The sequence below is a fragment of the Salmo salar genome, chromosome 04, assembly GCF_965601325.2.
Source record: "Salmo salar chromosome 04, fSalSal1, whole genome shotgun sequence".
In the NCBI taxonomy this organism is placed as follows: domain Eukaryota; kingdom Metazoa; phylum Chordata; class Actinopteri; order Salmoniformes; family Salmonidae; genus Salmo; species Salmo salar.
The window spans coordinates 87,139,107-87,274,106 of NC_138294.1; the positions used below are offsets into that span (position 1 = coordinate 87,139,107).

General features: G+C 42.7%; 4 protein-coding genes and 1 pseudogene across 6 annotated transcripts; 2 read left to right on the plus strand and 3 right to left on the minus strand.

Moving 5' to 3' along the window:
- Positions 1 to 8,805: 8,805 nt before the first annotated feature.
- On the minus strand, positions 8,806 to 93,392 carry LOC106603936 (P2X purinoceptor 1). Of its 3 annotated transcripts, none has more exons than XM_045717397.2 (14): positions 93,030 to 93,392; positions 40,641 to 40,785; positions 33,497 to 33,568; positions 30,607 to 30,664; positions 27,454 to 27,544; positions 27,126 to 27,206; positions 18,582 to 18,723; positions 16,616 to 16,761; positions 15,620 to 15,710; positions 15,433 to 15,498; positions 14,645 to 14,740; positions 9,558 to 9,599; positions 9,323 to 9,412; positions 8,806 to 8,945 (listed from the first exon to the last, which is right to left on the minus strand). In XM_045717397.2, the coding sequence occupies exons 1-13, from the start codon at positions 93,215 to 93,217 to the stop codon at positions 9,359 to 9,361; spliced, it is 1,272 nt and encodes a 423-aa protein (XP_045573353.1). In that variant the 5' UTR covers positions 93,218 to 93,392; the 3' UTR covers positions 8,806 to 8,945; positions 9,323 to 9,358. The 3 variants fall into 3 exon arrangements, with proteins under 3 accessions (XP_045573353.1, XP_014053665.2, XP_082830898.1); XM_014198190.3 differs by having other exon boundaries at positions 30,595 to 30,664; XM_082974772.1 differs by lacking the exon at positions 9,323 to 9,412 and having other exon boundaries at positions 30,595 to 30,664.
- On the minus strand, positions 78,816 to 83,368 carry LOC106603945 (TBC1 domain family member 22B pseudogene; annotated as a pseudogene).
- An 11,564-nt stretch (positions 93,393 to 104,956) lies between the features above and the next one.
- On the plus strand, positions 104,957 to 123,211 carry dhx33 (DEAH (Asp-Glu-Ala-His) box polypeptide 33). Its single transcript, XM_014198198.3, has 12 exons — positions 104,957 to 105,400; positions 111,623 to 111,783; positions 114,655 to 114,882; positions 115,207 to 115,377; positions 116,876 to 117,061; positions 117,412 to 117,523; positions 117,743 to 117,902; positions 119,027 to 119,115; positions 119,349 to 119,476; positions 119,657 to 119,860; positions 120,527 to 120,613; positions 120,841 to 123,211. Exons 1-12 carry the CDS (start codon positions 105,193 to 105,195, stop codon positions 121,147 to 121,149), a joined length of 2,043 nt encoding a protein of 680 aa, XP_014053673.1. The 5' UTR covers positions 104,957 to 105,192; the 3' UTR covers positions 121,150 to 123,211.
- A 304-nt stretch (positions 123,212 to 123,515) lies between these two features.
- Positions 123,516 to 131,036, plus strand: LOC106603944 (complement component 1 Q subcomponent-binding protein, mitochondrial). Its single transcript, XM_014198200.3, has 6 exons — positions 123,516 to 123,926; positions 124,450 to 124,600; positions 125,895 to 125,988; positions 130,045 to 130,140; positions 130,304 to 130,429; positions 130,669 to 131,036. The coding sequence occupies exons 1-6, from the start codon at positions 123,674 to 123,676 to the stop codon at positions 130,816 to 130,818; spliced, it is 870 nt and encodes a 289-aa protein (XP_014053675.2). The 5' UTR covers positions 123,516 to 123,673; the 3' UTR covers positions 130,819 to 131,036.
- Positions 131,037 to 131,223: 187 nt separating this feature from the next.
- On the minus strand, positions 131,224 to 133,653 carry rpain (RPA interacting protein). Its single transcript, NM_001140629.1, has 7 exons — positions 133,483 to 133,653; positions 133,062 to 133,250; positions 132,779 to 132,851; positions 132,521 to 132,635; positions 132,355 to 132,418; positions 132,101 to 132,241; positions 131,224 to 131,683 (listed from the first exon to the last, which is right to left on the minus strand). The coding sequence occupies exons 1-7, from the start codon at positions 133,552 to 133,554 to the stop codon at positions 131,654 to 131,656; spliced, it is 684 nt and encodes a 227-aa protein (NP_001134101.1). The 5' UTR covers positions 133,555 to 133,653; the 3' UTR covers positions 131,224 to 131,653.
- Positions 133,654 to 135,000: the final 1,347 nt, after the last annotated feature.

Here is a 135,000-nt window from a genome sequence, read left to right on the forward strand (position 1 = left end):
TCCACTGCAGCCCCGTCGATGTGGATGGGGCGTGCTCACCCCCCCCCCCCCCCCCCCCCCCGTTTCCTGTAGTCCACCGTCAGCTCCTTGGTTTTACGTGTGGATTACAGACTAGGACAAGGAGAGGTTGAAAATGATTATGAATATGCCTGCTAGCTGTTCTGCGCATGCTCTGAGAACGCCCCCTGGAATACCGTCAGGCCCCGTGGCCTTGCAGGGGTTGACCCGATTTAAAAGACCTTACTGACGTTGGACTCGGAGAGCGAGATCACCAAATCCTCAGGGTCGGTGGCAAACCTCACACCCGGCACAATGTTGTTATTGTTGAAGGGTTCTTAAAATGCACTGAGTTGGTCAGGTAGAGAGGCATCGCTGGGCAGACCACGGCTGGGTCTTCCTCTGTAATCCGTAATGGACTGTAGCCCCTGCAACATTCGGCAGGCGTCAGAGCCTGTGTAATATGATTCCAACTTATTCCTATATTGTCCATTTGCTCGTTTGATGACTGCAGAGGTCATAGCGGGACTTCTTCTACTTGTTCCTGTCCTCAGCCGTAGTCTCCGGGTTGTCTGGGATAAGTAATGTTCCTGTCCTCAGCCGTAGCCTCCGGGTTGTCTGGGATAAGTAATGTTCCTGTCCTCAGCCGTAGCCTCCGGGTTGTCTGGGATAAGTAATGTTCCTGTCCTCAGCCGTAGTCTCCGGGTTGTCTGGGATAAGTAATGTTCCTGTCCTCAGCCGTAGCCTCCGGGTTGTCTGGGATAAGTAATGTTCCTGTCCTCAGCCGTAGCCTCCGGGTTGTCTGGGATAAGTAATGTTCCTGTCCTCAGCCGTAGCCTCCGGGTTGTCTGGGATAAGTAATGTTCCTGTCCTCAGCCGTAGCCTCCGGGTTGTCTGGGATAAGTAATGTTCCTGTCCTCAGCCGTAACCTCCGGGTTGTCTGGGATAAGTAATGTTCCCGCAGAGGTCATAGCCGGACTTCTTGTAATGTTCCCCCGATTGCAGAGATTGTATTCACACTACAGATATCGGCTCAATCATAAATTATCTTTAAATGCTGCATTGTTGACAGCCATCGGATGAAATCCCGGCCTAAGGCTGCGTCCCTATGGGCCCTGGTCAAAAGTAGTGCACTAAATAGGGAATAGGGTTCTATAGTAGTGCACTATATATGGAATAGGGTGCCATTAGGGATGTACCGTACAGTATATTAACCCCCTGGTGGACGTATCAGTGCTGTTAGATGCTACAGTGAGAGGATGGATAGAGGGATGGTAGTGGAAGAAAAAGCTTTATTATACATTCCCTGTTGACCAGGCCACATGGTGTTTTTTCTTTCACTCACTCCATCTTAACACCCTCTCTTTATCCCGCTGGGTTTTTTCTTCATTGCCCTCCAGTTTCTTCAGTTTCACGTATTTACAGCAGCCATCTTTAATTATACTTCTTTCTTTGTGATTTCTATAGCATGCTATTCCAAGTGAAAGGTTTCAATCAACCTGAAGAGCTTGCTTTGTTTTCGGTAATGGCTTCTTGTTTTTCTACTTTTGCTTTTCGCCCTGCTGCCTGTGGGCTGAACTCTATATTCACGTTACGCTGGAAGTGGTTGTTATTCGATGGAGCTTTTAAGGGGTTGTCTTTGTCACCTGTCAGTCTGTGGGTTAACTGGCAGTCTGTGTGGCTGTCACGTTCGTTGGAATGATCGGACCAAGGCCCAGCGTGAGTAGCGTTCTACATAATTTATTAATAGTGAAACTTAACAAAAACAATAAACGAACAACGAACCGTGACTACAGAGGTGCTACATACACTTACTCAAAATACAATATCCCATAACCCCACAGGTGGAAAACATGCTACTTAAGTATGATCCCCAATTAGAGACAACGATTACCAGCTGCCTCTAATTGGGAATCATACACAATCACCAACATAGAAAAACAAACCTAGAACCCCACATAGAAATAATAAACTAGACTAACCCCCCTGTCACGCCCTGACCTACTCTACCATGGAAAATAACATCTTACTATGGTCAGGACGTGACAGTGGGTTAACTGTCAGTCTGTGGGTTAACTGTCAGTCTGTGGGTTAACTTGTAACTGAAGGGCTGTTGGGATCAGAACAAAGACAGCACCTGGCTGTGAGCCAGCTGTCTGCCACCAGGATGAGAAGTCACTATCTGACATTTCATCTAAAAGAACGATGATGCACAAGCTAAAGTGAAACAGTTTTTTTTGTACGTCTGTGTGGAGCAGTGCACAAGAACCTTAATTAGTGTCTAATGTGTATTCACCTGTATGTACGTATTTATGTACAGGTATGTATGTACTGTATGTATGTACAGGTATGTATGTACTGTATGTATGTACAGGTATGTATGTACTGTATGTATGTACAGGTATGTATGTACTGTATGTATGTACAGGTATGTATGTACTGTATGTATGTACTGTATGTATGTACTGTATGTATGTACTGTATGTATGTACAGGTATGTATGTACAGGTATGTATGTACAGGTATGTATGTACTGTATGTATGTACTGTATGTATGTACAGGTATGTATGTACTGTACTGTATGTACTGTATGTATATACTGTATGTATGTACTGTATGTATGCACTGTATGTATATACAGGTATGTATGTACTGTATGTATGTACTGTATGTATGTACAGGTATGTATGTACTGTATGTATGTACTGTATGTATGTACAGGTATGTATGTACTGTATGTATGTACTGTATGTATGTACTGTATGTATGTACAGGTATGTATGTACTGTATGTATGTACTGTATGTATGCACTGTATGTATGTACTGTATGTATGTACAGGTATGTATGTACTGTATGTATGTACAGGTATGTATGTACTGTTTGTATGTACAGGTATGTATGTACTTTATGTATGTACAGGTATGTATGTACAGGTATGTATGTAATGTATGTATGTACTGTATGTATATACAGGTATGTATGTACTGTATGTATGTACTGTATGTATGTACTGTATGTATATACAGGTATGTATGTACTGTATGTATGCACTGTATGTATATACAGGTATGTATGTACTGTATGTATGTACTGTATGTATGTACTGTATGTATGTACAGGTATGTATGTACTGTATTTATGTATGTACTGTATGTATGTAATGTATGTATGTACTGTATGTATGTACTGTATGTATGTACTGTATGTATATACAGGTATGTATGTACTGTATGTATGTACTGTATGTATATACAGGTATGTATGTATTGTATGTATGTACTGTATGTATGTACTGTATGTATGCACTGTATGTATATACAGGTATGTATGTACAGGTATGTATGTACTGTATGTATGTACTGTATGTATGTACAGGTATGTATGTCAGAAGTGCAATATTCTTGCCATTCCCCCTTTAGTGTTGTGTCCTGATTCTAAATGCACTCAGGTGCTCTTTCCTTCTGTCTATTAGGTACATTGTCTTAGGAGTTGAGCTTGGTGATACTGACACAGTCTATGCTAATTAATATGAAAGTTTTGCACGTTTCCCCTTTAGCCGGCACTCTGTACTGCTGCCTGTCATTCCAGCTACACCTGTTAACACGCCCATGTCATTATGACACAGTCACACCACTACACTACTGTCTGTCACTCCAGCTACACCTGTTAACACGCCCATGTCATTATGACACAGTCACACCACTACACTACTGTCTGTCACTCCAGCTACACCTGTTAACATGAGTTGAGATGAAGTGAATCTAATCGAGGTCTGTGGGCGGGAGTGTACATAGTGTTAAGATGAGGGCAGGGTCGTTGTTTTTTTGCATCGCTGTCATTTATCATATGTGATTGTCCTGGTCTGTGTTGAAGGTATCATTTATCATATGTGATTGTCCTGGTCTCTGTGTTGAAGGTGTCATTTATCATATGTGATTGTCCTGGTCTCTGTGTTGAAGGTGTCATTTATCATATGTGATTGTCCTGGTCTGTGTTGAAGGTGTCATTTATCATATGTGATTGTCCTGGTCTGTGTTGAAGGTGTCATTTATCATATGTGATTGTCCTGGTCTGTGTTAAAGGTGTCATTTATCATATGTGATTGTCCTGGTCTCTGTGTTGAAGGTGTCATTTATCATATGTGATTGTCCTGGTCTGTGTTGAAGGTGTCATTTATCATATGTGATTGTCCTGGTCTGTGTTGAAGGTGTCATTTATCATATGTGATTGTCCTGGTCTCTGTGTTGAAGGTGTCATTTATCATATGTGATTGTCCTGGTCTGTGTTGAAGGTGTCATTTATCATATGTGATTGTCCTGGTCTGTGTTGAAGGTGTCATTTATCATATGTGATTGTCCTGGTCTCTGTGTTGAAGGTGTCATTTGTTCAATGGGTTTATTCGATGTCTGTACTGTTCTGCCTCTTTCATACCTGGTGCTAACGTGCCAGTTGTCCTGATGTTGTCCACATTCTGATTGTGCCCACATTTTTAGACGGTTGTAGAAAATATGCATTGTGATCTGATTGGGATCAGATCTTACAAGTGTAAACAGGACAAGATAAGGATGCATGTTAGAACCAGGTATAAATGGGAAAAAGCATGGCAAACCTGTACTGAATGCAACTGTTACCATGTAAATATGTACCAATACATAAATAAGCTATTTTTTTTGCATGCTTTTTGTACACCAAGACATAATCAAATAATTAAAAATATCATAATAATTTAATAATGTATTTTTTTGTAAGTAATCTGTCAAAGTATATGCAAGAGTACAACCTTCAACTCTGAATGTTTTATTGAATTTGCGTATCAATCACAAACTTGATGAGAAAGATATAAAGGTAAAAAAATATGTAATTATTACAGTATTTCAAAGTGGAATACCCCGCACCAGTAGTCACCTGTTCTTCTGCTTCTAGAAGACAACATGGTGTGTGCTGTGCCGATGGAAGAGGTTGGAAACCGGCTTTCAACTTACTCTTTGAAAGTTGTTATAGTATATTGGGTAGTACATCATCAGTTCATCTTGTCATGTCAGTCATTACAGACCTTAGAGAGATATTTACAACCTGTCAGAAACTGTCCACATCAACTAGCCCATGTCAGCTAACGTTTCTTTAGCCCATAGATTTTGTTGTAATGTTTGAGTCACTCAAATACTACAGGAATACACATTAGATGGCAAAATGTATAGAATTCCAAGAAAATTACCTTTAAAACTGCAACATTTTCCCTGCACCCCATGACAAAATGTGTAGAAATGTATACCCATAGAAAATAGAGGATGTTTCACAATGTTTCTGAGTGAACCACGGTTTTAAGGTAACGAATGTGTTATAAACAGTTATGAATGTGTTAATAAACCAGGGTACTTTAAGGTAACAAATGTGTTATAAAAACGCATGACTCTTTGAGTTAATGAACAAACCCTAAACTAACACATTGTACTAATTCTGACACATTGAGAGAACAGCGCTTCAACAGCACCTGTATTATTATTTTTAAGGTCGCAACTTTAGTTTTAGCAAACAGCCCACCCGACAGTAACCAGCCTACCGGAGCAGCAACCAGCCTACCGGAGCAGAAAACAGCCTACCCGACAGCAACCAGGCTACCCGACAGCAACCAGGCTACCCGACAGCAACCAGGCTACCGGACAGCAACCAGGCTACCGGAGCAGAAAACAGTCTACCGGAGCAGAAAAACAGTCTACCGGAGCAGAAAAACAGTCTACCGGAGCAGAAAAACAGTCTACCGGAGCAGCAACCAGCCTACCGGAGCAGCAACCAGCCTACCGGAGCAGCAACCAGCCTACCGGAGCAGCAACCAGCCTACCGGAGCAGAAAACAGCCTACCCGACAGCAACCAGCCTACCGGAGCAGAAAACAGCCTACCGGAGCAGAAAACAGCCTACCGGAGCAGCAACCAGTCTACCCGACAGCAACCAGCCTACCCGACAGCAACCAGCCTACCCGACAGCAACCAGCCTACCCGACAGCAACCAGCCTACCCGACCGCCCAGAGGCGTCTGCATGGTCCTAAAGCACATCGATGCCTTGTTTTGTATCACATTCCAATGATAAAACAGGGGGGGACATAAATGCAATTTCAGAATGTGGGGGGGGGGGGGGGGTGGGGGACATGTCCCCCCTGTCCCCCTGATTATTATTATTATTAGACAAACAAAGGAGGGTGGCTGTCTTTAAGAATGTGCCGTAATTATCTATCTCGGCAGGTAGCCTAGTGGTTAGAGTGTAGGGGTGGTAGGTAGTCTAGTGGTTAGAGTGTAGGGGGGGGTAGTCTAGTGGTTAGAGTGTAGGGGGGGCAGGTAGCCTAGTGGTTAGAGTGTAGGGGGGGGCAGGTAGCCTAGTGGTTAGTGTGTAGGGGGGGGCAGGTAGCCTAGTGGTTAGAGTGTAGGGGGGGTAGGTAGTCTAGTGGTTAGAGTGTAGGGGGGGTAGGTAGTCTAGTGGTTAGAGTGTAGGGGGGGGTAGTCTAGTGGTTAGAGTGTAGGGGGGGCAGGTAGCCTAGTGGTTAGAGTGTAGGGGGGGGGGCAGGTAGCCTAGTGGTTAGAGTGTAGGGTTTGAGTGTAGGGGGGGGCAGGTAGCCTAGTGGTTAGAGTGTAGGGGTGGCAGGTAGCCTAGTGGTTAGAGTGTAGGGTTTGAGTGTAGGGGTGGTAGGTAGCCTAGTGGTTAGAGTGTAGGGGTGGCAGGTAGCCTAGTGGTTAGAGTGTAGGGGTGGCAGGTAGTCTAGTGGTTAGAGTGTAGGGGTGGCAGGTAGCCTAGTGGTTAGAGTGTAGGGGTGGCAGGTAGCCTAGTGGTTAGAGTGTAGGGGTGGCAGGTAGCCTAGTGGTTAGAGTGTAGGGGTGGCAGGTAGCCTAGTGGTTAGAGTGTAGGGGTGGCAGGTAGCCTAGTGGTTAGAGCGTAGGGGGGGCAGGTAGCCTAGTGGTTAGAGTGTAGGGGGGGGGCAGGTATCCTAGTCGTTAGAGTGTAGGGGGGGGCAGGTAGCCTAGTGGTTAGAGTGTAGGGGTGGCAGGTAGCCTAGTGGTTAGAGTGTAGGGGTGGCAGGTAGCCTAGTGGTTAGAGTGTAGGGGTGGCAGGTAGCCTAGTGGTTAGAGCGTAGGGGGGGCAGGTAGCCTAGTGGTTAGAGCGTAGGGGTGGCAGGTAGCCTAGTGGTTAGAGCGTAGGGGGGGCAGGTAGCCTAGTGGTTAGAGTGTAGGGGGGGCAGGTAGTCTAGTGGTTAGAGTGTAGGGGGGGCAGGTAGTCTAGTGGTCAGAGCGTGGGGGGGCAGGTAGCCTAGTGGTTAGAGCGTGGGGTGGCAGGTAGCCTAGTAGTTAGAGTGTAGGGTTAGAGTGTAGGGGTGGCAGGTAGCCTAGTGGTTAGAGTGTAGGGGGGGTAGGTAGTCTAGTGGTTTGAGTGTAGGGGAGGTAGTCTAGTGGTTAGAGCGTAGGGGGGGCAGGTAGCCTAGTGGTTAGAGTGTAGGGGGGGGGCAGGTAGCCTAGTGGTTAGAGTGTAGGGGTGGCAGGTAGCGTAGTGGTTAGAGTGTAGGGGTGGCAGGTAGCCTAGTGGTTAGAGTGTAGGGGTGGCAGGTAGCCTAGTGGTTAGAGCGTAGGGGTGGCAGGTAGCCTAGTGGTTAGAGTGTAGGGGTGGCAGGTAGCCTAGTGGTTAGAGCGTAGGGGGGGCAGGTAGTCTAGTGGTTAGAGTGTAGGGGTGGCAGGTAGTCTAGTGGTCAGAGCGTGGGGGGGCAGGTAGCCTAGTGGTTAGAGCGTGGGGGGGCAGGTAGCCTAGTGGTTAGAGCGTGGGGGGGCAGGTAGCCTAGTGGTTAGAGTGTAGCCCCCCTACACTCTAACCACTAGGTAGGTAGTCTAGTGGTTAGAGTGTAGGGGGGGTAGGTAGTCTAGTGGTTAGAGTGTAGGGGAGGTAGTCTAGTGGTTAGAGTGTAGGGGCGTCAGGTAGTCTAGTGGTTAGAGTGTAGGGGGGTAGGTAGTCTAGTGGTTAGAGTGTAGGGGGGTAGGTAGCCTAGTGGTTAGAGTGTAGGGGGGGGTAGGTAGTCTAGTGGTTAGAGCGTGGGGGTGCAGGTAGCCTAGTGGTTAGAGTGTGGGGTTAGAGTGTAGGGGTGGCAGGTAGCCTAGTGGTTAGAGTGTAGGGGGGGCAGGTAGTCTAGTGGTTAGAGTGTAGGGGTGGTAGGTAGTCTAGTGGTTAGAGTGTAGGGGGGGGGCAGGTAGCCTAGTGGTTAGAGTGTAGGGGTGGCAGGTAGCCTAGTGGTTAGAGTGTAGGGGTGGCAGGTAGCCTAGTGGTTAGAGTGTAGGGGGGGTAGGTAGCCTAATGGTTAGAGTGTAGGGGGGGTAGGGAGCCTAGTGGTTAGAGTGTAGGGGTGGTAGGTAGCCTAGTGGTTAGAGTGTAGGGGTGGCAGGTAGCCTAGTGGTTAGAGTGTAGGGGGGTAGGTAGCCTAATGGTTAGAGCGTGGGGGGGCAGGTAGTCTAGTGGTTAGAGCGTGGGGGGGCAGGTAGCCTAGTGGTTAGAGCGTGGGGGTGCAGGTAGTCTAGTGGTTAGAGTGTTGGGCCAGTAACCGAAAAGTTGCTAGATTGAATCCCTGAGCTGACAAGGTAAAAATCTGTCGTTCTGTCCCTGAACAAGGCAGTTAACCCACTGTTCCTAGGCCACCATTGTAAATAATAATTTGTTCTGACTTGCCTAGTTCAATAAAGGTAAAATAAAATACAAAACAAATCTCCTAAACTGAGAACATTGTTTGAGGTCTGTTGACATGATTTGAAGGCAATAAATAGCAGTTGAATCATAGAGCAGGAGAGTGGACACAGGCATCACACTTGTTTTATTGTTTAAGAATGTACATGTCTCAGTGCAGTCTGGAGTCAGTGTGTTGGAGTGGCAGCCACCTGTTACTGGAGCCCAGGAGTCAGAACCGCTCTGCTGAATCACTCCTGTAGGAGAGGAACACAAACCCGGACTCCTTAAAAAACACGCAACATCGCCTACGGGGGGGGGGGGGGGGGGGGGTAGATTACAGTGTGCACATCAGGCAATAACTGTGTCAGATGCAACATGTATTGAACTCCTCTTAATCGATTCCCCACCAATAGTTAAACATGCTTATGTGGTTCACCAATGTGTTTCTTCTGGGCCATGTTGGAATACATTCATCCTTCCTTCGTCCCTTCTATTGGCTGAGCACAGTCAGATAGCTGTCCCCTGATCAAGTCATGTCAAATCAGACTGTAGTTCAGGAAGGGAGGGAAAGAGGATTTTTTTTTTAAGTATTCCAACACAAACCAGAGGACCCACACCAGTCAACACAAACCTTAAGACTGAGCTGATCCAGGCAGCTGCTGTAGGGCTAAGTCTCTGACAGCGGTGCCTCATGATGCACTAGAACCTCTTCTGAATGCTTCTGTGTGGCCAAGAAGACATCAATGACATGCTACACCACAATACATATGTGTTGGCCTTTCACCCACTTTAACCACAAACATTAAACCGTTTAAAAGGTGATAACTGGTGTATGACGTAAACACACACACACACTATGTGCTTACCTTGGATACTTCTTTTTCAGACTTGAACTCATCTAAAGGTTCCTGAAAGACAGACAGACTTATATTGATCCATTTTGTATCTGACCATCTTCTGTTTCACTTGTTTGAAACCAGTATTACACTCTCAACTAATGTATTTTAAACATATTTACTTTGTATGGTTTGAGTGTATGTATGTATTAAATGAAGATGAAGGTAAATAATATTCCAAACTATTGTTTTTTCCTTTATTTAACCAGACAAGACACATTGAGATTTGCATCTCTGTTTTTCAAGGGATATTGTCTTTACTCTTTAAGAACAGAGTGTCAGTTGGAGTTTGAATTTGCTAAAAGGCGTGCTCCCACTAAAGACTGGGATGAAAATAAACACTGCTTTGGACAACATCTTATTTGGATAGTCCCCAATAGATGGTTTATAGATGTTCAATTGTCAACTAACTAACCATTAACCCTAACTTCAACCCCAGATTCATGTCCCGTATCCCAGCTCATTCCTAACCCTAGCCTCAACCCTAACTCCATCTTCATGTCCACATCCTGATTCAACTCTAGCCTCAACCACAACCCTAAACCTAGCTTCATGTCCACATCCTGATTCAACTCTAGCCACAACCACAACCCTAAACCTAGCTTCATGTCCACATCCTGATTCAACTCTAGCCTCAACCACAACCCTAAACCTAGCTTCATGTCCACATCCTGATTCAACTCTAGCCTCAACCACAACCCTAAACCTAGCTTCATGTCCACATCCTGATTCAACTCTAGCCACAACCACAACCCTAAACCTAGCTTCATGTCCACATCCTGATTCAACTCTAGCCTCAACCACAACCCTAAACCTAGCTTCATGTCCACATCCTGATTCAACTCTAGCCACAACCACAACCACAACCCTAAACCTAGCTTCATGTCCACATCCTGATTCAACTCTAGCCACAACCACAACCCTAAACCTAGCTTCATGTCCACATCCTGATTAAACTCTAACCACAACCCTAAACCTAGCTTCATGTCCACATCCTGATTCAACTCTAGCCACAACCACAACCCTAAACCTAGCTTCATGTCCACATCCTGATTCAACTCTAGCCACAACCCTAAACCTAGCTTCATGTCCACATCCTGATTAAACTCTAACCACAACCCTAAACCTAGCTTCATGTCCACATCCTGATTAAACTCTAACCACAACCCTAAACCTAGCTTCATGTCCACATCCTGATTAAACTCTAACCACAACCCTAAACCTAGCTTCATGTCCACATCCCGATTCAACTCTAGCCTCAACCACAACCCTAAACCTAGCTTCATGTCCACATCCTGATTCAACTCTAGCCTCAACCACAACCCTAAACCTAGCTTCATGTCCACATCCTGATTAAACTCTAACCACAACCCTAAACCTAGCTTCATGTCCACATCCCGATTCAACTCTAGCCTCAACCACAACCCTAAACCTAGCTTCATGTCCACATCCCGATTCAACTCTAGCCTCAACCACAACCCTAAACCTAGCTTCATGTCCACATCCTGATTCAACTCTAGCCTCAACCACAACCCTAAACCTAGCTTCATGTCCACATCCTGATTCAACTCTAGCCTCAACCACAACCCTAAACCTAGCTTCATGTCCACATCCTGATTAAACTCTAACCACAACCCTAAACCTAACTTCATGTTAAACAACCATCACTAGCCGGCTACCACCCAGCTACTCAACCCTGCACCTTAGAGGCTGCTGCCAGGGGAAAATACATAGACATGGAATCACAGGCCACTTTAATAATGGAATACTAGTAACTTTAATAATGTTTACATACTGCTTTACTCATATGTATATACTGTATTCTATTCTACTGTATTTTAGTCAATGCCACTCTGACATTGCTCATCCTAATATTTATATATTTTTTAATTCTGTTCTTTTACTTTTAGATTTGTGTGTATTGGGTATATGTTGTGTAATTTGTTAGATATTACTTTTAGATATTGCTGCAGTGTCGGAGCTAGAAACACAAGCATTTCGCTACACCCGCAATAACATCTGCTAAATATGTGTATGTAACCAATAACATCAGATAAATATGTGTATGTGACCAATAACATCAGATAAATATGTGACCAATAACATCAGATAAATATGTGACCAATAACATCTGCTAAATATGTGTATGTGACCAATAACATTTGATGTCCACATCCAAGCGGTTGCATATCAACAGAGTTTCAGTTGATCGGGAGATTCTCAATTGGGTAAAAAGTCTGCCCCTCTCCTCTCCAACCCAGAAAAGTGGTCATCAAATGTATCAAATAAAATCTAAGTTTCTTGGTCACATGCACAGGATACAGCAAGTGTAAACGGCACAGGGAAATGCTTATGTAGGAGAGTGTCAATTCGTTAACAGGTGAACAGTTTTCTCTTCTCTCCTCAATTGGTGTACGCTACCGGGGAAGAGTTTTGAATCAGCTGTTTTCTCGGTAGGAAATGCACACACATGCTTTTCATCTATAAAATGTCTAGCTCAACTAGTTACATTTGTTTTTAACGCTTTACACATGGGTTGTTCTTGAATTGCGATGGCATTAAGGCATGTCATTTTGGAAAGATGTACTTCATTTTTCTATATTTGTATCTATTTAAATTTGGATACATCTATCTTCCCATTTCAAATCAACTAATATGGCACTTTAATGACTTTAAATGTGAACATTATGATAACATTATGCCACCAGAAGTAACACCAAGGATGGTAACACCAATGACACATTTTTGGTAATTTTGTATTTTCTTAATTGAAGGCCACAGATGCTCAAATCTAAGGTCACCATTTACAAATAATTTACTAAAGTGATATGATTAATCATTTCGTTCACAATTTAATTTCCCTTCATTTAAATTGAGTAACACCAATGACACCCTGTATTTAGATACAGAAAATGATCAATGGAATTCTTTAATATAGACCCCTCTCAGATGACGTTTTTTTTAATGAGATTTCCACACTGAAATTGTTAAAATGATGATAATGCCCTTTTAGTGTAAGAGCCCCCAGCTTGTTCAGGTGGTATGGAGTTTTGGCCCACAGTATGACATCACAATCGGATCGGATTATTCTGACCAATGACCAGACATATTTTATTTGCATATGTATCCTCCTACTTTGAAGGGGTAAGCAGGGTAGGGTTTAGACAATCCTATCCGCCAATCAGGGCTGTGAATGTAAATATCTTTACATTTGTATGAACACATCCACACAATCAGACAGCATTTCAATGACAAAAGGTAGATCAGGGAAATAAATGATCATGCGTATAGATGTGGACTTATTTTCATGAAGTAAGTTTTTTAATAGAATTGTATTATTGTTCTATACAATATATTAAATACTTTTGTTTACTTTCTAGCATTCAAAATAATAGATATCTCTAAATTCAAAAAACATGTCACCACAACCCTACTGGTGTCACTGCTGGGACAAGCAAATTTACTTTAAACAATGCATAAAACTGTTTTGTTATTGATACACAGTTCAATATAAACAAAAATATGTATGATGCACAACTGTTTGTCATTATAAATAGTTGTTCATGCATGCATACGCAAAATATGCAAATGCCACCACAATTCAACTACGACCCACGTGTATTTCGGAATTCGTCCTCTGTAAACGTCATTTGCCTAATGACGCGCTCGTGGAGAAGGTGTGTCATTTCATACAAGTGCATTTATAGCCATGTTTCCTCTCCTCGCCTCCTCTCTCTGACCTTTTTCAAAAGGAGGAATCGAGCCAATCCGATTGAGATTCCCCCATAGTTTGCTAGTAGTTTGAGCATGTATAGATCATCTATTAGTGACCATGAAATTGTTGTTTTTTATTATCAGGGGAGTCTGAGACCAGGGTCTCATTTTCAAATGGTGCCCTGAGGACAACATATTCAACACAAACCTTCCAATTAAAAATGTATATAAACTACAGGTTACAATTTTCCAAAAAACACCAAAATGCATTTTTACATTTGACCTAAACAAATGCAAATCTCATTTAACAAATTCAACATTGGACTCCCAAACTGCCCTAGTGGCACCAGGGAATCAAGACGCTGTGAGTTCTGCAGGTTATTCTGAAAATTGGGGGCATTAAAAACTAAGGCAGATTTATCTCATTCGGTGGAGACCTAAGGAACCTCAAGCATTAACCAATCCTGTGAACAGGTTCGGTATCTCATGTTTTTATACTTCAACAAGGAAGTTAGGTAAGTTGGAAGCTTGTGTAGTAGAGCTTTGTAAACAAAAAGGGAAATGTGAATCATGATGTGATGCCAGTCACATTCTGTTAAAGGTCCCCAAAGCACACACATCCCTGGGTCACTCGTCTTTTCAGTTCGCTGCAGCTAGCGACTGGAACAAGCTGCAACAAACACTCAAACTGAACAGTTTTATCTCAATCTCTTCATTCAAAGACTCAATCATGGACACTCTTACTGACAGTTGTGGCTGCTTTGTGTGATGTGTTGTTGTCTCTACCTTCTTGCCCTTTGTGCTGTTGTCTGTGCCAAATAATGTTTGTAACATGTTTTGTGTGGTCTTAGTTCTCTCTTTATGTAGTGTTGTCACTCTTGTCGTGATGTGTGTTTTGTCCTATATTTATATTTTATAAAACATTTTATTTTTAATCCCAGCCCCCATCCCCACAGGAGGCCTTTTGGTATTCATTGTAAATAAGAATTTGTTCTTAACTGACTTGCCTAGTTAAATAAAGGTTCATATAAAATAAATACAAATCTACGGGGCTTAAATGAGGACCAGTCAACCTTTTGATACAGGATGCGGTGATGCGTACTAAAACTGATGCGTATTAAAAATAAAGTGGGACACAGTAGCCTTCCGCAAAGGAGGAGCAAATTATTATTATTACATATTTCTTAGAGAGACAACACATGAACTGTTGGGTAAATTATCGTGTGTCCTGAGGATCTGTCTTCCCAGTTATCTGCACAACTATTTAATAATAAAAGAAATGCCTCTTTGCTGCCACCTGGTGTTTAAACTGGATGTTACGCAACAGTTTGATGTAAACTCACCTTCTCCATCGTTTCAGTGACCTTGAATTTCATGTTGTTGTAGAATTCCCTCTTGGGCAGTAGATACAGGAGAATCAGATCACATACTACAGTCGCCTTTGGAAACAGCACAATTAGAGCTGTGATCACAACTACCTCCATCACATTGTTTAATAGATAAACATATTTGTTTAGTCTATTTCTATACAAGCTGTTTAAGAGATATACAGTAGGCTACTGGAGATTCTGTATGTTTTGCAGTGTCAGATAGGATGTGTAGTATTAGACAGTACGTGTAGTATTAGATAGTACGTGTAGTATTAGACAGGATGGGTAGTATCAGGTAGGACGTGTAGTATTAGACAGGACGTGTAGTATTAGACAGGACGTGTACTATTAGACAGGACGTGTACTATTAGACAGGACGGGTAGTATCAGGTAGGACGGGTAGTATCAGGTAGGACGGGTAGTATCAGGTAGAACGGGTAGTATCAGGTAGGACGGGTAGTATCAGGTAGGACGTGTAGTATTAGGTAGGACGTGTAGTATTAGACAGGATTAGATAGGATGTGTAGTATTAGGTAGTATGTGTAGTATTAGACAGGATTAGATAGGATGTGTAGTATTAGATAGAATGTGTAGTATTAGGTAGGACATGTAGTATTAGGTAGAATGTGTAGTATTAGACAGGATGGGTAGTATTAGACAGGACGGGTAGTATTAGGTAGGACGTGTAGTATTAGGTAGGATGGGTAGTATTAGGTAGGACGTGTAGTATTAGGTAGGATGTGTAGTATTGAAAGACTCACCACTCCAAAGATTCCAACACCAGATCCTATAGCTGTTAGTGTTGGAATGATATCAAATTTTGTGGCCTGGAAAATAACAATAACATCAACAATCTTTAAACTTTTTAATCTACAGTCTTAAGGGAGGAATTCAAAAACACTGTCTGGAACATTACAAGGATCGCAATCATGAACTTCATGAACTTACCACTGAACGAACAATGATGTCAAATCGAATCCCAAACACTTTCAGAAGTGTTCTTTTCTCCTGCTTGTCCTCCATATAATGCTTTGCATACCTAAAGCACAAAATATAGACACACTTTTCAGCCTCTAGGCTAGTGTTCAGATCTGTATCTCTCTTCTGCCTTTCACATGACCCTAGCCATGCAACTAAGAAGAGTAAGCTGTATAATGAAGTGTAATTTCCTTAGTCGCATGGTTACCACGACCCCCAATGGTTACCACGACCCCAATGGTTTCCACGACCCCCAATGGTTAACACGACCCCCATGGCTAACACGACCCCCATGGCTAACACGACCCCCATGGCTAACACGACCCCCAATGGTTAACACAACCCCCAATGGTTACCACGACCCCAATGGTTACCACGACCCCCAATGGTTAACACGACCCCCATGGCTAACACGACCCCCATGGCTAACACGACCCCCATGGCTAACACGACCCCCAATGGTTAACACAACCCCAATGGCTAACACGACCCCCATGGCTAACACGACCCCCATGGCTAACACGACCCCCATGGCTAACACAACCCCCATGGCTAACACGACCCCCAATGGTTAACACAACCCCAATGGCTAACACGACCCCCATGGCTAACACGACCCCCAATGGCTAACACGACCCCCATGGCTAACACGACCCCCAATGGTTAACACGACCCCCATGGTTAACACGACCCCTTTCTAAGTGTTTTTCTTTCATTTATGTAGAATCTTAACTCAGAAAAGGCTTTTTGAATTTACAATAAGAAAGTGGCCCTTACAAGAATTATCAATAAATACTTTGTTAAATGATTTATTGAGATAGGACAGGAAATGTAGAAGAGATTGCGAGTCAGAAGGGCAGTAAGTTGTATTTCAAACCCATGCTGACTCTGATACACATTTGTGCCAGGATCTGCAGCACTAACGACGAGACCATACAGCCCGTACGTGGCAGATGCTTTATGTACCTGAAGTTGTATCCCACAGATGCTCTGGCCGTGTCCGTCTCGTCGGGGTTTCCATAGAGACCGTGGAAGGAGTAGATCGGTTTACAGTCTGACTGGTCATGGTCCAGGTTACAGGTCCAGTCAATAATGATACCAATCGCCCCACCCTGTCAGATCAATCAATACATCCAGTCAACGATGGAACCACTAACCCCAAACAGCACAATACCATCAACAACATCCAGTCAATGGAGGCACCAATAGCACCAAAATGTCTTCGAACACTTTTTAAATCAGTTGTAATTTCAGTGTTCCACTAAGCTTTCACTCAGAAATGACCTTTGACAGAGCATACCTCGTTACCAATACCACCACCATCATACCTCGTTACCAATAACACCACCTTCATACCTCGTTACCAATAACACCACCATCATACCTCGTTACCAATAACACCACCATACCTCGTTACCAATAACACCACCATCATACCTCGTTACCAATAACACCACCTTCATAACTCGTTACCAATAATACCATTATTATACCTCGTTACCAATCACACCATCACCATAATCATACCTCGTTACCAATAACACCACCATCATACCTCATTACCAATAACACCACTCTCATACCTCGTTGCAATAACACCATCATACCTCTTACCAATAACACCACCTTCATACCTCGTTACCAATAATACCATTATTATACCTCGTTACCAATCACACAACCACCATCATACCTCGTTACCAATCACACAACCACCATCATACCTCGTTGCCAATAACACCACCATCATACCTCACCACCATCATACCTCGTTACCAATAACACTACCATCATACCTCGTTACCAATAACACCAATATCATACCTCGTTATCAATAACACAACCACCATCATCATACCTGGTTACCAATAACACCACCATCATCATACCTGGTTACCAATAGCACAACCACCATCATACCTGGTTACCAATAACACAACCACCATCATCATACCTGGTTACCAATAACACAACCACCATCATCATACCTCGTTATCAATAACACAACCACCATCATCATACCTCGTTATCAATAACACAACCACCATCATACCTGGTTACCAATAACACAACCACCATCATCATACCTGGTTACCAATAACACAACCACCATCATCATACCTCGTTATCAATAACACAACCACCATCATCATACCTGGTTACCAATAACACAACCACCATCATACCTCGTTATCAATAACACAACCACCATCATCATACCTGGTTATCAATAACACAACCACCATCATCATACCTCGTTATCAATAACACAACCACCATCATCATACCTCGTTATCAATAACACAACCACCATCATCATACCTCGTTGCCAATAACACAACCACCATCATACCTCGTTGCCAATAACACCACCATCATACCTCGTTACCAATAACACCACCTTCATAACTCGTTACCAATAATACCATTATTATACCTCGTTACCAATCACACCATCACCATAATCATACCTCGTTACCAATGACACCATTATCATACCTCGTTACCAATCACACCACCTTCATACCTCGTTGCCAATAACACAACCACCATCATACCTCGTTACCAATAACACCACCATCATACCTAGTTACCAATAACACCATCATACCTCGTTACCAATAACACCACCATCATACCTCGTTACCAATAACACCATCATCATACCTCGTTGCCAATAACACCAATCATCATACCTCGTTACCAATAACACCATCATCATACCTAGTTACCAATAACACCATCATCATACCTAGTTACCAATAACACCATTATCATACCTCATTACCAAAAACACCACCATCATCATCATACCTCGTTTCCAATAACACCACCCTCATACCTCATTACACCAAAAAAAACACAACCATACACGGACTGACAGGTACTTGCAAACCCCCTTTACTCATAAATATAATAGCATATTGCTCACCACTTTGGCTATGGCGGCGAAGTTGAAGCCAGACAGCTGTACCAAGTCACCCAGTCTGAAAATGGGACACAATGGGGACGTCTTTGGGTCATACAGGCAACTTCTGATGTACTGATTGTCGATACCTTCTACGAGGTTACACCTGGAGTGAGAACAGGAAGAGATCATTGTTAAAAAGATGGCAAGTTTATATCATACTGTACTGGTTATGTAGCAAAATAGATATTTGAATCAATATCACATTTGGGACCTCCGCCATATTCAGTGCATAGCTACATACACAATATGTGTGTGATGTAATGCATGTATCAAACATAGCAACCATTGCCTGAGGCTCCTTAAAATGGTTACTAGGCTGAAGAGGCTAAAGAGGTGGTCTCTGGTCACTTCACTCATAGAAAAAAAGGTGCCATCTAGAACCCTGTTCCTAGAGTTCCGCAGGTACTGCAGGATGTTGTTCCAACTAGCCACCACACCTGGCCAACTGAGCTAATTGATCAGTTCAGTGATTAGCCTAAATTCCACCCACCTGTTCCTTCCAGGTTGGTCAAATCAAAAACATGAAGTGCCTGCGGCCCTCCAGGACCACGATTGTCTATCCCTAATCTAGAACCTTAAAGCGTTCTTCGTCTGTCCTCATAGGAGAACCCTTTGAAGAACCCTTTTTGGTTCCAGGTAAAACCCTTTTAGAACCCCTTTTTCTAAGAGCACATGCTGGTGGATGAGGTGTAGGATGTTATTTATTCTCCTGCTGACCGGCTCTATATTAACAAAAAAATATATAACCTTTATTTAAACTAGGCAAGTCAGTTAAGAACAAATTCTTATTTACAATGACAGCCTACCCCAGACAACACTGGGCCAATGTTGCACCGCCCTATGGGACTCGCAATCACAACCAGATGTGATGCAGCCTGGATTTGAACCAGGGACTGCAGAGACTCCTCTTGCACTGAGATACAGTGCCGTAGACCACTGCGCCACTCGGGAGCCTAACATATGGTCTGAGGCCTCAATGTTCTGCTCCCCCACAGAAGAGCAGAGAGGGGGCAGTATTATTAACAATGATGTATATAAACCCTGGATTGCTGATGCTATGTATCGGCCATTGAGAGGCTTTGAAGCCAACGGTCGGCCATATTTGCACTACCCAGTAGAAGAAGTCCTCCATAGGAGTGAATGTAATTCTACAGTATTTAAATTAAATGTTTCAAGGACAAAATGACATGTATTTAAGTATTTTTTGTTCTTGTAGTGGGGACAGTAACATCAGTAATATAAAACATTATACTTGAAGGAAAATGTTTTTATATACAGTACCAGTCAAAAGTTTGGCCACACCTACTCATTCAAGGGTTTTTCTTTATTATTATTATTTTCTACATTGTAGATTAATAGTGAAGACATCGGAACTATGAAATAACACATATGTAATCACGTGGTAACCAAAAAAGTGTTAAACAAATCAAAATATATTTTATATTTGGAAGAATTTCACTCTGCGGTCCAACTCATCCCAAACCATCTCAATTGGGTTGAGGTCGGGTGATTGTGGTGGCCAGGTGTGTTGGGTCATTGTCCTGTTGAAAAACACATGATAGTCTCACTAAGCGCAAACCAGATGGGATGGCGTATCACTGCAGAATGCTGTGGTAGCCATGCTGGTTAAGTGTGCCTTGAATTCTAAATAAATAATTGACAGTATCACCAGCAAAGCACCCCCACACCATCACACCTCCTCCTCCATGCTTCACGGTGGGAACCACCTATGTGGAGATCATCCGTTCACCTACTAGAATTCAAGGCACACTTAACCAGCATGGCTACCACAGCATTCTGCAGCGATACGCCATCCCATCTGGTTTGCGCTTAGTGGGACTATCATGTGTTTTTTAACAGGACAATGACCCAACACACCTCCAGGCTGTGTAAGGGCTATTTGACCAAGAAGGAGAGTGATGGAGTCCTGCATTAGATGACCTGGCCTCCACAATCACCCGACCTCAACCCAATTGAGATGATTTGGGATGAGTTGGACCGCAGAGTGAAGCAGCCAACAAGTGCTCAACATATGTGGGAACTCCTTCAATACTGTTGGAAAAGCATTCCAGGTGAAGCTGGTTGAAAAAATGCCAAGAGTGTGCAAAGCTGTCATCAAGGCAAAGGGTGGCTACTTTGAAGAATTTCCTTAAAAGGCAAAATAATCTAATATCACGATTTACTTGATTTATATATATTTATATTTATATTATTATAATAATTTATGTTTAGCTCACATAGTATAATTTCAAAGTATACAATAAGGTGTCTGTAATAGAATAAATGTGGCAAAAAATGTAGGTAGACATTAATACATGCATGTCTATCTCTTCCTAAATACTGTATTTGTTTACAGTGGCGAGGGAGTGCCAAGATGGAGGCAGGATGGCTTCAAAACTGCGCCCCATGTTAGTCATCTAGTGTATATATACATAATGAATTATGAATCTGTGGTTGTGTTAAATGTGTATTGACCAAGCCATTACTGTCCTGATCATCTATCTTCAGAAAGTGGAAAACCTACCCACTGGACACAGACAGCAGTTCAACGTCTATTTTTGATTTACAGTTGGTTGAGTTGTCAACTAACGTGACCAAAAAATAACAACATTGGATTTAGGTTAAAAGTTGGGTGAAAATCTGACGAAATTCTCTAACGTTGATGACTTTTGCAAACCCAATCAGTTTTCAACGGTGATTCAAAGTAATCTGGTAATGCCCTCCATTCCTGTTTTGATCAAATTGAATCTTTTTGTTGAAATGACGTGGAAACAACATTGATTCAAGCATTTTTCCCCCATTGGGTAGTGTATATCTCCATATGATTTTAACCTAGAATCTGTCTCTTCTCATGTTAACCTATAGAATCTGTCTCTTCTCATGTTAACCTATAGAATCTGTCTCTTCTCATGTTAACCTATAGAATCTGGCTCTTCTCATGTTAACCTATAGAATCTGTCTCTTCTCATGTTAACCTATAGAATCTGGCTCTTCTCATGTTGACTTATAGAATTTGTCTCTTCTCATGTTAACCTATAGAATCTGTCTCTTCTCATGTTAACCTATAGAATCTGTCTCTTCTCATGTTAACCTATAGAATCTGTCTCTTCTCATGTTAACCTATAGAATCTGGCTCTTCTCATGTTAACCTATAGAATCTGGCTCTTCTCATGTTAACCTATAGAATCTGTCTCTTCTCATGTTAACCTATAGAATCTGGCTCTTCTCATGTTAACCTATAGAATCTGTCTCTTCTCATGTTAACCTATAGAATCTGGCTCTTCTCATGTTAACCTATAGAATCTGGCTCTTCTCATGTTGACTTATAGAATTTGTCTCTTCTCATGTTAACCTATAGAATCTGTCTCTTCTCATGTTAACCTATAGAATCTGTCTCTTCTCATGTTAACCTATAGAATCTGTCTCTTCTCATGTTAACCTATAGAATCTGTCTCTTCTCATGTTAACCTATAGAATCTGGCTCTTCTCATGTTCACCTATAGAATCTGGCTCTTCTCATGTTAACCTATATAATCTGTCTCTTCTCATGTTAACCTATAGAATCTGGCTCTTCTCATGTTAACCTATAGAATCTGGCTCTTCTCATGTTGACTTATAGAATTTGTCTCTTCTCATGTTAACCTATAGAATCTGTCTCTTCTCATGTTAACCTATAGAATCTGTCTCTTCTCATGTTAACCTATAGAATCTGTCTCTTCTCATGTTAACCTATAGAATCTGTCTCTTCTCATGTTAACCTATAGAATCTGGCTCTTCTCATGTTGACTTATGTTGCCTCTCATGATCCTAGGAGAGTTACTGGACGACCTGACCTCAGCTCACTGTCAGGGAGTTACGGGATGACCTGCCACTGACCTGACCTCAGCTCACTGTCAGGGAGTTACTGGATGACCTGCCACTGACCTCAGCTCACTATCAGGGAGTTACTGGAAGACCTGACCCTGACCTCAGCTCACTATCAGGGAGTTCCTGGATGACCTGCCACTGACCTCAGCTCACTATCAGGGAGTTACTGGATGACCTGACCCTGACCTGACCTCAGCTCACTATCAGGGAGTTACTGGATGACCTGCCACTGACCTCAGCTCACTATCAGGGAGTTACTGGAAGACCTGACCCTGACCTGACCTCAGCTCACTATCAGGGAGTTACTGGATGACCTGCCACTGACCTCAGCTCACTATCAGGGAGTTACTGGATGACCTGACCCTGACCTGACCTCAGCTCACTATCAGGGAGTTACTGGATGACCTGCCACTGACCTGACCTCAGCTCACTATCAGGAAGTTACTGGATGACCTGCCACTGACCTCAGCTCACTATCAGGGAGTTACTGGATGACCTGACCCTGACCTGACCTCAGCTCACTATCAGGGAGTTACTGGATGACCTGCCACTGACCTGACCTCAGCTCACTATCAGGGAGTTACTGGATGACCTGCCACTGACCTGACCTCAACTCACTATCAGGGAGTTACTGGATGACCTGACCCTGATCTGACCTCAGCTCACTATCAGGGAGTTACTGGATGACCTGACACTGACCTGACCTCAGCTTGCTATCAGGGAGTTACCGGATGAACTGACCCTGACCTGACCTCAGCTCAATATCAGGGAGTTAGTGGATGACCTGACCCTACCTGACCTCAGCTCACTATCAGGGAGTTACTGGATGACCTGACCCTGACCTGACCTCAGCTCACTATCAGGGAGTTACTGGATGACCTGACCCTACCTGACCTCAGCTCACTATCAGGGAGTTACTGGAAGACCTGACCCTGACCTCAGCTCACTATCAGGGAGTTCCTGGATGACCTGCCACTGACCTTAGCTCACTATCAGGGAGTTACTGGATGACCTGACCTCAGCTCACTATCAGGGAGTTACTGGATGACCTGCCACTGACCTCAGCTCACTATCAGGGAGATACTGGATGACCTGACCCTGACCTGACCTCAGCTCACTATCAGGGAGTTACTGGATGACCTGACCCTGACCTGACCTCAGCTCACTATCAGGGAGTTACTGGATGACCTGACCCTGATCTGACCTCAGCTCACTATCAGGGAGTTACTGGATGACCTGACACTGACCTGACCTCAGCTCACTATCAGGGAGTTACCGGATGAACTGACCCTGACCTGACCTCAGCTCACTATCAGGGAGTTACTGGATGACCTGACCCTACCTGACCTCAGCTCACTATCAGGGAGTTACTGGATGACCTGACCGTGACCTGACCTCAGCTCACTATCAGGGAGTTACTGGAAGACCTGACCCTGACCTCAGCTCACTGTCAGGGAGTTACTGGATGACCTGCCACTGACCTGACCTCATCTCACTATCAGGTAGTTACTGGATGACCTGACCCTGACCTGACCTCAGCTCACTATCAGGGAGTTACTGGATGACCTGACCCTGACCTGACCTCAGCTCACTATCAGGGAGTTACTGGATGACCTGACCCTGACCTGACCTCAGCTCACTGTCAGGGAGTTACTGGATGACCTGACCCTGACCTGACCTCAGCTCACTATCAGGGAGATACTGGATGACCTGCCACTGACCTCAGCTCACTATCAGGGAGTTACTGGATGACTTGCCACTGACCTGACCTCAGCTCACTATCAGGGAGTTACTGGATGACCTGCCACTAACCTGACCTCAGCTCACTGTCAGGGAGTTACTGGATGACCTGACCCTGACCTGACCTCAGCTCACTATCAGGGAGTTACTGGATGACCTGACCCTGACCTGACCTCAGCTCACTGTCAGGGAGTTACTGGATGACCTGACCCTGACCTGACCTCAGCTCACTATCAGGGAGTTACTGGATGACCTGCCACTGACCTGACCTCAGCTCACTATCAGGGATTTACTGGATGACCTGCCACTGACCTCAGCTCACTATCAGGGAGTTACTGGATGACCTGCCACTGACCTGACCTCAGCTCACTATCAGGAAGTTACTGGATGACCTGCCACTGACCTCAGCTCACTATCAGGGAGTTACTGGATGACCTGACCCTGACCTGACCTCAGCTCACTATCAGGGAGTTACTGGATGACCTGCCACTGACCTGACCTCAGCTCACTATCAGGGAGTTACTGGATGACCTGCCACTGACCTTAGCTCACTATCAGGGAGTTACTGGATGACCTGACCTCAGCTCACTATCAGGGAGTTACTGGATGACCTGCCACTGACCTCAGCTCACTATCAGGGAGATACTGGATGACCTGACCCTGACCTGACCTCAGCTCACTATCAGGGAGTTACTGGATGACCTGACCCTGACCTGACCTCAGCTCACTATCAGGGAGTTACTGGATGACCTGACCCTGATCTGACCTCAGCTCACTATCAGGGAGTTACTGGATGACCTGACACTGACCTGACCTCAGCTCACTATCAGGGAGTTACCGGATGAACTGACCCTGACCTGACCTCAGCTCACTATCAGGGAGTTACTGGATGACCTGCCACTAACCTGACCTCAGCTCACTGTCAGGGAGTTACTGGATGACCTGACCCTGACCTGACCTCAGCTCACTATCAGGGAGTTACTGGATGACCTGACCCTGACCTGACCTCAGCTCACTGTCAGGGAGTTACTGGATGACCTGACCCTGACCTGACCTCAGCTCACTATCAGGGAGTTACTGGATGACCTGCCACTGACCTGACCTCAGCTCACTATCAGGGATTTACTGGATGACCTGCCACTGACCTCAGCTCACTATCAGGGAGTTACTGGATGACCTGACCCTGACCTCAGCTCACTATCAGGGAGTTACTGGATGACTTGCCACTGACCTCAGCTCACTATCAGGGAATTACTGGATGACCTGCCACTGACCTGACCTCAGCTCACTATCAGGAAGTTACTGGATGACCTGACCCTGACCTGACCTCAGCTCACTATCAGGGAGTTACTGGATGACCTGACCCTGACCTGACCTCAGCTCACTATCAGGGAGTTACTGGATGACCTGCCACTGACCTCAGCTCACTATCAGGGAGTTACTGGATGACCTGAACCTGACCTGACCTCAGCTCACTATCAGGGAGTTACTGGATGACCTGAACCTGACCTGACCTCAGCTCACTATCAGGGACTTACTGGATGACCTGACCCTGACCTGACCTCAGCTCACTATCAGGGAGATACTGGATGACCTGCCACTGACCTCAGTTCACTATCAGGGAGTTACTGGATGACCTGCCACTGACCTGACCTCAGCTCACTATCAGGAAGTTACTGGATGACCTGACCCTGACCTGACCTGACCTCAGCTCACTATCAGGGAGTTACTGGATGACCTGACCCTGACCTGACCTCAGCTCACTATCAGGGAGTTACTGGATGACCTGCCACTGACCTCAGCTCACTATCAGGGAGTTACTGGATGACCTGCCACTGACCTCAGCTCACTATCAGGGAATTACTGGATGACCTGCCACTGACCTGACCTCAGCTCACTATCAGGAAGTTACTGGATGACCTGACCCTGACCTGACCTCAGCTCACTATCAGGGAGTTACTGGATGACCTGACCCTGACCTGACCTCAGCTCACTATCAGGGAGTTACTGGATGACCTGCCACTGACCTCAGCTCACTATCAGGGAGTTACTGGATGACCTGAACCTGACCTAACCTCAGCTCACTATCAGGGAGATACTGGATGACCTGAACCTGACCTGACCTCAGCTCACTATCAGGGACTTACTGGATGACCTGACCCTGACCTGACCTCAGCTCACTATCAGGGAGTTACTGGATGACCTGACCCTGACCTGACCTCAGCTCACTATCAGGGAGTTACTGGATGACCTGCCACTGACCTCAGCTCACTATCAGGGAGTTACTGGATGACCTGAACCTGACCTGACCTCAGCTCACTATCAGGGACTTACTGGATGACCTGACCCTGACCTGACCTCAGCTCACTATCAGGGAGTTACTGGATGACCTGACCCTGACCTGACCTCAGCTCACTATCAGGGAGTTACTGGATGACCTGCCACTGACCTCAGCTCACTATCAGGGAGATACTGGATGACCTGAACCTGACCTGACCTCAGCTCACTATCAGGGACTTACTGGATGACCTGACCCTGACCTGACCTCAGCTCACTATCAGGGAGATACTGGATGACCTGCCACTGACCTCAGTTCACTATCAGGGAAGCAGGAGGGGAGAGATGTCCTCATGTTGTTGCTATGGTAATTGGCAATGGTGTGGTAACGGTATGATTATTTTGCTGTATAATGTTTGGCAGGATCGTGTAGGTTCAGAGAGACAGACACCACCTGCGTCCAGCACAGCTTTTCGCATGTGCAAATACTAATGATATTAGGAAGAAGAAGCAACTATTTTATGCTTTTATGAGTATTATAGACTGGATCCATGTTACTCTCCTCATTTTCAATAGGCGTTGATGAAAGGATGCACGTTGTGGATCAAACAGGGGTCTTACCTCGTAACACCATAGGCTGGAAAGTTGATTGTGTTTTTGATGAACAGTGTGAAGTTCTCTGCCGACATCAACAGCGCAGGACTGCACAGAAAACAGTAGAACATATGAAAACAAAGACCAACAAAGCATAAACACATTATACACACACAGACGCACACAGAAAGGGTCATAAAAGGAAATTGGTAGAGACCGTTTTCATTTCATCAGCCTACAAATCACTCGGTAGAGTCAAAAGTTGTTCAGTACCATTCAGTACATAACACTTCTGATGAGTAATAAAACATTATACCTGTAAAGTGTTAACATCATTTTCAGGGATCTTACATACTCTGGGATATTGCCGTCATCTTCCACAGGACACCAGGCTAGCACCTCACACATCTTGGTTGTGTTCACCAAACACTTCCCCGTCATATGTCCTTGGGGTGGTGGGGGGGGGGGGGGGGTGGAGGTGGTGGTGAGGGGGGGGGGGGGGGCAGTGGGACAGAGACACGGAGAAAAGACACGAGGGATATACCTTTTCAACATGGAGTAACAACTATGAGCCCACAGATTAGGGTTGTCACTATATCGGTATCGCGATACTCAAGAGGTATCGTTGCAAGGAAACAAAACATGAAGCTGACTGAGGAAAACAGTCGTAATGTTGGAAACAAACAGCCTGATGTTGTCACCCAGAATCACATGTTTCTTTTAACAAGTTATAATCACACTATGTTTCATACAGCAGGGTTTTTAAAGATTCAAAGAGTTTAGTCTGCTTTGTGTTTTCCTTGTTGCCAGGGAAAATCAGTTATCGTAGTATCGTGATACTGGTATCGTGACAACCCTACCACAGATGAGGATGTCTTTTAACCTGAAGAAATGACTTCCACTTTACAGAAATAGAATTGCTGTTTCAATCATCCACTCATCCAAACTTAGAATCTCGACTAAAATGTGTCTCATTACAGAACACCAAAGGAAATAGTTAAGTGAGCGATGCATCTCTTTCATCTCTCACTGATCTTATACTGTAAGGATCATTTCTTTCTGCATGATAAGCATGGTTATTATCTGTGTGTGGTCCTGTCTCCCTGGTCCTGTCTCCCTGGTCCTGTCTCCCTGGTCCTGTCTCCCTGGTCCTGCCTCCCTGGTCCTGCCTCCCTGGTCCTGCCTCCCTGGTCCTGCCTCCCTGGTCCCGTCTCCCTGGTCCCGTCTCCCTGGTCCCGTCTCCCTGGTCCCGTCTCCCTGGCCCAGTCTCTCCCTGTCCTGTCTCTCCCTATCCTGTCTCTCTCTATCTTGTCTGTCCTGTCTCTCTGGTCCCGTCTTTTAGGTCCCGTCTTTCTGGTCCTGTCTCTCTGGCCCTAGCTGGATTGGCAGAGAAGTGTGAAAAAGATTTACAGACACGGTAAAGTGAGCCACCCCACAGGACATGATCATAAGACTGGTTCACCTTGAGGGCTTTAACTCTTATAGCAACAGCTTCTGTTCTGTTTGCTTGCCTCTAGTTTCAACCACAGTCTAACCATTAACCAGCACATCCTTCTCAAGGACACAAGGATATATAGATGCCCACCAAGTCAACACGGCAGTGGTGGCGTCATCAGATCTAAATCATCTGCCAACAGCTTTCTGATTGAAACTGAAAGGGCTGATGTGGTTCTGAGAGGTTGAAGAGGCTTGGGTGTAACCCAGGGTCACATAAGGACTGTTATAATATACACAACCAACCCTTTCAACTGCCACGTTATATAGGTTTTAGAATTATTATTGGATCCACTGCTGCTACTCTACTATTTATCTGCCTGTTTCTGACTGTCTGCCTGTCTCTGACTGTCTGCCTATGTCTCTGACTGTGTGCCTATGTCTCTGACTGTGTGCCTATGTCTCTGACTGTGTGCCTATGTCTCTGACTGTGTGCCTATGTCTCTTGACTGTGTGCCTATGTCTCTGACTGTGTGCCTATGTCTCTTGACTGTGTGCCTATGTCTCTGACTGTGTGCCTATGTCTCTGACTGTGCGCCTGTCTCTGACTGTGCGCCTGTCTCTGACTGTCTGCCTATGTCTTTGACTGTGTGCCTATGTCTCTGACTGTGTGCCTATGTCTCTGACTGTGCGCCTGTCTCTGACTGTGCGCCTGTCTCTGACTGTCTGCCTATGTCTTTGACTGTCTGCCTATGTCTCTGACTGTGTGCCTATGTCTCTGACTGTGTGCCTGTCTCTGACTGTGTGCCTATGTCTCTGACTGTGTGCCTGTCTCTGACTGTGTGCCTATGTCTCTGACTGTGTGCCTACGTCTCTGACTGTGTGCCTACGTCTCTGACTGTGTGCCTATGTCTCTGACTGTGTGCCTACGTCTCTGACTGTGTGCCTATGTCTCTGACTGTGTGCCTATGTCTCTGACTGTGTGCCTATGTCTCTGACTGTGTGCCTATGTCTCTGACTGTGTGCCTATGTCTCTGACTGTGTGCCTATGTCTCTGACTGTGTCTGTTTGCATGCTTTAATAGAATGATAATCCAAGTCACTCAACCATCCTGGATCCTGGCTGCTAAGAACATGGAAAGTTGTTGATCTAAATCAAGCATACTTTTTCTTCTTGAAAGCATGACTTCGGGCAGGGAAATTCCTGACTAGTCAAAATGTTTGTTTTGTGTGACTAGTGTATTGTACATTTAGCTCATAGAAGCCCCAGAGTACAGAATAAACCCAATACACTGCTCTGACTTTCCTACAGTCCACCATTACTTTCCTCCAAAAAAAGGAATGGGATCACCTGTCTCTTCCTCCCATCCTCGTTTGTCACAGGATTGTGAACTGAAACTCACCAAAGAACCGCTGAGAAAGTTTACCAACGATAAACAAACTTAATCCTAAAACAATGAGACAACTGGACACTTAAAACACCTGAAAGTTTTTTGTTGTTGTTGCTCTCTGACAAGTGAAATCATGTGCCGTTTTAATTTCTGATAAATAACATTTAATTTCAGTTATCAGTACAGAGACTGGTGGCTAGAAATATGTACAATGAGAATCCTCTATATAGTACTAATTTAAGAAAGTAAGGGATAGACAACGAAGGGCTCATTATTTCCACAGAACTCCCAGCCCCTCGTTGTTTATCCCTCATAACGTAGTCACAGAGACGATGGCTAGTGTGAGTAGTCAGGTAGGGAGGGGGTAGTGGTAGTAATGGATGGCTAGATTTGCCAATGCGGAAGTTATTGAGGAGGGTTAGTTAGTCACAGTGTTTCTCAACCTTTTTCATACCAGGGGCCAACAAGCAATGTTTTTTTCCTCCTTGGGGGAAACTTACATTCAAACTAGCACTGTAGAACTGACGACATTAGTGTCCGTTAACTATCTCAGGGACTGGCCGGCGATTTACCATAGACTGGCGCTGGTCCACGGACCAGAGGTTGAGAAACACTGAGTTAGTGAAGGGGACTGTGCCACACTGTCACACTGCCATGCCGTCCGGACTTTACCATCTCCCGTACGTTCTGATCTCCCTTCACAGTCTGCGTCGGAGCTGCATCGATTCTTCGAGTTTGGGGGCTGAAACACAGGAGTTGGAGTGAGTGTACAGTGTATTCGGAAAGTATTCAGACCCCTTCCCTTTTTCCACATTTTGTTACGTTACAGCCTTATTCTAAAATGTATTAAATATCTACACACAATACTCATTTTTTTGTGTGCAAATGTACTAGTGTAGGGGGCAGCATTCGGAATTTTGGATGAAAAGCCCAAAGTAAACTGCCTGTTACTCAGGCCCAGAAGCTAGGATATGCATATAATTGGTAGATTTGGATAGCAAACACTCTAAAGTTTCCAAAACTGTTAAAATAATGTCTGTGAGTATGAGGAAAATCTATCCAGGAAGTACTATTATTTTGAAAGGCTGTTTTTCCATTGAAAGCCTATCCACCATACAAAGGACCCAGTTCACGATCTCTATGGCTTCTTCTACATGTAGCCAGTCTTTAGGCATTGTTTCAGGCTTTTACTCTGAAAAATGAGGGAGATACAGCACTTTCAATGAGTGGACAGTGGAAATTTCCAGACATGAGTCCAGCACGTGATCGGGAGCGCGCCTTTCTTATTTCTACTTTTCTATTGACGAAGCTTTTGTCCGGTTGAAATATTACTGATTATTTATGACAAAAACAACCTGAGGATTGATTTTAAACATTGTTTGAGATGTTTCTACAAACTTTTATTGTACTTTTTTGACTTTTCGTCTAGATGTTTTGAGAGCGGAATGTTATTCTCAAAGGCTACCCAGAACATATCCCAGTCTGCGTGATCAAAACAATCTTGAAGCATGGATTTTGATTGGTCAGACCAGTGTTGAATCGACCTTAGCACAGGTACTTACTTTTTGAGTTTCTGATTTGCCAAATGGAGGGCTGGGGAGGGCCTTGTTGGCATCTTGAAAAGGCGAGTAGCAGTAATCTAGTGTTTTTCCTAAGCTAGTAGTACAGTCAATGTGTTGATAGAACTTCGGTAGCGTTTTCCTAAAATTTGCTTCGTTAAAATCTTTATTTCTGTCTGAGCAATTAACTGAAAACCCAGCTGGCTGTATGGATGGGGACAGTATATCCCGAGAGAGCCATGAATCAGTGAAACAGAGTATGTTACAGTCACTGATGTGTCTCTGGAAAGAGATCCTCGCCCTGAGCTCATCTAATTTATTGTCCAGAGACTGAACATAAGCGAGTAATATACTTGGAAGAGGTGGATGGTGTGCCCACCTCCTGAGTTGGACTAGAAGTTCACTCCGAATACCTCTTCTCCGACGTCGGTAACTTGGAGCAGCCTCTGGGATAACTTCAATTGCCCTGGTGGGTACGAACAAAGGATCCAATTCGGGAAAGTTGTATTCCTGGCCGTAAAAGCCAGTGAGTTGCCGCCGCTCTGATATCCAAAAGTTATTTCCGGCTGTATGTAATATCACAAAAAAACATTCTGGACTGATAATGTAAGAAATATCACACACAAAAAAAACAAAATACTGCAAAATTGCTTAGGATCTAGAAGGAGTTCTGCCATGTCTGTTGACGCCTTCTTGAGCATCACGGTGGCAGCATCCTTATATGGGGATGTTTTTCAGCAGCAGGGACTGGGAGACTAGTCAAGATTGAGGGAGAGATGAACGGAGCAAAGTACAGAGAGATCCTTGATATAAACCTGCTACAGAGCACTAAGGACCTCAGACTGGGGTGAAGGGTCAGCTTCCAACAAGACAATGACTCTAAGCACACAGCCAAGAGTGGCTTTGGGACAAGTCTCTGAATGACCTTGAGCCAGAGCCCAGAGCCCGGACTTGAACCCGAACGAACATCTCTGGAGAGACCTGAAAATAGCTGTGCAGCGACGCTCCCCATCCAACCAGACAGAGCTTGAGAGGATCTGCAGAGAAGAATGGGAGAAACTCCCCAAATACAGGTGTGCCAAGCTTATAGCGTCATACCCAAGAAGACTCGAGGCTGTAATCGCTGCCAAAGGTGTTTCAACAAAGTACTGAGTAAAGGATCTGAATACTTGTGTAATTGTGATATTTCATTATTTATTATTGCAAAAATCTCCAAAAAATAATTTGGGCTTTGTCATTATGGGGTATCTTGATTAGATTGATGATGGGAAAAAATTATTTAATCCATTGTAGAATAAGGCTGTAACATAACAAAATGTGGAAAAAGTCAATAGGTCTGAATACTTTTCCCGAATGCACTGTACATATATCACAGGAGGTTAGTGGCACCTTAATTGGGAGGAACAGGCTTGTTGTAATGAAAGGAGCGAAATCAGTGGAATGGTATTAAATACATCAAACACATGTTTTCCAGGTGTTTGATGCCATTCCATTTGCTCCGTTCCAGACATTATTATGAGACGCTCTCACCTCAGCAGCCTCCACTGACATAGTTATATACACACACACACACACACACACACACTAAGTGTACAAAACATTAGGAACACCTTCCTAATCTTGAGTTGCAGACACTTTTGCCTTCAGAACAGACTCAATTCATCGGGGGAATGGACTACAAGGCATCGAAAGCGTTCCACAGGGATACTGGTCTATGTTGACTCCATGTCGTCCCACAGTTGTGTCAAGTTGGCTGGATGTCCTTTGGGTGATGGACCATTCTTGATACACACGGGAAACTGTTGAGCGTGAAAACACAGCAGCGTTGCAGTTCATGACACACTCAAACAGGTGACATCAATAAGGGACCATAGCTTTTATCTGGATTCGCCTGGTCAGTCTATGTCACGGAAAGAGCAAGAGTTCCTAATTTTTTGTACACTCCTGAATCATGATCTCTGTGCAAATTTAGGTAAAGCAATATGAAGAAAAACTTTTGAGAGGAGTTGACTTACCTCAGAACATTTATCAATTTTCTGACCTTGGGTCATAATGTAGTTGGTCATCACCACAAAAGAAGAGTCCCCCTGAGGTACGAGAGAGAGAGAGAGAGAGAGGGAGAGGGAGAGAGGGAGAGAGAGAGAGAGAGAGAGGGAGAGTGAGAGAGAGAGGGAGAGAGAGAGAGTGAGAGAGGGAGAGAGAGAGAGAGGGAGAGAGGGAGACGGAGGGAGGGAGGGAGGGAGAGAGAGAGAGAGGGAGAGAGGGAGAGGGAGAGGGAGAGGGAGAGGGAGAGGGAGAGAGAGAGAGAGAGAGAGAGAGAGTGAGAGAGGGGAGAGGGAGACAGGGAGGGAGAGAGAGAGAGAGTGAGAGAGGGAGAGAGGGAGACGGAGGGAGGGAGGGAGAGAGAGAGAGAGAGAGGGAGAGGGAGAGGGAGAGGGAGAGGGAGTGAGAGAGGGGGAGAGGGGAGAGGGAGAGGGAGAGGGAGAGAGAGAGAGAGAGTGAGAGTGAGAGGGAGAGGGAGAGGGAGAGAGAGAGTGAGAGAGGGAGACGGAGGGAGGGAGGGAGGGAGAGAGAGAGAGAGAGAGGGAGAGGGAGAGGGAGAGGGAGAGGGAGAGAGAGAGAGAGAGAGAGAGAGAAAGAGATGAGAACGTTATCTTCAAATGAAAAAAAATCTGTCAAATATCACCAGCCGACGGTTGATGATAGCGAGAGGAAATGGCGGCTGTGCTTGAATCTGAAACTGCGACAAGTGAAGTTTGTGACAATGAATGGAAAATTGTGAAATCAAAGAATGGAACAAAACAAGCAAAAGTTGTAGTAGAAGACAAATCTGTCAAATATCACCAGCCGACGGTTGATGATAGCGAGAGGAAATGGCGGCTGTGCTTGAATCTGAAACTGCGACAAGTGAAGTTTGTGACAATGAATGGAAAATTGTGAAATCAAAGAATGGAACAAAACAAGCAAAAGTTGTAGTAGAAGACAATGACTGGTCTAGTAATGCATTTCTAATTAGACTAGGAGAATAATTTGGGAAATCCATTTTTAATATCGTGGACTGTGAAGAAAGCAGTGGGAAATTTCATCAAGGTGACTAGAAGACGCCTTGTTTTGATTTAACCTTTATTTAACTAGTCACGGCAGTTAAGAACAAATTCTTATTTTCAATGACGGCCTAGGAACAGTGGGTTAACTGCCTTGTTCAGGGGCAGAACAACAGATTTTTACCTTGTCAGCTCAGGGATTCGATCTTGAAACCTTTCGGTTACTAGTCCAACACTCTAACCACTAGGCTACGCTGCTGGCCCCCTGGTTAATTGTGTCGATGAAGAACAGAATAAACGTACACTGGATCTGGCTAAATTGTCTACGTCAGAAGCAACACGTATTGATCTGCCGGAGGAGTTATAGCTGGAGGCTCCTTGCATATAGATGATGAGTACCTTAGTCAGAAACTCACAGGAGTGGTCAGTACACGTCACCTGACCCGTATGGTAAATGGAAGGAAGGAGAAAAGCCTATCGATATTATTGTTGTTTGAGGGAGACTCTACCTGAATATGTGAAGCTTGGATATGTGAGGTATGCGGGGAGAGCGTTTGTGTCCAAACCACTACAGTGTGGGAATTGTAAAGGATAAGGTCACGTGTCAAGTGTTTGCTGATGGTAGAAGTATGAAATAGAATAATCTGTGAATGGAAAATGTTGCAACTGTGATGGGGATCATACTCTGGACTTCCTTGAGTGCCCTGTTAGGGTGAAGGAGTTTGAGGTGTCAAGGATCAGGGCTGTGCAGCAGATCTCCTACGTGGAGGCGGTGAAGAGAGTCGAAGGGGAAAGAGGCAACAGTGTTGAAGATATGGAGGTGGATCCATTGCAACCAGTTGATAGTGTTTAAAGTCAATCGGATGATCTGGATACACTCAATGTGAAGAAGGTGGATTTTGTGGCATTTACAGAGCTTTCGGAAAGTATTCAGACCCCTTGACTTTTTTCACATTCTGTTACGTTACAGCCTTTTTCAAAAATGGATTAAATCAATAAAAATCCTCAGTAATCTACACACAATACCCCATAATGACAAAGCGAAAACAGGTTTTTAGACATTTTTGCAAATTTACAAATAAATACAATATTTACATAAGTATTCAAGCCCTTTGTTATTGGAGTCCACCTGTGGTAAATTCAATTGATTGGACATGATTTGGAAAGGCGCACACACCTGTCTATATAAGGTCCCACAGTTGACAGTGCATGTCAGAGCAAAATCCAAGCCACGAGGTCAAAGGAATTGTCCGTAGAGCTCCGAGACAGGATTGTGTCGAGGCACAGATCTGGGGAAGGGTAACAAAAACATTTCTGCTGCATTGAAGGTCCCCAAGAACACAGTGATCTCCATCATTCTTAAATGGAAGAAGTTTGGAACCACCAAGACTCTTCCTAGCAATCGGGGGAGAAGGGCCTTGTTCAGGGAGGTGACCAAGAAACCGATGGTCACTCTGACAGAGCTCTAGAGTTCCTCTGTGGAGATGGGAGAACCTTCCAGAAGGACAACCATCTCTGCAGCACTCCATCAATCAGGACTTTATGGTAGATTGGCCAGATGGAAGCCATTCCTCAGGAAAAGGTACATGACATCCTGCTTGAAGTTTGCCAAAAGGCACCTAAAGGACTCTCAGATCATGAGAAACAAGATTCTCTGGTTTGATGAAACCAAGATTGAACTCTTTGGTGTGAATGCTAAGCGTCACATCTGGAGGAAATCTGGCACCATCTCTACGGTGAAGCACGGTGGTAGCAGCATCATGCTGTGGGGATGTTTTTCAGTGGCAGGGACTGGGAGACTAGTCAGGGTCGAGGGACAGATGAACGGGCAAAGTACAGAGAGATCCTTGATGAAATCTGCTCCAGAGGGCTCAGAACCTCAGACTGGGGTGAAGGGTCATCTTCCAACAGGACAACAACCCTCAGCACACAGCCAAGACAACACAGGAGTGGCTTCTGGACAAGTCTCTGAATGTCCTTGAGTGGCCCAGCCAGAGCCCGGACTTGAACCCGATCGAACATCTTTGGAGAGAGATGCTCCCCATCCAACCTGACAGATCTTGAGAGGATCTGCAGAGAAGAATGGGAGAAACTCCCCAAATACAGGTGTGCCAAGCTTGTAACGTCATACCAAAGAAGACTTGAGGCTATAATTGCTGGCAAAGGTGCTTCAACAATGTACTGAGCAAAGGGTCTGAATACTTATGTAAATGTGATATCTGTTGTTTTTTAGTTTTTTTTATAAATTAGCAAACCTTTCAAAAAAAATAGTTAGCTTTGACATGATGGGGTATTGTGTGTAGATTGACGAGAGAATAAAAAATAAAAAAAACATTTACAATAAAGCTGTAACCTAACAAAATGTGGAAAAAGTCAAGGGGTCTGAATACTTTCTGAAGGCACTGTACAGCCACAGTGATTCATTGTACAGCACAATTGTCTAAGAAGTCCAAGAAGCAGAATATCATTACAGCTGCAGCTGAGAAGTTTTTGGGTCTCCAAGGCATCCCGGCAGAAGTACTGCAAGGACTATTGTCGCTAGGAAATGTCTCGTCCTCACAGGAGGCTTCTGCGCCTGTGTTGAGACCTGATTAGAATGAGGGTTTTTTTTTTAAAGAAAAGTAGGTTGATTTTGTTTAGGTTATTTCTTTTTTGATAGTTTGTATGATATTTTATTTATTTTAACCCAAATATTTTTCCTTTTTTGGATCGTTTTTATCCACGCGCCACAGTAGGTGGCGAAATGCACATCCAATTGTTGCAAACGACCCATACAAGTAGAATACGAACTTCGCCAGCTTTTAAAAGGAAAGAAATATCGGCGTGGTAAAAATAATAACTGATCCCCCTTAAAACCGGTTGCTTTCAATCGTTCAGCAACTCCGTTCGGAGAGGCGCACCAGAACGGGAATGCTTTACGCTTATTCCAGATACCTAACAGTATCTTTACAGATTCAATTCTCTAGAACCTTGCGATTCTAGGTCACAAACAGATGCCTCGTTCAAAACAACTGGGAACTCGAAAAATACGACGTCAGTGGCCTTCAGGTCAGACATTTGACACCTCTTTTCTCCCATCAGTCCCCAGTACTTAAAGATACAGCATTTGACAGTGCATTCAATGAAAATAATAAACATAAGATCATAGACCAGACATACCCTTCTTGGTCAGTTGGAAAAAATACATCATCTTTCCTCTCTACCTACTGGGCTGTCCCAACTAACTTGATAGTTCACTGGCCTAAATGTGTAACATTTGTTACAACATGACAAACCTTTTGTCACTGTTGTTATGGTAACAGACCTATAGCCCTCCCCATAGAAATATAATGACTGAATTAACATGAGGGTGCAATAAAATAGCCCTGGTCTAGGCACTTCCTCGTTCTAGTAACACTATTTCTATGACCCTTGCTATCCGGTTTCCTTCTATTGGCCCTCTCCCTAGTCTTGACCATGATGTCGTTCATGTCAATGTAAACTAACTTATATGTAGAGGCCATATATAGCACAGTACATGTGGCCCTGCATTAATAAGGACTGGTACTGGAGCCTTCCTGCCTGGATAACTGCATTAGATGTCATCAGACCTGGGTTCAAATACGATTTCAAATCCTTTAGCTGAGCTTGATTAAACTTCCCAAGCTTTCCAAAATGCCATACCTCGGCCGTCTGACACTCAAGGCAGGCTAATTTATTTGAAAGATATGAAATAGTATTTAAACCCAAGTCTGGATGACATGCTTGAGTAATTTCGGTCCTGGGATCTTAAGTCATTGATTGTGACCACATCGAGAAGAAGTGGTCATTACCATGCAAAGAGACAGATGGGATAGCATCAATTCCTGTCAATGTTATAGAATGTCAGCTAATTGACAATGCAGTTGGCCAGTATAATTGAATTGTGGAAGAATCTAATTAAGACATGTCTGTGTAGTAGTAATACTATATAACCAGTATCAATGTAATTGTTTTGGAAAATCACCATGATACTCAGGTAGATACCGTGAATAGATAAACAAATACCATTATAACAGACAAGGTCATCTTCAGGTAGATATCTTGAATATTATAGGTAAATAGATACGGATATAAGATGACAGGGTGTATAATCTCGATATGTGTTTAATCATCTTCTTACGGTTTGGCATTGATCTCCGTCCTCCTTGCCGTCAGTCAACTAGTTCCAAATAGACCAACTGTGGCCACACCTTTCAGAGTACACAGTAGTGCTTTCTTTATGGCTTCGACATGCGCAAACAATGGACTGTCACTTTGTTTACAGAGAGTCTCATGTTTGTCTCTGTATTTGCCTAACGTGTGAGCAGGATCAGGGTGCGTACAAAAGGAACCACTGGTGAAAGTTAGGTACAGTTTCTCTCTCTCACGCCTGTTTGTTGACAATCAGGATGTGAGTGTTTTCAACTCCTGTCTCGGTAATCTTTGTCTTCGACAGTCTGTCAGACGTCTTTCTGACTTCTGTAGATGAATCTCTCTGTAGTACTTTATACTACACTATTATTACAATACGTCTACACTACTACTAAAATACTACTACACTACTATTACCATACTATTACCTTACGACACTACTACACGACTATTACCTTACTACACTACTATTACAATACTACCACACTACTATTACACTACTACAATACTACACAACTATTACCTCACTACACTACTGTTACACTACTATACTACCATTACCCTACTACACTACTATTACTACACCTTACTACAATACTACCACACTACTATTACACTACTGCTACACGACTATTACCTTACTACACTACTACTACACCACTATTACCTTATTACACTGCTACTACACTACTACACTAATATTACACTTCTATTACACTACTATTACCTTATTACACTACGACACTACACTACTATTACCTTATTACACTACGACACTACACTACTATTACCTTATTACACTACTACACTACACTACTACACTAATATTACACTTCTATTACACTACTATTACCTTATTAAACTACTACACTACACTACTATTACCTTATTACACTACTACACTACACTACTATTACCTTATTACACTACGACACTACACTACTATTACCTTATTATACTACTACACTACACTACTATTACCTTATTACACTACTACACTACACTACTATTACCTTATTACACTACTACACTACTACTACTATTACCTTATTACACTACACTACACTACTATTACCTTATTATACTACTACACTACACTACTATTACCTTATTACACTACTACACTACTACTACTATTACCTTATTACACTACACTACACTACTATTACCTTATTACACTACTACACTACACTACTATTACCTTATTACACTACTCCACTACTATTACCTTATTAAACTACTACACTAGTACTACACTACACTATTATTACCTTTCTACACTACTACACTACACTACTATTACCTTATTACACTACTACACTACTACTACACTACACTACTATTACCTTTCTACACTACTATTACCTTATTACACTACTACACTAGTACTACACTACACTATTATTACCTTTCTACACTACTACACTACACTACTATTACCTTATTACACTACTACACTAGTACTACACTACACTATTATTACCTTTCCACAATACTACACTACACTACTATTACCTTATTACACTACTACACTACTACTACACTACACTACTATTACCTTTCTACACTACTACCACACTACTACTACAATACTATTGCACTACTGCACTACTACACTACTACTACGATGCTATTAACTTACCACACTATTACTACACTACTATTACCTTACTACACAACTACCACACTACTACTACACTATTATTGCACTACTACACTACTATTACCTTACTACACTACTATTACCTTACTACACAACTACCACACTACTACTACACTACTATTGCACTACTACACTACTACCATACTACTATTACAGAACACTGGTAGATGTCCTGTGAGGCTCAGTTCCTAAAGGTTCTAGAGATCTTTGACCTTTCAGGTCATTCATTCATTCATTCAGTAAAATGTCCTTCTTATAACAATAATACCTTAGTTGGTCCACACTCAGCCAATGACCCACCTGTACAGGGAAGACAAAGTCGGCCACGTCCCAGATCCTCTCCTCTCCGGTCACATTGGTGTAACCCACCCCCTTCATCTTAGTCAAGACAGAACCCACAGCCGTGTCTGACGACTGGTAGCCTTTCTCATAGATGAACACCCACCTGGACAGGACAGAGGATACCACCAGTCAATTAAACATTTTCATAAAGCCCCAACAGTTGTTGTTTACATTAACCCGGCCAAGACCCTGAAAAGCAGAAGAACAGTGGTAAGGGAAAAAATCCCTGGAAGGCAGAAATTTTCAGAGAAACCAGACTCATGCTAGTGGTTTCAGCATCAGAGATACACTACATGACTAAAAGTATCTGGACACCTGCTTGTTGAATATCTCATTCAAAAATCATGGACATTAATATGGAGTTGGTCCCCCCTTTGCTGCTATAACAGCCTCCACTCTTCTGGGAAGGATTTCCACTAGATGTTGGAACATTGCTGCGGGGACTTGCTTCCATTCAGCCACAAGAGTATTAGTGAGGTCGGGCACTGATGTTGGGCGATTAGGCTTGGCTCGCAGTCAGCGTTCCAGTTCATCCCAAAGTTGTTCAATGGGGTTGAGGTCAGGGCTCTGTGAAGACCAGTCAAGTTCTTACACACCAATCTCGATAAACCATTTCTGTAAGGACCTCGCTTTGTGCACGGGGCATTGTCATGCTGAAACAGGAAAGGGCCTTCCCCAAACTGTTGCCATGAAGTTGGAAGCACAGAATCATCTAGAATGTCATTGTATGCTGTAGCGTTAAGATTTCCCTTCACTGGAACTAAGGGGATTAGCCCGAACCATGAAAAACAGCCCCAGACATTATTCCTCCTCCACCAAACTTTACAGTTGGCACCATGCATTCGGGCAGATAGCATTCTCCTGGCATCCACCAAACCCATATTCGTCGGTCGGACTGCCAGATGGTGAAGCGAGATTCATCACTCCAGAGAACACATTTCCACTGCTCAAGAGTCCAATGGCGTCGAGTTTTACACTACTCCAGCCGACGCTTGGCATTGCGCATGGTGATCTTAGGCTTGTGTGCGGCTGCTCGGTCATGGAAACCCATTTCATGAAGCTCCATATTAACAGTTCTTGTGCTGAAAGCTTCCAGGGGCAGTTTGGAACTCGGTAGTGAGTGTTGCAACCGACGACAGGCGATTCGAACCAGGGTCTGGAATCCAACCAGGGTCTGGAATCCAACCAGGGTCTGGAATCCAACCAGGGTCTGTAGTGACGCCTCTAGCACTGAGATGCACTGCCTTAGACCGCTGCGCCATTCGGGAGCCCAGAATGATTCAATTGCAGAAAAATCCTAATTGAACTACATGTTGATCTTGAAAACCAATATGAGAATAACAATGTATTCCATATTGTTCAATGCCATAATCCTCATGTCAATTTCACAAACTGAACCTCAATGCCAATACAAGAACGATAAAATCGAAAGAATGATTGTCAAATCTTTCGTACCATATCAGAGAAATGGTTATGAAGGTTGGTGAAATAACAACATAAATATTCACATTCCATTGTTTAAATATAATGACTATTACTGCTTTACGTCACCTGCTGTAAGTGAGGTCACAGCAGGTAAGCTACTACATAACCCCAATATTTAAATTGAAACACAAAGTACAAACAAAACAGGGCAAATGATAACATTTCAATTGTCTATGCTAGTCAAAGTGCATTACAAATGCTTATAACAAACACATCAATACACACCTGAAATACAGGCTGTGTTGATATGACAGTTTCCAATAGATCAAGTAACTGTGTAGAGACTCGGGAGTGCTACTAAAAATGTTAATATCAACATCAGCATTAGCAGACAACCCTCAGAGGCAAGGCAAAACACATTCATCCTTAAGTTAACTTACTGAAAAACAAATCTTAACATTTGAATTCTTAATATACACAATTTTCACTTCAATATTATTAAAGTTACATTTTACATTACATTTTAGTCATTTAGCAGACGCTCTTATCCAGAGCGACTTACAGTAGTGAATGCATACATTTCATACATTTTATACATAATTTTTTTTCGCACTGGCCCCCCGTGGCCCCCCGTAAATAAGAATAGATGCTGTTGCAAACAACAGACAGGGAAGTACAACAGTCATTTTCTCTACATGAAGAGATGGGTGTTACAGATTGTTGATTTAGATTGCGCTGGTTTTTTTTGTATATTTTTTCAGAAAGAGGAAATAGACAATGCAATATCTTCAAAGTGTGACTAATCTGAATGTGAAAATTAAGGCTGAGAATTACAAAGCAATATAGCTAGTAATCAGTTGACATAAACATAACCTAGATCCATCTGAACTGAACATCTATCCTAAGTGCAAACTTAAAGAGGGGGGGGACTTCACAATCATACACCATCTAAAAATACAAGGTCCCTATTCTCATCCTATTCACATTGAGGCCTTGGAATTCAATATGGCACCACTATAGATAATCCCTGAAATAAAGTACCTTTTCCTGGTATACAGAGTGGCTATTAGTAGCAGCTGTGGCACCATTTCTTCAGTAGATATTCAGACTGGCCTTTTAGTGGACTCACTATAGCCATGAAGAGAACAAGTGGGGACAAAGTGGTAAAATATGAGTACTAGTTTTACCACAGAACTCAGTTAGATGAAAACGATAAACAAAAAAACAAAAATATATTCTCTCTGAAATTCAACGATGATCACATAAACATTCATCATCCATTCAGAGTTCTTTCAAGTGTATGTTAAAACTTCGGAGACAATCAATACTGATTAATGCCAGAATGAATTTGAATTTAAAAGGCCATGAACCAATGGCCAAGTATTTATCCCCTCCAGATTCAAATATCATTAATTTATGCAGTACAGTATAGAGTTCCAATGCCAGAACAGTATAGAGTTCCAATACGGTGTAGAGTTCCAATACCAGAACAGTATAGAGTTCCAATACCAGGACAGTGTAGAGTTCCAATACAGTGTAGAGTTCCAATACCAGGACAGTGTAGAGTTCCAATGCCTGAACAGTATAGAGTTCCAATACCAGAACAGTATAGAGTTCCAATACCAGGACAGTGTAGAGTTCCAATACAGTGTAGAGTTCCAATACCAGGACAGTGTAGAGTTCCAATGCCAGAACAGTATAGAGTTCCAATACAGTATAGAGTTCCAATACCAGGACAGTGTAGAGTTCCAATGCCAGAACAGTATAGAGTTCCAATACAGTGTAGAGTTCCAATACCAGAACAGTATAGAGTTCCAATACCAGAACAGTATAGAGTTCCAATACCAGAACAGTATAGAGTTCCAATACCAGGACAGTGTAGAGTTCCAATACAGTGTAGAGTTCCAATACCAGGACAGTGTAGAGTTCCAATGCCAGAACAGTATAGAGTTCCAATACAGTGTAGAGTTCCAATACCAGAACAGTGTAGAGTTCCAATACCAGAACAGTATAGAGTTCCAATACCGCGTGTAGAGTTCCAATACCAGAACAGTATAGAGTTCCAATACCAGCGTGTAGAGTTCCAATGCCAGAACAGTATAGAGTTCCAATACAGTGTAGAGTTCCAATACCAGAACAGTATAGAGTTCCAATACCAAACAGTGTAGAGTTCCAATACCAGGACAGTATAGAGTTCCAATACCAGAACAGTATAGAGTTCCAATACAAGGACAGTGTAGAGTTCCAATCCGACAGTGTAGAGTTCCAAGACCAGGACAGTGTAGAGTTCCAATGCTAGAACAGTATAGAGTTCCAATACAGTACAGAGTTCCAATACCAGGACAGTGTAGAGTTCCAATGCCAGAACAGTATAGAGTTCCAATACAGTGTAGAGTTCCAATACCAGAACAGTATAGAGTTCCAATACCAGAACAGTATAGAGTTCCAATACCAGAACAGTATAGAGTTCCAATACAGGAACAGTATAGAGTTCCAATACAGTGTAGAGTTCCAATACCAGAACAGTGTAGAGTTCCAATGCCAGAACAGTATAGAGTTCCAATACAGTGTAGAGTTCCAATACCAGAACAGTATAGAGTTCCAATACCAGAACAGTGTAGAGTTCCAATACCAGGACAGTATAGAGTTCCAATACCAGAACAGTATAGAGTTCCAATACCAGAACAGTATAGAGTTCCAATACCAGAACAGTATAGAGTTCCAATACCAGAACAGTATAGAGTTCCAATACTGTGTAGAGTTCCAATACCAGAACAGTATAGAGTTCCAATACCAGAACAGTGTAGAGTTCCAATACAGTGTAGAGTTCCAATACCAGAACAGTTTAGAGTTCCAATACCAAAACAGTGTAGAGTTCCAATACCAGGACAGTATAGAGTTCCAATACCAGAACAGTATAGAGTTCCAATACCAGAACAGTATAGAGTTCCAATACCAGAACAGTATAGAGTTCCAATACCAGGACAGTATAGAGTTCCAATACCAGAACAGTATAGAGTTCCAATACAGTGTAGAGTTCCAATACCAGAACAGTGTAGAGTTCCAATGCCAGAACAGTATAGAGTTCCAATACAGTGTAGAGTTCCAATACCAGAACAGTATAGAGTTCCAATACCAGAACAGTGTAGAGTTCCAATACCGCAGTATAGAGTTCCAATACCAGAACAGTATAGAGTTCCAATACCAGAACAGTGTAGAGTTCCAATACCAGGACAGTATAGAGTTCCAATACCAGGACAGTGTAGAGTTCCAATGCCAGAACAGTATAGAGTTCCAATACAGTGTAGAGTTCCAATACCAGAACAGTATAGAGTTCCAATACCAGAACAGTGTAGAGTTCCAATACCAGGACAGTATAGAGTTCCAATACCAGAACAGTATAGAGTTCCAATACCAGAACAGTATAGAGTTCCAATACCAGAACAGTATAGAGTTCCAATACCAGAACAGTATAGAGTTCCAATACAGTGTAGAGTTCCAATACCAGAACAGTATAGAGTTCCAATACCAGAACAGTGTAGAGTTCCAATACCAGAACAGTATAGAGTTCCAATACCAGAACAGTGTAGAGTTCCAATACCAGGACAGTATAGAGTTCCAATACCAGGACAGTGTAGAGTTCCAATGCCAGAACAGTATAGAGTTCCAATACAGTGTAGAGTTCCAATACCAGAACAGTATAGAGTTCCAATACCAGAACAGTGTAGAGTTCCAATACCAGGACAGTATAGAGTTCCAATACCAGAACAGTATAGAGTTCCAATACCAGAACAGTATAGAGTTCCAATACCAGAACAGTATAGAGTTCCAATACCAGAACAGTATAGAGTTCCAATACTGTGTAGAGTTCCAATACCAGGACAGTGTAGAGTTCCAATACCAGAATAGTATAGAGTTCCAATACGGTGTAGAGTTCCAATACCAGAACAGTATAGAGTTCCAATACCAGGACAGTGTAGAGTTCCAATACAGTGTAGAGTTCCAATACCAGGACAGTGTAGAGTTCCAATGCTAGAACAGTATAGAGTTCCAATACAGTACAGAGTTCCAATACCAGGACAGTGTAGAGTTCCAATGCCAGAACAGTATAGAGTTCCAATACAGTGTAGAGTTCCAATACCAGAACAGTATAGAGTTCCAATACCAGAACAGTATAGAGTTCCAATACCAGAACAGTATAGAGTTCCAATACCAGGACAGTATAGAGTTCCAATACCAGAACAGTATAGAGTTCCAATACAGTGTAGAGTTCCAATACCAGAACAGTGTAGAGTTCCAATGCCAGAACAGTATAGAGTTCCAATACAGTGTAGAGTTCCAATACCAGAACAGTATAGAGTTCCAATACCAGAACAGTGTAGAGTTCCAATACCAGAACAGTATAGAGTTCCAATACCAGAACAGTGTAGAGTTCCAATACCAGGACAGTATAGAGTTCCAATACCAGGACAGTGTAGAGTTCCAATGCCAGAACAGTATAGAGTTCCAATACAGTGTAGAGTTCCAATACCAGAACAGTATAGAGTTCCAATACCAGAACAGTGTAGAGTTCCAATACCAGGACAGTATAGAGTTCCAATACCAGAACAGTATAGAGTTCCAATACCAGAACAGTATAGAGTTCCAATACCAGAACAGTATAGAGTTCCAATACCAGAACAGTATAGAGTTCCAATACTGTGTAGAGTTCCAATACCAGAACAGTATAGAGTTCCAATACCAGAACAGTATAGAGTTCCAATGCCAGGACAGTGTAGAGTTCCAATACAGTGTAGAGTTCCAATACCAGGACAGTGTAGAGTTCCAATGCCAGAACAGTATAGAGTTCCAATACAGTATAGAGTTCCAATACCAGGACAGTGTAGAGTTCCAATGCCAGAACAGTATAGAGTTCCAATACAGTGTAGAGTTCCAATACCAGAACAGTATAGAGTTCCAATACCAGAACAGTATAGAGTTCCAATACCAGGACAGTGTAGAGTTCCAATACAGTGTAGAGTTCCAATACCAGGACAGTATAGAGTTCCAATACCAGAACAGTGTAGAGTTCCAATACCAGAACAGTATAGAGTTCCAATACCAGAACAGTGTAGAGTTCCAATACCAGGACAGTATAGAGTTCCAATACCAGGACAGTGTAGAGTTCCAATGCCAGAACAGTATAGAGTTCCAATACAGTGTAGAGTTCCAATACCAGAACAGTATAGAGTTCCAATACCAGAACAGTGTAGAGTTCCAATACCAGGACAGTATAGAGTTCCAATACCAGAACAGTATAGAGTTCCAATACCAGAACAGTATAGAGTTCCAATACCAGAACAGTATAGAGTTCCAATACCAGAACAGTATAGAGTTCCAATACTGTGTAGAGTTCCAATACCAGAACAGTATAGAGTTCCAATACCAGAACAGTATAGAGTTCCAATACCAGAACAGTATAGAGTTCCAATACTGTGTAGAGTTCCAATACCAGAACAGTATAGAGTTCCAATACCAGAACAGTGTAGAGTTCCAATACCAGAACAGTATAGAGTTCCAATACCAGAACAGTGTAGAGTTCCAATACCAGGACAGTATAGAGTTCCAATACCAGGACAGTGTAGAGTTCCAATGCCAGAACAGTATAGAGTTCCAATACAGTGTAGAGTTCCAATACCAGAACAGTATAGAGTTCCAATACCAGAACAGTGTAGAGTTCCAATACCAGGACAGTATAGAGTTCCAATACCAGAACAGTATAGAGTTCCAATACCAGAACAGTATAGAGTTCCAATACCAGAACAGTATAGAGTTCCAATACCAGAACAGTATAGAGTTCCAATACTGTGTAGAGTTCCAATACCAGAACAGTATAGAGTTCCAATACCAGAACAGTATAGAGTTCCAATGCCAGGACAGTGTAGAGTTCCAATACAGTGTAGAGTTCCAATACCAGGACAGTGTAGAGTTCCAATGCCAGAACAGTATAGAGTTCCAATACAGTGTAGAGTTCCAATACCAGAACAGTATAGAGTTCCAATACCAGAACAGTGTAGAGTTCCAATACCAGAACAGTATAGAGTTCCAATACCAGAACAGTGTAGAGTTCCAATACCAGGACAGTATAGAGTTCCAATACCAGGACAGTGTAGAGTTCCAATGCCAGAACAGTATAGAGTTCCAATACAGTGTAGAGTTCCAATACCAGAACAGTATAGAGTTCCAATACCAGAACAGTGTAGAGTTCCAATACCAGGACAGTATAGAGTTCCAATACCAGAACAGTATAGAGTTCCAATACCAGAACAGTATAGAGTTCCAATACCAGAACAGTATAGAGTTCCAATACTGTGTAGAGTTCCAATACCAGAACAGTATAGAGTTCCAATACCAGAACAGTGTAGAGTTCCAATACCAGAACAGTATAGAGTTCCAATACCAGAACAGTGTAGAGTTCCAATACCAGGACAGTATAGAGTTCCAATACCAGGACAGTGTAGAGTTCCAATGCCAGAACAGTATAGAGTTCCAATACAGTGTAGAGTTCCAATACCAGAACAGTATAGAGTTCCAATACCAGAACAGTGTAGAGTTCCAATACCAGGACAGTATAGAGTTCCAATACCAGAACAGTATAGAGTTCCAATACCAGAACAGTATAGAGTTCCAATACCAGAACAGTATAGAGTTCCAATACCAGAACAGTATAGAGTTCCAATACTGTGTAGAGTTCCAATACCAGAACAGTATAGAGTTCCAATACCAGAACAGTATAGAGTTCCAATGCCAGGACAGTGTAGAGTTCCAATACAGTGTAGAGTTCCAATACCAGGACAGTGTAGAGTTCCAATGCCAGAACAGTATAGAGTTCCAATACAGTATAGAGTTCCAATACCAGGACAGTGTAGAGTTCCAATGCCAGAACAGTATAGAGTTCCAATACAGTGTAGAGTTCCAATACCAGAACAGTATAGAGTTCCAATACCAGAACAGTATAGAGTTCCAATACCAGAACAGTATAGAGTTCCAATACCAGAACAGTATAGAGTTCCAATACCAGGACAGTATAGAGTTCCAATACCAGAACAGTATAGAGTTCCAATACAGTGTAGAGTTCCAATACCAGAACAGTGTAGAGTTCCAATGCCAGAACAGTATAGAGTTCCAATACCAGAACAGTGTAGAGTTCCAATACCAGGACAGTATAGAGTTCCAATACCAGAACAGTATAGAGTTCCAATACCAGAACAGTATAGAGTTCCAATACCAGAACAGTATAGAGTTCCAATACCAGAACAGTATAGAGTTCCAATACTGTGTAGAGTTCCAATACCAGAACAGTATAGAGTTCCAATACCAGAACAGTATAGATTTCCAATGCCAGAAAAGTATAGAGTTCCAATACCAGAACAGTATAGAGTTCCAATACCAGAACAGTATAGAGTTCCAATACTGTGTAGAGTTCCAATACCAGAACAGTATAGAGTTCCAATACCAGAACAGTATAGAGTTCCAATGCCAGAAAAGTATAGAGTTCCAATACCAGAACAGTATAGAGTTCCAATACCAGGACAGTATAGAGTTCCAATACCAGAACAGTGTAGAGTTCCAATACCAGAACAGTATAGAGTTCCAATACCAGAACAGTATAGAGTTCCAATACAGAGTAGAGTTCCAATACCAGAACAGTGTAGAGTTCCAATGCCAGAACAGTATAGAGTTCCAATACAGTGTAGAGTTCCAATGCCAGAACAGTATAGAGTTCCAATACAGTGTAGAGTTCCAATACCAGAACAGTATAGAGTTCCAATACCAGAACAGTGTAGAGTTCCAATACCAGAACAGTATAGAGTTCCAATACCAGAACAGTGTAGAGTTCCAATACCAGGACAGTATAGAGTTCCAATACCAGGACAGTGTAGAGTTCCAATGCCAGAACAGTATAGAGTTCCAATACAGTGTAGAGTTCCAATACCAGAACAGTATAGAGTTCCAATACCAGAACAGTGTAGAGTTCCAATACCAGGACAGTATAGAGTTCCAATACCAGAACAGTATAGAGTTCCAATACCAGAACAGTATAGAGTTCCAATACCAGAACAGTATAGAGTTCCAATACAGTGTAGAGTTCCAATACCAGAACAGTATAGAGTTCCAATACCAGAACAGTATAGAGTTCCAATACAGTGTAGAGTTCCAATACCAGAACAGTATAGAGTTCCAATACCAGGACAGTGTAGAGTTCCAATACAGTGTAGAGTTCCAATACCAGGACAGTGTAGAGTTCCAATGCCAGAACAGTATAGAGTTCCAATACAGTGTAGAGTTCCAATACCAGAACAGTGTAGAGTTCCAATACCAGAACAGTATAGAGTTCCAATACCAGGACAGTGTAGAGTTCCAATACAGTGTAGAGTTCCAATACCAGGACAGTGTAGAGTTCCAATGCTAGAACAGTATAGAGTTCCAATACAGTACAGAGTTCCAATACCAGGACAGTGTAGAGTTCCAATGCCAGAACAGTATAGAGTTCCAATACAGTGTAGAGTTCCAATACCAGAACAGTATAGAGTTCCAATACCAGAACAGTATAGAGTTCCAATACCAGAACAGTATAGAGTTCCAATACCAGGACAGTATAGAGTTCCAATACCAGAACAGTATAGAGTTCCAATACAGTGTAGAGTTCCAATACCAGAACAGTGTAGAGTTCCAATGCCATAACAGTATAGAGTTCCAATACAGTGTAGAGTTCCAATACCAGAACAGTATAGAGTTCCAATACCAGAACAGTGTAGAGTTCCAATACCAGAACAGTATAGAGTTCCAATACCAGAACAGTGTAGAGTTCCAATACCAGGACAGTATAGAGTTCCAATACCAGGACAGTGTAGAGTTCCAATGCCAGAACAGTATAGAGTTCCAATACAGTGTAGAGTTCCAATACCAGAACAGTTTAGAGTTCCAATACCAAAACAGTGTAGAGTTCCAATACCAGGACAGTATAGAGTTCCAATACCAGAACAGTATAGAGTTCCAATACCAGAACAGTATAGAGTTCCAATACAGTGTAGAGTTCCAATACCAGGACAGTGTAGAGTTCCAATACCAGAATAGTATAGAGTTCCAATACGGTGTAGAGTTCCAATACCAGAACAGTATAGAGTTCCAATACCAGGACAGTGTAGAGTTCCAATACTGTGTAGAGTTCCAATACCAGAACAGTATAGAGTTCCAATACCGGAACAGTATAGAGTTCCAATACTGTGTAGAGTTCCAATACCAGAACAGTATAGAGTTCCAATACTGTGTAGAGTTCCAATACCAGAACAGTATAGAGTTCCAATACCAGAACAGTATAGAGTTCCAATGCCAGGACAGTGTAGAGTTCCAATACAGTGTAGAGTTCCAATACCAGGACAGTGTAGAGTTCCAATGCCAGAACAGTATAGAGTTCCAATACAGTATAGAGTTCCAATACCAGGACAGTGTAGAGTTCCAATGCCAGAACAGTATAGAGTTCCAATACAGTGTAGAGTTCCAATACCAGAACAGTATAGAGTTCCAATACCAGAACAGTATAGAGTTCCAATACCAGGACAGTGTAGAGTTCCAATACAGTGTAGAGTTCCAATACCAGGACAGTATAGAGTTCCAATACCAGAACAGTGTAGAGTTCCAATACCAGAACAGTATAGAGTTCCAATACCAGAACAGTGTAGAGTTCCAATACCAGGACAGTATAGAGTTCCAATACCAGGACAGTGTAGAGTTCCAATGCCAGAACAGTATAGAGTTCCAATACAGTGTAGAGTTCCAATACCAGAACAGTATAGAGTTCCAATACCAGAACAGTGTAGAGTTCCAATACCAGGACAGTATAGAGTTCCAATACCAGAACAGTATAGAGTTCCAATACCAGAACAGTATAGAGTTCCAATACCAGAACAGTATAGAGTTCCAATACCAGAACAGTATAGAGTTCCAATACTGTGTAGAGTTCCAATACCAGAACAGTATAGAGTTCCAATACCAGAACAGTATAGAGTTCCAATACCAGAACAGTATAGAGTTCCAATACTGTGTAGAGTTCCAATACCAGAACAGTATAGAGTTCCAATACCAGAACAGTGTAGAGTTCCAATACCAGAACAGTATAGAGTTCCAATACCAGAACAGTGTAGAGTTCCAATACCAGGACAGTATAGAGTTCCAATACCAGGACAGTGTAGAGTTCCAATGCCAGAACAGTATAGAGTTCCAATACAGTGTAGAGTTCCAATACCAGAACAGTATAGAGTTCCAATACCAGAACAGTGTAGAGTTCCAATACCAGGACAGTATAGAGTTCCAATACCAGAACAGTATAGAGTTCCAATACCAGAACAGTATAGAGTTCCAATACCAGAACAGTATAGAGTTCCAATACCAGAACAGTATAGAGTTCCAATACTGTGTAGAGTTCCAATACCAGAACAGTATAGAGTTCCAATACCAGAACAGTATAGAGTTCCAATGCCAGGACAGTGTAGAGTTCCAATACAGTGTAGAGTTCCAATACCAGGACAGTGTAGAGTTCCAATGCCAGAACAGTATAGAGTTCCAATACAGTGTAGAGTTCCAATACCAGAACAGTATAGAGTTCCAATACCAGAACAGTGTAGAGTTCCAATACCAGAACAGTATAGAGTTCCAATACCAGAACAGTGTAGAGTTCCAATACCAGGACAGTATAGAGTTCCAATACCAGGACAGTGTAGAGTTCCAATGCCAGAACAGTATAGAGTTCCAATACAGTGTAGAGTTCCAATACCAGAACAGTATAGAGTTCCAATACCAGAACAGTGTAGAGTTCCAATACCAGGACAGTATAGAGTTCCAATACCAGAACAGTATAGAGTTCCAATACCAGAACAGTATAGAGTTCCAATACCAGAACAGTATAGAGTTCCAATACCAGAACAGTATAGAGTTCCAATACTGTGTAGAGTTCCAATACCAGAACAGTATAGAGTTCCAATACCAGAACAGTGTAGAGTTCCAATACCAGAACAGTATAGAGTTCCAATACCAGAACAGTGTAGAGTTCCAATACCAGGACAGTATAGAGTTCCAATACCAGGACAGTGTAGAGTTCCAATGCCAGAACAGTATAGAGTTCCAATACAGTGTAGAGTTCCAATACCAGAACAGTATAGAGTTCCAATACCAGAACAGTGTAGAGTTCCAATACCAGGACAGTATAGAGTTCCAATACCAGAACAGTATAGAGTTCCAATACCAGAACAGTATAGAGTTCCAATACCAGAACAGTATAGAGTTCCAATACCAGAACAGTATAGAGTTCCAATACGGTGTAGAGTTCCAATACCAGAACAGTATAGAGTTCCAATACCAGAACAGTATAGAGTTCCAATGCCAGGACAGTGTAGAGTTCCAATACAGTGTAGAGTTCCAATACCAGGACAGTGTAGAGTTCCAATGCCAGAACAGTATAGAGTTCCAATACAGTATAGAGTTCCAATACCAGGACAGTGTAGAGTTCCAATGCCAGAACAGTATAGAGTTCCAATACAGTGTAGAGTTCCAATACCAGAACAGTATAGAGTTCCAATACCAGAACAGTATAGAGTTCCAATACCAGAACAGTATAGAGTTCCAATACCAGAACAGTATAGAGTTCCAATACCAGGACAGTATAGAGTTCCAATACCAGAACAGTATAGAGTTCCAATACAGTGTAGAGTTCCAATACCAGAACAGTGTAGAGTTCCAATGCCAGAACAGTATAGAGTTCCAATACAGTGTAGAGTTCCAATACCAGAACAGTATAGAGTTCCAATACCAGAACAGTATAGAGTTCCAATACCAGAACAGTATAGAGTTCCAATCCAGAGTAGAGTTCCAATACCAGAACAGTATAGAGTTCCAATACCAGACAGTTAGAGTTCCAATACCAGAACAGTATAGAGTTCCAATACAGAGTAGAGTTCCAATACCAGAGTAGAGTTCCAATACCAGAACAGTGTAGAGTTCCAATGCCAGAACAGTATAGAGTTCCAATACAGTGTAGAGTTCCAATACCAGAACAGTATAGAGTTCCAATACCAGAACAGTGTAGAGTTCCAATACCAGAACAGTATAGAGTTCCAATACCAGAACAGTGTAGAGTTCCAATACCAGGACAGTATAGAGTTCCAATACCAGGACAGTGTAGAGTTCCAATGCCAGAACAGTATAGAGTTCCAATACAGTGTAGAGTTCCAATACCAGAACAGTATAGAGTTCCAATACCAGAACAGTGTAGAGTTCCAATACCAGGACAGTATAGAGTTCCAATACCAGAACAGTATAGAGTTCCAATACCAGAACAGTATAGAGTTCCAATACCAGAACAGTATAGAGTTCCAATACAGTGTAGAGTTCCAATACCAGAACAGTATAGAGTTCCAATACCAGAACAGTATAGAGTTCCAATGCCAGAACAGTATAGAGTTCCAATACCAGAACAGTATAGAGTTCCAATACCAGAACTGTGTAGAGTTCCAATACCAGAACAGTATAGAGTTCCAATGCCAGAACAGTATAGAGTTCCAATACCAGAACAGTATAGAGTTCCAATACAGTGTAGAGTTCCAATGCCAGAACAGTATAGAGTTCAATACAGTATAGAGTTCCAATACAGTATAGAGTTCCAATACCAGAACAGTATAGAGTTCCAATACCAGAACAGTATAGAGTTCCAATACCAGAACAGTATAGAGTTCCAATACCAGAACAGTATAGAGTTCCAATGCCTGAACAGTATAGAGTTCCAATACAGTGTAGAGTTCCAATACAGTGTAGAGTTCCAATACCAGAACAGTATAGAGTTCCAATGTCAGAAGAGTATAGAGTTCCAATGCCAGAACAGTGCCACGAACAGTATAGAGTTCCAATACCAGAACAGTATAGAGTTCCAATGCCAGAACAGTGTAGAGTTCCAATACCAGAACAGTATAGAGTTCCAATACCAGGACAGTATAGAGTTCCAATACCAGAACAGTATAGAGTTCCAATACAGTGTAGAGTTCCAATACCAGAACAGTGTAGAGTTCCAATGCCAGAACAGTATAGAGTTCACAATACCAGAACAGTATAGAGTTCCAATACCAGAACAGTGTAGAGTTCCAATACCAGAACAGTATAGAGTTCCAATACCAGATGACAGTATAGAGTTCCAATACCAGGACAGTGTAGAGTTCCAATGCCAGAACAGTATAGAGTTCCAATACAGTGTAGAGTTCCAATACCAGAACAGTATAGAGTTCCAATACCAAACAGTGTAGAGTTCCAATACCAGGACAGTATAGAGTTCCAATACCAGAACAGTATAGAGTTCCAATACCAGAACAGTATAGAGTTCCAATACCAGAACAGTATAGAGTTCCAATACCAGAACAGTATAGAGTTCCAATACTGTGTAGAGTTCCAATACCAGAACAGTATAGAGTTCCAATACCAGAACAGTAGTAGAGTTCCAATACCAGAACAGTATAGAGTTCCAATACCAGAACAGTGTAGAGTTCCAATACCAGAACAGTATAGAGTTCCAATACCAGAACAGTGTAGAGTTCCAATACCAGGACAGTATAGAGTTCCAATACCAGGACAGTGTAGAGTTCCAATGCCAGAACAGTATAGAGTTCCAATACAGTGTAGAGTTCCAATACCAGAACAGTATAGAGTTCCAATACCAGAACAGTGTAGAGTTCCAATACCAGAACAGTATAGAGTTCCAATACCAGAACAGTATAGAGTTCCAATACCAGAACAGTATAGAGTTCCAATACCAGAACAGTATAGAGTTCCAATACAGTGTAGAGTTCCAATACCAGAACAGTGTAGAGTTCCAATGCCAGAACAGTATAGAGTTCCAATCCAGACAGTGTAGAGTTCCAATACCAGAACAGTATAGAGTTCCAATACCAGAACAGTGGAGTTCCAATACCAGGACAGTGTAGAGTTCCAATGCCAGAACAGTATAGAGTTCCAATACAGTGTAGAGTTCCAATACCAGAACAGTATAGAGTTCCAATACCAGAACAGTATAGAGTTCCAATACCAGAACAGTATAGAGTTCCAATACCAGAACAGTATAGAGTTCCAATACCAGGACAGTATAGAGTTCCAATACCAGAACAGTATAGAGTTCCAATACAGTGTAGAGTTCCAATACCAGAGAACAGTATAGAGTTCCAATACCAGAACAGTGTAGAGTTCCAATACCAGGACAGTATAGAGTTCCAATACCAGAACAGTATAGAGTTCCAATACCAGAACAGTATAGAGTTCCAATACCAGAACAGTATAGAGTTCCAATACCAGAACAGTATAGAGTTCCAATACTGTGTAGAGTTCCAATACCAGAACAGTATAGAGTTCCAATACCAGAACAGTATAGAGTTCCAATGCCAGAAAAGTATAGAGTTCCAATACCAGAACAGTATAGAGTTCCAATACCAGAACAGTATAGAGTTCCAATACTGTGTAGAGTTCCAATACCAGAACAGTATAGAGTTCCAATACCAGAACAGTATAGAGTTCCAATGCCAGAAAAGTATAGAGTTCCAATACCAGAACAGTATAGAGTTCCAATACCAGGACAGTATAGAGTTCCAATACCAGAACAGTATAGAGTTCCAATACAGAGTAGAGTTCCAATACCAGAACAGTGTAGAGTTCCAATGCCAGAACAGTATAGAGTTCCAATACAGTGTAGAGTTCCAATGCCAGAACAGTATAGAGTTCCAATACAGTGTAGAGTTCCAATACCAGAACAGTATAGAGTTCCAATACCAGAACAGTGTAGAGTTCCAATACCAGAACAGTATAGAGTTCCAATACCAGAACAGTGTAGAGTTTCATTACCAGGACAGTATAGAGTTCCAATACAAGGACAGTGTAGAGTTCCAATGCCAGAACAGTATAGAGTTCCAATACAGTGTAGAGTTCCAATACCAGAACAGTATAGAGTTCCAATACCAGAACAGTGTAGAGTTCCAATACCAGGACAGTATAGAGTTCCAATACCAGAACAGTATAGAGTTCCAATACCAGAACAGTATAGAGTTCCAATACCAGAACAGTATAGAGTTCCATTACAGTGTAGAGTTCCAATACCAGAACAGTATAGAGTTCCAATACCAGAACAGTATAGAGTTCCAATGCCAGAACAGTATAGAGTTCCAATACCAGAACAGTATAGAGTTCCAATACCAGAACTGTGTAGAGTTCCAATACCAGAACAGTATAGAGTTCCAATGCCAGAACAGTATAGAGTTCCAATACCAGAACAGTATAGAGTTCCAATACAGTGTAGAGTTCCAATGCCAGAACAGTATAGAGTTCCAATACAGTATAGAGTTCCAATACAGTATAGAGTTCCAATACCAGAACAGTATAGAGTTCCAATACCAGAACAGTATAGAGTTCCAATACCAGAACAGTATAGAGTTCCAATACCAGAACAGTATAGAGTTCCAATGCCTGAACAGTATAGAGTTCCAATACAGTGTAGAGTTCCAATACAGTGTAGAGTTCCAATACCAGAACAGTATAGAGTTCCAATGTCAGAACAGTATAGAGTTCCAATGCCAGAACAGTGTAGAGTTCCAAAGCCAGAACAGTATAGAGTTCCAATACCAGAACAGTATAGAGTTCCAATGCCAGAACAGTGTAGAGTTCCAATACCAGAACAGTATAGAGTTCCAATACCAGAACAGTATAGAGTTCCAATACCAGAACAGTATAGAGTTCCAATACAGTGTAGAGTTCCAATACCAGAACAGTATAGAGTTCCAATGCCAGAACAGTATAGAGTTCAAATACAGTGTAGAGTTCCAATACCAGAACAGTATAGAGTTCCAATACCAGAACAGTATAGAGTTCCAATACAGTGTAGAGTTCCAATACCAGAACAGTATAGAGTTCCAATACCAGAACAGTATAGAGTTCCAATGCCAGGACAGTGTAGAGTTCCAATACAGTGTAGAGTTCCAATACCAGGACAGTGTAGAGTTCCAATGCCAGAACAGTATAGAGTTCCAATACAGTGTAGAGTTCCAATACCAGAACAGTATAGAGTTCCAATACCAGAACAGTGTAGAGTTCCAATACCAGAACAGTATAGAGTTCCAATACCAGAACAGTGTAGAGTTCCAATACCAGGACAGTATAGAGTTCCAATACCAGGACAGTGTAGAGTTCCAATGCCAGAACAGTATAGAGTTCCAATACAGTGTAGAGTTCCAATACCAGAACAGTATAGAGTTCCAATACCAGAACAGTGTAGAGTTCCAATACCAGGACAGTATAGAGTTCCAATACCAGAACAGTATAGAGTTCCAATACCAGAACAGTATAGAGTTCCAATACCAGAACAGTATAGAGTTCCAATACCAGAACAGTATAGAGTTCCAATACTGTGTAGAGTTCCAATACCAGAACAGTATAGAGTTCCAATACCAGAACAGTATAGAGTTCCAATACAGTGTAGAGTTCCAATACCAGAACAGTATAGAGTTCCAATACCACGAACAGTGTAGAGTTCCAATACCAGAACAGTATAGAGTTCCAATACCAGAACAGTGTAGAGTTCCAATACCAGAACAGTATAGAGTTCCAATACCAGAACAGTGTAGAGTTCCAATACCAGGACAGTATAGAGTTCCAATACCAGAACAGTGTAGAGTTCCAATGCCAGAACAGTATAGAGTTCCAATACAGTGTAGAGTTCCAATACCAGAACAGTATAGAGTTCCAATACCAGAACAGTATAGAGTTCCAATCCAGACAGTATAGAGTTCCAATACCAGAACAGTATAGAGTTCCAATACCAGAACAGTATAGAGTTCCAATACCAGAACAGTATAGAGTTCCAATACGGTAGAGTTCCAATACCAGAACAGTATAGAGTTCCAATACCAGAACAGTGTAGAGTTCCAATACCAGAACAGTATAGAGTTCCAATACCAGAACAGTGTAGAGTTCCAATACCAGGACAGTATAGAGTTCCAATACCAGGACAGTGTAGAGTTCCAATGCCAGAACAGTATAGAGTTCCAATACAGTGTAGAGTTCCAATACCAGAACAGTATAGAGTTCCAATACCAGAACAGTGTAGAGTTCCAATACCAGGACAGTATAGAGTTCCAATACCAGAACAGTATAGAGTTCCAATACCAGAACAGTATAGAGTTCCAATACCAGAACAGTATAGAGTTCCAATACCAGAACAGTATAGAGTTCCAATACTGTGTAGAGTTCCAATACCAGAACAGTATAGAGTTCCAATACCAGAACAGTATAGAGTTCCAATGCCAGGACAGTGTAGAGTTCCAATACAGTGTAGAGTTCCAATACCAGGACAGTGTAGAGTTCCAATGCAGAACAGTATAGAGTTCCAATACAGTATAGAGTTCCAATACCAGGACAGTGTAGAGTTCCAATGCCAGAACAGTATAGAGTTCCAATACCAGAACAGTATAGAGTTCCAATACCAGAACAGTATAGAGTTCCAATACCAGAACAGTATAGAGTTCCAATACCAGAACAGTATAGAGTTCCAATACCAGGACAGTGTAGAGTTCCAATGCCAGAACAGTATAGAGTTCCAATACAGTGTAGAGTTCCAATACCAGAACAGTATAGAGTTCCAATACCAGAACAGTATAGAGTTCCAATACCAGAACAGTATAGAGTTCCAATACCAGAACAGTATAGAGTTCCAATACCAGAACAGTATAGAGTTCCAATACCAGAACAGTATAGAGTTCCAATACCAGAACAGTATAGAGTTCCAATACTGTGTAGAGTTCCAATACCAGAACAGTATAGAGTTCCAATACCAGAACAGTATAGAGTTCCAATGCCAGAAAAGTATAGAGTTCCAATACCAGAACAGTATAGAGTTCCAATACCAGAACAGTATAGAGTTCCAATACTGTGTAGAGTTCCAATACCAGAACAGTATAGAGTTCCAATACCAGAACAGTATAGAGTTCCAATGCCAGAAAAGTATAGAGTTCCAATACCAGAACAGTATAGAGTTCCAATACCAGGACAGTATAGAGTTCCAATACCAGAACAGTATAGAGTTCCAATACAGAGTAGAGTTCCAATACCAGAACAGTGTAGAGTTCCAATGCCAGAACAGTATAGAGTTCCAATACAGTGTAGAGTTCCAATGCCAGAACAGTATAGAGTTCCAATACAGTGTAGAGTTCCAATACCAGAACAGTATAGAGTTCCAATACCAGAACAGTGTAGAGTTCCAATACCAGAACAGTATAGAGTTCCAATACCAGAACAGTGTAGAGTTTCATTACCAGGACAGTATAGAGTTCCAATACAAGGACAGTGTAGAGTTCCAATGCCAGAACAGTATAGAGTTCCAATACAGTGTAGAGTTCCAATACCAGAACAGTATAGAGTTCCAATACCAGAACAGTGTAGAGTTCCAATACCAGGACAGTATAGAGTTCCAATACCAGAACAGTATAGAGTTCCAATACCAGAACAGTATAGAGTTCCAATACCAGAACAGTATAGAGTTCCATTACAGTGTAGAGTTCCAATACCAGAACAGTATAGAGTTCCAATACCAGAACAGTATAGAGTTCCAATGCCAGAACAGTATAGAGTTCCAATACCAGAACAGTATAGAGTTCCAATACCAGAACTGTGTAGAGTTCCAATACCAGAACAGTATAGAGTTCCAATGCCAGAACAGTATAGAGTTCCAATACCAGAACAGTATAGAGTTCCAATACAGTGTAGAGTTCCAATGCCAGAACAGTATAGAGTTCAATACAGTATAGAGTTCCAATACAGTATAGAGTTCCAATACCAGAACAGTATAGAGTTCCAATACCAGAACAGTATAGAGTTCCAATACCAGAACAGTATAGAGTTCCAATACCAGAACAGTATAGAGTTCCAATGCCTGAACAGTATAGAGTTCCAATACAGTGTAGAGTTCCAATACAGTGTAGAGTTCCAATACCAGAACAGTATAGAGTTCCAATGTCAGAACAGTATAGAGTTCCAATGCCAGAACAGTGTAGAGTTCCAATAGCCAGAACAGTATAGAGTTCCAATACCAGAACAGTATAGAGTTCCAATACAGTGTAGAATTCCAATACCAGAACAGTATAGAGTTCCAATGCCAGAACAGTATAGAGTTCAAATACAGTGTAGAGTTCCAATACCAGAACAGTATAGAGTTCCAATACCAGAACAGTATAGAGTTCCAATACAGTGTAGAGTTCCAATACCAGAACAGTATAGAGTTCCAATACCAGAACAGTATAGAGTTCCAAAACAGTGTAGAGTTCCAATACCAGGACAGTATAGAGTTCCAATACCAGAACAGTATAGAGTTCCAATACCAGAACAGTATAGAGTTCCAATACCAGAACAGTATAGAGTTCCAATACCAGAACAGTATAGAGTTCCAATACTGTGTAGAGTTCCAATACCAGAACAGTATAGAGTTCCAATACCAGAACAGTATAGAGTTCCAATGCCAGAAAAGTATAGAGTTCCAATACCAGAACAGTATAGAGTTCCAATACCAGAACAGTATAGAGTTCCAATACTGTGTAGAGTTCCAATACCAGAACAGTATAGAGTTCCAATACCAGAACAGTATAGAGTTCCAATGCCAGAAAAGTATAGAGTTCCAATACCAGAACAGTATAGAGTTCCAATACCAGGACAGTATAGAGTTCCAATACCAGAACAGTATAGAGTTCCAATACAGAGTAGAGTTCCAATACCAGAACAGTGTAGAGTTCCAATGCCAGAACAGTATAGAGTTCCAATACAGTGTAGAGTTCCAATGCCAGAACAGTATAGAGTTCCAATACAGTGTAGAGTTCCAATACCAGAACAGTATAGAGTTCCAATACAGTGTAGAGTTCCAATACCAGAACAGTATAGAGTTCCAATACCAGAACAGTGTAGAGTTCCAATACCAGGACAGTATAGAGTTCCAATACCAGAACAGTATAGAGTTCCAATACCAGAACAGTATAGAGTTCCAATACAGTGTAGAGTTCCAATACCAGAACAGTGTAGAGTTCCAATGCCATAACAGTATAGAGTTCCAATACAGTGTAGAGTTCCAATACCAGAACAGTATAGAGTTCCAATACCAGAACAGTGTAGAGTTCCAATACCAGAACAGTATAGAGTTCCAATACCAGAACAGTGTAGAGTTCCAATACCAGACAGTATAGAGTTCCAATACCAGGACAGTGTAGAGTTCCAATGCCAGAACAGTATAGAGTTCCAATACAGTGTAGAGTTCCAATACCAGAACAGTGTAGAGTTCCAATACCAGAACAGTGTAGAGTTCCAATACCAGGACAGTATAGAGTTCCAATACCAGAACAGTATAGAGTTCCAATACGGTGTAGAGTTCCAATACCAGAACAGTATAGAGTTCCAATACCAGGACAGTGTAGAGTTCCAATACAGTGTAGAGTTCCAATACCAGGACAGTGTAGAGTTCCAATGCTAGAACAGTATAGAGTTCCAATACAGTACAGAGTTCCAATACCAGGACAGTGTAGAGTTCCAATGCCAGAACAGTATAGAGTTCCAATACAGTGTAGAGTTCCAATACCAGAACAGTATAGAGTTCCAATACCAGAACAGTATAGAGTTCCAATACCAGAACAGTATAGAGTTCCAATACCAGAACAGTATAGAGTTCCAATACCAGGACAGTATAGAGTTCCAATACCAGAACAGTATAGAGTTCCAATACAGTGTAGAGTTCCAATACCAGAACAGTGTAGAGTTCCAATGCCTGAACAGTATAGAGTTCCAATACAGTGTAGAGTTCCAATACCAGAACAGTATAGAGTTCCAATACCAGAACAGTGTAGAGTTCCAATACCAGAACAGTATAGAGTTCCAATACCAGAACAGTGTAGAGTTCCAATACCAGGACAGTATAGAGTTCCAATACCAGGACAGTGTAGAGTTCCAATGCCAGAACAGTATAGAGTTCCAATACAGTGTAGAGTTCCAATACCAGAACAGTATAGAGTTCCAATACCCGAACAGTGTAGAGTTCCAATACCAGGACAGTATAGAGTTCCAATACCAGAACAGTATAGAGTTCCAATACCAGAACAGTATAGAGTTCCAATACCAGAACAGTATAGAGTTCCAATACCAGAACAGTATAGAGTTCCAATACTGTGTAGAGTTCCAATACCAGAACAGTATAGAGTTCCAATACCAGAACAGTGTAGAGTTCCAATACCAGAACAGTATAGAGTTCCAATACCAGAACAGTGTAGAGTTCCAATACCAGGACAGTATAGAGTTCCAATACCAGGACAGTGTAGAGTTCCAATGCCAGAACAGTATAGAGTTCCAATACAGTGTAGAGTTCCAATACCAGAACAGTATAGAGTTCCAATACCAGAACAGTGTAGAGTTCCAATACCAGGACAGTATAGAGTTCCAATACCAGAACAGTATAGAGTTCCAATACCAGAACAGTATAGAGTTCCAATACCAGAACAGTAGTAGAGTTCCAATACCAGAACAGTATAGAGTTCCAATACCAGAACAGTATAGAGTTCCAATACAGTGCAGAGTTCCAATACCAGGACAGTGTAGAGTTCCAATGCCAGAACAGTATAGAGTTCCAATACAGTGTAGAGTTCCAATACCAGAACAGTATAGAGTTCCAATACCAGAACAGTGTAGAGTTCCAATACCAGAACAGTATAGAGTTCCAATACCAGAACAGTGTAGAGTTCCAATACCAGGACAGTATAGAGTTCCAATACCAGGACAGTGTAGAGTTCCAATGCCAGAACAGTATAGAGTTCCAATACAGTGTAGAGTTCCAATACCAGAACAGTATAGAGTTCCAATACCAGAACAGTGTAGAGTTCCAATACCAGGACAGTATAGAGTTCCAATACCAGAACAGTATAGAGTTCCAATACCAGAACAGTATAGAGTTCCAATACCAGAACAGTATAGAGTTCCAATACCAGAACAGTATAGAGTTCCAATACTGTGTAGAGTTCCAATACCAGAACAGTATAGAGTTCCAATACCAGAACAGTGTAGAGTTCCAATACCAGAACAGTATAGAGTTCCAATACCAGAACAGTGTAGAGTTCCAATACCAGGACAGTATAGAGTTCCAATACCAGGACAGTGTAGAGTTCCAATGCCAGAACAGTATAGAGTTCCAATACAGTGTAGAGTTCCAATACCAGAACAGTATAGAGTTCCAATACCAGAACAGTGTAGAGTTCCAATACCAGGACAGTATAGAGTTCCAATACCAGAACAGTATAGAGTTCCAATACTGTGTAGAGTTCCAATACCAGAACAGTATAGAGTTCCAATACCAGAACAGTATAGAGTTCCAATGCCAGGACAGTGTAGAGTTCCAATACAGTGTAGAGTTCCAATACCAGAACAGTATAGAGTTCCAATGCCAGAACAGTGTAGAGTTCCAATACAGTGTAGAGTTCCAATACCAGGACAGTGTAGAGTTCAATCCAGAACAGTATAGAGTTCCAATACAGTATAGAGTTCCAATACCAGGACAGTGTAGAGTTCCAATGCCAGAACAGTATAGAGTTCCAATACAGTGTAGAGTTCCAATACCAGAACAGTATAGAGTTCCAATACCAGAACAGTGTAGAGTTCCAATACCAGGACAGTATAGAGTTCCAATACAGTGTAGAGTTCCAATACCAGGACAGTGTAGAGTTCCAATGCTAGAACATTATAGAGTTCCAATACAGTACAGAGTTCCAATACCAGGACAGTGTAGAGTTCCAATGCCAGAACAGTATAGAGTTCCAATACAGTGTAGAGTTCCAATACCAGAACAGTATAGAGTTCCAATACCAGAACAGTATAGAGTTCCAATACCAGAACAGTATAGAGTTCCAATACCAGAACAGTATAGAGTTCCAATACCAGGACAGTATAGAGTTCCAATACCAGAACAGTATAGAGTTCCAATACAGTGTAGAGTTCCAATACCAGAACAGTGTAGAGTTCCAATGCCAGAACAGTATAGAGTTCCAATACAGTGTAGAGTTCCAATACCAGAACAGTATAGAGTTCCAATACCAGAACAGTGTAGAGTTCCAATACCAGAACAGTATAGAGTTCCAATACCAGAACAGTGTAGAGTTCCAATACCAGGACAGTATAGAGTTCCAATACCAGGACAGTGTAGAGTTCCAATGCCAGAACAGTATAGAGTTCCAATACAGTGTAGAGTTCCAATACCAGAACAGTTTAGAGTTCCAATACCAAAACAGTGTAGAGTTCCAATACCAGGACAGTATAGAGTTCCAATACCAGAACAGTATAGAGTTCCAATACCAGAACAGTATAGAGTTCCAATACCAGAAAAGTATAGAGTTCCAATACAGTGTAGAGTTCCAATACCAGGACAGTGTAGAGTTCCAATACCAGAATAGTATAGAGTTCCAATACGGTGTAGAGTTCCAATACCAGAACAGTATAGAGTTCCAATACCAGGACAGTGTAGAGTTCCAATACAGTGTAGAGTTCCAATACCAGGACAGTGTAGAGTTCCAATGCTAGAACAGTATAGAGTTCCAATACAGTACAGAGTTCCAATACCAGGACAGTGTAGAGTTCCAATGCCAGAACAGTATAGAGTTCCAATACAGTGTAGAGTTCCAATACCAGAACAGTATAGAGTTCCAATACCAGAACAGTATAGAGTTCCAATACCAGAACAGTATAGAGTTCCAATACCAGAACAGTATAGAGTTCCAATACCAGGACAGTATAGAGTTCCAATACCAGAACAGTATAGAGTTCCAATACAGTGTAGAGTTCCAATACCAGAACAGTGTAGAGTTCCAATGCCAGAACAGTATAGAGTTCCAATACAGTGTAGAGTTCCAATACCAGAACAGTATAGAGTTCCAATACCAGAACAGTGTAGAGTTCCAATACCAGAACAGTATAGAGTTCCAATACCAGAACAGTGTAGAGTTCCAATACCAGGACAGTATAGAGTTCCAATACCAGGACAGTGTAGAGTTCCAATGCCAGAACAGTATAGAGTTCCAATACAGTGTAGAGTTCCAATACCAGAACAGTATAGAGTTCCAATACCAGAACAGTGTAGAGTTCCAATACCAGGACAGTATAGAGTTCCAATACCAGAACAGTATAGAGTTCCAATACCAGAACAGTATAGAGTTCCAATACCAGAACAGTATAGAGTTCCAATACCAGAACAGTATAGAGTTCCAATACTGTGTAGAGTTCCAATACCAGAACAGTATAGAGTTCCAATACCAGAACAGTATAGAGTTCCAATACCAGAACAGTATAGAGTTCCAATACCAGTACAGTGTAGAGTTCCAATACCAGAACAGTATAGAGTTCCAATACCAGAACAGTGTAGAGTTCCAATACCAGAACAGTATAGAGTTCCAATACCAGAACAGTGTAGAGTTCCAATACCAGACAGTATAGAGTTCCAATACCAGAACAGTATAGAGTTCCAATACCAGAACAGTATAGAGTTCCAATACCAGAACAGTATAGAGTTCCAATACCAGAACAGTATAGAGTTCCAATACTGTGTAGAGTTCCAATACCAGAACAGTATAGAGTTCCAATACCAGAACAGTATAGAGTTCCAATGCCAGGACAGTGTAGAGTTCCAATACAGTGTAGAGTTCCAATACCAGGACAGTGTAGAGTTCCAATGCCAGAACAGTATAGAGTTCCAATACAGTGTAGAGTTCCAATACCAGAACAGTATAGAGTTCCAATACCAGAACAGTGTAGAGTTCCAATACCAGAACAGTATAGAGTTCCAATACCAGAACAGTGTAGAGTTCCAATACCAGGACAGTATAGAGTTCCAATACCAGGACAGTGTAGAGTTCCAATGCCAGAACAGTATAGAGTTCCAATACAGTGTAGAGTTCCAATACCAGAACAGTATAGAGTTCCAATACCAGAACAGTGTAGAGTTCCAATACCAGGACAGTATAGAGTTCCAATACCAGAACAGTATAGAGTTCCAATACCAGAACAGTATAGAGTTCCAATACCAGAACAGTATAGAGTTCCAATACCAGAACAGTATAGAGTTCCAATACTGTGTAGAGTTCCAATACCAGAACAGTATAGAGTTCCAATACCAGAACAGTGTAGAGTTCCAATACCAGAACAGTATAGAGTTCCAATACCAGAACAGTGTAGAGTTCCAATACCAGGACAGTATAGAGTTCCAATACCAGGACAGTGTAGAGTTCCAATGCCAGAACAGTATAGAGTTCCAATACAGTGTAGAGTTCCAATACCAGAACAGTATAGAGTTCCAATACCAGAACAGTGTAGAGTTCCAATACCAGGACAGTATAGAGTTCCAATACCAGAACAGTATAGAGTTCCAATACCAGAACAGTATAGAGTTCCAATACCAGAACAGTATAGAGTTCCAATACTGTGTAGAGTTCCAATACCAGAACAGTATAGAGTTCCAATACCAGAACAGTATAGAGTTCCAATGCCAGGACAGTGTAGAGTTCCAATACAGTGTAGAGTTCCAATACCAGGACAGTGTAGAGTTCCAATGCCAGAACAGTATAGAGTTCCAATACAGTATAGAGTTCCAATACCAGGACAGTGTAGAGTTCCAATGCCAGAACAGTATAGAGTTCCAATACAGTGTAGAGTTCCAATACCAGAACAGTATAGAGTTCCAATACCAGAACAGTATAGAGTTCCAATACCAGAACAGTATAGAGTTCCAATACCAGAACAGTATAGAGTTCCAATACCAGGACAGTATAGAGTTCCAATACCAGAACAGTATAGAGTTCCAATACAGTGTAGAGTTCCAATACCAGAACAGTGTAGAGTTCCAATGCCAGAACAGTATAGAGTTCCAATACAGTGTAGAGTTCCAATACCAGAACAGTATAGAGTTCCAATACCAGAACAGTGTAGAGTTCCAATACCAGAACAGTATAGAGTTCCAATACCAGAACAGTGTAGAGTTCCAATACCAGGACAGTATAGAGTTCCAATACCAGGACAGTGTAGAGTTCCAATGCCAGAACAGTATAGAGTTCCAATACAGTGTAGAGTTCCAATACCAGAACAGTATAGAGTTCCAATACCAGAACAGTGTAGAGTTCCAATACCAGGACAGTATAGAGTTCCAATACCAGAACAGTATAGAGTTCCAATACCAGAACAGTATAGAGTTCCAATACCAGAACAGTATAGAGTTCCAATACCAGAACAGTATAGAGTTCCAATACTGTGTAGAGTTCCAATACCAGAACAGTATAGAGTTCCAATACCAGAACAGTATAGAGTTCCAATGCCAGAAAAGTATAGAGTTCCAATACCAGAACAGTATAGAGTTCCAATACCAGAACAGTATAGAGTTCCAATACTGTGTAGAGTTCCAATACCAGAACAGTATAGAGTTCCAATACAGTATAGAGTTCCAATACCAGGACAGTGTAGAGTTCCAATGCCAGAACAGTATAGAGTTCCAATACAGTGTAGAGTTCCAATACCAGAACAGTATAGAGTTCCAATACCAGAACAGTATAGAGTTCCAATACCAGAACAGTATAGAGTTCCAATACCAGAACAGTATAGAGTTCCAATACCAGGACAGTATAGAGTTCCAATACCAGAACAGTATAGAGTTCCAATACAGTGTAGAGTTCCAATACCAGAACAGTATAGAGTTCCAATACCAGAACAGTGTAGAGTTCCAATACCAGGACAGTATAGAGTTCCAATACCAGGACAGTGTAGAGTTCCAATGCCAGAACAGTATAGAGTTCCAATACAGTGTAGAGTTCCAATACCAGAACAGTTTAGAGTTCCAATACCAAAACAGTGTAGAGTTCCAATACCAGGACAGTATAGAGTTCCAATACCAGAACAGTATAGAGTTCCAATACCAGAACAGTATAGAGTTCCAATACCAGAACAGTATAGAGTTCCAATACAGTGTAGAGTTCCAATACCAGGACAGTGTAGAGTTCCAATACCAGAATAGTATAGAGTTCCAATACGGTGTAGAGTTCCAATACCAGAACAGTATAGAGTTCCAATACCAGGACAGTGTAGAGTTCCAATACAGTGTAGAGTTCCAATACCAGGACAGTGTAGAGTTCCAATGCTAGAACAGTATAGAGTTCCAATACAGTACAGAGTTCCAATACCAGGACAGTGTAGAGTTCCAATGCCAGAACAGTATAGAGTTCCAATACAGTGTAGAGTTCCAATACCAGAACAGTATAGAGTTCCAATACCAGAACAGTATAGAGTTCCAATACCAGAACAGTATAGAGTTCCAATACCAGAACAGTATAGAGTTCCAATACCAGGACAGTATAGAGTTCCAATACCAGAACAGTATAGAGTTCCAATACAGTGTAGAGTTCCAATACCAGAACGTAGAGTTCCAATACGGTGTAGAGTTCCAATACCAGAACAGTATAGAGTTCCAATACCAGGACAGTGTAGAGTTCCAATACAGTGTAGAGTTCCAATACCAGGACAGTGTAGAGTTCCAATGCTAGAACAGTATAGAGTTCCAATACAGTACAGAGTTCCAATACCAGGACAGTGTAGAGTTCCAATGCCAGAACAGTATAGAGTTCCAATACAGTGTAGAGTTCCAATACCAGAACAGTATAGAGTTCCAATACCAGAACAGTATAGAGTTCCAATACCAGAACAGTATAGAGTTCCAATACCAGAACAGTATAGAGTTCCAATACCAGGACAGTATAGAGTTCCAATACCAGAACAGTATAGAGTTCCAATACAGTGTAGAGTTCCAATACCAGAACAGTGTAGAGTTCCAATGCCTGAACAGTATAGAGTTCCAATACAGTGTAGAGTTCCAATACCAGAACAGTATAGAGTTCCAATACCAGAACAGTGTAGAGTTCCAATACCAGAACAGTATAGAGTTCCAATACCAGAACAGTGTAGAGTTCCAATACCAGGACAGTATAGAGTTCCAATACCAGGACAGTGTAGAGTTCCAATGCCAGAACAGTATAGAGTTCCAATACAGTGTAGAGTTCCAATACCAGAACAGTATAGAGTTCCAATACCCGAACAGTGTAGAGTTCCAATACCAGGACAGTATAGAGTTCCAATACCAGAACAGTATAGAGTTCCAATACCAGAACAGTATAGAGTTCCAATACCAGAACTGTATAGAGTTCCAATACCAGAACAGTATAGAGTTCCAATACTGTGTAGAGTTCCAATACCAGAACAGTATAGAGTTCCAATACCAGAACAGTGTAGAGTTCCAATACCAGAACAGTATAGAGTTCCAATACCAGAACAGTGTAGAGTTCCAATACCAGGACAGTATAGAGTTCCAATACCAGGACAGTGTAGAGTTCCAATGCCAGAACAGTATAGAGTTCCAATACAGTGTAGAGTTCCAATACCAGAACAGTATAGAGTTCCAATACCAGAACAGTGTAGAGTTCCAATACCAGACAGTATAGAGTTCCAATCCAGAACAGTATAGAGTTCCAATACCAGAACAGTATAGAGTTCCAATACCAGAACAGTATAGAGTTCCAATACCAGAACAGTATAGAGTTCCAATACTGTGTAGAGTTCCAATACCAGAACAGTATAGAGTTCCAATACCAGAACAGTATAGAGTTCCAATGCCAGGACAGTGTAGAGTTCCAATACAGTGTAGAGTTCCAATACCAGGACAGTGTAGAGTTCCAATGCCAGAACAGTATAGAGTTCCAATACAGTGTAGAGTTCCAATACCAGAACAGTATAGAGTTCCAATACCAGAACAGTGTAGAGTTCCAATACCAGAACAGTATAGAGTTCCAATACCAGAACAGTGTAGAGTTCCAATACCAGGACAGTATAGAGTTCCAATACCAGGACAGTGTAGAGTTCCAATGCCAGAACAGTATAGAGTTCCAATACAGTGTAGAGTTCCAATACCAGAACAGTATAGAGTTCCAATACCAGAACAGTGTAGAGTTCCAATACCAGGACAGTATAGAGTTCCAATACCAGAACAGTATAGAGTTCCAATACCAGAACAGTATAGAGTTCCAATACCAGAACAGTATAGAGTTCCAATACCAGAACAGTATAGAGTTCCAATACTGTGTAGAGTTCCAATACCAGAACAGTATAGAGTTCCAATACCAGAACAGTGTAGAGTTCCAATACCAGAACAGTATAGAGTTCCAATACCAGAACAGTGTAGAGTTCCAATACCAGGACAGTATAGAGTTCCAATACCAGGACAGTGTAGAGTTCCAATGCCAGAACAGTATAGAGTTCCAATACAGTGTAGAGTTCCAATACCAGAACAGTATAGAGTTCCAATACCAGAACAGTGTAGAGTTCCAATACCAGGACAGTATAGAGTTCCAATACCAGAACAGTATAGAGTTCCAATACCAGAACAGTATAGAGTTCCAATACCAGAACAGTATAGAGTTCCAATACTGTGTAGAGTTCCAATACCAGAACAGTATAGAGTTCCAATACCAGAACAGTATAGAGTTCCAATGCCAGGACAGTGTAGAGTTCCAATACAGTGTAGAGTTCCAATACCAGGACAGTGTAGAGTTCCAATGCCAGAACAGTATAGAGTTCCAATACAGTATAGAGTTCCAATACCAGGACAGTGTAGAGTTCCAATGCCAGAACAGTATAGAGTTCCAATACAGTGTAGAGTTCCAATACCAGAACAGTATAGAGTTCCAATACCAGAACAGTATAGAGTTCCAATACCAGAACAGTATAGAGTTCCAATACCAGAACAGTATAGAGTTCCAATACCAGGACAGTATAGAGTTCCAATACCAGAACAGTATAGAGTTCCAATACAGTGTAGAGTTCCAATACCAGAACAGTGTAGAGTTCCAATGCCAGAACAGTATAGAGTTCCAATACAGTGTAGAGTTCCAATACCAGAACAGTATAGAGTTCCAATACCAGAACAGTGTAGAGTTCCAATACCAGAACAGTATAGAGTTCCAATACCAGAACAGTGTAGAGTTCCAATACCAGGACAGTATAGAGTTCCAATACCAGGACAGTGTAGAGTTCCAATGCCAGAACAGTATAGAGTTCCAATACAGTGTAGAGTTCCAATACCAGAACAGTATAGAGTTCCAATACCAGAACAGTGTAGAGTTCCAATACCAGGACAGTATAGAGTTCCAATACCAGAACAGTATAGAGTTCCAATACCAGAACAGTATAGAGTTCCAATACCAGAACAGTATAGAGTTCCAATACCAGAACAGTATAGAGTTCCAATACTGTGTAGAGTTCCAATACCAGAACAGTATAGAGTTCCAATACCAGAACAGTATAGAGTTCCAATGCCAGAAAAGTATAGAGTTCCAATACCAGAACAGTATAGAGTTCCAATACCAGAACAGTATAGAGTTCCAATACTGTGTAGAGTTCCAATACCAGAACAGTATAGAGTTCCAATACCAGAACAGTATAGAGTTCCAATGCCAGAAAAGTATAGAGTTCCAATACCAGAACAGTATAGAGTTCCAATACCAGGACAGTATAGAGTTCCAATACCAGAACAGTATAGAGTTCCAATACAGAGTACAGTTCCAATACCAGAACAGTGTAGAGTTCCAATGACAGAACAGTATAGAGTTCCAATACAGTGTAGAGTTCCAATGCCAGAACAGTATAGAGTTCCAATACAGTGTAGAGTTCCAATACCAGAACAGTATAGAGTTCCAATACCAGAACAGTGTAGAGTTCCAATACCAGAACAGTATAGAGTTCCAATACCAGAACAGTGTAGAGTTTCATTACCAGGACAGTATAGAGTTCCAATACAAGGACAGTGTAGAGTTCCAATGCCAGAACAGTATAGAGTTCCAATACAGTGTAGAGTTCCAATACCAGAACAGTATAGAGTTCCAATACCAGAACAGTGTAGAGTTCCAATACCAGGACAGTATAGAGTTCCAATACCAGAACAGTATAGAGTTCCAATACCAGAACAGTATAGAGTTCCAATACCAGAACAGTATAGAGTTCCAATACAGTGTAGAGTTCCAATACCAGAACAGTATAGAGTTCCAATACCAGAACAGTATAGAGTTCCAATGCCAGAACAGTATAGAGTTCCAATACCAGAACAGTATAGAGTTCCAATACCAGAACTGTGTAGAGTTCCAATACCAGAACAGTATAGAGTTCCAATGCCAGAACAGTATAGAGTTCCAATACCAGAACAGTATAGAGTTCCAATACAGTGTAGAGTTCCAATGCCAGAACAGTATAGAGTTCCAATACAGTGTAGAGTTCCAATACAGTGTAGAGTTCCAATACCAGAACAGTATAGAGTTCCAATGTCAGAACAGTATAGAGTTCCAATGCCAGAACAGTGTAGAGTTCCAAAGCCAGAACAGTATAGAGTTCCAATACCAGAACAGTATAGAGTTCCAATGCCAGAACAGTGTAGAGTTCCAATACCAGAACAGTATAGAGTTCCAATACCAGAACAGTATAGAGTTCCAATACCAGAACAGTATAGAGTTCCAATACAGTGTAGAATTCCAATACCAGAACAGTATAGAGTTCCAATGCCAGAACAGTATAGAGTTCAAATACAGTGTAGAGTTCCAATACCAGAACAGTATAGAGTTCCAATACCAGAACAGTATAGAGTTCCAATACCAGAACAGTATAGAGTTCCAATACAGTGTAGAGTTCCAATACCAGAACAGTATAGAGTTCCAATACCAGAACAGTATAGAGTTCCAAAACAGTGTAGAGTTCCAATACCAGGACAGTATAGAGTTCCAATACCAGAACAGTATAGAGTTCCAATACCAGAACAGTATAGAGTTCCAATCCCAGAACAGTATAGAGTTCCAATACCAGAACAGTATAGAGTTCCAATACTGTGTAGAGTTCCAATACCAGAACAGTATAGAGTTCCAATACCAGAACAGTATAGAGTTCCAATGCCAGAAAAGTATAGAGTTCCAATACCAGAACAGTATAGAGTTCCAATACCAGAACAGTATAGAGTTCCAATACTGTGTAGAGTTCCAATACCAGAACAGTATAGAGTTCCAATACCAGAACAGTATAGAGTTCCAATGCCAGAAAAGTATAGAGTTCCAATACCAGAACAGTATAGAGTTCCAATACCAGGACAGTATAGAGTTCCAATACCAGAACAGTATAGAGTTCCAATACAGAGTCGAGTTCCAATACCAGAACAGTGTAGAGTTCCAATGCCAGAACAGTATAGAGTTCCAATACAGTGTAGAGTTCCAATGCCAGAACAGTATAGAGTTCCAATACAGTGTAGAGTTCCAATACCAGAACAGTATAGAGTTCCAATACCAGAACAGTGTAGAGTTCCAATACCAGAACAGTGTAGAGTTTCATTACCAGGACAGTATAGAGTTCCAATACAAGGACAGTGTAGAGTTCCAATGCCAGAACAGTATAGAGTTCCAATACAGTGTAGAGTTCCAATACCAGAACAGTATAGAGTTCCAATACCAGAACAGTGTAGAGTTCCAATACCAGGACAGTATAGAGTTCCAATACCAGAACAGTATAGAGTTCCAATACCAGAACAGTATAGAGTTCCAATACAGTGTAGAGTTCCAATACCAGAACAGTATAGAGTTCCAATACCAGAACAGTATAGAGTTCCAATGCCAGAACAGTATAGAGTTCCAATACAGTGTAGAGTTCCAATGCCAGAACAGTATAGAGTTCCAATACCAGAACAGTATATAGTTCCAATACAGTGTAGAGTTCCAATACCAGAACAGTATAGAGTTCCAATATCAGGACAGTGTAGAGTTCCAATACCAGAACAGTATAGAGTTCCAATACAGTGTAGAGTTCCAATACCAGAACAGTATAGAGTTCCAATACCAGGACAGTGTAGAGTTCCAATACCAGAACAGTATAGAGTTCCAATATCAGGACAGTGTAGAGTTCCAATACCAGAACAGTATAGAGTTCCAATACAGTGTAGAGTTCCAATACAGAATAGAGTTCCAATGCCAGAACAGTATAGAGTTCCAATATCAGGACAGTGTAGAGTTCCAATACCAGAACAGTATAGAGTTCCAATACAGTGTAGAGTTCCAATACAGAATAGAGTTCCAATGCCAGAACAGTATAGAGTTCCAATGCCAGAACAGTATAGAGTTCCAATACAGAATAGAGTTTCAATGCCAGAACAGTATAGAGTTCCAATACAGAATAGAGTTCCAATACCAGAACAGTATAGAGTTCCAATACAGTGTAGAGTTCCAATACCAGAACAGTATAGAGTTCCAATACCAGAACAGTATAGAGTTCCAATGCCAGAACAGTATAGAGTTCCAATACAGTGTAGAGTTCCAATGCCAGAACAGTATAGAGTTCCAATGCCAGAACAGTATAGAGTTCCAATACCAGAACAGAATAGAGTTCCAATACAGAATAGAGTTCCAATACCAGAACAGTATAGAGTTCCAATACCAGAACAGTATAGAGTTCCAATGCCAGAACAGTATAGAGTTCCAATACCAGAACAGTATAGAGTTCCAATACAGAATAGAGTTCCAATGCCAGAACAGTATAGAGTTCCAATACAGAATAGAGTTCCAATGCCAGAACAGTATAGAGTTCCAATACCAGAACAGTGTAGAGTTCCAATGCCAGAACAGTGTAGAGTTCCAATACAGTATAGAATTCCAATACAGTATAGAGTTCCAATGCCAGAACAGTGTAGAGTTCCAATACAGAATAGAGTTCCAATGCCAGAACAGTGTAGAGTTCCAATACAGTGTAGAGTTCCAATACAGTATAGAGTTCCAATACAGAATAGAGTTCCAATACCAGAACAGTATAGAGTTCCAATACAGTGTAGAGTTCCAATACCAGAACAGTATAGAGTTCCAATACCAGAACAGTATAGAGTTCCAAAACAGTGTAGAGTTCCAATACCAGGACAGTATAGAGTTCCAATACCAGAACAGTATAGAGTTCCAATACCAGAACAGTATAGAGTTCCAATCCCAGAACAGTATAGAGTTCCAATACCAGAACAGTATAGAGTTCCAATACTGTGTAGAGTTCCAATACCAGAACAGTATAGAGTTCCAATACCAGAACAGTATAGAGTTCCAATGCCAGAAAAGTATAGAGTTCCAATACCAGAACAGTATAGAGTTCCAATACCAGAACAGTATAGAGTTCCAATACTGTGTAGAGTTCCAATACCAGAACAGTATAGAGTTCCAATACCAGAACAGTATAGAGTTCCAATGCCAGAAAAGTATAGAGTTCCAATACCAGAACAGTATAGAGTTCCAATACCAGGACAGTATAGAGTTCCAATACCAGAACAGTATAGAGTTCCAATACAGAGTCGAGTTCCAATACCAGAACAGTGTAGAGTTCCAATGCCAGAACAGTATAGAGTTCCAATACAGTGTAGAGTTCCAATGCCAGAACAGTATAGAGTTCCAATACAGTGTAGAGTTCCAATACCAGAACAGTATAGAGTTCCAATACCAGAACAGTGTAGAGTTCCAATACCAGAACAGTGTAGAGTTTCATTACCAGGACAGTATAGAGTTCCAAAACAAGGACAGTGTAGAGTTCCAATGCCAGAACAGTATAGAGTTCCAATACAGTGTAGAGTTCCAATACCAGAACAGTATAGAGTTCCAATACCAGAACAGTGTAGAGTTCCAATACCAGGACAGTATAGAGTTCCAATACCAGAACAGTATAGAGTTCCAATACCAGAACAGTATAGAGTTCCAATACAGTGTAGAGTTCCAATACCAGAACAGTATAGAGTTCCAATACCAGAACAGTATAGAGTTCCAATGCCAGAACAGTATAGAGTTCCAATACAGTGTAGAGTTCCAATGCCAGAACAGTATAGAGTTCCAATACCAGAACAGTATAGAGTTCCAATACAGTGTAGAGTTCCAATACCAGAACAGTATAGAGTTCCAATATCAGGACAGTGTAGAGTTCCAATACCAGAACAGTATAGAGTTCCAATACAGTGTAGAGTTCCAATACCAGAACAGTATAGAGTTCCAATACCAGGACAGTGTAGAGTTCCAATACCAGAACAGTATAGAGTTCCAATATCAGGACAGTGTAGAGTTCCAATACCAGAACAGTATAGAGTTCCAATACAGTGTAGAGTTCCAATACAGAATAGAGTTCCAATGCCAGAACAGTTTAGAGTTCCAATATCAGGACAGTGTAGAGTTCCAATACCAGAACAGTATAGAGTTCCAATACAGTGTAGAGTTCCAATACAGAATAGAGTTCCAATGCCAGAACAGTATAGAGTTCCAATGCCAGAACAGTATAGAGTTCCAATACAGAATAGAGTTTCAATGCCAGAACAGTATAGAGTTCCAATACAGAATAGAGTTCCAATACCAGAACAGTATAGAGTTCCAATACAGTGTAGAGTTCCAATACCAGAACAGTATAGAGTTCCAATACCAGAACAGTATAGAGTTCCAATGCCAGAACAGTATAGAGTTCCAATACAGTGTAGAGTTCCAATGCCAGAACAGTATAGAGTTCCAATGCCAGAACAGTATAGAGTTCCAATACCAGAACAGAATAGAGTTCCAATACAGAATAGAGTTCCAATACCAGAACAGTATAGAGTTCCAATACCAGAACAGTATAGAGTTCCAATGCCAGAACAGTATAGAGTTCCAATACCAGAACAGTATAGAGTTCCAATACAGAATAGAGTTCCAATGCCAGAACAGTATAGAGTTCCAATACAGAATAGAGTTCCAATGCCAGAACAGTATAGAGTTCCAATACCAGAACAGTGTAGAGTTCCAATGCCAGAACAGTGTAGAGTTCCAATACAGTATAGAATTCCAATACAGTATAGAGTTCCAATGCCAGAACAGTGTAGAGTTCCAATACAGAATAGAGTTCCAATGCCAGAACAGTGTAGAGTTCCAATACAGTGTAGAGTTCCAATACAGTATAGAGTTCCAATACAGAATAGAGTTCCAATGCCAGAACAGTGTAGAGTTCCAATACAGTGTAGAGTTCCAATACAGTATAGAGTTCCAATACAGAATAGAGTTCCAATGCCAGAACAGTGTAGAGTTCCAATACAGTGTAGAGTTCCAATACAGTGTAGAGTTCCAATACAGTATAGAGTTCCAATGCCAGAACAGTATAGAGTTCCAACACCAGAACTCACATAAGGTTATGGTTAATAGGGGTTAGGTTGAAGGGAAAGGGGCGATACCTAGTCAGCTGAGGGTTAGCTGTGTTGAATGTCCAGAACCTACCACATGAATTTTAACAGACTACTATTGAGATGTCTAAGCCAGTGGCTCTGAGATAATACGCTGCAGTGTCAGTGGAATGAAACTTGGCAATACAAGTCTTAACAAACAGAGAGAACCTGAAAGAAAAATATTGTAGAAATAGGATTCAGGGTTCCCATTTTGAGTGAATTATTCTGTACCAGTGTACAAGCTATATGTCGGTCAGTCATATCAGAGAGAGGAATAAAACCTTACATTCCTCCTAACAGTATATCAGAATCTGTTTTACACCATTGCATAGAGGCCTATCTCTTGTAGTGATTGGGCGCGTCAGCGAACATGTACTTGAGTCTGTATGCTTCAGTCAGGAGAAGGCCCTCTTCCTCTTTCCCCCAGTGGATTGTGGGAAGGTTCTGGAGTAACATGAGAAGACCCTGGAAATTGACCACAGAGAGGATCTCTTTACGTCACTCGATCAGGAAAGCAGCACAGACGTACAGGTGGAAGTGGGAGAAGCCATCTTGTTCAGCCTGATAGGTGTCCCAGAGGCAGATGCTGCAGGATAGAGGCAGCTCTCTCATCAGCAGCTTGTTCATCTGGAGGAAAGCAAACTGCAGGTACTCCACCTCATACCTCTTAACCTGTTTGGGATAGGGGGCAGTATTTTCACGGCCGGATAAAAAACGTACCCGATTTAATCTGGTTACTACTCCTGCCCAGAAACTAGAATATGCATATAATTAGTAGATTTGGATAGAAAACACTCTAAAGTTTCTAAAACTGTTTGAATGGTGTCTGTGAGTATAACAGAACTCATATGGCAGGCCAAAACCTGAGAAGATTCCATACAGGAAGTGCCCTGTCTGACAATTTGTTTTCCTTCTAGGGCATCTCTATCAAAAATACAGCATCTCTGCTGTAACGTGACATTTTCTAAGGCTTCCATTGGCTCTCATAAGGCGCCAGAAAGTGGAATGACGTCTCTGCAGACTCTGGGCGAAAAACAGCAGGAGTTTTTGTGAGTGGTCAGGCAGGGAACAATGACAATGGAGTCTGTACGAGACGACTCCATGTTTTTCTTTCAGTCTATGAATGAATATAACGTCGCCCGGTTGGAATATTATCGCTATTTTACGAGAAAAATAGCACAAAAATTGATTTTAAACAGCGTTTGACATGCTTCGAAGTACGGTAATGGAATATTTTGAATTTTTTTTGTCACGAAATGCGTCCGCGCGTCACCCTTCGGATAGTGACCTCAACGCACGAACAAAACGGAGCTATTTCAATATAACTATGGATTATTTCGAACCAAAACAACATTTGTTGTTGAAGTTGAAGTCCTGGGAGTGCATTCTGACGAAGAACAGCAAAGGTAATCCAATTTTTCTTATAGTAAATCTGAGTTTGGTGAGGGCCAAACTTGGTGGGTGTCAAATTAGCTAGCCAAGATGGCCGGGCTATGTACTCAGAATATTGCAAAATGTGCTTTCACCGAAAAGCTATTTTAAAATCTGACACCGCGATTGCATAAAGGAGTTCTGTATCTATAATTCTTAAAATAATTGTTATGTTTTTTGTCAACGTTTATTGTGAGGGATTTAGTAAATTGACCGGAAGTTTGCGGTGGGTATGCTAGTTCTGAACATCACATGCTAATGTAAAAAGCTGTTTTTTGATATAAATATGAACTTGATTGAACAAAACATGCATGTATTGTATAACATAATGTCCTAGGAGTGTCATCTGATGAAGATCATCAAAGGTTAGTGCTGCATTTAGCTGTGGTTTTGGTTTTTGTGACATATATGCTTGCTTTGAAAATGGCTGTGTGATTATTTTTGTCAGGGTACTCTCCTGACATAATCTAATGTTTTGCTTTCGCTGTAAAGCCTTTTTGAAATCGGACAATGTGGTTAGATAAAGGAGAGTCTTGTCTTTAAAATGGTGTAAAATAGTCATATGTTTGAGAAATTGAAGTTATAGCATTTTTTAGGTATTTGTATTTCGCGCCACGCTATACCATTGGATATTGGTGAGGCGTTCCGCTAGCGGAACGTCTGTAAAGCAGTTGTGTATGTCCTCATCGATTCTGCTGACCAATTCTTCCAAAGCTTTCACATTGTTCTGAATCCCTGGCTGAGCAAAAAGTATAGTTGTCCTGTATTCCGTCCAGCAGCTTAGTCATGCACCAGAAACCTCAATGTTCCTCTGGGTGTCAGAACGTCAAAAAATCTCCACAACCTCCTTAGCAATTTCGGAGAGGAAGACCACGATGAATGGAGAGACCAAGTTGTTGATTCCCTGGACATAGCCACTGGCTGGATGGCGGATAGCCCAGATGAAGAGGATCTGCTCAAGCACCTCTTGCACCGCAAGCTGCTGGAAAATTGGAATTAGCCGAAGTACTCATCTCTCTTCCTCTTCAGCACCGGTTCTCTGCGCTCCGTGTTGGCTGGGAGGTAACCAGAGAGGAGCCTCCATGTGATGGGCCTCACCTCTCGTGGAATGCCTGACCAGTTGTGCTTCCGGAGCTCCTCAAGGTCAGTGTTGGGACAGGACAGAAGGTATTTGAATTTGTTCAATCGGCTCTTGTCTCGCACTGTCATGATTGGGGCCCCTGAGGAATTCTGGTCCGAGATTCTGGCGACTAATGGAATGATAGGACGAACTGGGAGAGACTGTTGCTTCTACAGGGTGGAGCACACTGTATTGGTGTTGAGCAGGGCCTCACTTCTGGACTTCACCACCACTCTGCCATTGATCTGTCCACTGTCTGTGTCCTCCTCCTGCTGAAGACAGACCTCTGCTGTTGGGGGAGCCGGCTGGTCTGCAGGCCCTGGCCCTGTGTCTGGCTCCCTGGTGGTGTCACTGGGTTGTTGTGAAGGAAGAGGAGGCACCTGGTGCGTGGAGTGCCGCTTTTTTAGACTTGAGATTGTATAACAGCACTTACAGTTGACCGGGGCAGCTGTAGCAGGCCAGAAATTTTGAGAATTTGGAGAACTGGAATTGGCCTGTTAGGGGTACTGAGGACTGAAGTTGGCCTGTTAGGGGTACTGGAGGACTGGAGTTGGGCTGTTGGGGGTACTGGAGGACTGGAGTTGGGCTGTTAGGGGTACTGGAGGACTGGAGTTGGCCTGTTAGGGGTACTGGAGGACTGGAGTTGGGCTGTTGGGGGTACTAGAGGACTGGAGTTGGGCTGTTGGGGGTACTGGAGGATTGGAGTTGGCCTGTTAGGGGTACTGGAGGACTGGAGTTGGCCTGTTAGGGGTACTGGAGGACTGGAGTTGGGCTGTTGGGGGTACTGGAGGACTGGAGTTGGCCTGTTAGGGGTACTGGAGGACTGGAGTTGGGCTGTTGGGGGTACTGGAGGACTGGAGTTGGGCTGTTGGGGGTACTGGAGGACTGGAGTTGGGCTGTTAGGGGTACTGGAGGACTGGAGTTGGCCTGTTAGGGGTACTGGAGGACTGGAGTTGGGCTGTTAGGGGTACTGGAGGACTGGAGTTGGCCTGTTGGGGGTACTGGAGGATTGGAGTTGGCCTGTTAGGGGTACTGGAGGACTGGAGTTGGGCTGTTAGGGGTACTGGAGGACTGGAGTTGGCCTGTTGGGGGTACTGGAGGACTGGAGTTGGGCTGTTAGGGGTACTGGAGGACTGGAGTTGGGCTGTTGGGGGTACTGGAGGACTGGAGTTGGCCTGTTGGGGGTACTGGAGGACTGGTGTTGGGCTGTTAGTGGTCGGGTTAAATAAAGTTAAAATCAAATTTAAAGTTAAAATGTAAAAGTTAAATCACTAAGGCTGGTCTGAATGTATCTTCACACATTAAATATTGTTTCAGTAGTATAACATATTTACGTTGCATCTTTTATCATGGGCACAGTGGGAACTTTCTATTTGTCATATTTACAAACAGTCTCATCATCACAGAGCCATGTCAGTCCTCCTCTACTATCAATTAACCACGTGCAAAATGTCATTGACCTATTATTTTCTAGCCAATGAGCTACAGTAGAAGAATGTAATTTCATCACACTTTTGAGGAGACCTATGGGCATACACCTCTAGAATAATCACATTGCTCTCTTCTCACCAATGGGTGTAAATCTTGTGATGGACAGAATTTAAATGATTGCTTACCCTTGTCTCTTAATTGCTGTCTATGTAGCAAAAGTTACATCGGCTACCCTCCACCAACTGAAGGTCTGTCATCTGAACCTCTTTGTCCCAGCCCGGTGGGCTTCTGATGCCAACTGACCATCACAGAGCTTCTGCTATCCCGACATCTGGCTCCAGGGGTCATCTGGCTCCAGGGGTCATCTGGCTCCAGGGGTCATCTGGCTTCCAGGGGTCATCTGGCTCCAGGGGTCATCTGGCTCCAGGGGTCATCTGTCGGAGACCAGGCCATCCCTCCAATACTGTTTTAATAAACCTTCATACCTCTTCATTCAGTTAAGGCTCGATTGAAATGTATTCACTCGTTCTGACCCTAAAAGTCCAACATGCATCAAAACAGCTAGACACTAACAGTCCAACACGCATCAAAACAGTTAGACCCTAACAGAACTGTCTATTATACATAAAGACAGCTAGACCCTAACAGAACTGTCTATTATACATAAAGACAGCTAGACCTTTGATATTGGATACTGGCAATGATAGGTATAGGACTGTCATCACAGACTATCCTAAGTCACAATTACCTGTTTTAACCTTTGAGAATGCTAGGACTTCAACTTATCTCTGACATCTTTAACAAACACAGGTGTTGCAAGTTCATTTGAGCAGTGATTACTGATGAGGTCTTCTGTCAACACCCACTGCTCAAGACATTTTCACATCTACCTCTGGCCATCCTAGCTGTCTGTATGTTAAATGACAGAAGGGGTTAGATAACGCGGATGCTACACTAGAGGACTGTTTTGCTATCACAGATTGGAATATGTTCCCGGGATTCATCCAATGGCATTGAGGAATACACCACCTCAGTCATCGGCTTCATCAATAAGTGCATCGATGACGTCATACCCACAGTGACTGTAGGTACATATCCCAACCAGAAGCCATGGATTACAGGAACATCCGCATCGAGCTAAGGGCTAGAGCTGCCGCTTTCAAGAAGCGGGAGGCTAATCTGGACGCTTATAAGAAATCCCGCTATGCCCTCAGATGAACCATCAAACAAGCAAATCATCAATACAGGATTAAGATTGATTCCTACTACACCGGCTCTGTCGCTCATCGGATGTGGCAGGGCTTGAAAATTATTACAGACTACAAAGGGAAACCCAGTGCTGCCCAGTGATGTGAGCCTACCAGACGAGCTAAATGCCTTTTATGCTCGCTTCGAGGCAAGCAACACTGAAGCATGCATGAGATTACCATCTGTTCTGGATGACTGTGTGATAACGCTCTCAGTAGCCGATGTGAGCAAGACCTTTAAACAGGTCAACATTCACAAAGCCGCTGGGCCAGACGGATTACCAGGACGTGTACTCAAAGCATGCGCGGACCAACTGGCAAGTGTCTTCACTGACATTTTCAACCTCTCCCTGACCGAGTTCTGTAATACCTACATGTTTCAAGCAGACCACCATAGTCCCTGTGCCCAAGGAAATGAGGGTAACCTCCCTAAATGATTACCGCCCTGTGGCACTCATGTCGGTAGCCATGAAGCGCTTTGAAAGGCTGGTCATCAACAGCATCCTCCCGGACACCCTAGACCTACTCCAATTCGCGTACCACCCCAACAGATCCACAGATGACGCAATCTCAATCGCACTCCATACTGCCCTTTCTCACTTGGACAAAAGGAACACCTATGTGAGAATGCTGTTCATTGACTACAGCGCAGCGTTCAACACCATAGTGCCCACGAAGCTCATCACTAAGTTAAGGACCCTGGGACTAAACACCTCCCTCTGCAACTGGATCCTGGACTTCCTGACGGGCCGCCCCCAGGTGGTAAGAGTAGGCAACAACACGTCTGCCATGCTGATCCTTAACACTGGGGCCCCTCAGGGGTGTGTACTTAGTCCCCTCCTCCCCTTCCCTGTTCCCCCATGACTGCGTGGCCGAACACGACTCCAACCTAGGGAGGGGGTCAAAAAACTGGCAGTGTGGTGCCAGGACAACAACCTCTCTCTCAATGTGAGTAAGACAAAGTAGCTGATCATGGACTACAGGAAAAGGCGGGCCGAACAGGCCCCCATTAACATCGACGGGGCTGTAGTGGAGCGGGTCGAGAGTTTCAAGTTTCTTGATGTCATCATCACCAACGAACTATCATGGTCCAAACATACCAAGACAGTCGTTAAGCAGACACGACAAAACTTTTTCCCCCTCAGGAGACTGAAAAGATTTGGCATGGGTCCCCAGATCCTCAAAAGTTTCTACAGCTGCACCATCGAGAGCATCCTGACCGCTTGCATCACCACCTGGTAAGACCGTAAGGTGGTACAGAGGGTAATGCGAATGGCCCAGTACATCACTGGGGCCAAGCTTTCTGCCATCCAGGACCTATATAATAGGCTGTGTCAGAGGAAAGCCCATAATATTGTCAGAGACGCCAGTCAACCAAGTTATAGACTGTTTTCTCTGCTACCGTACGGCAAGCGGTACCGGAAAGCCAAGTCTAGGCCAAAATGTCTAGGACTCAACAGCTTCTACCCCCAAGCCATGAGACTGCTGAACAATTCATAAAAATATACAATTTACATTGACCCCCCTCCCTTTTGTACACTATTGCTACTCGCTGTCTGCCCCCACCTACATGTACAGTCGTGGCCAAAAGTTTTGAGAATGACACAAATATTAATTTTCACAATGTCTGCTGCCTCAGTTTGTATGATGGCAATTTGCATATACTCCAGAATGTTATGAAGAGTGATCAGATGAATTGCAATTAATTGCAAAGTCCCTCTTTGCCATGTTTGGGAGCAAAACTCATGACTATGATTACATTTCCATTATTAGCAGCATTTAGGCTGTCCACTTTGAAGAGCTGAGACAGAATGGCTATATAAGGAATGGAACATATAGGACCAGGACCCTGCTACCATTATAACCTATACAGCTGTCAGATGTGGGTGTTAACAAGCAAGAACTGAGATGGAGAGATAACAATGGAGAAAGGCCAAGGAAAGCTATTTTCATATAGAGGGAGGCAGGACTCTGTAATATGAGAATTTAGTATTTTTCATGGAAGGGCTCGGCTCTGTTACTTTGTATTAAAGTCTATATTGAATTCACAAGTTCTCGTAAGAGTGTTATATTTCTGAGGCAATATTCTACGACACATGCAAATGAACTGAATCCCCAAAAAACATTTCCACTGCATTTCAGCCCTGCCACAAAAGGACCAGCTGACATCATGTCAGTGATTCTCTCGTTAATACAGGTGTGAGTGTTGACGAGGACAAGGCTGGAGATCACTTTCATGCTGATTGAGTTTGAATAACAGACTGGGACCTTCAAAAGGAGGGTGGTGCTTGGAATCATTGTTCTTCCTCTGTCAACCAAGGTTACCTGCAAGGAAACACGTGCCGTCATCATTGCTTTGCACAAAAAGGGCTTCACAGACAAGGATATTGCTGCCAGTAAGATTGCACCTAAATCAACCATTTATTGGATCATCAAGAACTTCAAGGAGAGCGGTTCAATTGTTGTGAAGAAGGCTTCAGGGCACCCAAGAAAGTCCAGCAAGAGCCAGGACCAACTCTTAAAGTTGATTCAGCTGCGGGATCGGGGCACCACCAGTTGAGAGCTTGCTCAGGAATGACAGCAGGCAGGTGTGAGTGCATCTGCACGCACAGTGAGGCTAAGACTTTTGGAGGATGGCCTGGTGTCAAGAAGGGCAGCAAAGAAGCCACTTCTCTCCAGAATAACATCAGGGACAGACTGATATTCTGCAAAAGGTACAGGGATTGGACTGCTGAGGACTGGGGTAAGGTAATTTTCTCTGATGAATCCCCTTTCCGATTGTTTGGGGCATCCGGAAAAAAGCTTGTCCGGAGAAGACAAGGTGAGCGCTACCATCAGTCCTGTGTCATGCCAACAGTAAAGCATCCTGAGACCATTCATGTGTGGGGTTGCTTCTCAGCCAAGGGAGTGGGCTCACTCACAATTTTGCCTAAGAACACAGCCATGAATAAAGAATGGTGCCAACACATCCTCCGAGAGCAACTTCTCCCAACCATCCAGGAACAGTTTGGTGACAAACAATGCATTTTCCAGCATGATGGAGCACCTTGCCATAAGGCAAAAGTGATAACTAAGTGGCTCGGGGAACGAAATATCGATATTTTGGGTCCATGGCCAGGAAACTCCCCAGACCTTAATCCCATTGAGAACTTGTGGTCAATCCTCAAGAAGCGGCTGGACAAACAAAACCCCACAAATTCTGACAAACTCCAAGCATTGATTATGCAAGAATGGGCTGCCATCAGTCAGGATGTGGCCCAGAAGTTAATTGACAGCATGCCAGGGCGGATTGCAGAGGTCTTGAAAAAGAAGGGTCAACACTGCAAATATTGACTCTTTACATCAACTTCATGTAATTGTCAATAAAAGCCTTTGACACTCATGAAATGCTTGTAATTGTACTTCAGTATTCCATAGTAACATCTGACAAAAATATCTAAAGACACTGAGGCAGCAGACTTTGTGAAAATGTATATTTGTGTCATTCTCAAAACTTTTGGCCACGAATGTACAGATTACTCAACTAGCCTGTACCCCAGCACACTGACTCAGTACCGGTACCCCCTGTATATAGCCTCGTTATTGTTATTCTTATTGTGTTACTTTTTATTATTACTTTTTATTTTAGTCTACTTGGTAAATATTTTGTTCTTCTTGAACTGCACTGTTGGTTAAGAGCTTGTAAGTAAGCATTTCACGGTAAAGTCTACACTTGTTGTATTCGCCGCATGTGGCAAATAAAGTTTGATTTGATTTGATCCGCATGCTTCCCATCCTAAAGAGTTAGGAACAGTTAGTGGATATATTATGATGACATTTTGTGACGTTTGTGTTCTTTTTGGCATTTGGCAAGGTTTTTATCGGCTGTTCGTGCACACACTTTTTTTTTCGAGGCAGGCTGAAGTTCGGAAGACAAAGTCTTCAATGAAGTGTTTGTTCAATTAAGTGTTTGTTGTCGTTCAATGATAGACGACTGGTTTTCATGCACATTTTTCACTTGAGAAATACTGCACCAAACATCTTAGTTAGATGTAAAATTGCGCGACTAAGAAAACGTAAAAATGTGTGACAGATTTCCTGAGTTATCTTAGACAATTCTGACAAGTTTGAGGACGTGTATACTGGCTATGGCGTCTAAAGATGGACAAACAGTACTATTGCCGCTTTTTTCCATCGTTTTCAAGTGAAGGTCTTCTAAGTGTGTATGCGAGCTAGAGTATATGATTCCCTTTGGGAATCTAGTGCAGAGCTAGAGTATATGATACCCTTTGGGAATCTAGTGCAGAGCTAGAGTATATGATTCCCTTTGGGAATCTAGTGCAGCGCTAGAGTATATGATTCCCTTTGGGAATCTAGTGCAGAGCTTGAGTATATGATTCCCTTTGGGAACCTAGAGCAGAGCTACAGTATATGATTCCCTTTGGGAATCTAGTGCAGAGCTAGAGTATATGATTCCCTTTGGGAATCTAGTGCAGAGCTAGAGTATATGAGTGAGCGGAGCAAGGAGTGCAGAGCTAGAGTATATGATTCCCTTTGGGAACCTAGTGCAGAGCTACAGTATATGATTCCCTTTGGGAATCTAGTGCAGAGCTGGAGTACATGATTCCCTTTGGGAATCTAGTGCAGAGCTAGAGTATATGAGTGAACGGAGCAAGGAGTGCAGAGCTAGATTCCCAAAGGCAGGAGTGTAGGCTCGCTCCAATTTCACTCCAGTAGCTCTCCAGTATGCTCACTTCGTGGGCCCATCATGTATTTGTAGTCTACTTGTGCACTGCTATAGCCCCTTACTGTCATGGAGTATTTTCATAAAGAAACTGATAAAGCACACAGGTACTAAATCAAGGTGACTTACAAAGATGAGGACCAAGAGCAAGAGAGCGAGTGAAGTGATGTAGTGTCCACAACTAAATAATCATTGTGGAATCTGAAAAAAGCATGATGTGTACTTACTATGTGCACATGCTAAAAGCTAGGAATGAGGTACGTAGATAACTAAGATAACTGTGTCATTGTAGCAAAGTATTTATAAACAAAACATCTGATATCTTAAAACCTCTTAAATGTAACGGCAAAATTTAGACACCCAAAAGTAAATCCAAATCCCAAATCAAATTTTATTTGTCACATGCGCCGAACAGGTGTAGACCTTACAGTGAAATGCTTACTTACAAGCCCTTAACCAACAATGCAGTTTTAAGAAAATACAAATAGTCTGGGTAGCCATTTGATTAGCTGTTCAGGAGTCTTATGGCTTGGGGGTAGAAGCTATTTAGAAGCCTCTTCGACCTAGACTTGGTGCTCCGGTACCGCATGCTGTGCGGTAGCATAGAGAACAGTCTATGACTAGGGTGGCTGGAGTCTTTGACAATTTTTAGGGCCTTCTTCTGACACCGCCTGGTATAGAGGTCCTGGATGGCAGGAAGCTTGGCCCCGGTGATATACTGGGCCGTACACACTACCCTCTGTAGTGCCTTGCGGTCGGAGGCCGAGCAGTTGCCATACCAGCCAGTGATGCAACCCGTCAGGACGCTCTCGATGGTGCAGCTGTAAAAGGACCTGCCTAGAAGGCCAGCATCCCGGAGTTTCCTCTTCACTGTTGACGTTGAGACTGGTGTTTTGCAGGTACTATTTAATGAAGCTGCCAGTTGAGGACTTGTGAGGCATCTGTTTCTCAAACTAGACACTCTAATGTACTTGTCCTCTTGCTCAGTTGTGCACTGGGGCCTCCCACTCCTTTTCCTATTCTGGTTAGAGCCAGTTTGCGCTGTTCTGTGAAGGGAGTAGTACACAGCGTTGTATGAGATCTTCAGTTTCTTGGCAATTTCTCGCATGGAATAGCCTTCATTTCTCAGAACAAGAATAGACTGACGAGTTTCAGAAGAAAGTTCTTTGTTTCTGGCTTTTTTGAGGCTGTAATCGAACCCACAAATGCTGATGTTCCAGATTACTCAACTAGTCTAAAGAAGGCCAGTTTAATTGCTTCTTTAATCAGCACAACAGTTTTCAGCTGTGCTAACATAATTGCAAAAGGGTTTTCTAATGATCAAATAGCCTTTTAAAGTGATAAACTTGGATTAGCTAACACAATGTGCCATTGGAACACAGGAGTGATGGTTGCTGATAATGGGCCTCTGTTTGCCTATGTAGATATTCCATTTTTTTAAAGAATCTGCCATTTCCAGCTCCAATAGTAATTTATAACATTAACAATGTCTACACTGTATTTCTGATCAATTTGATGTTAATTTAATGGACAGAAAATTTGCTTTTCTTTCAAAAACAAGGACATTTCTAAGTGACCCCAAACTGTTGAACAGTAGTGTATGTTAAAGGATGGATACTGGTGTTATATAAAGGAGGTATAAAGCAATAAACTATTAGCATTATTCCCTGGAGACAGCATGTAAAACACATCTACAACTCCCTGCCACTGCCTTACAGCTGAAATTACGTGTCACACACACACACACGCGCATGCACACGCACACTCTCACACACACGCACACTCTCACACACACGCGCATGCACTCACTCACTTGTTTGTATGTAATTCAACTTTTCAAAAAGAAACTGGTCCATTTCAACTGGATGTCTGCATCAAGCTATGACTATAAATCTCATCGCTGCTGTTGTCTCTGAATTAGAATGGAAGTCCACATAGAGAGAACAGTTGGAACAATCACATTACAGGAAACCAAAGCGTGAAATGACAATCTAAGTAAGATCTGCATCTGTTCTGTATCCCCAAGTCCTGGTGGAGCGACAGATAGACAGACAGAGAGAGAGAGAGAGAGGGACAAAGTCCGACAGACCAAGCGACAGATCTTTCTGATGTGTGATTGTCTTTTGTGGCTCTTCCTGAGTGCGCTGTTTTTTAGATAAGAGCTCCTATGAGTCTCCCTACTTCGATTAAGGCCCATAGCTGTCTGATCCATGGCTGAAAGACCAGTGATTTTTTTTTATCTCTCAGCTGTTAAAGTCTTGCAGGGCCCTGATGAAGAGAGTCCTAGACAGGCTCCTTAATCACATCTCGCTCCATGTTCATCACGGCCTGAGCTCATGCTCGCTTTCAGGCCGAAAGCTGTGGCACGGGGGAGAGAGGTAGGGATGGAGGGAGGAAGGGAGAGAGGTAAGGGATGGAGGGAGGAAAGGAGAGAGATAGGGATGGAGGGAGGAAAGGAGAGAGGTAGGGATGGAGGGAGGAAGGGAGAGAGGTAGGGATGGAGGGAGGAAAGGAGAGAGGCAGGGATGGAGGGAGGAAAGGAGAGAGGCAGGGATGGAGGGAGGAAGGGAGGAAGGGAGAGAGTTAGAGATGTAGGGAGGAAGGGAGAGAGGTAGGGATAGAGGGAGGAATGGAGAGAGGTAGGGATGGAGGGAGGGAGGAAGGGAGAGAGGTAGGGATAGAGGGAGGAATGGAGAGAGGTAGGGATGAAGGGAGGAAGCAAAAAAGGTAGGGATGGAGGGAGGGAGGGAGGAAGGAAGGGAGAGAGGTAGGGATGGAGGGAGGAAGGGAGAGAGGTAGGGATGGAGGGAGGATGGGAGAGAGGATGGAGGGGAGGGAGGTGGGAAACGGTTTCACGCTGACAGAATAACTGTTGTGTTCAGGGGTCACTCTCTAATATCAACAGAGACTGGAGATAACCACCTAACTTTCAGGGACAAATCCATTAAACCTTTGCTTTAAATGCTTTAAATGCTTTAAATGCTTTAAAAGAAAACTTTTCAGCATTTTTTTGGTGGTGATAACGTTCAACCTTGAATGTGGTTTGGAATTTCGCCCCTGATAAAAGAGGATTTAGGACCAATGATAAAGAGAAAGATGAACCCTGATTAGCATCATAACAACAACGTCCTATCACCTTATAAAAGGTAAAGCTTGTTGTTCTAGAAGCCGTTGTGTGGACTCTCTCTGAGAAACCTGTCCTGGAAATGTCCCAAGAAATGTACATCTCTGAGGTCACTTTGATGTGACACTGTAGGAAGAGCAAACATCTGAGGGGCAATAATTCTGGTATGACTTTATCTGCAGCGCTGAGTGCATGTACTGTACGTTTCTCTGATGTGTATTGTCACTTGACTTTCCGGCCTTATCCAAGGAAGGAAAATCACGCAGCTTAGCTGTGTGTGTACCCAAGTTTGATTGTTATCTGTGTGAGTCAAAGCCTGTTCACATCCTGTAGGTCCTAAAGTCTGACTACCTGAAGATGTATACAGACAGAATACATGTGCAGGCATGCACACACAGAAAGTGTTAACAAGTGTTAACAAGTAATTTGTTTTGTTGAGACATAACACAGTCTGTCTCCATTAAGATAGAAAGTACAACAATAAATATACAAAGTACAAAATGAAAAAGCACTGTTCTTTCCAAAGAACAAATTCGTCCTCCATGAATCATCATATCATTTGCGAACCTACATGTGGTAGCAAGTTTACAAGCTAAGAGGTTTGGTCCAATGTGACTATCTATCTGAGCGAGTTGCCCAAAATGCAGTTATGTTGTCTTGACACGAATCTCTATGAGCTGGAAAGGGCATTACCACAGATAGAACAATGAGACAGATATTTCACCGGATGTATAAATGTGAAATATCTGCTTAATAATATCTCCATTCAATACCAAATATGGTAGTGAGAGGAAGCCCAGTGGCAGGCAGTGGGAGATGGATTTTGGCCAACATACTCATCACAAGTTGCACCTGTGTAACGATTATGCTGTTTAATCAGCTTCTCGATATGCCACACCTGTTAGGTCGATGGATTATCTTGGCAAAGGAGAAACACTCACTAACAGGAATGTAAACAAATTTGTGCAAACATTTTTGAATGAAACATGAAACACTACATTTTGCGTTTATATTTTTTTCAGTGTAAGATAGTAAGATAAGATAGTTCCTGTTTACATACGCAAAAAATATATAGTTTCTGTTTGCATTTAGAGTAAGTCATTAGACTCATCACACTTAATTATCAAACCTGAATTAGTCCAGATGTCATTCATCCACAAGAGAGTTCCATACCAAACATACATCCCTCCTGTATGCAAAAAAAAATTGTTGCCAAATTGCATTATAAAGTCATCACCCTTAAATATCACATCTTGATTTGGTTAGAGGTCTCTTGATTAATTAACAGGAGTGTTGTACTTTACAAGCCATGTAAATAAGAAAAGCTGGGTCATGGATTTTGCAGTTGAGGAATTTCTTAGCCATAGACATGCTGAAACATGATGTCAACAGACAAGCTCTAACACTACCTCTACATGCAGTCCACTCTACATTTATAGAATCCTTTAAAGGGGGGGGGGGGCTTACCCGATGATGTAAGCCAGGACCCCCAGCTGGATCAATCGGCACACGACCCCCACCCTCTTGTTCCGTACCAGCACCTGACGGGGGGTCTCGTACTCGAAGAAGAAGTCAGAGAGGGTGTTTGTGATGAAACTCTTCATCTTGCTCCTCCGCTGGTAAGAGGAAGGTCTCTCAACCCCGCTGGTATACATACACTCTCTCTCTCTCTCTCTCTCTCTCTCTCTCCACCTCCCTTCTTCAGCCTCTCTTAATTATTCTTCAGCCTCCCTTAACCAACAGCTGACACGTTTCAGTAGCAGTGTTGGACTTTCTCCCTCTCTCACTCTCTTTGTCTCTTTGACTGTCTCTCTCTCTCTCCTCTCCTCACAGGCGGTCCTCCTCCCCGTCACCCTTCCCTCTCTCACACTTCCTCATTCACTAACCTACCGAATCTCTTTCTCTTTTCTCTCTCTCTCTCTCTCTCTCTCTCTCTTTTTCCCTCACTCCAAAACAAACAAATATTATTGCATTTTGCCGTAAACCAAGGTGTTACTGGTCCCCAGTCCTTTAAAGCAAATAATGACTACACTGAGCCACTGATCAGATCATTCAACATCTGTCACAGACATCCTTAAACTGCATCTGTTTGATCAACACAGAACCGTTGAACAAACGCAATTCATTTACATGTGCTGTGTGTTGCTTAGGAATGAGTTCAACACAACAACACCGCACAGAATGTTGCCATGTTGATTTAAAATATAATCTATAAACTCATCTCTGGCCAGCAATGGAAAGTATAAGTTAAATGTGTTATTTATCCCTACTTTTCGAATAGCAAATGAGCTAGCATTTAAAATGTCAAAATTACCACACAACTAGCCCTATTTATACAGGGTTGTTACAACTGTATAGCCTACATAAACAGTAGCATATTGAGCTACTGCTCTATGCTCTGAACTCCCATGGTTTTCAAAGCTTACTTCTAGTCCAGGGCTGTGTCAAATGCATATTAAATACTTCAGGTGTACTGATTGACTTACTGTAGTTTGCGGTGTCCAAGCTAAATCAAGCGTGTCTCAAAAACTTGGCCCTAGGCCTATTTCAAGTAGGTCTATTTACTTCCAGAGAATTTATTTACCCCAGTGTGTGTGCGGATTTGCGTGACAGAACTTGAAACAATTCAATGGGGATTTGTGTCATTCCAATAACGATACTGTAAATACTGATGTTCTGAGTCTTATCCTGGACAACCATGTCTGTGTACTGACTACTGAACTGTAAGCTAATGGAGAAAGTAGTTCAATATATCAATGTGTTATAGTTTATTATAAACTGGGTGGTTCGAGCCCTCAATATTGATTGGCTGACAGCCGTGGTATATCAGACCGTATACCACGGGTATGACAAAACATATATTTTTACTGCTCTAATTACGTTGGTAACCAGTTTATAATAGCAATAAGGCACCTCGGGGGTTTGTGGTATATGGCCAATATACCACGGCTAAGGGTTGTGCCTAAGAACAGCCTTAGGCGCGATGCGTCGTACCTAAAACAGCCCTTAGCCGTGGTATATTGGTCATATACCACACCCCCTCGTGTGATAGACTGTAATAGACTAGTTGAAGTAGGCTAAGCTGGAATCATTCAAAGAACATTTGCAAACCATGTACAGTGTCTGCTGTCAGGAAAAACATGTATTGTAATTGGATAAACTATGTCTGGATCACTGGATCACTGCCTCACAAGTTTGTTAAAGGGGCAGACCAGTCAAAAACATGATTTCAGTTTTTTTTAATGATATTTCCACCAATACTTAGACTGGGTCACGTCTCTGGCAACCGTACTGATAGAATGAACGACCAGCCGGCTTGGATAGCAGCAACCCTCGTTTTCGGGACTATATCTCGTGAAAGGATGTGTTGGGTGGTCCTTTGCATGGGGTGATGTAAGTTACCTTTAACAATCAGTCTTCCAGATAGATGACACAGGAACCTTGGTGTAAAACTCTTTAGTAATAAAATGCAATTGCAGACAGAGATTCACATACAGAGTACCTCAGCAGTCTATAGTAAAGATCTGTGTGGCAAAACAAGAGAACACATTCTTTAAAATCCACCTTTCCAGAAACAAGTCTCTCACCGTTGCCGCTTGCTATAGACCACCCTCTGCCCCCAGCTATGCCCTGGACACCATATGTGAATTGATTGCCCCCCCTCTATCTTCAGAGCTCGTGCTGCTAGGTGATCTAAACTGGGACATGCTTAACACCCCGGTCATTCTACAATCTAAGCTTGATGACCTCTGTCACGACTTCCACCGAAGTCGTTTCCTCTCCTTGTTCGGGCGGGTCGGCGCGGTCACCGGTCTTCTAGCCATCGTCGATTCACTTTTCATTTTCCATTTGTTTTGTCTTGTTTTCCTACACAGCTGGTTTCCATTTCCCTCATTATTTGTTGTGTATTTAACCCTCTGTTCCCCCCATGTCTTTGTGTGGGATTGTTTGTTGTAAGTGCTTGTGCACATGTTTACTGGTGCACGTCGGGTTTTTATACCCATATTCTGTTGTATTTTATGCCGTTGGTTTTTGGATTAAACTGCTCCGGCTACTATCTAGTTCTGCTCTCCTGCGTCTGACTTCCCTGCCACCAGTTACGCACCCCCTTACACCCTCAATCTCACACAAATGATCAATGAACCTACCAGATACAACAAATCCGTAAACACAGGCACCCTCATAGATATCATCCTAACCAACTTGCCCTCCAAATACACCTCTGCTGTCTTCAACCAAGATCTCAGCGATCACTGCCTCATTGCCTGCATCCGTAATGGTTCTGCGGTCAAACGACCACCCCTCATCACTGTCAAACGCTCCCTAAAACACTTCAGCGAGCAGGCCTTTCTAATCGACATGGCCCAGATATCCTGGAAGGATATTGACCTCATCCTGTCAGTAGAGGATGCCTGGTTATTCTTTAAAAGTGCCTTCCTCACCATCTTAAATAAGCATCCCCCATTCAAAGAAATGTAGAACCAGGAACAGATATAGCCCGTGGTTCACTCCAGACCTGACTGCCTTTGACCAGCACAAAAACATCCTGTGGCGTACTGCATTAGCATCAAATAGCCCCCGTGATATGCAACTTTTCAGGGAAGTTAGGAACCAATATACACAGGCAGTTAGGAAAGCTAAGGCTAGCTTTTTCAAACAGAAATGTGCATCCTGTAGTACAAACTCAAAAAAGTTCTGGGACACTGTAAAGTCCATGGAGAATAAGAGCACCTCCTCCCAGCTGCCCACTGCACTGAGGCTAGGAAACACTGTCACTACCAATAAATTTACGATAATTGAGAATTTCAATAAGCATTTTTCTACGGCTGGCCATGCTTTCCACCTGGCTACCCCTACCCTGGTCAACTGCCCTGCGCCCCCCACAGCAACTCGCCCAAGCATCCCCCATTTCTCCTTCACCCAAATCCAGACAGCTGATGTCCTGAAAGAGCTGCAAAATCTGGACCCCTACAAATCAGCCGGGCTAGACAATCTGGACCCTCTCTTTCTAAAATTATCTGCCGAAATTGTTGCAACCCCTATTACTAGCCTGTTCAACCTCTCTTTCATATCGTCTGAGATTCCCAAAGATTGGAAAGTTGCCGCAGTCATCCCCCTCTTCAAAGGGGGAGACACTCCAGACCCAAACTGCTACAGACCTATATCTATCCTACCCTACCTTTCTAAGGTCTTCGAAAGCCAAGTTAACAAACAGATCACCGACCATTTCGAATTCCACCGTACCTTCTCCGCTATGCAATCTGGTTTCCGAGCTGGTCATTGTTGCACCTCAGCCACGCTCAAGGTCCTAAACGATATCATAACTGCCATCAATAAGAGACAATACTGTGCAGCCGTATTCATTGACCTGGCCAAGGCCTCCGACTCGGTCAATCACCACATTCTTATCTGCAGACTCAACAGCCTTGGTTTCTCAAATGATTGCCTCGCCTGGTTCACCAACTACTTCTCTGATAGAGTTCAGTGTGTCAAATCGGAGGGCCTATTGTCCGGACCTCTGGAAGTCTCTATGGGGGTGCCACAGGGTTCAATTCTCGGGCCGACTCTCTTCTCTGTATACATCAATGATGTCGCTCTTGCTGCTGGTGATTCTCTGATCCACATCTACGCAGACGACACCATTCTGTATACCTCTGGCCCTTCTTTGGACACTGTGTTAACTAACCTCCAGACGAGCTTCAATGCCATACAACTCTCCTTCCGTGGCCTCCAACTGCTCTTAAATGCAAGTAAAACTAAATGTATGCTCTTCAACCGATTGCTGCCCGCACCTGCCCACCCGTCCAGCATCACTACTCTGGACGGTTCTGACTTAGAATATGTGGACAACTACAAATACCTAGGTGTCTGGTTAGACTGTAAACTCTCCTTCCAGACTCACATTAAGCATCTCCAATCTAAAATTAAATCTAGAATCGGCTTCCTATTTCGCAACAAAGTGTCACGTCCTGGCCAGTATAAGGGTGAATTGTCATTGTAGTTTGGTCAGGACGTGGCAGAGGGTATTCGTTTTATGTGGTTCGGGGTTGTCACGTCCTGGCCAGTATATAAGGTTAATTGTTTTGTAGTTTGGTCAGGGCGTGGCAGGGGGTATTTGTTTTATGTGGTTCGGGGTGGTGCGTTTGTGTAAAGGGTGTTTGATTTAGTATTTCCGGGTTTTGGTTTATGTTTAGTGAATTCTATGGTTAGTCTAGTGTGTGTGTTTCTATGTTTGGTTGATTGGGGTTGGGACTCTCAGTTGAAGGCAGGTGTTGTCTATCTGCCTTTGATTGAGAGTCCCATATATTAGGGTGTGTTTGTGTTATTTGTGGGGGAATTGTTCTGTGTTGAGCTTTGCTTTGCCAGACTGTTTGTTAGTTGTTCGTTTTTCGGTTTTGTTATGTTGTATGTTCATTTTTGAAGATAATTAAAAATCAAGATGAGCATTCACGTACCTGCTGCGTTTTGGTCCTCATTCACCGACAACAACCGTGACAGGGGTGGTGTTTTTGTTGAAGGGGCATTTGATTTAAGTATTCCGGGGGTTTTTGGGCACTGTTTGATTTTGATTTTCATGTATTCTATATTTAGTCTAGTGTGTCTATTTCTATGTTTGGTTAATTGGGGTTGGGACTCTCAGTTGAAGGCACGTGTTGTCTATTTGCCTTTGATTGAGAGTCCCATATATTAGGGTGTGTTTGTGTTTGTCATTGGTGGGAGATTGTTCTGTGTTTAGCCTTGTGCCTTACCAGACTGTTTTGTTGATCGGTCGTTCTTTTGGTGTTCATTTTGAATTTATTAAACGTCAAGATGAGCATACACATACCTGCTGCGTTTTGGTCTCATCACTACGACAACTATGACACAAAGCATCCTTCACTCATGCTGCCAAACATACCCTCGTAAAACTGACCATCCTACCGATCCTCGACTTCGGCGATGTCATTTACAAAATAGCCTCCAACACTCTACTCAACAAATTGGATGCAGTCTATCACAGTGCCATCCATTTTGTCACCAAAGCCCTATATACTACCCACCACTGCGACCTGTATGCACTCGTTGGCTGGCCCTCGGTTCATACTTGTCGCCAAACCCACTGGTTCCAGGTCATCTACAAGTCTCTGCTAGGTAAAGCCCCGCCTTATATCAGCTCACTGGTCACCATAGCAGCACCCACCTGTAGCACGCGCTCCAGCAGGTATATCTCACTGGTCACCCCCAAAGCCATTTCTTCCTTTGGATGCCTTTCCTTCCAATTCTCTGCTGCCAATGACTGAAACGAACTGCAAAAATCACTGAAGCTGGAGATTCATATCTCCCTCACTAGCTTTATGCACCAGCTGTCAGAGCAGCTCACAGATCACTGCACCTGTACATAGCCCTTCTGTAAATAGTTGGATCTCATCCCCATACTGTATATATTTATTTATCTTGCTCCTTTGCACCCCAGTATCTCTACTTGCACATTCATCTTCTGCACATCTACCATTCCAGTGTTAAATTGCTATATTGTAATTACTTCGCCACCATGGCCTATTTATTGCCTTACCTCTCTTATCCTACCTCATTTGCACACACTGTATATAGACTTTTTTCTACTGTATTATTGACTGTATGTTTGTTTTACTCCATGTGTAACTCTGTGTTGTTGTATGTGTCAAACTGCTTAGCTTTATCTTGGCCAGGTCGCAGTTGTAAATGAAATGAGAACTTGTTCTCAACTAGACTACCTGGTTAAATAAAGGTGAAATAAATAACAAATACAACCTACCGTCAATCATATCTTAACATTGTTGTATCAGATTAGATACGAAGTATCAAAGATGAGAAAAACATTTATAGACTGTGGTTTCTCACTCTGTTATCTCGGCCTTGAGGCTGCGTGTCTATCAGCAGGTGCAGACAATTCTCAGCCTGAGAACGAAAGCAGTACATCTCCATTTACCCAGTACTTTTCCATCATTGCGCATTGCAAGCATACAAAAGTTATCACATATATACAATAATCATGGCATTGGTGTAGCCCCACACCCCCACCAACAGATGAAATAGTATTAGAAAAAAATGAAAACATGATAAATATTATTTGAATAGGTTTTTGTGGCCCCCAACCCCCATCAAAGTTGTCCATCCCTGCTGTAGAGTAAACACTGCTCACCCCTTCAAAGTTAGAGGCTACATTTAAGTGAAAAAAACCTAGATCCCAGTGTTTGGAGGATATATACAAATCAAATTAAACTTTATTCGTCACATGTGCCGAATAAAACAAGTGTAGACCTTACCATGAAATGCTTACTTACAAACCCTTAACCAACAGTGCAGTTCAAGAAGAATTAAGAAAATATTTACCAAATAAAATAAAATAAAAAATATATAAAATGTAACACAATAAAAGAACATTGAGCTCAAGGGGGGCAATACCTCTAGACTTCTGTAATATTAGACATCGAGCACCAGCTGTTATTGACAAATAGACACACCCCCACCCCTCATCTTACCAGACGTACCTTCTCTGTTTTGGCGGCGCACATGGAAAATCCCACCAGCTCTATATTATCCGCGTCGTCGTTCAGCCACAACTCGGTGAAACATAAGCTATTACAGTTTTTAATGTCCCATTGGTTGGATAATCTTAATCGTAGGTCATCAATTAGGCAATAAAACAGATGGCAGTGGGAATTTACTCACTCGCTAACGAATTCTCAGAAGGCAGCCTGACCTCCGCCCCCTTTTCTGTCTTTTCTTCAAGCAAATGACGGGGATTTGGGCCTGTTCCCAGAAAGTAGTATATCTTTCTCGTCAGAGCTCGTTAAAGGAAAAAGCTTCTTCCAGTTTGAGGTGAGTAATCACTGTTCTGATGTCCAGAAGATATTTTCGGTCATAAGAGACAGAAGCAGCAACATTTTGTACAAAATAAGTTACAAACAATGCGGAAAAAAAACAAACAAAATAGCAGTTGGTTAGGAGCACGTAAAACATCAGCCATCTTAGCATATATTCTGTCAATTAGGGTGGGGGGGGGGGGGGGGATTTTAGGAACCTTTTAGGTATCAGAAATATATTTAAAATGTATTTGATCAAATATTGAATTTTGAATATTGAACACAATCGTTTTCACGAGTCTCCTCTTTCTATAGAGTCATATTAGTTTTGTAGGTCAAACCGTTGTGATGCCACAGACAGTTTTTCGGGATGTTCTCTTGGTCTGACAAACAGCGCTGTAGCTCTGCCACTTTCCACAGCAGTTGGGGAAGTGCGACATCGGAGGATGTGGCGGATTGAGACGCAGCCCATGCATATCTCTAGCTTAAACTCTGTAACTGTTTGGCCTCGTGGTGAAATCCCTGAGCGGTTCCCTTCCTCTCCGGTAACTGAGTTAGGAAGGACTCCTGTATCTTTGTAGTAACTGGATGTATTGATACACCCAGGGGCGCAACTTTGGTTTTAGAAGAGGGGGGCATATCATTTTTTTATTTATTTTTATCCAGTAGGATAAACAATCCAAACAGCCTAGCCGACAGCTCGGAGGCGTCTGCATGGTCCTAAAGAACATCGATGCCTCGTTTTGTATCACATTCCAATGATAAAACAGGGGGGGACATAAATGCAATTTCATATTGTCCCCGTCCCCAGTGAAAGTTGCACCCCAGGATACACCACCATGCTCAATGGGATATTCAATGTCTGCTTTTTTTTTTACCCATCTACCAATAGGTGCACTTCTTTACATTGGAGGTATTGGAAAACCTCCCTGGCCTTTGTGAATCTGTGTTTGAAATTCAGTGCTCAACTGAGGTAGTTTACAGATAATTGTAGGTGTGCGGTACAGAGACGAGGTAGTCATTCAAAAAATCATGTTAAACACTATTATTGCACACAGAGTCCCATGCAACTTATTATGTGACTTGTTAAGCACGTTTCTACTCCTGAACTTGCCATAACAAAGGGGTTGAATACTTATTGAGTCAAGATATATCAGCTTTTCATTTCTCAAAGTACACTGCTCAAAAAAATAAAGGGAACACTTAAACAACACATCCTAGATCTGAATGAAAGAATTAATCTTATTAAATACTTTTTTCTTTACATAGTTGAATGTGCTGACAACAAAATCACACAAAAATAATCAATGGAAATCCAATTTATCAACCCATGGAGGTCTGGATTTGGAGTCACACTCAAAATTAAAGTGGAAAACCACACTACAGGCTGATCCAACTTTGATGTAATGTCCTTAAAACAAGTCAAAATGAGGCTCAGTAGTGTGTGTGGCCTCCACGTGCCTGTATGACCTCCCTACAATGCCTGGGCATGCTCCTGATGAGGTGGCGGATGGTCTCCTGAGGGATCTCCTCCCAGACCTGGACTAAAGCATCCGCCAACTCCTAGACAGTCTGTGGTGCAACGTGGCGTTGGTGGATTGAGCGAGACATGATGTCCCAGATGTGCTCAATTGGATTCAGGTCTGGGGAACGGGCGGGCCAGTCCATAGCATCAATGCCTTCCTCTTGCAGGAACTGCTGACACACTCCAGCCACATGAGGTCTAGCATTGTCTTGCATTAGGAGGAACCCAGGGCCAACCGCACCAGCATATGGTCTCACAAGGGGTCTGAGGATCTCATCTCGGTACCTAATGGCAGTCAGGCTACCTCTGGCGAGCACATGGAGGGCTGTGCAGCCCCCCAAAGAAATGCCACCCCACACCATGACTGACCCATCACCAAACCGGTCATGCTGGAGGATGTTGCAGGCAGCAGAACGTTCTCCACGGCGTCTCCAGACTCTGTCACGTATGTCACGTGCTCAGTGTGAACCTGCTTTCATCTGTGAAGAGCACAGGGTGCCAGTGGCGAATTTGCCAATCTTGGTGTTCTCTGACAAATGCCAAACGTCCTGCACGGTGTTGGGCTGTAAGCACAACCCCCACCTGTGGACGTCGGGTCCTCATACCACCCTCATGGTGTCTGTTTCTGACCGTTTGAGCAGACACATGCACATTTGTGGCCTGCTGGAGGTCATTTTGCAGGGCTCTGGCAGTGCTCCTCCTGCTCCTCCTTGCACAAAGGCGGAGGTAGCGGTCCTGCTGCTGGGTTGTTGCCCTCCTACGGCCTCCTCCACGTCTCCTGATGTACTGGCCTGTCTCCTGGTAGCACCTCCATGCTCTGGACACTACGCTGACAGACACAGCAAACCTTCTTGCCACAGCTCGCATTGATGTGCCATCCTGGATGAGCTGCACTACCTGAGCCACTTGTGTGGGTTGTAGACTCCGTCTCATGCTACCACTAGAGTGAAAGCACCGCCAGCATTCAAAAGTGACCAAAACATCAGCCAGGAAGCATAGGAACTGAGAAGTGGTCTGTGGTCACCACCTGCTGAACCACTCCTTTATTGGGGGTGTCTTGCTTATTGCCTATAATTTCCACCTGTTGTCTATTCCATTTGCACAACAGCATGTGAAATTTATTGTCAATCAGTGTTGCTTCCTAAGTGGACAGTTTGATTTCACAGAAGTGTGATTGACTTGGAGTTACATTGTGTTGTTTAAGTGTTCCCTTTATTTTTTTGAGCAGTATATAATTCCACTTTGACATTATGGGGTATTATGTGCCAGCCAGTGACACAAAATCTCAATTTCATCCATTCAGGCTGTAACACAACAAAATATAAAAATAATAAAAAAGGTAAAGACTTGTCAATGCTTTCTAAAGTAAAACTTTGAAACTGTTGAAGAAAAAAAGGGCTTTACATATAAAACAAATAAAAAGATGAACAATGTACCGTTTGATTAATTTATTAAATTATGATAAACAACTTGTGCTAACAAACTCATTAAGAGATTCCGTTTCACAAGAAAATACTGCAGATTTAACAGACCAATGTAATTGTATGGGTTCACAATAAGAGGTCACAACGGATAAATAGCCACACAATACACAGTAACTACTTTGCCCCTTTCCTTTTCCAAAGCCTGTGAATTCAAACTTAATTCGTGACAACATATGACATATGAAGGACACTTTGGAGCAGGGCCTCAGTCCTGGAGGGAAAAAACACTTCTGGTTTTCATCCTCTCATTCTAAAAGGGGACTGATTCAGACCTGGGAAACCAGGTTTATGCAATTAACTACCAGGTAGAAAAAAATAACAGAAGCGTTTCGGCAGTCCTCCAGTACCCCTAACAGGCCAACTCCAGTCCTCCAGTACCCCCAACAGTTCACATTTTACATTGTATCCCTGGACAAACACACCTTATTCAACTCATTGAGGGCTTGATGATTGAAGTTGAATCAGGTGTGCATGTCCAGGGTTATAATAAAAATGTGGACTGTTGAGGGTTGGGAAATACTGGTTTACTGCGTGGCGTCATAAAAGGTCAGGTTATGATCCAGGCGCTGTCCCAAATGGAACCCTCTTGTCTTTATAATGTACTTCATGTGACCAGGGCCTATAAGGTGACATTTGGCACGGAAACAGAGTCTCTTTTTACCTTTTTTTGACTCTCTATAATTGACCTTTTTGGTCCGATCATGAGACCAATAGATCAACACGTACCTAGTTATATGTATTCATAATCAAAGAAAACGATATGTTTCAGTAATTAGTCCAGCTCTACCTGGAGACATTCTGTACAGTACACAATCTCTTGAGTTATATGACCTTCCACGAGGTGTTTGTGCTGTTTCGCTCTGCAGTTTGGTCGTGCATGATATAGATTTTTTATTAGTAACCCAAGGTAGTCCAGAGTCTGTCGTTTTCAATGGGAGCAAATGAATCATATTGGGCAGAGTCAAGCACGAGCTAGTGCGATCCTATTGGTGCATTTATTTGGATATTTCCATTAGGGAACACCGACTCTGTGAGGTGCTTGGGGCGGCAGGTAGCCTAGTGGTTAGAGCGTTGGGCCAGTAACCGAAAGGTTGCTGGATTGAATCCCTGAGCTGACGAGGTAAATATCTGTCATTCTGCCCCTGAACAAGGCAGTTAACCCACTGTTCCCCGGTAGGCCATCATTGTAAATAAGAAGTTGTTCTTAAACTGACTTGCCTAGTTAAATAAAGGTTACATTTTAAAACAACTCAATTTGCCCTTGCACTCCTAAACAACACAATTTTTTACATATTTGGCAAAGGGTAAAAGTCTTTTTGAATGCAGTCCACTCTGTGTGTTACCGGTTCTAGTTTTGGAAACAGAAAACTGTATGGAGAAAATTAGCAGAATATCGGTCAAAATCCATCTAGTTCCATGTTCTCCCACTGCCGTCCACTTCCTCTTATCACCATATTTGATAGCGAGTGGAAATGCCAACCAGGTGCTTCACATTTATACATCCGGTGAAATATCTGGCTCATTATTCTGTCTGTGATACTTCTTTGGATTTTAGGCTCCCATGTTGAAGGTGAGGGGACGTGTGTCGGCCTGTATTGCCATAGTCTCCCCGTTAGGGGGGGGCTATCTGACGTCACACTCCTGCGACGAAACTTACCACGTGGGGAGGATTTAGCTGTGTCGATGAGGTAAACAACCGCAGTGTAGCTTGGCTGTATTCGTCCATAAAATATATATTTCCATTTCATTTTGAACAAGCCTTAAGTTTTGCTTTGTAAAGCGGTTCTCTCTAGACCATGCCCCACAACCCCGACCATCCTCCGGCGAAGAAATTTAAGCCGGGGTCTCCTTTTTTCCGTCTTGACAAGAAGCCTGGGATGCTGCTACCTAGAAAGGAAAATGCATCGGTACCAATAGACGTGCAAAGGAAAAATCTTCCCATTTACCAGGCGAAGTCTCAACTCATTAACCAGCTTAGACAGCTTCATAATGCTGTATTGATAGGTAAGTTGGCTTAACCTAGTCAAAAGGTAATGCTATAGCTACTGTAGCACAGCATAGGTGGGATTGCAAATGTTCATAAACGCTTCCCAAACAACAGGTTTCCTGACGCAGATCTTCGGTTTAATATTTTGCCAATTTATTAGCCGCAAAGAAAATAAATAATTATCATAGCAAAAATTCCATACCAACAGATGTAATAGTTCCAAACCGTATGCTTTCCATACCTCTACCGCCATAGGCTATTTCCCGGTCACCTGTGGCGATATTGCTACACGTTTAGTGTATATACAAAGACCGACAAACTACAAAACAACCGTACGTAAGTAGGCCAAAATGGCTCATACACAAAGAATCTGACTTTGTCTCGTGGAGGGGATTCGATTAATCTGGCCCGGCGACTAGGTAGGCGTGTTTTGCATCAGTTGAAAGTAAATTGTAGTGATGCATCGACATGTCCGATATTTTCCTTGCCAAAAAAAACCGATACCAATAACCAATTTATAAAAATTTTTAGCGGCTTTTTAATCATTCTAGTACAATTTAAATAGTTAACCCACACACATGGACTCAGTGGTCTAAGGCATTGCATCTCAGTGCAAGAGGCGTCACTACAGTCCCTGATTTCGAAACCAGACTGTATCACATCAGGCCGTGATTGGGAGTCCCATTGGGCGGCGCACAATTGGCCCAGCGTTGTCTGGGGTAGGCCGTCATTGTAAATAAGAATTTGTTTTTAACTGACTGGCCTAGTTAAATAAAGGTTACACACACCACACTGACCAAAAAGTTATTTTGTTGGCATTTACGTAGGTCCCCATTATCAGTAAAACATAATCAACACCTATTTATTTCACTTACTAGCTGTGCTGTTTCATTTGTTCAGTCGTTTCATTCTCAACCAGGATTTCATCATGTCAAGCAGTGAAGTTTCAGCTCTGTCTGTGGCCTCTCTTCCTCTGTGCGCACTTGTCACTGTGTCCGTTTCCATCTTGTCCAGCTGTGTCTGTAACATTTCACGTAAACCCTGTTTCTTGTCTGCATCGCAGTAATGGTACATGTACATAGCCTTGAGTATGGTGGCGACACAGTAAAGAGAGAATGCCACCGAATCGCTTGTTCACAGCCTGTTGGTAGTTTTGTTGAGCGGGCGTTTCAATGCCATGCCAGAGGGTATCACGTCTCCTGTAGACACAGTTGATGAGCTGATTTCTCCAGTCAGTTGTCTGAATGCTAGCTAGTGTGTTCATGTTTCAAACATGTTGTCAAATGTCATTTAAATGGCAGCAGCGGGATGATAACCCGCACATTCATGAGCATGCAGTACGACTTTCCTCCGTATTAAATCCTCGACGACCCACTGTGCTGTCAGACTCAGCATGCTCATGGGGCTGATATCGCTGGTCCAAATGTCAGTCGTAAAGCTGATAGCAGTGACGTTATTACTGTTTTAAGTCCGGTAGGGCAACATCTGAAAAATAGTGCACTTGGTAGTGTGTAGCTGTGCTCGATCAGTCGGCGAAAGCCAACATCACCCATGACAGAGAACGGTTGATTGTCAAGGGCAATGAATTCCATTATCTTGCCGTTAATGGATTTCGCCTTTCAGTTGTCGCTTTGAAATGTTCTTGCTCTTTCAAATGACTGCGCGACTTGTTGACTGCTCGATCCACACAGCAGAAATTGTGGGCTAGGTTAGGGATGCTGTGTTGCATGTGTAGCGTCATTACGTCATGTACCTACGTTTATTTAGGTATGTACGTCAGCTTTGACATCGGTTTTGAACATCGGCGTTAAACAAAAAATCGGGCCGATACAGATGTTGGCATTTTTAGCTAATATCGTCCGCTTCCGATATGTTCACCGATATATCGTGCATCCCTAGTTAATTGCATTATTTGTGTAATCGGGTTGCCTCGTGAGCCAGGTGCCGCAGTCAAAACATCTGTGAACTCGGAAATCTATAAAAATAAAAAAACAAGCTCCAACTGGGGGGGGAAATCATTTTAAACAGTCATCCAACTCGGAGTTCCAAGTCTGACACTCGGGCGTCTTTCTAGACCCGAGATCATTGACGTTATGATTTGACCTCCTTTTTCTTCCGGAGTACCCACGGTGCATTCATGACATCTGGGTACTTGGAAAAATGTGAGGTCAAATCATGATTGATAAATTTCTAGTGATCTTAATGGCCAGCTGTCAGTGGTACATCAGGTGTGTATTCATTAGTCGCATATCGTAACAAAACGTTTTGCAATAAATGTTAACCCCAAAAATGTTCCGGGGCTCTAGTGGAGCGGGTTGAGAGTTTCAAGTTCCTCCGTGTCTACATCACTAAAGAATTATCATGGTCCACACACTTAACATAGTCATGAAGGCACAACAATGCTTCTTCCCTCTCATGAGGCTGAAAAGATTCAGCATAGGCCCTGAGATCTTCAGAAAAGTTCTACAGCTGCACCATTGAGAGCATCTTGACTTGCTGCAACAATGCTTGGTATGGCAAATGCTTGGCATCTGACCGCAAGGTGCTACAGAGGGTAGTGCGTACAGCCCAGTACATCACTGGGGCCGAGCACCCTGCCATCCAGGTCCTCTATACCAGGCGGTGTCAGAGGAAGGCCCTAAAACTTGTTAGACTCCAGCCACCCAATTCATAGACTGTTTTCTCTGCTACTGCTCGACAAGTGGTACCGATGCACCAAGTCTGGAACCTGAACTAGAGGTCGACCGATTTTAATTAGGGCCGATTTTTCAAGTTTTCATAACAATCGGTAATCGCCCTTTTTGGACGCTGGTTATATTGCAATCCACGAGGAGACTGGCAAGGAGCCATGGTAAGCTGCTAGCTAGCATTAAACTTATCTTTATAAAAAAAACAATCAATCTTAACATAATCACTAGTTAACTACACATGGTTGATGATATTACTAGTTTAACTAGCTTGCCCTGTGTTGCATATAATCAATGCGGTGCCTGAAATTGTCACTTCTCTTGCGTTCAGTGTAAGCAGAGTCAGGGTATATGCAGCAGTTTGGGCCGCCTGGCTCGTTGCAAACTGTGTGAAGACCATTTCTTCCTAACAAAGTCCGTAATTAATTTGCCAGAATTTTACATAATTATGACATGACATTGAAGGTTGGGCAATGTCACAGGAATATTTAGACTTATGGATGCCACCCGTTAGATAAAATACGGAACGGTTCCGTATTTCACTGAAAGAATAAATGTTTTGTTTTCGAAATTATAGTTTCCGGATTTGACCATATTAATGACCTAAGGCTTGTATTTCTGTCTGTTTATAATATTATAATTAAGTCTATGATTTGATAAAGCAGTCTAACTGAGCGGTGGTAGGCAGTAGCAGGCTCGTAAGCATTCATTCAAACAGCACTTTCCTCTGTTTGCCAGCAGCTTTTCACAATGCTTGAAGCACAGCGCTGTTTATGACTTCAAGCACATCAACTCCTGAGATTAGACTGGCAATACTGTAGTGCCTATAAGAACATCCAATAGTCAAAGGTACATGAAATACAAATGGTATAGAGAGAAATAGTCCAATAATAACTACAACGTAAAACTTCTTAACTGGGAATATTGAAGACTCATGTTAAAAGGAACCACCAGCTTTCATATGTTCTCATGTTCTGAGCAAGGAACTTAAACGTTAAACGCTTTTTTACATGGCACATATTGCACTTTTACTTTCTTCTCCAACACTTTGTTTTTGTTTTTACATTATTTAAACCAAAGTGAACATGTTTCATTTATTTGAGACTGATTCGATGTATTATGTTAAGTTAAAATAAGTGTTCATTCAGTATTGTTGTAATTGAGATATATATAATATATATATAGCCCAATTAATCGGTAATAGCTTTTTTTGGTCTTCCAATTAATCGGTATCGGCATTGAAAAATCATAATTGGTCGACCTCTACCCTGAACAGTTTCCACCCCAATGATATACATCGCCTTCTGAAAATATTCAGACCCCTTGACTTTTTCCACGTTATGTTACAGCCTTATTCTAAAATTGATTCAATTATTTTCTACACACAATACCACCATAATGACAAAACAAAAAACAGGTTTAGTAGTAAAAATTTGTATGTCATTTATTATTTGTTCACTCAGGTTCCCTTTATCTAATATACACCTACCCCCCCCTACACTCTAACCACTAGGCTACCTACCACCCCTACACTCTAACCACTAGGCTACCTACCACCCCTACACTCTAACCACTAGGCTACCTACCACCCCTACACTCTAACCACTAGACTACCTGCCTCCCCTACACTCTAACCACTAGGCTACCTGCCACCCCTACACTCTAACCACTAGGCTACCTACCACCCCTACACTCTAACCACTAGGCTACCTACCACCCCTACACTCTAACCACTAGGCTACCTACCACCCCTACACTCTAACCACTAGGCTACCTACCACCCCTACACTCTAACCACTAGACTACCTGCCTCCCCTACACTCTAACCACTAGGCTACCTGCCACCCCTACACTCTAACCACTAGGCTACCTACCACCCCTACACTCTAACCACTAGGCTACCTACCACCCCTACACTCTAACCACTAGACTACCTGCCTCCCCTACACTCTAACCACTAGGCTACCTACCACCCCTACACTCTAACCACTAGGCTACCTACCACCCCTACACTCTAACCACTAGACTACCTGCCCCCCTACACTCTAACCACTAGACTACCTACCACCCCTACACTCTAACCACTAGGCTACCTGCCACCCCTACACTCTAACCACTAGGCTCCCTGCCACCCCTACACTCTAACCACTAGGCTACCTACCACCCCTTTCACTCTAACCACTAGGCTACCTACCACCCCTACACTCTAACCACTAGGCTACCTACCACCCCTACACTCTAACCACTAGACTACCTGCCTCCCCTACACTCTAACCACTAGGCTCCCTGCCACCCCTACACTCTAACCACTAGGCTACCTACCACCCCTTTCACTCTAACCACTAGGCTACCTACCACCCCTACACTCTAACCACTAGGCTACCTACCACCCCTACACTCTAACCACTAGGCTCCCTGCCACCCCTACACTCTAACCACTAGGCTACCTACCACCCCTACACTCTAACCACTAGGCTACCTACCACCCCTACACTCTAACCACTAGACTACCTGCCTCCCCTACACTCTAACCACTAGGCTACCTGCCACCCCTACACTCTAACCACTAGGCTACCTACCACCCCTACACTCTAACCACTAGGCTACCTACCACCCCTACACTCTAACCACTAGACTACCTGCCTCCCCTACACTCTAACCACTAGGCTACCTGCCACCCCTACACTCTAACCACTAGGCTACCTACCACCCCTACACTCTAACCACTAGGCTACCTACCACCCCTACACTCTAACCACTAGGCTACCTACCACCCCTACACTCTAACCACTAGGCTACCTGCCGCCCCTACACTCTAACCACTAGGCTACCTGCCGCCCCTACACTCTAACCACTAGGCTACCTGCCGCCCCTACACTCTAACCACTAGGCTACCTGCCGCCCCTACACTCTAACCACTAGGCTACCTACCACCCCTACACTCTAACCACTAGACTACCTACCACCCCTACACTCTAACCACTAGGCTACCTGCCGTAAGTTAACGTTACTCATTGTGTATTTATTCCTCAGTTTTATTATTTTTCTATTATTTTCTAAATTCTTCTCTCTGCCGTGTTGGGAAGGGCCCGTAAGCATTTTAATTCGGCTCTGGAACTTTGTTTTTGTGTGCCCCGAACTGCCGAAAAACCCCTCACCGAAACCCCCCGAAAAACATTGTCAGAATATATTCACACACTCCACAGAAGTGTTTCAGCTGGGAAGCATGCGGACGCTCTACACCTGTTGTTTACAAAGCATGTGACAAATACCATTTTATTTGACTATTTGTTGGCTTCTGTATGGATCCTAGTGAACATACCCCCAGGACTCACCTGGGGTGTAAGCATCAGTCGAAAAAAAAACATTTTGCAACGAAAACAAGTTGTAATTTTTTTTTTAATTGAAGAAATTCAGAGGTCCCTCCTTGTTCATCTGAGTACCAGTGTTGATTGTTCATGTGGTTGCAATCATCATATACTGTAGATTTTGCCTTCAACTTTTGTAACATTGGCTGACCAAACCGTTGTCTCGTGATGCCCTGTCCCTCAGGTGAGACGGGTTCTGGGAAGACCACCCAGATTCCTCAGTACCTGTATGAAGCTGGCATCGGGCGACAGGGCATCGTCGCTGTGACACAGCCCCGCCGAGTGGCAGCTATCTCCCTGGCAACGAGGGTGGCAGAGGAGAAGAGAACTCAGCTGGGGAAGCTGGTGCGTAAAAACATTTTTTTTACAATCTGTGGTGGTCAAACTCTAGTAGAAAACATGTGTTTTTGTAATTTATTCAATATCAATGTGGTGGTTGTTACCTCTCATCATCATCATCATCATCATCATATGTGAACTGATTGCCCCCCATCTATCTTCAGAGCTCGTGCTACTAGGTGACCTAAACTGGGACATGCTTAACACCCCAGCCATCCTACAATCCAAGCTTGACGCCCTCAATCTCACACAAATTATTAATGAACCCACCAGGTACCACCCCAAAGCCATAAACACGGGCACCCTCATAGATATCATCCTAACCAACTTGCCCTCTAAATACACCTCTGCTGTTTTCAACCAAGATCTCAGCGATCACTGCCTCATTGCCCGCATCCGTAATGGGTCAGCGGTCAAACGACCTCCTCTCATCACTGTCAAACACTCCCTGAAACACTTCAGCGAGCAGGCCTTTCTAATCGACCTGGCCCTGGTATCCTGGAAGGATATTGACCTCATCCCGTCAGTAGAGGATGCCTGGTTATTTTTTTTAAATGCCTTCCTCACCATCTTAAATAAGCATGCCCCATTCAAGAAATTTAGAACCAGGAACAGATATAGCCCTTGGTTCTCCCCAGACCTGACTGCCCTTAACCAACACAAAAACATCCTATGGCATTCTGCATTAGCATCAAACAACCCCCGTGATATGCAACTTTTCAGGGAAGTTAGAAACCAATATACACAGGCAGTCCCAAATCCATTCAGCTGATGTTCTGAAAGGGCTGCAAAATCTGGACCCCTACAAATCAGCCGGGCTAGACAATCTGGACCCTTTCTTTCTAAAATTATCTGCCGAAATTATTGCAACCCCTATTACTAGCCTATTCAACCTCTCTTTCGTGTCGTCTGAGATTCCCATAGATTGGAAAGCTGCCGCAGTCATCCCCCTCTTCAAAGGGGGAGACACTCCAGACCCAAACTGCTACAGACCTATATCTATCCTACCCTACCTTTCTAAGGTCTTCGAAAGCCAAGTCAACAAACAGATCACCGACCATTTCGAATCCCACCTCACCTTCTCCACTATGCAATCTGGTTTCAGAGCTGGTCATGAGTGCACCTCAGCCACGCTCAAGGTCCTAAACGACATCTTAACCGCCATCGATAAGAAACAATATTGTGCAGCCGTATTCATTGACCTGGCCAAGGCTTTCGACTCTGTCAATCACCACATCCTCATCGGCAGACTCAATAGTCTTGGTTTCTCAAATGATTGCCTCGCCTGGTTCACCAACTACTTCTCTGATAGAGTTCAGTGTATCAAATCGGAGGGCCTGTTGTCCGGACCTCTGGCAGTCTCTAGGGGGGTGCCACAGGGTTCAACTATTGGGCCGACTCTCTTCTCTGTATACATCAATGATGTCGCTCTTGCGGCTGGTGATTCTCTGATCCACATCTACGCAGACAACACCATTCTGTATACTTCTGGCCCTTCTTTGGACACTGTGTTAACAACCCTCCAGACGAGCTTCAATGCCATACAACTCTCCTTCCGTGGCCTCCAACTGCTCTTAAATACAAGTAAAACTAAAACTAAATGCATGCTCTTCAACCGATCGCTGCCTGCACCTGCCCGCCCGTCCAGCATCACTACTCTGGACGGGTCTGACTTAGAATATGTGGACAATAACAAATACCTAGGTGTCTGGTTAGACTGTAAACTCTCCTTCCAGACTCACATCAAACATCTCCAATCCAAAGTTACATCTAGAATTGGCTTCCTATTTCGCAACCAAGCATCCTTCACTCATGCTGCCAAATATACCCTAGTAAAACTGACCATCCTACCGATCCTTGACTTCGGCGATGTCATTTACAAAATAGCCTCCAATACCCTACTCAACAAACTGGATGCAGTCTATCACAGTGCCATCCGTTTTGTCACCAAAGCCCCATATACTACCCACCACTGCGACCTGTACGCTCTCGTTGGCTGGCCTTCGCTTCATAATCGTCGCCAAACCCACTGGCTCCAGGTCATCTACAAGACCCTGCTAGGTAAAGTCCCCCCTTATCTCCGCTCACTGGTCACCATAGCAGCACCCACCTGTAGCACGCGCTCCAGCAGGTATATCTCTCTGGTCACCCCCAAAGCCAATTCCTCCTTTGGCCATCTCTCTTTCCAGTTCTCCGCTGCCAATGACTGGAACGAACTAAAAAAATCTCTAAAACTGGAAACACTTATCTCCCTCACTAGCTTTAAGCACCAGCTGTCAGAGCAGCTCACAGATTACTGCACCTGTACATAGCCCATCTATAATTTAGCCCAAACAACTACCTCTTCCCCTACTGTATTTATTTATTTTATTTTGCTCCTTTGCACCCCATTATCTCTATTTCTACTTTGCACTTTCTTCTACTACAAATCTACCATTCTGGTGTTTTACTTGCTATATTGTATTTACTTTGCCACCATGGACTTTTTTGCCTTTACCTCCCTTATCTCACCTCATTTGCTCACATTGTACATAGGCTTATTTTTCTACTGTATTATTGACTGTATATTTGTTTTACTCCATGTGTAACTCTGTGTTGTATGTTGTCGAACTGCTTTGCTTTATCTTGGCCAGGTCGCAGTTGTAAATGAGAACTTGTTCTCAACTTGCCTACCTGGTTAAATAAAGGTGAAATAAATACATTTAAAAAATAATAAAAAAATCATCATCAGTGGCTGCATGTACCCAACGACAATCCTTGTCTTGTAGTTTTATAAGTCTTGTACAAAACTTCAGTCTTGTAAACTCTCTAAAGCTTGGCTGTATGTGGACTGTTACCAAACAATCAAATCGGGGGAAATCCAATCCTCCTTTTCAGGTTGGCTACACGGTGCGATTTGAGGATGTCACCTCCTCGGAGACGAAGCTGAAGTTCATGACAGATGGTATGCTCCTGCGTGAGGCCATAGGAGACCCCTTACTGCTACGCTACACCGTGGTGGTGCTGGATGAGGCCCACGAGCGCACTGTGCACACTGACGTGCTTTTCGGAGTGGTAAAGGCTGCCCAGCGCAAACGCAGAGAACAGAACAAGGTCCCCCTCAAGGTAGGTCATTGCTAGCCCTCAGTAGCCTGGAATCCAAAGTGATAGGATCTGAAACAATGGTGAAACGGAACATATCACGTTGAATTCCAGGCTAGGTTACTGACTGTAGACTACATAGAAGGGGGGGTGTGTGTGTGTGTGTGTGTGTGTGTGTGTGCGGGGGGGGGGGGGGGGGGGACCCCTGATCTGGTGTTCCATTGTCAAAGCACCCAATGTACAATGTCAACAATACTCTCCCAAGACAACTTCAAGACAAGTGTGTTAAAAAACAAAAAGGCTTTATTAATAAATCTGATATATTGCCTCTCCAATGTACTGTTCTAGGTGATTGTGATGTCAGCCACCATGGACGTGGACCTGTTCTCTCAGTACTTCAACAAGTCTCCTGTGCTGTACCTGGAGGGCAGGCAGCACCCCATCCAGATGTACTACACCAAGCAGCCCCAGTCAGACTACCTGCAGGCTGCACTGGTCTCAGTCTTCCAGATCCATCAGGTATGGACATGTGACTTAACGCAGCAGACCTAAAAGTGTATCCATCTCTGTTCATGCCGGAAAAGAAACAGGCCAATGCCCAATTATGGGCGTTGCAGTTAATTACCACGTTTGTGAGGTGAACTAGGTTGAATATTTGCTTAATGAAAACTACTGCAGCAGGCGGTGTATGGGGTCTGTGTATATCTAACCTAACATAGCAGGCGGTGTATGGGGTCTGTATATATCTAACCTAATGTAGCAGGGGGTGTATGGGGTCTGTGTGTATCTAACCTAATGTAGCAGGGGGTGTATGGGGTCTGTTTATATCTAACCTAACGTAGCAGGGGGTGTATGTTGTCTGTGTGTACCTAGCGTAGCAGGCGGTGTATGGGGTCTGTGTATACCTAACGTAGCAGGCGGTGTATGGGGTCTGTGTATATCTAACCTAACGTAGCAGGGGGTGTATGGGGTCTGTGTGTATCTAACCTAATGTAGCAGGCAGTGTATGGGGTCTGTGTGTATCTAATGTAGCAGGGGGTGTATTGGGTCTGTGTGTATCTAACCTAATGTAGCAGGGGGTGTATGTGGTCTGTGGTTATCTCCCTTCAGCCCAGCATCCCATATAGTTTTTCACTTAGAGTACCAGTCAGAAGTTTGGACACCTACTCATTCAAGGGTTTTTCTTTATTTTTTACTATTTTCTACATTGTACAATAATAGTGAAGACATCAAAACTATGAAATAACACATATGGATTCATGAAGTAACCAAAAGTGTTAAACAAATCAAAATATATTTTATATTCTTCAAAATAGCCACCTTTTGCCTTGATGACAGCTTTGCACACTCTTAGCATTCTCTCAACCAGCTTCACCTGGAATGATTTTCCAACAGTCTTGAAGAAGTTCCCACATGTTGAGTACTTGTTGACTGCTTTTCATTCATTCTGCAGTCCAACCAAACCATCTTAATTGGTTGAGAGAATGTCAAGTGTGTGCAAAGCTGTCATCAAGGCAAAGGGTGGCTACTTTGAAGAATCTCAAATATACATATAGTTTGATTTAACACTTTTGGCTACTACATGATTCAATGTGTTAATTCATTGTTTTTATGTCTTCACTATTATTTTACAATGTAGAAAATACTTTTGCCTGGTTTTGTGTATATATATCTCCACCTGCCCGGGGACTGCAGATGTACATTAGCTGTTTGCTAAATCTGGTGCAGCGCTTCTAATTTCTGACACTTCTGTTTTTGTTGTACCTTGTCCCTGTTCAAATAAATGTAATAATAGAATAAATACATTTCTGAGGCCCAGACACCTAGCCTGGACTCTGACCCCCCTAACCCCCCCCCCCCCCCCATTTTGTTTTCCTTCACTAGTTCAGTCTTCTTTAACCAGGCTACCAGACACCCTCCTATCATACCTTTCTGAAAAACACAAGTTACACGTGATTCCAAATCAACTTATGATGACAGACAAGCTTGTGGTTGTGATGCGTCCATCCTTGAACAGGAAGCCCCTGCGTCACATGACATCCTGGTGTTCATGACAGGACAGGAGGAGATAGAGGCTCTGGCTCGTACCTGCCGTGACATCGCCAAGCACCTCCCTGACAGCTGTGCTCCCATGACTGTCATCCCTCTGTACGCCTCCCTACCCCCTGCACAGCAGCTCAGGGTCTTCCAGCCTGCACCGAAGGTAGGATATTAGAGGGGCGTGTACAATATCCTGACATCATTTATTTGTGATGCATAGTCTCCTCAAGCAACTTAAGGCTTCATATTAAAGTAACTGTCCAGTGACAATCTCAGTTTTAAAAGTGAATATTCTGTTAACTCCTACCTGAATAATGTTGTTGACTCATCCTGTACTTGTACTTGTGGTCTAAATTGGAGGGGGGATTTTTTTTATATTTTTTTAACCATTTTCTGGAAGGGAAACTATTTCACTCATATTGTAATTCATTGTAGGTCATTATTTCATAGTAATCTGGAAATACTGGACAGTTGAACTTAATATATCTGCCTCTGTGTGTTTTGTTTTGCCAGGGTTGTAGGAAGGTAATCCTGTCAACCAACATAGCAGAGACATCAATCACCATCTCTGGGATCAAATACGTCATTGATACAGGCATGGTGAAAGCAAAACGCTTCAACCCAGGTGAGACTTGTCACTGTGACAGTACCTCATTTCCTATCTCTTTCTCTACCTGTCAGTCACTCAGTTCTGTGGCCCTGGTGTGAATTAATTAATTAATTTTTATCTGATAATGTTTTCCAACTTTTGGAAAAAAACAATACACACGTATGAAGGGATTGAAGATTTTTTTTAAAGGAGATTTATTTCCATTGTAATGTACGTATTGTATCCGCCCCTCAGAGAGCGGTCTGGAGGTGTTGGCAGTACAGCGGGTATCTAAAGCCCAGGCGTGGCAGAGGGCTGGCAGGGCTGGCAGAGAGGACTCCGGCTCTGTCTACCGTCTCTACACCGAGGACGAGTTTGACAACCTCATCCCCATGACTGTGCCTGAGATACAAAGGTAGGACACACACACAGTCAGATCCCTATGCCTGTGGATGGAGGTAGGACCACCATGGCTGAAGTTGGATCAGGTGGACAGATGTGTATAGAATACATGAGCAACCAAATCAAGTGTAGTCACTGTTGACCTGTGTCATGACGTTGCCCTCTTTGGGTACAGAGAGCACTATTCCCCCTCCCTCTGCACCATCCCACTACCTCTGTCTCCTACACCCAGGCTGCTGTGGTCAGAGAGGTCGTAAATTCCGAGAGGAGATCCCCTCCTCATGGCCAGAGTATAGAGAGTGAGTTTTCATAGAGAGAACAAAGGAATTTCTTCCACCTCACAGAACTGGAGGTCCGAACAATATTTATGTTCTGGAGAATGTATAAAAGATCGGTGAAGAATCCAGCTACAAACTGGTCCGTTTGGTACAATTTTGTGAAACTCATGAGAGACAATACGGCCACGTTACCATAACGCTGTTTATACAATAGCCTCAGTTATGAGGCTTACATCTAATTGTTGTATAAAATGAATGAGTAAAGATGAAGCTATTTGTGAAATGACGTGATGCTATGTAATGATGTGAATGTGAGAGAATTGTATTTCTGTTTAAAGTTTCACTAAGTCATTGGCCCGCCCCCAGGGCCACAGACAGGACCTGGCGTCATGAGACAGGCCTTTTCTATGTTCCGAATAAAACCCCCACCTGGTTTTTCCCACTTCAGACCGAGCTTACCTCAATTACGAGAGGGCTAAGGGTTGAGACGAGACCAGTACCTCTTATCACAGAGGGAAATAAGGCTTGAGTAGATTGCTGAATCTTTTAACCATCCCACGTGGTTAAACTCTGAGATTATCGATACCGACCAGAAGTTATTTGATAAATAAGTCTTCAGTTTTAATGATGCCAAAGACACGACAACTGTTGGAAGAGAACATAACTATTTTCAGTAGACGCCAACCAGAGAAGTACTATCTCAACATGTCCAATAGGAAATGCTCTTTTATTTTTTTTCCTCCGTTGCAAAAGGTTTTTGCTACAGTGTGCTCTAATGACCACGAGCCAGTCGTTGCTGCAGTATAAGTTGAAACATGTCGTTGTGATTGAGTGTTCTGCTCTTGTGTTCTCTCTGCAGGTGTAACCTGGCCAGTGTCATGCTACAGCTTCTGGCTCTGGGGATCCCTGACGTGATGAACTTTGACTTCATGTCTAAGCCTTCTCCTGGTAAGCAGTGTGTCTTCACTGTGATGATAAAGTCACCAGACATGGTAGAAGCCATTTTAAAACGGGTATTAATCCACTGCGTTGTAAGCTCAGATAAGAGTTAGTCGTACTGCTGGACTGTTACAGTTTTGTTTGGTGTTGTTGATGTGTTTGGTCAGAATGTGTTGTAATAACGTTGTGTGTGTGATGTGACTAGTCAGAGATGGTTGTAATAACGTAATGTGACTGTTCAGAGGCGATGCGTTCGGCGGTGGAGCAGCTGGATCTGCTAGGGGCTGTAGGGAGGAAAGGTGAGCAGGTCACCCTCACTCCTCTGGGCAAGAAGATGGCCAGCTTCCCCCTGGAGCCACGCTATGCCAAGGTAAGATAGACACACAGGAAGAAATAGGTCTTCAGTTGTGTAACTGACTAGGCATCCCCCTTTCCATTGTTTATAAGGAGCCATGACAATAAATACTGTATTGAAACATTCTTTCTGACTCTCTCTCTCTCTCTCTCTCTCCTCTCTCTCTGTCTCTCTCTCTCTCTCTCCCTCCCACAGACCATCTTGCTGTCACCAGACTTCCAGTGTTCTGAGGAGGTTCTGACCATCGTGTCTTTGCTGTCGGTGGACACGGTGCTCTATAACCCGCCCGCACGCCGAGAGGAGTGTCTCGCCGCACGCAAGAAGTTCACCACCAGCGAGGGAGATCACTTGACCCTGCTCAACATCTACAGAGCCTTCAAGAAAGTAAACGCCAACAAGGTCAGGGGTCAGAACGAAGAGGCCTTTAGGAGCCTTCATACAGTCTGTACAATATCTCTGGACATATAGGGTCAGGTCCCCAGACTAAAATGCTTCTCCAGGCCTCCCGAGTGGTGCAGTGGTCTAAGGCACTAGCTGTGCCACTAGGGATTCTGGGTTCGAGTCCAGGCTCTGTCGCAGCCGGCCGCGACCGGGAGACCCATTTTGCCCAGTGTTGTCCGGGTTAGGGGAGGGTTTGGCCGGCAGGGATGTTCCTGTCCCATCGCGCACTAGCGACTCCTGTGGCGGGCCGGGCACAATGCACGCTGACACGGTCGCCAGGTGTACAGTGTTTCCTCTGACACATTGGGGCGGCTGGCTTCCGGGTTAAGCGGGCACTGTGTCAAGAAGCAGTGCGGTTGGGTTGTTTCGGAGGACGCACGGCTCTCGACCTTCGCCACTCCCGAGTCCGTACGGGAGTTGCAGCGATGAAACAAGACTGTATCTACCAATTTGGATATTGGGGAGAAAAAGGGCAAAAAAATAATAATTGGTAAATAAATAAAATGCTTCTCCATCGAGTATTGTTGTTTAGTCCAGATGTTCATCACCAGCCCCTAGTGTTTATTGATGAAGTATTATGGTTTCTAGATGGTGTAGTCAGTACAGGTTCTGTGTGTGTTGTAGGAGTGGTGTCGGGAGAACTTTGTCAACAGCAGGAACATGAGCATGGTTGGAGAGGTCCGTGCACAGCTCCGAGAGATCTGCCTTAAGGTAGGAGAACAAGTCCCTAACATCACAAGTAACCAGGTCTCTCAACATGGCTGTTCATCAGCAAGAGGGGAATCTGCACACTGCAATTTTTCCAAATGTGTTGGCGGCAACATTTCACCGCTTAGGTCTTCTAATCGGCTGATGAATTCAAACATGGAAATCTTTCACCTGAACAAGTCAATGATGTTTTCACACATAATGACCTCTCCTTCTCCCCTCTGTACCAGCTGAGCATGAAGCTGGAGTCGTGTGGGTCGGACACGGGGAGTGTGCGTCGCTGCCTGGCCCACGGTCTGTTTATGAACGCTGCAGAGCTGCAGCCAGATGGCAGCTACACGGCCCTGGATACCCACCAGCCTGTTGCCATCCACCCCTCCTCTGTCCTCTTCCAGGCCAAGCCTGCTTACGTGGTCTTCAATGAGCTCCTGCACACCTCGAAGTGCTACATGAGGGACCTGTGTCTGGTGGATGCTGATTGGCTGGTCGAGGCCGCGCCTGAGTACTTCCGCCGGAAGCTACGCCCCACCAAGAGCTAGCCTCTGATTGGACAGGACTCTGGGGTGACGAGACTAGAGCAGAACCAAACCTCCCTGATCAGTGACACACCTGGCCCACCTCTCCCTCAGTGTCAATAGAAACTGGATTGAGGCATGATGGGAAGAACATCTTTCTACTCTTGTTTGCTGAATCGCTCGTTTTTGTTTACACAAAGCATAGAAAGACTCTTCAGCAGTGTGTGTGTGTGTGTGTGTGTGCCAGTCGAAGACAGAACATTTAGCATTTGGACAAGTCTGACAGTTTGGCAGCGTTCAGACAAGCAGCCCAACTCTAAACTTTTTTTCACTAATTGATCTTTTGAATAATCAGATCAGCTCTGAAACATATTTGATGTGATTGGTTAAAATACCAGAATCAGAATTGCGCTGCCTGTCTAAATTCAGCCAAATAGAGGGAGGTCTGGGTGAGGGTTCTTCTACCTATTCATGGGAAAGCGGCCATGGTTTATCACAGCAGACGTCTGCTGAACCATAGAAAAGCTAGATTCCCCTGGCCTAGAACGGAGGTTACAAACTAATGTTCCTGTAACTGGAGTTACGAACTGACCTTTTCTTTCTTCATTCTACTCTCGTCTAGCTGTTGGCTAATCATTGCTTGTTGCCACATATTTGCTTCGCAACCAGAAATGAGGTTTCATCATGACTGAGTTCAAACACTGCTTCTAAATATCTGCATGTTTCTTAGCAACGTAGATGAACTCACAGAGGTGGGATGCCATGGTTATTCTTTCAAACAAATATATTCAACAACTGACTTGAATTGGCTGTTCATATTTAAATTATGGCCCCTGGTCTAACTTATTGGCTGTTTGTCACTTGCTTAAAAAACAGGGGACATGTATAACATCAATGCCATTCCATGTACATAATATTTTCTGTTTGACATATTGAAATATATAGATATATCACAGGATTTAATTAGATGTGTTAAGCAGCAGTTTACATAAACACTTTGGCATAGGTTGACTTTTTTGTCTTCATTGAGTTTAGTCACACACATCTACATCAACTACCAGGGAAATAAGTGATATTGCTGACTAAAAAATGACTCGTCTGTCATTTGTCCTAAAAGGACACCGAGACATCTGTCCACATCATTTGAGGTGGGCGGTCATAGTGTGGCGGTTGTGTGTGGCTGGGTTAATACGTTATGGTGTCTGTTCAGTTGAGGTGGTGTAGGAGAGGAGCGTAATTCAATGTCTTTCATTAACAAATGCCTGCTTTTTCAAACTCTGTTCACTCACTATTGCCTGATGATGCATACTCCTGCTGCAGTAACTTACAGTAGGTAACTGGCAGCTCCAAAGACCGATGCATTGACCCTCTTGGTAAATGGACTTCAAAGCTTAATGTGAAGTTGGTCACATCAGTTAGCCAGTTAAATGTGGCGCACTGTTGCACAGATTCCTGCTAAACCATGTCAAGTAGGTGTACTCGTACATTGATAATGCAATGCATGGAGATTATATAGTAGGAATTGATTTGATTACTCAGGTCTTTAATACACTTGTAAAATGTCTTGAATGGTATGAAATGGATTGTATCTATTCGCTCTTCTCTTTTTGTATTGTTCAGAGCAACTGGAGGGTTGAAGCTGTGGAGGCGGGATTTGAACACGGTGTCTGTTGTGCTGACATGGCATTCTTCACTATTCTTCTTCTATTGTTAAAAAAATATATACAAAATATGGAAATAATATTGTCTTTAAACTAAATTAATGCCACATTTAGATCTTGAAGTACATCTTAAGATGTGATTCCTAAAATATTTCTTTATGGAAAATATGATCATCAGATCAAGAATGATTGTTTTAAAATGGGTGTGATAGGTTATCCAGTAAACCTATGGTCATATGTTTGATTGAAACGTCATTGTTGACAGAATATTTGCAGTGTTTTATTGGATGACAAACAACCTGACCTGAGTGTGTTGAAAGTCAAAAGATTATAGTGGGGGATATGACAGGGTGACTTTATATTATATATATGCTGGTTATTATATCAACTCGTTTTTTCCTAATAAATAAAACAACTTTTCCTCATTAATTGTTTTGTTTGATTTGTAATCATGTTTTATGGTTTAACTGTATAGTGAAACATCAACGTGAACGTACAGTATGACCATCAGGATGATGCGTTGTCTTGTGCTCGTCATTAATTTGAACGCATCGGGGCGCTCTACACCGTAGACCAATAACAACCGTTATGTAGCGAGTTATCATAACACACGGTTGTTGGATTTATTAGAAATATTTCATTACATGTATTTATTGACTATTAATACTTATTTATTTTTTACTGCAAAACGTGTCTGGTCTAGTCATTGGTTTAGACCTTGTGATCACTTCCGGTTCAAAGTTTGAAGAGGTCACGGTGTCCTTCCACACGTGTGTTTCCAGGCATAACTAGTACTCGTACTACAGTAGCTAACGTGAGTAGCTGGTAACAGGAACTTAGCAAACAATTTTTTTTTATTTACTAGTCAAATTGACCAACCTATAATCATGCTAAGGACGTTTTCCCGAGCGGTGAGTTCCGCAGTTCGAGTTTCTACTACCTCAATGTCCTCGACTCCTGCTCTTCATCCTCTTACGAGGTCGGTGTTATACTCTCCAAACTCAGGAACAACCCGGCCTTTCACCCGGTCTCTCTGGATGATGAGCAGTAATGGCGCAGCATCGGGATACCGACCAAAACTCTTCAGTTCAAAAGGACGGAGTCCTGTATCCTGTGAATGTGTGTCGCTACATACGGAAGGTAACTAGCTAGGTAGTTACTGTAGTATGAGTACTAGTTATGTTAGCTAGGTAAATGACCCCCCCCCCCCCTCCACTTGCTTGGTCTTGTTGAACTAGTTAGTTGTGTGTGTAAAACAATGAAGGAATAGCTGCGACCAGCTTGTAAAACATGGACATATTTTGTAACATATGTTCTCATGTAACTGTCTGTCTGGAGGGGCGACATTGGCAAGATATGTCACCAATGTGTGTCCCCTTAATGTATGGAACCGTAATGTCTATAGTATCTAGTCAAAAGTTAGCTCATGGGTTTATCAAGCAAGACCGCATGTTTTAGAGCTGATGATGAAACCAGCTACTGAGTGTGATGTTAGCTGGCGAGCCATCCTTAATGGTATCTGGACCTGTGTCGAGCAATGCGCATGTGACCTTGGAAATGGAACATGGGTGGGTGCAATAATCTATAGGACTAGGGTGTCGTTAATAATGACTTCCCTGTTTAAAAAAAAAAATATATTATCTTATTAACTGCTCTGTTTCAGGAGACAAAGCCTTTGGAGATTTCCTGTCTGATGAAATGAAAGAAGAGAAGAAGGTCCAGAAAAGCAAGACTGTTCCCAAGATGTCTGGAGGATGGGAGCTAGAGCAGAACGGCACAGAAGCCAAACTCATCAGGAAGCTCTCTGGAGAAAAGTAAAGAGCATGGCGAGAAAATAACGCTACCTCAATATTACATATACATAAACATACCTCCCCCATCCTGAGTAAATATCACATTTTTTACCTTTATTTAACTAGGCAAGTCAGTTACGAGCAAATTCTTATTTTCAATGACGGCCTAGGAACAGTGGGTTAACTGCCCTGCAGAACGACAGATTTTGACCTTGTCAGCTCGGGGATTTGATCTTGCAACCATTTCGGTTACTAGTCCAACGCTCTAACCACTAGGCTACCTACCCCCCCTACACTCTAACCACTAGGCTACCTACCCCTCCTACACTCTAACCACTAGACTACCTACCACCCCTACACTCTAACCACTAGGCTACCTACCCCCCCTACACTCTAACCACTAGGCTACCTACCACCCCTACACTCTAACCACTAGACTACCTACCCCCCCTACACTCTAACCACTAGGCTACCTACCCCCCCTACACTCTAACCACTAGACTACCTACCCCCCCTACACTCTAACCACTAGACTACCTACCACCCCTACACTCTAACCACTAGACTACCTGCCCCCCTACACTCTAACCACTAGACTACCTGCCCCCCCCTACACTCTAACCACTAGGCTACCTACCCCCCCCACACTCTAACCACTAGGCTACCTACCCCCCTACACTCTAACCACTAGGCTACCTACCCCCCCTACACTCTAACCACTAGGCTACCTACCCCCCCTACACTCTAACCACCAGACTACCTGCCCCCCCTACACTAACCACTAGACTACCCCCCCCCCCCCCCCAACACTCTAACCACTAGGCTACCTACCCCCCTACACTCTATCCACTAGGCTACCTGCCCCCCCTACACTCTAACCACTAGGCTACCTACCCCCCCTACACTCTAACCACTAGGCTACCTGCCCCCCCCCCAATGCTCTAACCACTAGACTACCTGCCCCCCCCCTACACTCTAACCCCTAGGCTACCTACCACCCCTACACTCTAACCCCTAGGCTACCTACCACCCCTACACTCTAACCACTAGGCTACCTACCACCCCTACACTCTAACCACTAGGCTACCTACCCCCCCTACACTCTAACCACTAGACTACCTACCCCCCCTACACTCTAACCACTAGACTACCTACCCCCCCAGCAGTTACGGCAGACATTTTGTTTTGACTATGAATACAGTTGGATGTCCTATCAATAAATGCACACCTGCACAAAAGTAACCCGGTCAGGATTCACATAATTTGAAATGTATTCTTTATAGAATCATTGTCTGATCTCTTCCCTTCCTTGCAGAGTGACCGTCACATTCAACATCAACAACAGTGTTCCCCCTAACTTTGAAGAGGAGGCGGAACAAGTGCAGGGACAGAAGTCGGCAGAAAGTGAGGTAAGTCTTGAGCTGGAATGATGATAAACTGAAAATTAGACAGGCTTCCTCTTACTGAAGCATTTTGATTATGTAAGTAATTTTGCAACACAACATTCCTGTAGATTGATCTAAATGTAAAATCATTATTTGGTCAACAGTAATAGCCTGCCTATGCATTATGTTGATTCTTGCTATGAAAGTATTTTGCTTTTGGTTGTTATGTGAGTGAGCCACTCACTCTCTCTGCCCACTGTGACACGGAGGACGGAGAGATGCCTTCTGAGAAGCACAAGCATATGACTGTTGTTCAGAATGCTGTTGTGGGGGAAAGACAGTTTTCAAAGCAACTACTGTTGGACTATTCTAATCAAGTGAGAGAGACTGTCATTTCCTCAAACAATCATCTTTCTTGAATATCGATTCATTATTGCAATAATGAGACTGGTTGACCCAACACCCTTGAGTGTTGGGCTGAGAATCTAACCTTTACAGACAATGCTCTTTCTTAAATGGCTGATACCAAGAATAGATTAGGGGGGTACCAAAAGCCACTTTGGGTTCATCCTGTTGTCATCTGCCTCTTGTGTTATTTCACAGATAAAATGAAATGTTTGTTCTATTCCTTCAGGCTACTATCTCTATCTCAAGTCACACACACACACACACACACACAATTCTGGCCCAATCAGACCGGAGACAGATCTCACATGTACCACTAATCATAGAATGCAATGTGGCTGTTTGGTTTTCATCACCAAGCCATCTCTTAAACAGTTGCTTGCCCAAGCTTCAAAGACTCCTCTCAGTTCGTCAGAATGAAGAGAGAGGTCTAAGAACCCTACTCTATTGCATAAGACAACCATTCGGTGTATAAACATCATCTTGTAATTTTGCTGCCAAGAGTCATAGCTTTCTGTGAGTATATCATGTATTTCTCACCTCTTAATATTGAGTTCACGGCACCACTTTGCTACCTGAGTAGGCGGTGTAGTATGGTTTTGGAGCACGCCATTTGCGGTGAATAGGCCAAGTGGCCTAGTGCTGGTTAGTTTCTGTACCACATTACATTTACTGATATCCATGTAGGCTAATTGATCAATCTATCGAGCAACAAGATAATATTTAGAGTTGTCAGTCTAAGTGCTTTGAGTTCCGACTTCCTCGGGTGGTGAGTAACAGGTTATAGTCTAGGCTGATATGAACAAAGATGGCAAATTCATCCCCGACGAGCCAAAAATAAATCAGATAATTCTGGATCCTGTTTTTGACAGGTGGCACATCAAAATATCAGTCACGCATTCCCTGGATATGTAAATGAAATGGCTTACTTTTTGAATCACTAGGCAGGTTTCCATTGACCCAGTTTTATTTTACAAAAGCAATGACGCAAAATAAAATCTTTGACGTGTTTAATGGAAACTGCAGATATGGGAGACATTTTCTAAAGACCACGGGTTGATTTGTCTTTTGTCAAAATGTATTTATTGCAACAAGTTATGATAAAATAAATGATGATCGCTGAATACTTTTGAAGGTACATGGGGAACGTGATGTAATCACTTAACTATAAGTTCCGATCCACATTTAATTCTAAATGCCGACTGCTTGCAAAATGGATTCTTTCAACAACAAATAATGTCTCTTTTGAAGGACAGGGATTGTCTTGACTTTTAAGAATGCCTGAATTGCTTCGCCCGGGAAGTTTCATCATCCAATTATTACAGATCTCCAGAAGTGTAAGTTTCACCATGGCACTGAACATGGCGCTACGTTGGCACATGAGAACTATTACAACGTGGCAAATATGTAATCGAGTAAATAGTCAATTATTGCATTCTATCCATGCTGGCATTCATGGTCTACCTGAGACATGATGGTTGGGAGGGCATACTGGCTGTCACCAATTTAATTAAGGTGCAATATGCAGAAATCGCTCCGCCATTTCCTGGTTGCAAAAATTCTAACAGTTTGTCTAATTTTAGTTTGACAAAACAAGCAATGTGCTGAGAATCATTGTACCAGCTACACCGCTGTGAAATATCTTTTCAATAACCAAAAATATTGTATTTTCAGCTGTTTTGAAGTTGGTATTCAAAACTGAAAGTTAAAAGACTAAAAACTAAACTTAAGAACGGGAAGCATAGAATAGCTCACTTAGAACAGATCTACCGCTTCTTAGACTTGTATTCAATGAGAATGACAGATCTATAACTCAAGTTTCTCTGGGAATTTGATCAGGCCGCCCCAAGATGTTACATATTGCAGCTTTAATTTGCGATTTTCCCAGATGGGTAACGGAAACACTTCTACCACAAAATGTTTATTAAACACTAGTTTTTTGCGCAAATTAAGTAGATTTTATTTTTACATCCAGCAGTTTTTATCGACATGATCATTAAATGCACTCAAGCAGATAATTGTCACATCTATTTTCTATACAAATTTTATAAATGTTGACAAAAAAAAAATCACTGGACTAGTTAATGGAAGCATAGCTACTGGTTACCGTCTCAGTTAATACTTGGCACGGTGAGGAAAAAAATAATTGTTTCGCACTCTGCTGCTTATATAAACTGTCCATTAACTTATATAAACTCAGCAAAAAAAAAAGAAATGTCCCTTTTTTCAGGACTCTGTCTTTCAAAGTTAATTGGTAAAAATCCAAATAACTTCACAGATCTACATTGTAAAGGGTTTAAACACTGTTTCCCATGCATGTTCAATGAACCTAGTGGTTAGAGCGTTAGACTACTAACCGAACTAGGCAAGTCAGTTAAACACAGACGGTGGGCAATTAAGGTCACAACTATGAGAACTTAGGACACTAAAGAGGCCTTTCTACTGACTCTGGGGTAAAAATGCCCAGGGTCCCTGCTCATCTGCGTGAACATGCCTTGGGCAAGGAGACGTGAGGCCTGCAGATGTGGCCAGGGCAATAAATTGCAATGTCCGTACTGAGAGATGCCTAAGACAGGGAGACAGTATGGACAGCTGATCGTCCTCGCAGTGGCAGACCAGGTGTACAACACCGAATATCACACCTGCGGGACAGGTACAGGATGGCAACAACAACTGCCCGAGTTACACCAGGAACGCACAATCCCTCCATCAGTGCTCAGACTGTCCGCAATAGGCTGAGAGAGGCTGGACTGAGGGCTTGTAGGCCTGTTGTAAGGTAGGTCCTCACCAGACATCACCGGCAAACCCACCGTCGCTGGACCAGACAGGACTGGCAAAAAGTGCTCTTCACTGACAAGTCGCGGTTTTGTCTCACCAGGGGTGATGGTCGGATTCACGTTTATCGTCGAAGGAATGAGCGTTACACCGAAGACCTGTACTCTGGAGCGGGATCGAGGGTCCGTCATGGTCTGGGGTGGTGTGTCACAGCATCATCGGACTGACCTTGTCATTGCAGGCAATCTCAATGCTGTGCGTTACAGGGAAGACATCCTCCTCCCTTATGTGGTACCCTTCCTGCAGGCTCATCCTGACATGACCCTCCAGCATGACAATGCCACCAGCCATACTGCTCGTTCTTTGCATGATTTCCTGCAAGACAGGAATGTCAGTGTTCTGCCATGGCCAGCGAAGAGCCCGGATCTCAATCCCATTGAGCACGTCTGGGACCTGTTGGATCGCAGGGTGAGGGCTAGGGCCATTCCCCCCAGAAATGTCAGGGAACTTGCAGGTGCCTTGGTGGAAGAGTGGGGTAACATCTCACAGCAAGAACTGGCAAATCTGGTACAGTCCATGAGGAGGAGATGCACTGTAGTACTTAATGCAGCTGGTGACCACACCAGATACTGACTGTTACTTTTGATTTTGACCCCCCCCTTTGTTCAGGGACACATTTATTCAATTTCTGTTAGTCACATGTCTGTGGAACTTGTTCAGTTTGTCTGTTGAATTTTATGTTCATACACATGTTAAGTTTGCTGAAAATAAACGCAGTTGACAGTGAGGACGTTTTCTTTTTTGCTATTTTAGTTGTGTATATACATAGTTACATTTATCGCTATATGAATTTGTCCATGCCAGCTGTTACAACGCTAAGCCTTGTGTGTTTCTTAACAGCCAGATGTTGTGTCAACACCCAACTTTGTTGTCGAGGTGACGAAACCAGCAGCAAAACATTCCTTGGTGTTTGACTGCCATTATCCTGAAGATGAGGTAAGATATCCTACAAGTGAATCATCATTGGCTATATGGTCCAGAAACATTTCATTAATAGAAGACATCTTTATCAACAGTTATTGGGAAGCAGGCTTTGATTTGTTCCTTACCGCATTTTAAGTAATAAATCTAACAATGTTGGGTTAAATTGATTTCTCAGGTAAGCCACGGTGAAGGGGAAGAGGAGAGCGACATCTTTTCCATACGTCAGGTCAGTTTTCAGCCAGAGGGAGATGGAGAGTGGAAGGAAACGTCCTACACACTCAACACAGACGCTCTGGACTGGGTAAGAGCTGATGCTCATGGTCTTTCCCTCACCATGTCTATCATTACTGATACTTCATTATTCTAGCCTGTTGCCAAGAGGGCAGAAAGACTGGTACCCAGGCTATTATTATTAATCTACGATTACTTTACTGCCAACAATAGGACATTTTCAGGAAGGCCGTTTTACTTTAAATTTGGCCCGGCTTATAGGTTTTCCTGAGTTAGGTGCTTCAAACTGGCCTGTCTCTTTCGCTTCAGGCTCTGTATGACCACCTGATGGACTTCCTGGCTGACCGGGGGGTAGACAACACCTTTGCTGATGAACTGATGGAGCTGAGCACTGCCATGGAGCATCAAGAATACATCAAGTTCCTGGATGACCTCAGTGGCTTTATCAAATGTAATTAGTGTGTAACTTAATGAATTGTGTTCTGTTTAAATTTCAGACACCATCCCCTCTAAATATTTTCCATTTGTTTTTCCAATCTAATTTTGGAGGGGGAAGTATAGGTGCAAGAGTTATTGCATTTGATGTTTCTGCAGCTTTTAATTTCATATTGAACCATTTTGCTGCATCTTACTGTAACTGAGGTTAATAAAGGCTGTTAGGTTAGTATCAATGTTGACCACACATCTACATTTTAGTCATTTAGCAGACGCTCTTATCCAGAGCGACTTACAGTAGTGAATGCATACATTTCATGCCTTTTTTTGTACTGGCCCCCCGTGGGAATCGAACCCACAACCCTGGCGTTGCAAACACCATGCTCTACCAACTGAGCCACAGGGAAGGCAGTGAGACATGACATGAGTGGGTTAAGCATGATTTTATTGCTGACATGTGTACATTTCCCTCATTACATGACAACAGTGCAGAAGAGAAATTAAGCCAGTGATCATAGCAAAAGGATTTGATTCATGCATTGAGCTGGTTGTAGCAGTCTATGCGTACCTTTTCAGGGAGGAAGGAAGGCCTCCAGGAAAACATCTGAGACACGTAACAGGAAGCATCATGATCAGAGCTGTGGCATCCCATTAGCCAGCCCATTGTACTGCCGTGACTACTTTTGACACGCGATTGTGCCCTTGTAACGTAAGTTTAAGACATGCTCTGTATACCATTCAAACTAAAAATGGCCCAATCTTACTGTACAAATATAAAGTCTTTATTTCAGAGAACAAAAATCCTCCCACGGACACAGGAGGGTTAAAATCAGACTTTTCCCCTGGTAGGATGGGTGATTCACAGAACTATGGACAGGTAATCACAAGCCTGAAATCAGAAACAAGAGTCGATCAGTCACCCTACTCTGCATTCAACGATATGATAACTAGTCAAGGGTAATGGCTTTGACACCTGAAATTAAACCCGTGCAGGACCCCCTTAATCAAAAATATTATGACTTATCAGAATACATTAGGAATGTTTAACATGATAAGCGAGGCACTACAACAAGGACAGTACGTGTAGGGAGCGTAGTAGTGATACTAGTTAGTGTTACATTATGGCCTGACCTACCAAACACAAGAGGATTGTAAGTATGATAAAAGACAACTTACGTCCCAGGTGGCACTATTCCCTTTATAGTACACTACTTTTAACCAGGGCCCATAGAGTTCAGGTCAAAAGAGGTACACTATGTAGGGAACAGATTGCCATTTGAGACATGTATTCAAGCCAGTCAGTCACCTTGCAGCTCATCATGAGGTTTGGAGCGCTGTCTGCATTGGAGGCCATTGAGAAGACAGGGTTCTGAAGACAATCCTCCATGTGTTCAGTTACCCTCCTCTCCAACAGACACTGCAGAGACTCTAGGGTCATGTTGCTTTGCTGGAGACGAGATGAACAGACACTGACCATGAGGAACAGAGTGATCAGCACAACAGATAATCCAACAACAACAAAAAGGTCCATTTTAATTGTGTATAAGATATCATACAAACCCTTGTGTTGATGTAAAGCCCACATGGACAGGATGTAAAATGGCTGTTCACAGCTAGGTTGTGTCTGAAATGTAGACAGTCACACAGTCCGTGGTTTAAGAGTCTTAACTAGGACACATCAGAGCAAGTGCAATAGCATATCAAGTCACATCTTGGCGAGACTTACACATGACATATGGGACATATGATTTGCCTTTCCCCTTCCAGCCCTTCCACAACAGAATTCAAGTACTGCTCCTCAAACTGCATGCTTTTCTCATATTCCTCAATGATGGAGAGCTCTGGAGAGAGAACAAGTTGCATGTCATTCAGAGAAAACCATCTATGCCCGTCCTGTTTTCTGGTCTGCGTTTGTGTGCAGCTGTGTGTGTGTGTGTGTGTGTACTAATACAGTCAGGCAAGATTCATTTGGGAATTAAACTACCTTGAGACATAAGTTCCTGTTGGATTTCTTCAAACACTGCCAGTTCATCATACTCCTTCATGACACTGTACATCTGTAGAGAAGACATGAGGTAAGCTCTAGTAGCTATCTAGTATCTGCCTTATTAAAAAAAAAAAAAAAAAAAGTGTATTTCACCTTTATGTAATGTTATGTTACATAACTCATGTAAAATTAGCTGTTGATGAGTTGTATGCATGTGTCATGTTAGCGACACGATTACCTCTCATGTACAGTCATTAGTAGGCAACTGACAACCCCTCACCTCTTCCATTCCGTCTCTGCGCCACAGGGAGGGCAGCCCTCTGTTGACTGACTGAAGCGCATTCCACTCTTCCTCCATCACCTCCTGGACGAAAACAGAGCCCTTGGTGCTGCAGTGTTGACCATCTCCCATCTGACGGTACTTCTCCAGTAACCTGGATCGGCTGTTTTTCAACCTGTCCACGCAACGCTGAGGAAGAAAACATTACAAAAAAGTTAACCATCAAAACAAGTTACACTTCATGAGCTAAAGCCTTGGCATTAACTCGGTGAGCGTTATTTCAATTCTGGTTTCCGCTAGATTCAGATCAAGATTACGCCTAAATGTTCCAATGTTTGGCCTCGGGTCTATCAACTAGCCGTGGTTAACTTGTTAGCAAGCCACCGTCCAGATATTGATAATACTCCATAAGTAACGTTACCTTCCTGTAGGTTTCCTTCCATGGTGGAGTCGTCCCCTTGTGAAGAGAACGATGTCTGTGTAACGCATCCATGATATCAGTAGCTTTGATGATGTACCGTTTAGTGTATATAAAACAAACAAAAAAAAACTAACTAGCTACAAGTTCACAACAACATACCAAACAGTTCTGCTTTTGCGCATTGTGGTCGAGTTTTAAGCTTTTCGACAACCCGGAAAGTGTTACTAAGCCTGGGATATGTAGTCAATCGAGTGGGTCGCTGCCTACACGCAACTCTTCCTCTCTGATAGGAATTAACAACCTGTTTGGCAAAAATATTAGCAACTCTTTTAATACATTGAAACTATGTTTTTATATATATATATATATATAATTCCCAATCATTAATCATTGATCATTCAAAAAATGTCAATTCTAGGCAGAGATAAATATATGTGTTGTCCATTTGCACGTTGTTGCTGTCACAGTGTATGTTGACGTCATGATATGCATCTACTGTTTTTTTCACCAAAATACAAAATGTCCATATGTACTTCACATGGACACTGTAGGAGAAGTGGTGGAATACATACTTTTCTAGTATCGATAGCAGTCTTTATTCAGTCTGCTATCACTTCTAGCCATAGGCAGCATGTCCGTATGGCAAGGGGAAGCTATGAGCTTTCCCTGAAGTACATTTAATTACCAAAATTATACTTATACAAATAAAATAATTAAAACAGGCAAATACACCAGAAAGCATGATTTGGCCAAAGAGGATCATTAGCCTACAGCGTAGCCTACAGTCAGAAGAGCTCACAATTTGAGCAGCTCGCACGGTAAAATACCAAATAGATGATTGTTGAGTTGCGTCTGTCAGTGAAAAGCACAGAGACCCAGACAGGCATATCACAATATTTAAAAATACAATCACAGAAAAAACTATTTGGAAAGCAAATGGCTATTGCTGTAAAGAGAAGACAATGAAAATACTCCAATCTGTCTTTTGATGTCAAAATGCTCAACTTAAATGAGCGAACTACAGCATGTTTTATTGGCACCAGAGGAGGACATCGGCCATATACCGAAAGGCTGCCATAACATAAAGGCTGCCAACTCAGTTACACTGTAATCCTCCATAACATAAAGGCTGCCAACTCAGTTACACTGTAATCCTCCATAACATAAAGGCTGCCAACTCAGTTACACTGTAATCCTCCATAACATAAAGGCTGCCAACTCAGTTACACTGTAATCCTCCATAACATAAAGGCTGCCAACTCAGTTACACTGTAATTCTCCATAACATAAAGGCTGCCAACTCAGTTACACTGTAATCCTTCATAACATAAAGGCTGCCAACTCAGTTACACTGTAATCCTTCATAACATAAAGGCTGCCAACTCAGTTACACTGTAATCCTTCATAACATAAAGGCTGCCAACTCAGTTACACTGTAATCCTCCATAACATAAAGGCTGCCAACTCAGTTACACTGTAATCCTCCATAACATAAAGGCTGCCAACTCAGTTACACTG

Bases quoted from the DNA above. Each gene is read 5' to 3' on its own strand.
- LOC106603936 (XM_014198190.3), bottom strand. From the start codon at position 93,217: ATGTATACCAGCGGGGTTGAGAGACCTTCCTCTTACCAGCGGAGGAGC. The intron at 40,786-93,029 runs GTAAGCCCCCCC...TGTCCTGTCCAG, and splicing joins GTCCTGGCTTACATCATCGG to GTGGGTGTTCATCTATGAGA. The intron at 9,413-9,557 runs GTAAGCACATAG...TTGGCCACACAG, and splicing joins CTGAAAAAGAAGTATCCAAG to AAGCATTCAGAAGAGGTTCT.
- dhx33 (XM_014198198.3), top strand. From the start codon at position 105,193: ATGCCCCACAACCCCGACCATCCTCCGGCGAAGAAATTTAAGCCGGGG. The intron at 117,524-117,742 runs GTGAGACTTGTC...TCCGCCCCTCAG, and splicing joins AGCAAAACGCTTCAACCCAG to AGAGCGGTCTGGAGGTGTTG. The intron at 117,903-119,026 runs GTAGGACACACA...TTCTCTCTGCAG, and splicing joins ACTGTGCCTGAGATACAAAG to GTGTAACCTGGCCAGTGTCA.
- LOC106603944 (XM_014198200.3), top strand. From the start codon at position 123,674: ATGCTAAGGACGTTTTCCCGAGCGGTGAGTTCCGCAGTTCGAGTTTCT. The intron at 123,927-124,449 runs GTAACTAGCTAG...GCTCTGTTTCAG, and splicing joins TGTGTCGCTACATACGGAAG to GAGACAAAGCCTTTGGAGAT. The intron at 125,989-130,044 runs GTAAGTCTTGAG...GTTTCTTAACAG, and splicing joins AGAAGTCGGCAGAAAGTGAG to CCAGATGTTGTGTCAACACC.
- rpain (NM_001140629.1), bottom strand. From the start codon at position 133,554: ATGGATGCGTTACACAGACATCGTTCTCTTCACAAGGGGACGACTCCA. The intron at 133,251-133,482 runs GTAACGTTACTT...TTTCTTCCTCAG, and splicing joins GGAAGGAAACCTACAGGAAG to CGTTGCGTGGACAGGTTGAA. The intron at 132,636-132,778 runs GTAGTTTAATTC...TTCTCTCTCCAG, and splicing joins ACAGGAACTTATGTCTCAAG to AGCTCTCCATCATTGAGGAA.